Below are 133,380 nucleotides of genomic sequence, written 5' to 3'. Positions count from 1 at the left end.
GGGCGACCTGCCGGAACCCACAGGAGCCCGGCCAAGGCCGACACCCACTCGGCCCGGAGTCGCTCTGCGTGGAAATAACCCCCGACAGCCTTCCCCACTCAGAATTGAAACACCACAGGCTCCCGCTGCAAAGTCCCGGGAGAAAAACTAAAACACATGAAGAACATTCAGTTAAAAAAACGAGGTCTTCTGAGCGCACTCCCTGAAGACGGGGTCCGGGGGCGGGGGGCAGAGGAAGATCCCCTGCCAGGAGGCCGGTGCCACTTGGTCGCACGGGCGGTGGCACGGACGTCACTGCTCTCCGGAGAAAGCGCGGCGAGGGGCTATTTTTACCCACCCGCGCACCCTCTGAAATTCACATCAAAGGTCATGTGTGCAGAACAGCTATTAAATTTTTGAAAGCAAAATATTAAGGCCGACGTCAAGATTTCCCGGGCAGTTAGCAGAGCACTAACTCAAACAGCAGCAGCTGTCGGCACAGATTAGGGCCAGGGGACAATGGGGGCCCTGGGCACGCCCAGCAGAACCCCGGACGGATGGACGGACATGCGTGTGCTGTCAACAGGAAAAGGGGGGACATGGGCAAGAGGCTGGCGCCCCCCTTGTGTGTCCATCTGGAGCAAAACAGCTCTTCACTCAGACACGAAAATAAACTCAGGGTGGTCAACAGCCGAACAGGAAGAGCAAAGGGCGGCATTTCTGAGACAACGCACAGCGCAGACCCCGGGAGGGTCTCCGGGCAACCCCGGGTTGCAGCCGCAGCGGAGGCATTTGTAGTGCACACAGCCATCCAAACTGAGGGCCCAGGTGGCTGGAATGCGGGCGCGGGGACTCAGGGCTCAGGGTCAGCTCCGCATCTGAATGTGTGAACGCAGGGAATGACGTGCGTCACTTTGACATTTTCATTGATCTCCCCTACACTGGCCCGTTTAGATTTAACAGAACGCCTGCCCGGGCCCCAGAGACCACCGCGGGGGGAAGCAGGGGCCCTGCGGGCGCAGCCGCCAGCACTGCTGAGCTGTAAAGCGTGAACCAGAGTCGGGCCCGAGGGCCGGCCCCTCAGTGTCCAGACGGGCAAACCGCGGTGGTCGGGAGCCTGACGCTGGGGAGGGGACAGGGAGACCGGGCAGAGGGGACCCCACGTGAGGCCTCATACGGGGCATCTCTGTGAAACAGCCAGCGCAGGTCGCTGGAGGGAGGCGGGTCCCTTCCACAAAAGGGGCTAGAACAGTCGGGGTCGGGGGGACCCCTGACTTGACCCCCACACCCACGGATGGAAAGTTCACCTCAAATCGGACCACAGATTTAAACACACGGTGGGGCCACGTTTAGAAGGAAGCAGGACACCTTCTTCAGGGCGTCTGAAAGGCAGCGTTGAAACCATGACCCACCCAGTTTTTAAGTCGAGGAGGAAGACCCATCCATCAGAAGGACCGTCTGCGGCCCCCGAGCAGCCCGGCGAGGCAAGGCCGAGACCGGCCGCAGGTCAGTGCACGGAGCCCGCGAGCCCCACGAGTCGGGGACATCAGGGACACTCCGGGCAGGGGGACAGGGAACTCCCCGCAGCAGAGACGTGAGGAGCTGAGTCCCAGAGGATGTGCAGGTGGCCAGTGAGCACCTGAAAAATGTCCAATGTGACCGGCCAATGGGGGCACAGAGCAAACCAGGCCACACAGAGACACCCCACCCCCCGAGCTGGAAGGGCAGCCCTGGGGCTGAACCCACCGGGAGGAGACCTGCGCTCACCCAGGGAAACGCACGCTCCCCGCCGGGCAGGGCGGGTGCCGTGGAGGACAGCTGCCCACCACTGCCATGTCCTTCCCGGGCCAGCGGCCAGGCCGCAGTGGTGTCTGCACACCTTGGGGCGCCCCCACCCAGAAGGAGACCTGGGGGAGGTGTGCCCAGTGGGTGCCCAGGTTTGGTGTGTGTGGGGAGAGAACGGCCTTCAGGGTCTCCTGCTGTGTGGTTCCACTTCCGTGCCAATTTCAGGGACAACACAGGGACGGCCAGAGATGGCAGCATAGCCGGAGCTGAGCGCGCGCCACGTGGGAGAGGGGCCCAGGGCCCGCAGGTCGGTCACCAGGGCCGCCACGCTGCAGCAAAGCCCAGGCCCCGCGGTGACCACCCGGCCGACTGGGTTGGGGGCAGAAGACGTGGGAAAGCTCTGAACTATTTTTACAGCTTCCTGGGAATCTATAACTATTTCTCATAAAAGTTTGCCTTCAAAGCCATTATGAGCTTCCCACAAGGACACACGCTCTGAGCTACCTTCTGTGAGAGCAAGACCCCGTAGCGTGAGAAGAGCTGGGCGTCGCTCTCACAAACAAAGCCACAGGAAACATAAACCAGCCGTGGGGGAAACCGGCCGAGTGGCCAGGGAACAACAGCCCCCCAGCCAGAGCCCACCAGGGTTTGCCCGGACCACCAGCATAAGGTTTAAACATCAGGGGGGCCGGGGCTACTAACAGGGACAAACCCACGAATCCAGTGTTCCCAGCCTCAACTCGTCCCTGCCACCCCACTCAAGGCCACTGTCCTTGGTGCTGCCACACGGCTGCAGGCAGTGGCAGGGCCTGCGGTCCCCAAACCCCCGTGTCCAGAGCGAGGGGCGCCGGCCCCTCCCCCGAGGCCCCGCTCCTAGGCTCCCCGAAACAGCCGGGGGTGCCGCCCGGCCCTCCAGCCCCGGGGCCTGGCCTCAGCACATTCCTCCCAGAGAGATAAGCGGCCGGCTCAGCCCAAGGTGGGCGGACACGCGGAACGACTTCCTTAGCTGGCGTTTTCCAGTTGAGAAAACATTCTGTGCCTCTTTCACATGGTCCTTCAGTTGCCCAATGTTTGCATTTCTGAGAAGACCTGAAAGCTCCGGAGATCTGGGGGATTTGGGGAAGGAATGCGAGAGGGGGCCCGCCTGCCTGTGAGACGGGTCAGCAGTCACTCTGACAGGCCCCAGGGCAGGCGCTGCAGACCCCGGGCCCCCGGGGAGCGGGCGCTGACGCACACTGGTATCTGGTGTCCGGGCTGGAATCTGCTTTACGTTGAGAAACCTTCCTGTTTACAGGTCCCGCTGTCCCCCACCCCCCTCGTGTTGCGTGGGGCCGTGAGGGCGCCCGCACGTCCCCGGGGACCCTGGGCCGCTCCAGCTGAGCCCGGGGCACCGGGGACGGCCCCTCGAGGGTCTGCTGGGCCTGAGCAGGGCTGGCAGTGCTGCGGGGAGGGCAGGGGGACGCTGGGCCAGGGCCAGGTGGCCTTCAGCCTGGAGGAGCCACCTTAGCTGCAGGGCAGGGGCCCTGCTCCATCCCCCAAACCGGTCAGGCAGGCCGATGCCGAGCCTCTGCGGTGTTCTGGAAGCAGAGGCCCGGAGTGGGCTCCAGGGTCTGTGACTGCCCAGAGACCCTGAGAAGCCCCTTCGACTGGGGCCCGAGTGAAGGGCTCAGGGAGAGACCCGCGGTCAGCAGGCAGCCCCCACCTGCAGCAGTCTGGCGGGTGCTGGGCCAGAGCTGCCCCCTCGGGGCCGAAGGTTTGCAGGGACGGGCCTCGGCCTCCCGGGGAGCTTCCTGGGAGAAACCCAGCCCCTCTGCCCACAGGCCGAGGCAGACCCCCGTGGCGCCCGGGCCCCCGGCTCCTCACACACAGGGCCCTCGGGCCTCCTCCCAGCCTGCTCTGCTCTCTGCTGAGTGGGCTCCCCCAGGCCCAAGGTGTGGGGCGCTGTCCCCCTTGTTCCCTCAGACAGGACTCAGGGCTGGCTCTGGCCTGGTCCCACACCCGGGCCCGCCTGGCCTTTGGCCACAGAGAGAGGACCGGGTCCCTGTGTCCGACAGTCTGGCGGGCCGACGACCCTCCTTTCCTTCCACTTCCTTCCCCACTCGGGGTGTCTGGAGGCTCATGTCGCTGTAGCAGTGTCCGACTGTCCTTCCTCTGTGGGCCTGAGTCATGCCCCATGGGGTGGGGGACCCCTCGGCGCTCCCATCCACCTGTGGACGGACCCTGTGGCCGCTCCCGCCTTCTGGTTGCTGTGGACACGGGCGCCCACACATCCACGGGAGCCTCTGTGTCCCCTTCTGTGGGCGACACCTCGCAGTAGGGGTGCCGGGTCCCGTGGCAGCTCTGTGTGTAACTCTTTCACACTCCAGACCCCCACTGCAAGCTGGTCGGGGCCCCCTGTCTTGTCCTCTGTGCCCCTTCCTGCTTTCTGGAGCGTCGATGGAATGGCAGGCGCTCCAGCAGCCCGTGAGAGCCCTGGAGGAGGCGCTCCCGGTGCCAGCACTGTGGGGCAGAGAGGGCAAGGGGCTGGGACGCCGGGTGCTGTGCTGGGGCCTCTCGGAAGCCGGCCCCCGCACACTGTACGTGTGGACTGCCGAGCAGCGTCCGGGGGACCTGCCACTGTGCCTGCCTGAGCCTGTTCCCGGGGGTCGAGAAGCTCACTTCCTTTCCCGACACGCCTGCTAGACTTTGAAAACTGCCACTCGTGTTCCCGGCAGACGACCGACCACCCGGCTAACGTGGACCCGGCCCCGAGCCGGTGCCCCGCTCTCCCCACGGCCCCCCGGGTGCTTTCTGCCGCTCCCCGCCCCGGCTGCTCCGGAGCGGCGCCCCTGCCAAGGGTGCAGGCGGCCCCTGCGTTTCCCACGGCATCAATCTTCCTGCGCCCGGGGCCGCGGCTCGCTCGCATTCCAAGTGAGGCCGCTCCTTCTCTGCCAGAGTGATGGGAACCTGTCACCAGCCGTCCCTCCGTGAGGGGCCTCTCTGTGCAGACGAGGGGCCCCAGGAAACTCTGTCCCGAGGCTCGGGGACAGCTCGGGGCCCTGGGTGCGCTCCCAGGCCTCTCCCGGGACTTCCCACGGCCCGGCCCAGCCGCTGCTCCCGGCACGCAGGGCTCTGGTCACGTCCGCCAGGCCGCGGTGCTGTGGCCTGGGCGGCCTGCCCCTCTGCCCCGCAGGCCCCTCTCCCTTCTCTCTCTAACGGCGAGGTGCAGCACCTTCATTCTCGTGGGCCACGCTCCCTGCGTCATGTTGGCTGGGGTGCTTTAGGGGTGGGGGCCCCGGGGGATCGTATGGTCACCAACTTGGTCACTGCGTTTGGGGGCGGCCCCCCACTCTCTGCCCTGGGGCTGCAGGGCTGCTGGGGGTCAGGCTGTGCTGGGTCAGGAGGGGACGTGTGCGTCACGACCCCCAGGCCCCGGCCGGAAAAGGAGCCCCCTCTCCTTACAAGTGGAGACGCTGCCTTCAGCCTAGAGGTCCTGGCTCATGGCTGGGCCTGGGGCTGCTGTGCCCAGGACCAGGGACGTGGCCCCGATGAGGGTGCAGGGTGCCGGTCCACTTCAGGGGGGAGTCGGGCTGACCCCGACCCTGACCCTGACCCTGTGGGCAAGGCCGGCTGGGCCCAGCAGGGCGTGGCCGCCCCAGCCCCGCCTCCCCATGGAGGCCCATGGCAGCTGGTCGCCCAGGCCCCTGGGTGGGCAAAGGCCCCCGATTGTCCCCAGTTGCTGGGCACCCCGGCGGGCCAGGCGCTGCCTGCTGCTCGGGGCTGGGCTGGCACCAGCTGCCAGGGTTGCCCTTGGCTCCAGGCCTGGGTCCTTGCTGAGGGGCGGCTGGCTGTGCAGGTTCGTCCCGTCGCCCCCTGCTGGCTGCTCTGTGCAAGGGCGCCAAGGCCCCTGTGCTGGGGGTCAGGCCCTGCCACCCTGACCTGGGCTCTGGTGTGGGGCCTGGGCCTGGGCCTGGGCCTGGAAAGCGCCAGGCCGGGCTCAGTCCTCCCCGTGAAGCGCCACAGCCTGAGCCCTGGTGCAGGCGGAGGAGGCACGGTGCTGAGTGTACTGTCAGCCTCCCCCACAGGACACAGTGACAGGCTGAACCGTCAGCCTGCGGGTCTGGGGGGCTGTCACCAGAGGGTCTTGGCCATGAGCCCCTTTGTGACGGCAGGAGGTCACTCTCCCTGCTCGTGTCCTCGGTGCCCACATGCCCCCCACCACCCTCCACCTCTGGGGGACCCCCATGGCCCGGCCTGGCCCCGCCTCCCACCCCCTGGCGTCTCTGTGTCCAGGGACCCGCAGGTCCCTCTGGCCTTCTCTCCTCCCCTCCCCCCTCCCCGCCCTCCCCCTCCTGTCCCTTCTTCCTGGTCTGTCTCTGTCTCTATCTCAGTGTCCATCTGTCTCTGCCCCCTCCCTATGACGTCCCTATGCCAGGCATTGTTCAATGGGCCCTCCGGCCACACTCCTGTTCCTGAGCAGGGACTGGACGTGTCCCTGCCGCCTCACAGGCACCTGCCTGTCTGCACGTCCACAGCGGGGACGGAGGGTGATCTGTGCTCCGCGCTGCAGGAGCTCACGTCTCCCTCCCCAGGGCACCCTGAGAGCCCCCGTCCCTCCCACCAGCGGGTCCTGTCTCGGCTGCTCTGAGCCCTGCCTCTGCCTGGTCTGGGCCTCAGACGCCTGGCCCTGCGGCCCATCCTGACTGCCATCACGGTTCCCGAGCGAGGGCTTTCTTCTGGTACCTGGGCCTGTCCCTCCACTGTGTCCCTCAGCAAGAGGAAGTGACAGGGGTCCCCGGCACACACACCCTCCCTGTCCCCGCCCTCAGGGAGCCTCAGGTGCTTCCTGCTGTGCTCAGGTTGGGTCTGACTGGGGCAGGGGGTCTTCCCCTGGGGGTCGTGTGAACCCACGCGGGCAGGCGAGTGTGGGGGCCGGCTCTGCGGGACACGCTTGCCTGGGTGTCTGCCTCTGTCTCCCCGTCCGTATTAAATCGAGTTGACCAGACTGTGGACCTGGCTGAGCCTTTTTTGTGTCCCTTCTTCCCGGTTGTTCCCCGAGTCAGCCACCATGTCACCCATCCTGTGAAGACATGCTCTGTGCCTGAGGTCCTGGGTGGTGGCCCTGCCCGCTGACCCCCACGGGCCAGGAGCTGGTCTGCCGACAGCGCCCGCCCCCAGGCCTTGTGTGGGAGACCCACAAGGAGTTGCTGGGGGTGGGCGGGCCAGGGGCCCAGGGCACAGTGCTGTCCTGGATGAAGTCCTCCCCGCAGCCCGGGGGAAGGGCAGTCTGTCCGCCGGACACTGAGGCCCAGAGGCCGCGGCAGCCTCAGCATGTGGGCAGGCCCACCAGAAAAGCACCTCCTCCGGGCCAGTGTGGCCAGAATCTTCCAGGGACTACCTGGTGGTCATCACACAGGGAAACAAGGACACTTCCATGCCTCAGAAAGTTGTCAGAGAGAAAATGGGGTGGGGCCCCCGCCACCCAGAGTGGCTCCCCTCTCCTGTCAGCCCCGAGGGGACGACGGGGCCTTTGGGGCCTGAGAGCCCCCGTGGCAGGTGGGAAGCGGAGGACCCGGCCCCAGGCAGGGTCAGGGCTCTGCTCACCGGTGGCCCGAGGGTCCTGAGCCCGCTCGTCTGCCACGGGGCAGGGTGGGAGCCACACTCAGCCAGTGCAGGCACGTGTGACCAGCTGCAGCTGCGGTTGCGATGCCGGGGCAGGGGCACCATGGGTGCAGGCCCTCCGGAGTGCCGGGCCCGCAGCTAAGGGAGGTGTTCTAAAGCACCAGAAGCTGGCGACAGGGAAGAACAGCTTCCGTGGGTGCACAGCTTAGTCTGGGCCCTGCTCAGGTCGCCCCGGAGAGGAGGGGTGTATGGTGTGTCCGAGGACCCCGGGCGCTGACCTGCTGGGACTCGACCCCTGGGGCTTGGCAGACCCCAGCTCACGGCCTGGTCCCTCATGTCCCAGGGCAGCTGAGCTGGGCTCCCCCTGGGCGCTGTGCACTGTGCTGCCACCAGATGGCACCCTCTCCATCCTGCTGTCCTTTGGGCATCTCCCCACTTAATTCTCTCTTTAATGGCGATGGCCCCCCCATTACTACTGCTGGGAACTTGGAGTGGAGAGAGGGAGGCACAGGGGACATGTGACTTGGTGACAGTGACAGTGGGGACTGGTCTCCCCAGGACACAGCACCTCTGAGCAATGGGGACAGGGGCTCGGGCACGGGGACCTGGAAGGACACTGGGAAGGGGACAGAGATGCCACCGCGAGGCCAGCAAGCGTGGGAGAGTACCCTTCCCTCGAGCTGTGGGGCAGAGCCAGGGGCCGGGCCCCGAGCCATGGAGGGACAGCGGGGGTGGCTGCGAGACCCGGGGGTGCACGGGGGAGGGGTGAGGAGGGAGCCCAGTGGCTCTCTGGCCCGAGGTGAGGTTCCTGGTCTTGTCACAACCCCTTGGAAAGCCCAGCAGAAAGGGGCCGGAGAGGAGGGAGGATGAGAGTCACCTCAATACTGGGGCTCTGCTCCGGGCAGGGAGGGACTGGGGCCCCGCTGCTCTGCGTCCACTGCCCCAGAGGGGCCGAGCGGTGCCCCTGGGGGAGCCCAAGGCTGGCTCCAGGCTGCCACGTGTCCCTGCCCCTGAGCCCTGGGGAAGCTGGTCTTGTCCCCCAGAGGTCCCTGCACAGGGCCCTTGCAAGCACCAGGGGGCGCTCATGGACTGAGCAGCGGCTCCAGCAGGCTCACCAGGCTCCCGCAGATCTCGGTGGTGGGGGTGGCGGGGGTGGAGGGGGAGGGTCAGCGCACAGCTGTGCTCTCTGGGCCTGTGAGGGGCCAGCGGCTCAACTTCCCCACCCGGTCACCTTCCGAGCGCCTGTGGCAGTGGTCACCGGGGCCCCACTTCACAGAGGGGGATGCCGAGGGTCAGAGGGGCCAGGAGGCCACATGGCCGATGGCGGCCCAGGTGGCCCCACAGGGGCCTGGGCCTGTGACCTGTCACCCGCAGGTGGCCCTGAGCCCCCAGCCAGTCCCGAAAGGGTGGGCGCCTGTGAGCCCCCGGGACACATGGGGCTTGGGAGCAGAGTGGACCGGGGCCAGGGGCTGGCGTTCAGATGCTCTTGTCCGGGGGTGAGAATGCACTGACAGCCCTCTGCCCCCCCCCGCACCCCCCCCTCCGAGAGCACGGGCCGACTTCTCACGGCGTGGGGGGGGCTGGCCGAGGGGAGCTCGGAGGGGCTGGTGGTGCACGGAGGGTCCCCTCCCACCTTCTCTCTCTCTTCCCTTCTGATCCAGCCCTCCGTCCCCCCAGCCCCGCTCCGTGGGCTTGGCTTTCTGACTCCGTGGGTCCCGTGTGTGAGGGACCCACGTCACGCATGTCCCCCTCTGTCTGACTGACAACACGCCTTCTAGAGCCACGTCCCCCTGCACAGACGCACCTCGTCCTTGCCCTCATTTTGGAACAGATGCCCGGGTGGCCCCCACACTGTGGCCGGCACTGGGGACTCCGCAGCGCACATGGGCGGGGGGCACCGTGTCTCCCAGTGCATGCTGCCCAGGGTCGCACCCATGCTGCCCTGTGTGTGGGCCATGATGCCCGCTCTCTCCAGGGTGCCGGGAGTTTCGTCACACTGTCCCCTGAGTCTGCGGCCCCGGGCGGGTCCCCCGTGTGCGGCTCCGTGCCTCTGAGACTGGGGTGGGGGAGGTGCTCACCCTGGTGAGCCTGCTGGAGCTGAGACCCCTGAGGGCTCCACACCCAGGTGAGAGGCTGGGCAAGACCCCCGTCCAGGGGACAGCAAGAGAGCGTTTGCTCCTGAGAGCAAGACAGGGGTGACGGGGCGTCTCCCCCAGAGGGGCCGCTACAGTCTGCCCAAGGTGGGTTCAAGGCTGCAGCTCAGGTGCTTTGGTCGGCCTGGCGACCACCTGTGCACGAGGTGGTGCAACGTGGGCTGGAGGGGGCGCGGGGACCTCAGTGAGAGGGGGCGTCCTCGGAGTGGGGGGACTCGGGCGGCACCAGCCCAGGCACACACACGAAGGAGCCCACAGCTGGGAACCGGGAAACAGGAGGGAGGCAGCAGCCAGCGCCATGGCGACGGGAGGGCGGTCCTTTGAGGGCCCAGCAGAGCGCCCTCCCTCCCCCCCGCCACAGTGTGGCTTAGTGGACTGAGCATCAGACAGCCTGCGACCTGAAAGGTCCACAGGTTCAGCTCCCGGTCGGGGCACAGGCCTGGGTTGTGGGCTGACGTTTCTCTCCGTCTCTTTCTCCCTCCCTTCCCCTGTCTGTAAAAACAAATAAACAAAATCTTTTAAAAAAAGATAAAATTGGAGCGAAGGGACAAAGAACATTTGGACCAAAATGAGCGGCGCTGGGCGTGGAGGGCGGGCGTCTGGGGCCCTCGAGGGCACTGCCACTCCTGAGACGGCACGGACACACGGACACGGGATGTGTGCCCGCCCCCCGCACCCGTCTTTCTGCACCACGTGCTTCCCCAGCTCCCCGCCCACCCGCCCGCCTGACGGTCTCGATGGCTCCCACGCTCGCTGCACTTGCAGTGAGGGAAGGCCCGGAGCAGCAGCTGCGGGGCAGGACGGCAGGCGAGCGCTGGGCTCTGAGAACTCGCAGGGCGGCCCGAGTGGGCGGGTCGCGCCCTGCCACGGTCTCCCCCGGGTCGTGCGCGCCAAACCGGTCCACCCAAGCAGACCCCGGGTGTCTGGCGGAGCGCCACTGGGCTGAGCAAAGTAACAGGCAACGGAGTCCGAAGCCGTGATGAGAAAGTCCCGCGTCTCACGTTCGATGTTCGATCGTTTGACGTCTCTGGGGCGGAGCACAGGAGCTCCGAGGCCTTCGCGGGAGAGCCACGCGGGGGCGAGGGACAGATGGAAATCGCCGACCTCGGCATCCAGGGTGAGATGCGGGGGTGAGGGCAGACGGACTGGGCGTCACCTAGAAGGAGATGCTGCGTGGAAGGACGCTGGTCCACAGGGAGAGCCCGGGGCCACCGGGGCCACCAGCTGCCGTGGGCACAGACCGGAGCCTGCGGGCCCTGGGCCCGGACGCACGCCACCCGAAGCCGGCGGGTTGGTTCGAGAAGGACACTCCGAGTCCCCCGCGCCCAGAGCACAGAAATGAGAACTGCGCGAACATGCCGTGTTTTAAAACAACCACCGCAGAATGAGCATTTCAACCCCAGGCCTGCAAGCCTGCTTGGATCATAGGAAAAAAATCAGGCAATGTCCCCGAGAACATTCACTCACTACAGGGGAACCAGGTAATGGACATTTGATAGTGACGCAATCAGACGCACCGGCCTCTGCGGCAAAGCCGCCCCGACAGCAGAGAGCTCCACAGCCACCGGGAGCGGAAGGCGTGTCCGCCGACCGGGCAGGGAGCTCATCTGGACACGTCCCCCCACCCCCGTGTCTGTGACTCACAGACAGGCAGACGTCCTCACAATTAAAGACAGACTCTCGGGACATGTGAAGACCTTGAGGAGGAAGCTGGGACTCCTCCGAGGACCCTGCGTGGGCACCCACTGGCTCGCTGTCCCCCCGGCTGGCCCTTCACCCGTGCAGCAGAGGGCAGCTGTCTGGAGCAGCTGTGCACAGACGGGGGAACCGGGAACTCGCCTTCCCTTGTGTTGAAAAGATGCTGGGCCAGATGCTGACCTTCTCTGACTGTGGAGGGAATGTCCCCAGGGGCCCCGGTGTTGCGGGGACACCCTGGGCCAGAGGGGGGGGCCCTGAGGTGGGGCAGGGGCTGGGTGGGCTGCTGGGCACCGGCTCTCCTGCCCAGGGTGCGCGGGCGCGGGCTGGGGTGGTCTGCCCACTGGGTCGGCTGCCTGTCACCCTGCGTCTGCCGTCTGTGACTTTGTGGAATGTGCAGTGTTTCGCATTGGTGGCCCTGCAGCCAAAGGCCAGTCCTGGGCCCGGCACAAGGAACAGCCCTACTGATTTCAAACTCTTTTATTACAAAACCATAAGCGTGTAATTCTGTAACTCAACAACATCACACCCAAGCACACCCTCTGGCGCGTTAGGTGAAATGTTCACATGAAAACGGTAAACGACCGCGCCTGTGTGATTGCCCTGCACACGCCCGACCTCCGCAGGGTCCGGGGTCGCCGCATCGGGGGCGATGGGAGACCCTCGCACCAGCACAGACCACCCCCACACCCAGAGCGGACACTGCCCGGCGCGGCGCAGCCTGCACAGGAGTCTCTCTGAGGTCGGGGTGCTGACGGGGAACCCCGTGATCACAGCCTGGGCCACACTGTGACCGGGGCCTAGAAAACGCAGGCTTCCAGCACGTCCACCACAGCCTGGGCAGGACGGACAGAGGGACGCGGGCTGGGACGGCACAGGCAGGAAGTCCAGGAGCCACGAAGTCGCCAAAACAGAAAACACGGACGGGGGGGCGGCTGTGAAAAGCCGCCTTGCAGCGTCTGCGTCAGTGGCAAGCGCCCGGGGAGGGGGGTGCCTCGCACCGTCCCGTGGGCACTGGCAGGGCACCCGAAGGTCCGGGGAAGCACCAGCTCGGGTGAGGGCCGCGCCCAGGAAGCCACACGGCGACGGGGGGCACCCGAAGGCTCCTGTGGACGGAGGAGGCGCGCGGGAGGCGGCGGATTCGGGAAAGCCGCCTCATGCAGGTGTTCAGTGACTCCCAGATGTGTCTGCCTTTGATCCAAGTTTAACCGAAATCTGCGTGGGTTTGTTTCCACTTGACAAACTGATTCTAAAATTAAATGAATACCCAAAGTAGGACAGTCAGCAGGGGTGGGGGTGGGGGTGGAGGCGGGTTCTGGGGGGACAAATGAAGACCTGACTGGGGCGGGGAACCTCCCATGCAGGGCCCAGGGCACAGGCCGCGGACCCTGAAACTGGCCTCGTTAACGTGAGAAATTCCACAAAGAGGAGAAGGAAGGGGCCTAGTCGAGATTCTCGAAGCAGACGACCCACTCGAACTCCGAGTGGACACGGGGACTGGAGTGAGGAAGCTGCAGTGGCAAAGGGGGTGCGGCCGGGGACAGGCGGGCGGGACCGGGAGCCTAGAGCCAGGCCCGCAGGCAACAGGGGCCGGGACCGGTGGGAGGGACGGCACCGCACAGCAGAGAAGGACGGAGTTTCAAAAGCGAGAGAGAGGAACCTCCCCGCCGTCCTCTCCCTACATGCGTGCGGGCTGGGCGGCTGAGTGTGAGCAGTGGAGCCGCGAGCCCCTGTGCGGGCAGCGCAGGTCGAAGCCCGCGTTCAAGGTCAGCGAGTCTCCACGCTGCCTCAGAGTGTCCGGGGCGGCCCGGCCCCGAGCCGGGCACAGGCCGCAGAGGCCGAGATGTAAAAACTGACCTGGCCCCAAGGGCCCGGCAGCATCTGTCAAACCGACTCCCAAAACATGTTAGTTTGGTTGAGGTGATCAGCCCCTCGCACTGTCCCCCCAACAGAGGACGGGGGGGATCCGAGACCACAGGAAATCTGGAGGCAAAGAAAATCTTAAAAGAAGCCACTAAGAGAACAGTGTCACTTCCGGCCTCTGTGGTTCTCCCGCAGACAACCCGTGCCAGGCAATGGCACTCGCAGGGAGGTGACAAGAAGCCACGAGTGTGCCCTGTCCCTGGTGAGGGGAGGGCCCGCGGGCCGGGAACGCCGCGGCGCCGATGAGCTACATCAGGGTGGCGGGGATAAGTGCGGAGGAGGAGCCGGGACGGGCGCACGGGCGGGTGGGGAATGTCGGCAGGAAGCTGCGGTCGCTTCGAAGACAGAAGCAGAAGCAGAATCCAGCCCGAAACGCCGGGGCCTGCTCCGGAGTGGCCGGACCGCAGAAGGAAGGCTGGTAAGCGCGGGGACAGGTGAGTGGAAAAGGTGGGAAGGGAGGCAGGAGCAAGGGGCGTGCACCAGGGGCGGAGGGCCTGACAGAGACAGGAAGGACGCGGCCGGTGGGAGTGGGAGTGCCACGGAGAGGGCCGTGAGCGCCAGGTGGCCACGCGAACTGAGAGGTGGGGGCCCAGGCCACCCGCTGGAGACCAAAGACAAAATCTTCAAAGCGGCCCCTGCACGGGAAGAGCTCACGGTTGGGGGGGCCCTGGGGAAGTCGCTTCCCCAGGAGAAGAGCTTGGGCCCCAAGGTCGGCGTGGCACCCTTTCCTGGGCGAGGGCGGGGATGGGGCGCCCAGGGGTGGCCCTCAGGGGAAGGGGGCCTCCTGGGGGGTTCTCCACGCCCCCGCTGTCTGCACTGGGACGGGGAGCGTGGTCTCGGCCCCCAGCAGGGGCTGAGGCTGTGGGGCGGTGCAGACCCCCGTCCCCAGGCTGCTGCAGTGTGGGCCGAGCATCCTTTCGAAGTTCGGGAGGGAGCACAGAGGTGTGGGGGTGCGTGGGCCTGGGGCGGGACCCCAGCGGACGCCCCACACCAGGGCTGATGCAGGACGGGGGCGAGAGGTGGCGGTGACGAGGCCACAAGGGCCAGCCCAGGAGGACAGCGCCGGGCCCGGGAGCAAACAGAAGCAGAACACCAGTGGCCACTCCTCCTACGAGGAAAATCTCGAAGCGGCCTGATGAAAAGTCACAACCCTGAGGTCTCGGGCGATGGTGTTCAGAGGGCGGGAAGGCAGGCCGCAGGGCGAGAACGTGCCCCTCACGTCCCCGGTGTCCCTCGCCTCGGCGGCCCTTGAGTCGGGACACAGTTCCCAGGTCTCCTTCGACTCTCCGACCCGGACACCTGGGAAGCGTACAGGACGCGCCTGTCTTGCTGACCCCGCTCTACACCTGCCCGGCGCGGGGTCTCGGTCGGCCGGGCCGTGTTGGGTCACAGAGAACATACACGTTGGTCTCTGCCCCCAGCTCCTGGCCCAGAGCCCCCAGGACCTTGTCATTCCTTACTGACAGAGGCGCTGGGGGGACAGGGGGACGGTCCTTGACTCCGTCCCCAACCCAGCGCTCCTGAAACCCTTGGGATTTCCCGGGAGGAGGGCCTGTCTTTCCTTCTGACCAGGCGACTCCGGGCTGCGGGCTGGGGTGGCCGCCCAGGACGTCCAGGCCGTGGTCAGGAGCGGGGACGTTCAGCCCGCAGAGGGGACAGAGGGGCGGGACGCCGAGGTATCGCGATCATCCATCTCGCCTACCTGTGAAGTCCCAAAGGTCCGGGTGCTTCTGGTGGTGAGCGCGTGGAGATGCGGGTGGACAGGCGCCGGACGTCCGCGCACACCTTGCCCCAGGAGACCCGCCCACCTGGCTGTTTGTCCACAGCCTGTCCTTGGGTCTTTCACAATGACCTGGGGAACCTGAGGCAACTGGTGGCCTGACCTGTGTGAGCCGCAGTGGCTCATTAACCCAACCCACAGGGGTCAGACGGGCACCTGGCGTGGGGCCGTCCTGGGGGCCGCCACTGTCTTCGAGGCCACAGGTCAGAACCCAGGTCGCCGTGGACGCCCGCTGGTGTCTCGGAACTGTCGGTGGCACACCCCGTGCCTGGCCTCTGAGGGCCGTGGGCGTGGTGGCCGTGGCCGTGAGAGGGAGTCACGAGAGGGGCACCACTTCTCCGAGCCGGCGACTGGAGCGGAAGTCCCGTCCAGGCTGGGGGCTGGACGTCGGGTCGGGGTGCCGGCCCCTTGGGTGCCTGGTGAGGACTCCCTGCTCGGCTGGTCCATGGCCACCTCCCGGCCGTGTCCTTGGGGGGGTGGTGTAGGAAGCTCTTCTCTTCCTCTTTGTACAAGCACCCTGCCCCCCACCCTCAGCTGACTCCAGTCACCTGCAGGGCCCGCCCACTCACCCTCACCTGTGAGTTCTGCCTAGCGCCTCCCGGTGGGAGGGGTTTTCTGCCCCTGACCCCCCCACCCCAACCGGGCAGGTGATGCCCACCTGGACTGTAGGTGGGTGGGCCTGTGGGGCTCGGCCCCCATGAAGCCACCCTGCTCTCCGTCTGTGACCAGAATGGTCGTTCTGGGCGGGGGAGGCTCTCAGGACCCCCAAGCCCACCTTGTGGGCCGCAGTACGGACCAGCGGGTTCCTGTCCCGCTCAGCGGAGTTCGGCCTTCACAAAAACTCACTGCCCTGCCCCCGGCCAGCCCCTCTGCACGACCCCACTCCCGGCACTGGTGGTCCAGGGGGCACGTCCCTGGGGCCCGCGGTTTCCCGAATGGCCGACTTGTCCTGGGCCCGGTGCAGAACCAAGTGAAAGCAGGGAGGGGACACGGCGGGCCCGTCGAGGGCCCTGACCCCGGCTGGACGCCCCCTGGGGTGACGGCCCTCCCCAGAGCCTGACGCGGTGGAAGCCGGGCGCTGGGGTCTGGCCCGGTGCCCCCGCAGCCAGGAGTGGACAAGGACGGCTGTCGGCTCGGGGGACACTGCCAGGTGGACGGGCCGTCTCCCTGGCAGGAGCCTGGCGGCCTCCACGGGCGGGCATGGCTCCAGGAGCAGCCTGGGGCCCCTCCTCCTCCCGCCGTGCCTCCTGGAGCCTGCCCGGCAGTCAGCTGGCTGCGGGCCTCGGAGGCGCCAGGACAGCGAGCGAACCCCACCTCGGCCAGCGTCCCTGCCTCCTCCAGACACGACAGAGCTCAGAGCCCTGGTGACCCACAGCCCTGCCCATGTCCCCTGGTGCCCACGCCCTGCAGCCTGTCCCCATCACACCCCAGCCCTGTCCCCAAAGCTGGGAGCGCACAGGCCCCTGGGCCCAGGGCGCTGTCCCACAGCCTGGGCACAAAGTCCTTCCTTCTCTGCACCCCAGCTGTCCCGCTCCCCCAAGTTGCCCCAGGTGCGGCCCCCTGCTCCCCAGGACCCTGGGGGCACACAGGCCCCTTCCAGGTTGACCCGGACCCCGGGCTGGACCCCTCATGTCCTAGGAAGTTCGTTTCCCATTTAGTCACCAGATGTGTCCTCGGAGACGGACGTCCCCGCTGAGTGGTGAGCAGAGCTCCTCTGGGGGGCACCTGGGCCCCGATGCCCCGCCCTGGGGTGCTGACCTTGACCCTGGACCAACAACCTTCCACTGGCAACTCGCTGACCTTCGGTCACTCCTCACAGCCACTCTCACCCACCAGAGGCTCTGCCCCACTTCCCAGGCGAGGGGCCGGGCCCCAGCGCTCGGGCTCAGATAGGGGCTGGCCCGTCTGTGCTCAGCTCCCAGCCCGGTTGGCAGCTGAGCCCCTGCTGCGCCTGCCCCTCCCTCCCTCTCTGGGGGGCCACCCGATGCCCCCAGGACCCCCTGGTCCCCTGTCCTGCAGAGAGGGCACACCTCCTGGGGCCCTGGCCACCAGGCAGCATTTGCATGGAAGCCGGCAGGTCGCAGCCCCCGAACCTGCCCAGGCAGGGGAAGGAGGCGGAGCCGCTGAGGCTGGGAGGGAGTTTTATTGAAAACGCACAGACAGGGAGCTCCGAGCAGGGGCACAGCGTGGAGGGGACTGGGTTGGGGAGGAGAGAGGGAGTCCCCAGATGCCGGCAGCCCCCCATACTGGGGAGCTCCCCCAGAAGCCCTTCTTGCTGGGTGTCAGGTTGGAGGGACCGAGGAGCCCGGGAGGGGGGCCCGGGAGGAGGGGCAGCAGCGCAGGAAGAAGCCGGGACCCGGAGCAGGCGAGGACCCAGAGGCCGGGCAGGGCCTGTGCGGCCCCTCGAGGCCGGTTCACCGCGTCAGGGGGTCCCGGGGCCCGTGTCCCCCAACCACGGCTCCCTTGCACGCCGAATGGGTCGTGCCGTGGAACCCTTCCCGGCGCCTCAGTAGTCGGTGAGCGGGTACCGCAGGAAGATGAAGACCAGGACGATGCAGGAGGCGGCCAGCGCGGAGCTGGTGATGTTGAACAGCCGGGCCGTCTTGGCATCTTCCACCGCCCCGTTCAGGTCGTTGAGAAGCTTCTTGTCTCGGACCTGCGGCCACCGGGGAGAGGCCGGCTGAGGGATGGACCCGCACGGGCGGGCGGGCGGGGGCAGGGTCCGGGGCCCTTGCCATGGGCAGCACTGGGAACTATCGGTGTCCCCAGCTTACCCTCAAAGGGGCTGTAAAATAATAGCGTCCAGTATGGAGGGAGGGAAGGAAAGGTGAACCCAGCGAACATTGACACTGGGGAGTCAGGGCCGGGGAAAGGCCCACAGGGACTCTGTGTCCTTTTAGCCTGAAATCATTTACAATAAAGCGCCCAGTTACCAGTGCGGCTTCTCGCTTGAAAGTCCCCAAAAGAGTCGATTTCAAGGTTCTCATAATCACGTGCTGTGAGGTGGCATTAACTAAGCTTGTTACGGAAATCATTCTGCAACATCGTGCCCCTTAAACTTATACAATGTCACGTGCCAATTACACGCTGGGAAGTAAGTGAACCAAGAGGAGGGTGGTCTCAGAGGAAGGCACACGACTGGACGGCGGGACTCCCTGAGAATATGGGCGGAGACGGGGCGAGGGGCCGTCCGGGGGCTCTGGGAAGGGGCACGAGGGGAGGGCGTGGCGTGCAGGGCCAGAGCACGCCCCCCACCCCCAGCACTCTCTCCTGTCACAGGTCCGAGCCGCAAGCAGGAAGCGAAGCTGCGGAGGAGCCCGGGGAAGGGAGGGGACAGACGTGAGGGGCAGGAGGAGAACGTCCCTGGGTCAGCAGGCCGGTGGACGGGCCGCAGGCCGGGGCCCGGTTGGAGGGGGGAAGGTGGGCGGGTAGACGGTGGACTCACGGACGTTTGGGCGGGTCCGGTGGACGGATGGACGGGAGATCAGGAGAGGAAAGGTGGGTGGACCAAAGAGTAGGTGGGTTGCCCGTGTGGTGGGCACAGAGGTGGGCAGGGGATGGGAGTGTGGCCGGTGGGTGGGTCTCCGTGGGTGCCGGGGCGGGGGAGGGACCGGGGAAGGGAAGGTAGGGGGGAGGCCTGGGCTCCTGGGGGGTTTATTCCAGTGATTTTGGGGAGAACTGACCCCTTTATTGGTTCTATTTTTCCTTCTGAGAACAGGCTACAGACCCACCACTTATTTAGGTCTTATTTTGTTAAAATAAAGATTTATAATTTTCTCCAGAAAGAGCTGTTATAGCTCTTACTAGACTTCATCTTTGTTTGTTTTGGTTGTTATTAAATTGTCATTACAGCCAAAATTACATTTCTCACCGATTTCCACCAGGGTGCAAATATTCAGCCGACTTCTGTGGACTGATTTGGTATCCGGGTAAATGATTGTATTAACTAATTGTGATAATTAACCAAGTTTCCTATGTGACAAATCATCTTTACCGTAAATATTACAGTTCCATTTCTTCCTTCAAGTCCTCCTGGCTGGCCCCCCCGAGCCTGGCTCCGCCTGGGGGCTTCCCCTTGTCCTGGACCCCACCCCCAGGGGCTCTGTGGGAGCTGCATGGGCCCCGGGCTGACATGGGGAGGCTTTCCTGGTCCACCCCCCCCCGGGACAGCAGCCCCGCTTCTCCCCGACCTGCCTCACTCACTCTCCTGAGCTGACCTCAGCACCTGACTCGCACGGCCCGGAGTTCACCGCCGTCGGACACCCCGCCAGACCGGGGCTCCCATGGGCAGGGACTATGCTGCCTGCCTCTCATTAGGCACCGGAGAGTTAAGTCACTGCACGGGGAATAAATAAGTCAGCGGTGGGGGATGCTGGCTGGTTTGAATGAACCGGCGGTGATGAGGGATCAGCTGATGGAGCAGCTCATCGGGGCCCTGCTGGGGTTACGTGTGTCAGTGGGGGGGAGGGGGAGGGGGCCACGGGCACGACGACCAAAGTGAGGTCAGGTGGGTCACTACACGGGGAGGGGCAGACCGGTGGAGAAGGTGAGTGAGGGACGGGGGAGATGAAACACACCCACGATCGGCCTGGGGGTAAACCAGACACAGGGGCCCGGTGGACGGGGTGGGAGCGGTGAAGGAAGGGGTGACCGTGTGTGGACAGAGGGGTCAGCCAAGGCTGGAGGAGTGGAGGGGCGCGTCCGTGGTGGGCAGGAGCAAGGGGAAGGGAGACGCGAGGGTGGGCGGAGGACGGGCAGGCGGGCTCTGGGTTAGTTGGTGGCGCGGGACGAAAGGTGATGGGGACGCACTGGAGGGGCGGGGGGGGCACGGGGTGGGCCACGGACAGCTGGGTAGGGGGGGCAATGAAAGACTGAGAAGGAGAGAGGGCAGGGGCTACAGGGTCATTAGGGTCATCGGTCTGCGGGTCAATGGACTGATAAGTAGTTAGAGTGAGGGAGGGAAGGCGGGGGAGAGAACAGGAGGCGGAGAGGTGGCTGGAGAGCCGTGTGGCCAGGAACAGGGCGGGCGTTTGAATGGGGCTGATGGCGGATGAGTGAGGAGCTAGGTAGACGTCACCCCCGGGGCAGGTGGATGGGCAGGTGGATGGGGTAGGAGTGGAGGTGAGGGGCCCTGACCTGTGTCCCGTGAGGTGCAAGGTCGCCAGTTCAGTCCCTGGTCAGGGCTCACACCTGGGCCGAGGACAACCACGCATGGATGTCTCTCTCCCCCTCCTTCTCCTGCCCTTGCCCTTCTCTAAAAATAAATAAACAAAACCTTTACAGCAGAGGCGTACGGGAGGGCAGGCGTGTGGAGTGATAGTGTTCTCACTGTGTTGAGAGCACTGCTTGGCATTGACTTGGTTAGTCCGCTCAGCCACGCGGTGAGTCAGGCACACCCCCATTTCTACAGGAAGAAAAACGAGGTGCGGATGGGTGCGGTGACTGGCTTAAGGCCCCCGGACTCCAACCCGTGTTGCAGGCTGGAGCCTCCACGGACATGCGGGGTGTGGCGTGTTCAAGAAGTGGCAGTGGTGGGAGAAAAGATGGAAGGATGACGGACGGGGGCGTCGGCAGGCAGCTGGATGAGTGCGTCGCTGGAGCAGAAATGGCCGGGAGAAGGGGGAAATGGGAAGAAGGGAGAGAAGTATAAAAAGACCTGCAAACTCGAGGTCACACGAGCAAGACAAGGGGCCACGTGGCCTCCCTAAGACACGGAAGCAAACTCAGGGAGGCTGCCGTGACGAGAACGCGGCCCAAAGGGACAGACAGACAACAACTCCAGAGAAAGAGCTGAATGACACAGAGAACAGCAACCGATCAGAGGCAGACTTTGAAACACTGGCGGCAGGATGTCAAGGGACTCAGCGAGGGCCTCGGCAGCACACGCGGGTGCACTCAGAAACCCAGGGCGCTCCGACCAGAACGCAGAGCAGTTCTCGGGGAAAAGGCATCGGAGCGGATGAAGCCGAGAGTCACATCAGCGATTTGGAACAGACAGAAGAGAAAACAAACAACCAAACAGCCGATCAGAGCAGCAAGAAGAAAAGAGAATCCGAACAGTGAGGGCGGAGTGAGCGGCCTCTGGGGCGGCCTTGGGGAACTGACATCCCCCTGGGGGGGTGGGGGGGACAGAAAGAGGAGAGAAAGAGCAAGGAGTTGGAAAGCTGTCTGAAAACACAGTGAGAGCAAACTCCCCCAACGTGGCGAAGGAGATAGACGTTGAGTGTCCAGGAAGCACAGAGACCCCAGACCAGACGGACCCAAGGGGCCCCTCCCAGAAACATCGAGATTAAAATGCCACGGGGGCAGAAGAATGGGTGAGGGCTGAGGGGGTCAAGAAGCACCAATGGGCCGTCACAGAACAGCCACGGGCGTGTTAACTGCCCCATAGGAAACGGACCGGCACAAGAACTTACACGCATGACCTGTGGACATGAACAAGGGTGGGGGGACTGCCTGAGGGAGTGGGGGTGCTGGGTGGAGGGGGCAGAGGGGGAAAAATCAGGACAACTGTCCCAGCGTCATCAATAAAATACAATTCTAAAAAAGACCAGGAAAGGGGCGAGAAGATGAGCAGGTATGTGGGCGACACGCTGGGATGAGTGACTGGGGTGCTACTGGGGAGAACTGAGTCCACAGGGGGGTGGACGGACGGATGCACGATGGACAGATGGAGGGATGGACAGACAGGAAGGTAAGGAACTCGGCATGTGGAGTGGAGGGAGAAGGACGAGAGAAGGGAGACAGCACGGGAACGCAGAGGATACATAGAGAGTGACGTGGTGCCCTCCCTCCCGACCTGTCCTTTCTCACGGCCCGTCACCGTCACGGGGAAGTCTCTCAGCCTCTCGGACCCGCGCTGATGGCTGCCTCGTCCTCATTCCCTCTGCCCTTCCCCTCCGGCCACCACCCCTGCCCCCGGCCCCTCCCAGCCTCCCTCCACGCTGGCTGCAGATTGCCCAGCTCTGATGGACCTGCCCCCCCGCCCCCGTGTCTGCAGGGGACCAAGGGCAAGCCCTGGCACTGGGGTCCCGACCCTCCCCGTGGGCTCCAGTCTGCCTCCCCAGGGCTACCTTCCTCTCCCCTCCCAGAGCACGGGCTGCACCACCCTCCCCCCCCAGTTGCCTTGCCCTCGGGCCTGTTAGATTCCTCCACCTGGGACGCTTGTCCCAGCGCCTGCCCTCTGAGCCCGGGGCACCTGCCGCCTTGTCTCAGGAGTGTCGGCACCGGTCCCCGGCCTCACCCTGAGGCCTTTCTTCTCCAAAACCCTGGGCTGCTTCTTCCACTTTGCCTCCTGTCCTCCACCCATCCACCCGGCACTCTGACCGGGCTGTCAGTCAGCCCTGCCTGGGCACGGCGGCCGGAGGGGAAGGGCAGGGCCCAGCAGGTGGGCCCCTGGGCTGGGGCAGGGGTGTCTCTGCTGGGGTGGGGGCTCAGCCAGAGGGAGCATCTGCAGAAGACACCGGGGTCATCTCTCAGGCTGGGGGGCAGCGCGGGGCACTCCAAGGCATACTCATGGAGTGTCTGGGGCCGGGGCTGCCAGGGAGGCCAGGGCAGGGTTGAAATGGACCTGGGCTGGGGGGCGCTGAATGTCCAGATAAGGAGCCCGGTCTTCCTCCATGAGAGCGTGGCGTGGGTCACTACGAGGCAGACCACACGGAGGGAGGACTGGTTCTGTCTCGGCCGCCCCGGACACCAGGCTCGGCAAAACCAGGCTGCATCTGTGCGTGGCAGCCCCAGCCCGCAGAGAACTGAGCTGGCTGGCGTGGGCGCGGGCACCAGACGCCTGGCATGAAGGGGGCTAAGCAGATGGGAGCAGGCAGAGATGCGACGCTCACGGCTTCACACCTCGGCCTGGCTCTCGGCGCCTGCGGACGGTTTGGTTTCAGCCCGATTTGTGAATGAGGAAGAGATGGGCTCGGTGAAGCAAGCTGGTGTCTCGGGGACTCCCTGCTCTTACGGGACCACGCTGGGAGCGTGGCCAAGGCCCCCTCCCCCACGTCAGCCAGGCGCCCTTGGACCACCTCTGGCTGGCTGCAGACTCTGGGGGGGCCGCGGGCCCGGAGACGAGCAGCTGGACGGACAGCTGGGTGGGATCGCGGGCGTGAGAGCCGGGTCCGGCCCGGCCTGCCCTCCCTCCTGCCCGCCTTGCACCCTCCCTGGCAGGTGGGCCCCAGGACTCTGCCCTTGCAACCCCCAGGGAAGCACAGGCTCCTGGGCACCCTCAGCCCCGGAGAGGCACGCACGCTACCCCTGCCCAGTCGGCACAAAGCCGCTCAGAAGCCCATGACCTACCTACCTACAGCCTGCAGCAGATGGACCTGCCCCGTGCCAGCTGGCCGCCCGCAGCAGGCCACGGGGAGGAAGGGACACTTCCGGACGGGAGCGGGAGCCGCCCGACCCTGGGCCACAGGCAGCAGGCAGGGCCAGAGGGCACCCGCAGGGGCTCAGCTGAGTGCGGCACCCCCCACACACGCCGTACATGCAACCACACACGTGTGTACACACACGCTCACACCTACACCACTGTGCACACACTACGTGTGCACGCAGTCACACTCACACACGCACATACGTGTACGGCCACACTGATGCGTGCGTGCACACTCATGCCCACACCCCTCACACCGTGCACGCTCGCAGGCTCACACCCGCATGCACTCACACCCGTGTGCTCACACACCTCCATGCTCGTGCCCGCACAGTCACTCGCACGGCGCTGGCTGCACTGGCTGGGACGCCCAGCACCGGGTGCCGGGGCCTGAACACGGGGACAGCAGCAGGGGTCGGTGCCGCGAAGCCCGGCCAGGGTGGGAGCGGGAGGGTGGGTGGGGATCACAGTCGCACCCGGCGGAGCCCCCCTCCCCGCCTCCCCCGCTGTCCTCACCTCACTGGGCAGCGGCACTCCATGAAGTCCGCCTGACCTTGGCCACTGAACTCCAGGGGGAGGGATGATCTCACTAGACATGCACCAACTCCTTCTGGGGCAACAGGGAGGCAGGGTGGGGAGCGAGGGGCCCCTTCCTGCTGTCAGGGCCTGGGCAGCCCTGGCCTCCGTCCTCTGCCCCTCGGGAGGGGCCGCTGGCCTGTCTGTGTGGTGTCCTGCCTGCCCCGCCCGCTCCTCTCAGGGCCCGGAGGGGCCTCTGGAAGTCGCCCCCGGGGTGTGCGGTCAGAGGTCTGTGGGATGTGCCCGAGGCTCTCCCCGGGGGTCCCAGCCACCAGGAGAGACTGTCCTGGAACCGTGCGTAGGAGTGGGAAGCGGAGAGCTGAGGCTGGTGGCCAGTCCCCGGGGCCTCCCCCCACCACTGCCTGCCTGGTGTCAGATTCCCCAGTTGAGGGGCTTCGCCGGGCCACCAGCGTCCCCACTTCACCGTCCTGCCCACGGGAGAAGGACCCGAGGACTCGCTGTCACCATGCAGCTCTGTCCCCACACGCTGTGCACACGCCCTGCACAGAGGACAGGACCCTGACTAAGCTGGTGATGCTGAGGACCTGGCCTGAGGACCCTGGGCCTCTCAATTCACCCCAGGCTCCCAGCTCTGTGCAGGGGGGCAGCCCAGAGCTGGCCACGTCCTTCTCTGTGGCCCCCCTGTCCTTCCGCTCCCCTGGCTGCACCCGTGGCCTCTCCGAGAGGACGGGCGGAGAACTGTGGGCTTTCCCCTGCCCCTGGCCCCCGAGGCCACTCACCTTGAGGGAATAGGCCAAAGCGATGAAGCCCAGGCAGCAGAAGTTGAGGTAGACGAAGTTGAAGATGGACCACAGGTAGTAGTCGTTCACCTCGCTGGTGTCGGGGCACACTTCGATGACCGTCGCGGGGTTGGTCATCGTCTTCTTCTCCGCAAGGTGCTTGCAGACCGGGGGCACACCACCGACCCGCACGCTGTCCGTCTTGCCGCCCTTGGGCTCCGTGGGGAACAGCGTGGGCGCCATGGGCGGCGAGGCCGAGGGTTCCGGGGCCGGGCCCACCGGCGCCTGCAGGGCGGGCGGCTTGGCCACACAGGCGAAGCAGCCCTTGGGCGAACCTGCCGGGGGCCTGGGGATCCAGAAGGCCCCGTCCAGGGGCACTCGGGCTTCCGGGGCGCCGTCCGTGGTGCTGGCCGGGACTCCCAGCAGGGCTGGGCACTGGCCGAGGCCCTGGGCCTGCGGGGAGGGAAGAGGAAGCATGAGCTGGGCCACCCTGGCTCCCCACAGCGTCACCCCTGCAGCCCAGCGGCAGCCCCAAAGGAGGTGGCGAACCCGCCAAGGAGGCGGACTGCCAGCCTGCCACCTGCCTCCCCCGCCAGCCCGGCCACTGGCCTGCCAAGGCGCTTCACAGCGGCCTCGGCACAAACATTGGGGGCTTTTCATGGCGTTGCCATCTGCGCACAAACATTCCCCCCCTGGCACGCCGCCGCAGCACCCCCCCAACACACCCAACAAGGCCCCACTGGCGCGCCTGGGCAATGCACAGGGCTCGCCAGCTCCCCAGACACCCCGGCGCACTCGCCGAGCAGAAACCCCCCCATGGCATGGCCTCAGCCCGCCGGGACACCTGCAGCCCTGAGCCGCCGACACATGGGACACATACGCCGCACAGCCCGTGCGCGCCCAGGCGCCGCCAGGTAAACAGCTCCGCACCGTGGCACGCAGCGTGGACACACAACGACGCAGACCGTGGAGGCTGCGGGGGCTCCCAACTCGCGCGCAACGACGTCCCCGCCGCCAACCCCCGGCCGAAGCGGCACCGGGACACCAAGCGCGCGCACTCGCAGGGAGCCACCCAGCCTGTGCTGCGAACAGACGCACAATGACACTCCGTGAAACCAACACTTCTCCAACGAGGCACCCAGGCGCCCGCGCCCCGCGCCCCCTGGGGGGTCTGCGGCCGAAGCGGCCTGTCCGCCGCAGGTCCCGGACTCACTCACGGGCGACTCCTGGGCTGGCGGGTCCGACCCCGGCGCTCCGTCTGCGCGTCCTTCCGCCGTCCCGCGGGCCGCTGTGTGTCCGGCGGCTCCGCGTCCTAGCGTCCCAGCCTCGGTGCGGAGACGCCGCGGAGCGGGGGGCGGGGAGGGCGCGGGGCTGGCGGCGCTGCCTCCCCGCTGTCTGCGCTCGCTCCGCAGCGCCAGCCCGGCCGCGCGGCTGCAGCCGGAGCCTGACTCACGGCCGTGGCCGAGGCGGGCGCAGCCACCTCCCAGCCTGCTCCCGCAGGCGGGGTGGGGGCCGTGGCGTGGGCGTGCAGGGCTGGCCAGGGATGGCGCCCCCACAGAGTCCAACCCGGTGCCCGCGCAGCCCAGGCTCCCAAGAGCCCCGCTGCCCACTGCCCCCAGCCCCTCCGTCTTGCAGTGCCCCTGACCCCTGCTGCAGCCCGTCCCCTGCATGGGTCCTCCCAGCTGTCTCCCCAGAGAGCCCCCTGCCTCTTGTCCCCACACACCCATGCCCTCAATGGAGCCCCCTCCCAAGCCCATGAACCTGACCCCTCGGCTCCCACAAGCCCCCAGTTGCAGCCCCTCCCGGGCAGGATGGGACCCACCACACTCTCACTGGGCTGCCCACTGTGCACAATCCTGTCCCCAGCCAGAGGCCCTCCCAGCGCCGGCTTCCCGAGCCCCCACGTCCAGGCCCCTGGGGAGTCTCTGTGGCCCCCACACAGCCGGCTTCTCTAAGCCCACCCCTGTCAGAGTGACCTGAGAAGTCCAGTCTCCAGCCCCGGCCTCTCACAGCTCTCTCCCTCCGCCTGTGGGGCCAGACGCTCGTCTCCAAGCCTGAGTGACCCTTGTCTCCTTGGAGCTCCATCCACTCACCCGCCAGTGTGTCTGGGAGCCCCAGCCTGTCTCACCTGCCCCCCCCCCACCGGGGCTCTGTCCCCACAAGTCACTTGCCCTATCACAGCCTCAGGGTCTGCATCCACCGAGTGACCCCAGCTGACCTCCTGTGCCTGCAAAAGCCCCAGTGACCCCATCACGGAGACTCCTGGCACCTAAACAGGGGGTGCCTCCCTGAGCCGGGTTCCCCTCCTCCTCCACGGCCCCGAGACCCGCACCCTCCAAAGCCTCCCGAACACTGCCCTGGAGCATGTCCTCCTGGCAGGTCCCCAAGGCCCTGTCCACCCAGGGGCCCTGGCTGGGCTCCGCCCCATGCTGCCCACAACCCTCTCCGCTCTGAGCCCTTCCCGGGACCCCTTCTCCCCTCGGAGTCCTGCCTGCCTCCACTCGGTCCTCTCCAGACCCCCTTCTTTTCTGGAAACTGCGTGTCCGTCTCCTGGGACAGGCCCCTCCCGCTCCCGATGCAGGTCAGGAACCCACCGCCGGTCCTCACCTGGGTGGGCTTCCCAAGCACCAGCCCTGCCCCCACTGGCCACGCCCTCTAGGAGCCGGGGTGGGGGCCTAAGGCACAGGTAGGTGGGATCTGCTGGGAGGCCAGGGGTCAGTCCTCCCTCGCTTGGCTTGGGGGCACCCAAACCCCCCTCCTTAGGTCAGGGCTGACCCTGACCCGAGGTGCCCTCCCGCACCACCAGGCCCTGGCCCCCCGAGCTGGGCTTCCCCAGCAAGGCACTGCCCCACTGGTGGGGGCTGCAGGTGAGACTGTGGGGCCTGGTCTGTGCAGGGTGCCCCCCGCCCCCGCCGGCCCACAGGTGTCTGCTGTAGGTTATAGCGGGGTCACCCCTCTCCTGGCCGCCACCCTGAGTGGGTGGGGATAGGGGCTGGACCTGGTCTGGCTCCTGAGTGCCGGGCCTCATCCAGGCAGCGGCAGGGGGTGAGAAAGGCCACCCCCACCCTTGCCCTCAGGCCTGCTGGACGCCTCCAGGCTGCGGGCAGGTCCCCAGCGAGTGGTGCACGGAACCACCCACCGTCACGGGACACTCGAGGGTGAGGGTGGGGTCAGGGTAGCTGCCAGTCCCCTGGCTCTGCACGGGTTGCGGCTGGGCTGGGGGCTCGGCCACGCTGATCCCCAGTGACGGGGGTCTGGCTGTGCTGGTTGCCGGGCCCCAAGCAGGGACGGGACACCCTCTGGAGCCCTGACAGGGAATCCAGCTGTGAGGCCCCTGCACGGTGAGCTACCTGCTGCGGGTCTGCCGGGCGGGGCACAGGGCTGGGCCAACTGGGTGGCTCACGGCTGGGGGGTGCCCTCAGCAGTCCCAGCCAGCAAATGGAGGGGGCTCTGTCCCCTGGACCTCTCAGGGCACAGCAACCAGCTGCGATGACACCGTCCCCTGAGAAACCCTGCCAGGCCCTGCAGTCTGCCTGCTCTGGGCTCAGGTTTCAGGCGCAGAGAACTCTGGGTGCGCACTCTGGCCTCACCACCTCTCCGGTCGGATGTTCCTCAGCAATGGCGGCCAGCAGGCTTAGCTCCGGGTGCCATGCCTGGCAGGCCCCCCCCAGTCTGCTCAGCAGGAGCCCCAGAAAGGACCCTGCTCCCCCCAGTGGGTGCTCAGACACCCCTCTGTCCCTCAGAACCTCCCGGCTGTACAGCTGCACCAAGGCAGCTGCCCCCACCTGCCCTGCGTGAGGCCCTGAGCTGGGTCAGGGGTCACTTGAGGGAATTCCAAACCCGAACCCCTGAACCCTGTGGACCCTGGTGGGCTGGCCCAGCCCTTGCCTCACACAGAAGCCGCTTGAGCTGGCAGCAAGCGAGCGAGGCGGGAGGCAGGCTGCCCACTCGCCACCAGCCCCACAGAGGTGCCACCCTAGGCCCAGAGTGCAAGGGGCCTGCGGGGCACCAGGGACCCTGCTGCTGAGTCTCCTCGGAGCAGAAGCATTGTCCAGGACAGCCTGGCAGTCACGCCTCAGTGATGGCTGTGAGGGTGGGGCCCTGTGCCCTCCGGTCCAGGCCAAGGGACAAGTTGGCCCCTGCCCCCCGAGGCAGGGCAGCCAGCTTGAGCTCCTGGGGCCCGGGCGCAGCGCACCCCTGCTCTGAAGCCCTTTGAGTCAGTGCCCGATTGCCAGTGTCCCCCACCCCTCTCCCTGTAACTGGGTCTGGGAGTACCGGCCCTACCACGCAGACCACACACGGGAAGCAGCCCCAGCAACTTTATTTTCACATCAACTTCGGCTCCCGGCCATTTGAGGGGACAGCCTCAGAAAGGGTCCGGGCCAGCACCCCCCCTCCCGCCCCACCTCGGGCCAGACAACGCCCTCCCTGGTGGGGACAAGGACCAGGGTGACCCACAGGCATCACCAGGCTGGCTTCTGTCCCCTCCCACTGCCTCCAGCTCCTCCCTGCTGGTCCCCAGGCCCCGAATGGCCCTGGCTGGCTGGGCCTGAGACAAACCAAATAGAAGAGCCGGCCAGCAGTGCCCGGCTCCAGGCCCTGGGCCGGGCAGAGAGGGAACCAGGAAGCCAGCCGGGCACAGGGTGGGGGCTCAGCCCAGAGAGGCCTGGCCCGGGTAGGACACCAGTGAGGGGGGCGCCACTGATGGCCGCCAAGCCGAGCTGGGTCTTCCCAGTGTGAAGGAGCCCCAGCACCCCTTCAGACAGGCAGGCAGGCAGGCGGCCTTCTGAAACCAGGGAAGGAAAAATTCCAGAACAGCGGCGGCTATCGGGCCAGCAACCTGGAGAACTGGGCCGTGAGCAGGTGAGTGTGAGTGTGCAAGTGTGTGCGGGAGGCGGACACCAGGAGGGCAGACGGCCACCTCCTTCCACCGACTCTCCTTTCCTGCGGGCGGGCGGCTACAGCCTGGTGGCCTCGGCCAGGCCCACGCGGTTCTCCTCCCGGTCGAACACGGCGTAGTAACGGCCGATGAAGACGTCCCCCAGGATCCAGAGCGGGCCCGCCGGCGGCGGGATGTCCATGCCCATGAAGCCGCTGAGGCAGATGCTCTTGCCGCCCTGGGACACCTGGGACCGCCAGAGCGTCACTGCGGCCGCTGGCCCCGCCCCCGACCCCAGGGCGCGGCCTCCGCCTCCCGCCTGCCCCCTCACCTTGAGCGTGTAATCCTCCGCACTGAGCTTGTAGTCTTTGCCCCCCAACTTCAGGGTGATCTCGGGCAAGCTGGACACCTTCTCGCAGGGGATCATGTACTGGAGGAGGAGGGGGCAGCGTGTCGGGGACAGCAGCCTGGGGCGCCCCTGTGCCCCCGCACGTGCCGCCCGGCCCACTCACCTCTCCCTGGATGAGGGGCACGGCCCCGATGGCCTTCTGCAGCTCCCGCACCTCCTCCACGGGGCCCACGAGCAGGGAGGTGCCTGTGTCCACGATGGCTTCACAGCCCTCCTTGCACAGGGTCAGGCTGCTGCCCACGGCCACTCTGCAGGGGGCGTGGCTTGAGCCCCACAGCCCCGGCCCCCCCCCCCCCCCGCCATGCCCGGCAGGACACTCCCCCCTCCTCTCTCTCAGGACAGGGCCATGGGAGGAGCCAGACGCCAGGGCCCACAGGCCGAGAACAGATTCCCAGCCCCTGAGTGGCCGGGTGGAGAAGAGGGCACCAGGAGGTGACAGGCGGCACCTAGGGCCACAGGGCACAGGGTCCAGGCCCGTCCCATCGCCACTGTCCCCCTGGACCCCTGCCAGGGCTCCACGGCGGCCCCACGGGGCTGAGCCCACTCACTCGTCCATGTGGACCTGCCAGTAGGCCTTGCGCGTGACGTTGAGGTAGGCGATGGAGCCCTTGTAGTACTTGGAGTCCACGCCGCCCAGCATCAGCTCGCCCCCCGGCTGCGCGTTAGGGTCCCTGCGAGGACAAGGAGAGGAGGTCGGCCCCCTGCCCATCCCGGGTCCCGCTGGGGCCCGGAAGTCAGGGGTGGGAGGGGCAGCCTCAGAGCCCCTGCCCAGCAGGCGCCTTCCTGGGCCTGCAGAGATGGGAGAGTCCGGAGTTGGCACAGGGAGGAACGGAACTTCGCTCGCTCCCAGGGGAGGTGCTCAGACCCCACACCCTGTGTGGGCTGCAGGCCTAGCCCTGTGTCTAGCCCTGGGCCTGGGCCTGGGCCTCAGGGCCTCTGGGTTGGCTTAGGACGGCCAGGGTCAGACCAGTGGCCACAAGGGAAAGAAAATGCTACAGCCCAAGGAGGGCAACCAAGGAGGGCTTCCAGGAGGAGGCACACCAGGCAGCCTGAGTCAGGCCAGCTCATGCCTGGCCCGGCCCGCCCACCTGTTCAGGTAGAACGAGAAGACGTTCTTGTCCACCAGCTTCTGCTGCATGAGGTTATCGAAGACGGGCAGCACGTTGTTGACGGAGATTCGGGGGTAGGCCATGCCCAGGATGCCGTCGAACTTGGCCGCGATGAAGGTGATGCCCGGCTGCTTGGTGGCCTCCCCGAAGATCTGCCTCTCCACCTTGACGCCGGCGCCCGAGGAAGCTGAGTTACAGGGCACCTGTGGGCCATGGGGAGTCAGTGTGTGTGGCCCTGGGCCCCAGAAAGGCTGTCCCAGTTTGGCCACTGGCCACTGCCTGGCACTTGGGAGCCACTAGGGCAGGGAGACAAGGGCTGGCCACGGGCGGGGTGGGGGGCCACCGCTGGGCGTGCGTCTGCACTCTGGAAGGCCCACCTCAACCGGGTTGGAGGGGAGGGCCGCGGGAGGCCCCTTCTCAGCCCCGGGCCCACACCCCCACCCGGGCAGCTCCTGTCCCATGATGGCCCGAGAGGCTGGGACCCCACAACTCCACCCACTGGCAGAGAGGCCCCGCCCCACCCCTGCAGGCTGCAGGCAGACAGCAGGATGTGGGGACACACGGCCCGTGGGGTGACAGTGGAGGAGGAGCGCGTGCTGGGCCACATCCTGCTGTGGCCCGGAGAGAACTGGGAATGTGCCCGGCACAGACACAGGCTGGGGGGCGGCCTGAAGGGCGCCGTGGGGAGGTGGCCACGGGTCCTCGTGTTGGCACGGGTGCAGGTTGCCCGTGTTCGAGACAGAGGCGTGCGGTGGGGGAGGAACTGCCCCCAGCTTGCTGCCTCCAGGGGCTGGGGCTGGGGCTGGGGCTTGGAGGGGCCCATCTCCCCGGCCAGTCCTGAGTCAGCTCCATATCCAGAGACTGTCAGGGGCCCGCAGACCCATCCTCAAAGGGGGGGGGGGCATGTCCTGCCCTCAGCCGGTAGACCCTGCAGCAGGTGGGGCCCCAACGGCGCCCCTGGCCCTTCCCCTGCCTGCTCCCCACGCCCTCTGTGGATAACCCTCTGCCAACTGCCCGAGGGCCCCCCCCACCTGCAAGGCTGGCCCCAAACACCCAGCTGGTACCTCAAACCCAGCCCTCCCTCCTGCCCGCCCACCCAGGGGTCCCAGTCCCAGGCTTACACCTGTGGGCCGGGCCTCGGCAACCGCTGGGTGTTGAAACCCTGCCCATGCCAGCAGCCCGTCCCCTCCCAACCCTCTTGGCTGTCCCCCAGGCCCGTGTGTGGCTGGGTCCACACTGGCTGTCCCTTCACTGCTGAGCATTGGGGGCTCTTCTCCCCTCCAGGGTCCAGCCAAGCCCCTGCCCTAGATGGGGCTGGGGTGGCAGTGGAGGGAGAATCCCCGGGGCGGTGAGTACGGAGCCAGAGCCGGCAGGACTCACCGACACGGTGTCCTGGCTCAGGTACCCAGAGAGGCTGCCCGAGCCGTAGTGGATGTCGAAGGAGGTGCCGTTCTTCACGTAGGTGCTGGACTTCCCGCTGTTGTACTTGTGGTGGATCCCTGCGCACCCGGCCCGTCAGCCTGCTGCGGTGCGGCCTCCAACCCGACCCCGCACCGCGGCCGGCTGCCCTCGCCAGGTCCCCAGCCACCAAGCTGCCCTCCCAGGGGCCCAGGGCAGCGTCCCAACCCTGCAGGCAACTAGCCCACGCCTGGCTCCATCCTTGGCCCTGCAGTCCGGGCCCAGTGAGAAACAAGGCCGCAGGGACGGGCGCACCAGACAGCGGGAGCCCCGGGGTCGGGGCCGGTCTGGTGTGGCCAAGAGCTGGAAGCAGCATGGTGTCCCAGTGCCAAAGCAGGGCCGTGCTCCCCTCTGCCCCAGCACCCACCCCACAGCCATGGGGCACCGGTGGGGGCTGGACAGCAGCCCCCGAGGCCTTGGGCAGAGCATGCGCGCAAGGCGGGTGGGGGCAGTGCACCCCCAGTCCCGCTCCCTCACTCGTGGAGGGCGCTGGGCTAGGACTCGGGGCGTGACTTACAGCAGGCGAAGTCCAGCAGTTTGCAATGGATGGAGGGGACCCACAGGTTGGACGAGCCGGTGTCGAAGACGACGGTGAAACACTGTGGGGGGGTCCCGATGCCGATCTCCCCGTAGTACTGGGCCTGGGGAGGCAAGGTCCCTCAGGGCCAGGAGAAGGGTGCCCCCACCCCCCACCGGGCCTCACGGTGTAGGGGAGGGGCGCCAAGGGTTCGGCTATCCACCCCGAGTCCCCGGGGCACAGCCCCACCCCTGCCTGACCAGGGTGAGCATAGACAAGACCCCCTCCCCATTTAAAACAAGAAACAAGTGGTCTAGTCAGTTGCGAAGGCTCCACCTGCTCCCTGAGCCTCAGGTGGGAACGGCCTCTGCGGTGCAGGGGTCCGGGCGCCCAGAGGAGACAGAGTGCCTCCCAGGGCGGGGGCCGAGTCAGGGCCTCAGTCTGCGGCCTCAGTTCCCCCCCTGTCCCTGTCCTCCAGGGCCAAGCCTGGAGCACTCCCAGGAAGAGGGTGTGGTGGCCAAAGGGGAAGGCACGGCCTGGAGAGGTGGAGCACCTCTGTCCCCCCCACTCCGGGCCTCGGTGCCCCTCTGCCCGCACGGGCAGCTGGGGGCGCTCTGGGGAGCATCAGGGGCACGCACCCCTCTGAGCTCAAAAAGGAGGCCCCACCCTTGGCCCTCTTGTGAATCAGAAGTTGAGGGCACTCTTGAGAATGGGGTCCCCCGGGTCCTGCCTTCCCCAGGGGCAGGAGCTGGGACACCAGCTGCCCCAGCAGCCTCCCAGTGTCCCCAGGGTCATCTCTCCTGGCCACGGGGCTCTAGGGGCACCAGCAGCTGCTGAGTCATGACCCAACAAAGTGTCCAGATTCGGGGGCGGGGCATGACTCAGCAAGTACTCGAATGTGTGGGGACAGAGGACAAACAGGAACTGGTCAGCTGGTCTCCCTCCACCAGCCCAGTCACAAGCCGGAAAGGCTCCGGCTTCCCAGCATGGCCCGGGCCGCAGTCAGCCAGGACAGAAGGCACACTAGCCAGCCCAACCCCAGGTGGACCAGGGGCAGGAAGGCGGCGAGGGGCTGGCTCCCCGAGACTCAGGGTGGAGCCCGGAGGAGATGGCCCCGGCGCTGGGCACAGGCTGACCAGGCCCCAGCCTGCCGTGTGGCTTCTGGAATGCTCTGCCTCTGAGCCTCTCTCCCAGCTCAAGAACAGAGGCTCGCGCTGGGTCATGGGAGGCCCTGGGCCTTCCAGCAGGAGGGGCAGGGACCCAAGCTCCAAGGCCATTAGTGACACCTCGCAGGGGGCCCGGATGCCCAATCTCAAGGACCCTGGGCTGCATGCTCGGGAGGGGCAGGCCTGTCTGATTCCCGGTTCCTCTGCGCCCAGCTCCCTCATCTGCAGTGGGTGATGCTCTCCCTACTCCCCACAGGCTGGCTTCAAGGAGACCCCTGCCCAGCTCTGAGCCACGGATGGTGGCCCACAAGGGTAGATTGTCATAGAGGTGCCAAGGCCACCCCAACCCTATCCTTTCAGCTGAGCAGGAGAGCCCATGCAGTGCTGACCCTGAGGTGAGAGCCCTCCACTGGGCAGGGGGCGTGGCCAGTGGAAGCTCCACCCCTGCAGCACAGGTCACTGCTCAAAACTGCTGGCTCACAGGGGGCTTTCCCTACACCAGTGTTTGGGGTCAGCTGGGGGCGTCCCCCGTGTGGACACCCCGCCCCACACTCACGTCCATGTAGTTCTTCAGCATCTCAGGGACTGGTCCCCCGACCAAGGCGGGCTCCCCCTGGGCGTATTTGGAAATGGGGCCCTTGGCGATCAGGTGTTCTACAGGGCCCGCCACCTCCGACATGGTCCGGCGGATGGATGTGAACTTGTGCAGTGGAATTCTGTCAAGAGGAGAGGTCCCGGCTCCTTAGGGCAGGGCTTGCTTCCGCCCCACCCCGGACCCTCCACTCACACACCCAGTCACCACAGTCGGAGGCTGGTGCCATCTGCTCTCACCTCCCCCAGCTGCCAGGGGCTGCAGACACCTCCACTCCCGGTCCTCAGTCCCCACTCTCGTCTCCCTTGTGACAGTGGTTGGTGGGGTCCATAGGCCTCCGTGGCCACCTGTCAGCCCTGCCCAAAGCCTTCCAAGCCCCACCCACCTGACCCTCTGGCCACGTTCCCACAAGGACCTGAGGCTGACATAATCCCCACACCCCTGCCTGTCCTCCCTGGGGTAGCCACCCCCTGGCATCAGAGTGGATGTCAGCGTCGCTCCCTCTGAGTAACCCTCCGAGAGCCCTTCACATCCCCTTCCATCACCTGTCACTCTCCCCTCCCAGGAGACAGATCCCAGAGAGCTAGTCAGTACTCAAGAGTGTGGTCTGCGCCCGCTGCCAGCCTGCTGCGGTGCACGCCTCCTGGCACCCCTCAGGATGCCCTGCACAGGAGCCCCTGCCTCCCAGCACAGGCCCCCCTCAGAGAGCAGAGGAAGAGGTCCCTGTCCCGGTGCAGCAGGTGGGGCAGGAGAGCACACCTGAGCCAGGTTACCCAGTGGGATGACAAGTCTCCCAGCCTAGGGCCTCAGGAGCTCGAGGTGTCGGCCAGGAGGAGGGGACTCCAGCCTCTGCGTGCTGGGGGGGGATGGGAGAGCCTGAGGTTCCGTCCTGTGGGGCAGCCATCAGTCCTCCAGGGCCTGGGTGTGTGAGGGCCTGGCTCTCGCCCACTGCTCTCCATCCCTCCGGGGGAGGTCTGTGGGTGGGGCTGGGGCAGGACCAGGCCTGCAGCCGCTCCCCCATCACTGCTCCAATTGGGGCTACTCACCCCAGGCCGCAGCCCACGCAGGGCAGCCCTTTGGCAAAGGCCCAGCCCCAATGGGCCACCAGCCAGCTCCCCAGCCTCAGCGCCTCACCCCGGCCCGACGGGCAGAAGGCCCACAGCAGAGGTGGAAGACTGTGGGCCCAGGCCCCATACAAAGGCTCCCTGGGGATGGCTCACCCTGCTGGGGGAGCAGGAAGCCTCCAGGGTGAGGGGCCCGGCTTGGCCGGGCTGGCACAGCTGGGCACAGCCCTAGTCCGGGCCTGACCACCGGAGTCCTCACCCTGCACAGGGGTGCAGGTGCTCCTCACTGGGTCAGAGCCCCAGGCCTGAGGCCAGACACCCAGGCCTTCTCCTTAGGCGGACTCCCTCCCTGTGGGCGTTTGGGCCTCCTCTGGCCAACCGCTCTCCCAGCCCAAGGCCTATGATAAGATCCCACGTGACAAACCAGTGGGGGACAAGCCCCAGCCCCAAGCGGGAAAGTGACTCGCCCAAGTTCAGGCCTTCTGGGCCAACACCCAGGGTCTCCCGATTTGCACGCAAGGGCCCTGGATACAGACAGCCATACCACCTGTCCTGGGGGGGGGTGCGGTCACCGCTGAGCCACCGCCACCCTCCCTCTATCCCGGCAGGGAGGGAGGAACGGGGGTCGCCGGCGGGGGGGTTCTAGAGCGAACCCTGCCTGCACTTGCACAGCGGCCGCACCCAGCCCCACCCGAGGGTGGCCCTGCAGGAGGCCGCGTAGATCCCAGCTTTCGGTGGGGGCTGAGGGGGCGCACGGAGGTCACTGGCGGCGCAGGGCGCGGGCGGACTTTACCTGACCAGCGCGGCGGCGGGCGCTGCCAGGAGGCCGAGGATGAGCACCAGCAGGCGGGGGGGCTGCATGGCGGCGGCGGCGGCGGTGGCGGCGGCAGCGTCGGGACCTGGCGGCCGGGTCAGAGCGGAGAGCCCAGAGGTCGCGCGCTTATAGTCCCGATGACGGCGCAGCCCGGCAGAGTCAGCTGACTGGCTTGTTTGCTCCGGGCAGGTCACGTGGGCCACGGCCGGCGTGCGCGGGGTGGAGCCTGGGCGTGGCGATCAGAGGCCACGCCCCTGACTGCTGCTGGCACGCCCCGCCGGGTCCTTGGACGCGCCCCCACTGCCAGACTCGCCGGTACCGGGCGTAGGCGTGCCTGCCCTGGGCAGGCACGGGCAGTCCCCAGGCCTGAGCCGAAGGGTCCCGGGCCTGGACCCCTGGACGCCTGCAGCCGCGCCTCCTTCCCGCCGCAGGCCCGTGAAGCGTGCGTGGATGGTGCCCCACAGCCCTCCACGGCCCCCAGGACGCCCCACTCCACCTACCCAGGCTGTGCCTGCTGCTTCTCCACCTGCGCCCTCCGACGGCGCCCCTGTGCCTCCCGTTTCTCCTTTGCTCTGGGAGTCTTCGGGTATCATCCCTGAAAGCCCTGGCCGCCCTCAGCCTCCCTCTCCAAGTGTCCACGACCTGCCCTGCTCCCCAGAGCAACACCTGTCCTGTCTCCAGCCATTCACAGGGCCCGGGGCAGTGAGCCCTCCGCTGTCACCAGTGCTCGGTCCTGCGGACGCCAGGAGACCCCAGCCCTCCAGGGCCTCCCCGTCCACCCTTTCCTGCCCCATTTGGCACTTGGTGTCTGGACCTGAATTTACTGAACAGAGCCAGCTCCAGCCCCTGGCCCAGGCCCAGCTGGAGGAGCAGGCCCTCACTTTAAGGAGGAAAAGAGTTTGGAGAGGCCACTTCAGAGAAGGTCACATCCAGAAGGATATTAAGTGGAGGAATGTGCTAGAAAGTGACCACAGTCACAGAGGCACTTGTGAGGCTGGCAGGGCCACCGGAGGCCGTGGGCACAGCGGGGGGGGAGGGAGGGCAGAGCCTGCCGGTTGGGTCTGGCTGTGTCTGGCGAGTGGGGGTGGGGTGGGCTGTGGCTGGGTAGGCTGAGGTCCTCGGCCTTCGCCCTAGGACAGCGGCTCAGAAGGGATGGCTGGCGGCCCCTAGGGCGGAGAGCCCCCGTCCCCCTGAAGGGACGGCTGGCCAGTCCACTCGGTGCAGAGCGGGGCCTTCTCTCCGTGTCCTTCCTGGGAGTCCCTGCACCCAGAGCCTTGCTTGCCATGTGGGGGGTGCTCGGCAGTTATTTTGGGGGGCACAAAGGGTGCTTGGGGTCCGAGAGGTACTGACCCACGGGCTCAGGGGTCTCTCTGTAGTGGGCAGCGCCTTGGGGCTTGACTGTGGGGGCTGGGACCCAGGGTGTGCCCGGCCGCTCCCTCCTGCCCAGCACCCAAGAGACCCATGTGCCCTTAGCATTTAGCCTCTCTGGCCTGGGTCCCGGGTCCTCAGGTGGGCTGCAGCTCCGGTCAGGCACCTAGGGCCGCTCTGCTCTTTCACAAGCCGAAGCCCCTCCAAGTCAGCCACCCCATCAGAGCCATGTGTGCTGTGACTGGCCAGAGGGCCCCGGAGGGCCCTGTCCCCTGTGCCCGGCCAAATGTGGGGCAGGGCCAGGCAGAGGCCCCCTCAGGCCCAAGGCTGGCCAGGAGGGGACAGGGCCCCGTGTCGGCAGGGCGGGCACGGGGCCCAGGGCACGACCCCTGGTCCTTGGGTTGGGGACGACAGGCGAGCAGCCCAGGCCTGGGAGGGGGAGGGGCTGCCTCTTGAGTCAGGGGTGGGGGGTGTTGGAAGCTGTTCCTCTTGCTGTCCCCTCAGACGCCTGGTGGCCCGTCCCTCCCACAGTTAATGGTGCAGCTCCCACCATGGGCCCTCGGTGCTGGAGCATCACAGAACCCACCCAGGAATCCCTCCTGTGTGGAATTCATGCTGCATATGAGGAGACACACCACGGAGGCTTCTAGAAGGAGGCAGGGTCTCAGGCAGCCTGGGGCAGTGGAGGGACACAGAGCAACAGGAAGGGGGTGTCGCAATGGGTGCAGGCTCACATGGTGGGGCTCCCCACGCCTGGTGGAGGACCGTCAGCAGAGCAGAGCACAGGGGGATGGGGATGGGGTGAGGTCAGAGGTCAGAGAGGAGCCGGCGGAGGAGCCTGGTTTGTCCCTGAGCCGGGTGAGCTGGAGGAGCTGGTCAGTGTCACGGTGTGCTGCATGCTGGCAGGGATGGGAGTCCGGCTGGGAGGCGGGGGTGGCTGGGACTGGCGGGCTAAGAATCACACTCCTGAGTGGGCCACACTCCTGAGGCAGGGCCAGTAGGATTTCCCGATAAGCGGGACAAGTGGGGTGTGGTGGGGGCTCCTCACTCACTAGGGGCCTGTCCAAACCAGCTGGAACGATGGTGTGTGATTGGCCAAGATAGGTGCAGGAGGAAGGCCAGAACCCGTCCCCTGAAAATGACGCCCAGGGGATGATGCCCAGGGGCCGTGGAGGGTCCGCAGCCGCTGCAGTCGGGAGCTGAGGGGACAGAGCCAAGCTGGGAGAGGGGGGAGAGCACCCTCAACACTCAGCAGCACCTGAGTGACCAGCTGGGCGGGAGCAGGGGCTGGTGCAGCTGTGCAAAGGGGCCCTGGGGCCGCCCAGTGTGTGGAGGTTCAAGAGCGGTAGGGGGACCGAGTGACCAGGAGAAGGAGAGGAGGCCCGGGAAGAGTGGTTTTGGGCGGGGCAGCCGCCGTGGCAGAGGTAGCTGAAGCTGGAGCACTGACCACCCCTGGACTTGGCCATCTGACACAAGGGTAGGCACTCTGGTGGCGGTGGCAAGTGTAGGAGAATAGCTCTGGAAAGATCTAGAAGCCCAGACAGGGTGGTACTGACAGGCAAGGACAGGGAAGAAGACAGTGGGGGGTGGTCCGGGACAGCCTCTCGCTAACATGCCGGGTGGGGTTGGCAGTGGGGGTCTCCATACGGGGGCATCAGGTGGAAGTGCCTTGGTCCTCCCTTCCACCACACACCCAGGTGCCCGGAGGTTAGGCAGTGAGATGCCCCTGGGGACCCTGGAGGGGAGAAGAGACCAGGGAGGCCATCTCCGTGACCTTGGCGTCAGCCCAGGTTTGTTGCTCATACAGGAAGCGCCCACAGAGTGCCGCAGTGGGCACGGGTGAGAGACCGGGCAGACAAGCCCAGGCTGGAGAGCGAGGGTCTGCCGGCGAACGGCCTCGGACGCTCAGCAGCGAGCACGCGAGCAGCCTGACTGAACCAGGGGCACGGGGCTAGACAGACGTCACCGGAGAAGATGTGCAGGGCAAGGGAGCTCACGAGAAGGCACTTGTGTCATCATGGAAGCGCGCACCGGAACAATGAGACACCGCCACACGCCCACTGGCGTGGCTGAGATCCAGAAGTGACGGCATCGGGGAGCGCGAGGAGCGGCAGGGTCCCCACCCACTGTGGCTGGGGATGCGGCCGGCACAGCCCCTGGCGTTTACCCAGAGGGGCTGCACACCGGCCCACACGTAAACGTTTGCGGCGGCTTCGTGGGTGACTGTCAAAACGTAGGCACCCCAGAGCTGCCCTGCAGCAGGTGATGGACCGGTCACCAGGGCCCAGCGAGACAGTGGCATGTCAGTGACAAAGAGACATGAGCTACCAGGCTGTGCAGAGGCACTCAGGGTGCACAGACCCTGTGTCCCCAAGTGCAAGGAGCGGGTCTGAAAGGGTTCTGCACTGTCTGACTCCACCTCTGGGACTCTCCGGAAAGGGGGAACCGCAGGGCCACAGGGAGGCCGAGGGGGAGGGGGCGCAGGGGGTCTCAGGGCAGTGACGCTGCTGTGCCTGGGACTGGACTGTGGACAAGTGACCTTACAGATTTCCCAAACCCACAGGAGGTGCAGCCTGAGGAGTGAATGCTCGCTGAGCCTTGGGTCCGTAACCACGTATCCACACTGGATCATTGGCAGTAACCCGCCGGCCGAAATAGCAGGGGACCCTGTGTGTGTGTGATGGTGGCTTTGGGGTGCTCTGCCCGATCTGCCAACTTCTCTGCATGGGCGAAACTGCTCAGAACTGAAGTCTGTTCACAGAAAGAGGGAGTGCCAGTCTCTGGGGGGAAAGCGTAACTCAGACCGTGCTAACGTTGGCGAGTCTTGTTCCCGCCGAACACACCGTAACGAGCGGGAGGAGGCGCAAGCCATACGGACAAACAACGCTCGTGGTGTGTATCTCACGAGCAACCAGTGCCTGAAATATAAAGAGAACCACAAACCAATAAAACGTAGGCAACGCAATACAAAAAGAGAAAAACGGGCACCTGATCCACCAGGCTGCTCCCCGAAGCGCAGGTGCCTGGCACAAGTGTGCAAACGTGTTCACCATCGCCTGCCCTCAGGGAAGTGTGGATCGGACCGCTCACACCCCACACCCCCCCAGTGCAAACGCCAGGGAACTGGGTGGTGGGCGGGCAGTGGCGGGGAGGTGACTGGAACCTGCGGCCGGCGGGACGGCGAGTGGGCTCAGGCACTTTGGAAAGTTGCGTGGCCCCGTGCCGAGAGCTGGTCCCGAGCTGTCCTCGGCCAGCGGGCACCTCTTTGCGGCGCGTCTTTGCGGCGCACACACAGTGGGAGTGGCCCTGGTCACCAAGCCGGGCACCAGACAGAATGTGCACACAGCAACGCCTCCGTGGAAGCTTCGTCCCCCAGGCTGTAGACGGATCTGTCGTTCGTGGAGAATTCACGCAGTGGGAGGGTGGATGAACCCTGCCAAGCAGAGCTGGGGCGGCAGCCATGCCAGGTCCCGCTCTCCCCTCACCTCTGTCCCCGCAGTGACAGAGGGAGCAGAGATGGGGTCCTAGCTGGCAGGCAGTCTCTTCTGGGCCCCCGCCCCCTGCCCAGCCCGGGAGGCAGGAAGACCCCCAGCAGCCCCCAGTGGGAAGCAGTGCAGGGGGAAGTGCCGCTCGAACTCTGAGCCCGCAGGTTCCTGGTGCCTTGAAGGGTCTGCCGGTTGCCAAGGAGGCCGGGCTGCTCAGAGCAGGAAGTGGTTTCAGACCGGTCCTTCCAGGAGGTGGGTGGGAGGGTGGCTGAGATGCTGACTGGGCCTGCTGGGCCGTCCCCCCCCTCGCCCTGCCCTCCCCTGGAGCCTGAGCCGCCCACTCAAAGCTCCTTCAGGAGGAAATGGGGGTGCACCTCCGTGGGGCTTGCACTGCACACCCAGACTATTAGTTCTGCAAAGGCTGCGCAAGTGGTCATTGAGGCAATTAGCTCCGGGTCAGCTGCCTTGCACAGGGGCTGAGCTGTGGGGGAGGGTGGAGGATGCGAGTGGCTGGCACAGGTGGATGGGGGAGAGGGAGGAGTGCTGGGCACAGGTGGATGGGGGAGGGGGAGGGGCGGCGGGCTCAGCTGGTACAGCATGTGGATTCTGGGTGTCGTGCAGAACAGGGACCTGCCATGGCTAAAGGTGCCAGCGTGTGCCCTTCAGTCGTCCCTCCAGAGTCAGCCACCCCCGGTGTCCACCTCTGCCCCAGGACAAGGTCATTCAGGGCTCCCCAGCCTGGCCACTTGCGCCTGCATGACACGGAGAAACAGCTCTCAGGGCCCACAAGGCCTAAGGCTAGCCGCGTGTCCACTCCTGGTGGGCCTTTGCCTCTCCCCTGCGCCCAGCCGCCAGCCCCCCTCGGTTCTGTGCCCGGCGTGGGGCTGGCTCCAGACCAGCAGGGAGCCACGGGGCAGGGCCTGGAGCGTTTGCGGTGCTTGGGGAGACCAGGTGCCGCAGAGGACAGCCGCTTCCCTCAGTCCAGTGGGTGGCCTGCTGTCCTTTTAAGTGACCCACTGCCCTCAGTACCCACGCACGCACCCCGGTGGGTTGTGCCCAGATGGAGGCAGAGCCCAGAGGCTTTGAGAGGCAAGGGTATCTCAGGGTCTCAGCCAGGTGCTGAAGAAGAGGAGCCCAGGGTCCCAGTGGCCCACAGGCCCTCTGGAGGAGGCTGAGGTCTGGCAGCTGCACGGGGACCTTGGGGGACCCCAGGAGCCCAGGGGTCTGACCAGCCTCAGCACCCCACTGCACCTGGAATGACTACGTGCTGAGGTGCTACTCCCCACCTCAGGCTTGGCTGAGACACCCCACTCCTCATTGTTGCCGAGTGGCAACCCCGGAGTGCGCCGTGGGGGAGGAACAAGACAGACGCAGACCGGTCTTCTTGGGGCAGCTAGACTCAAGCCAAGCTCTTAACCAATAGGGGGCCCAGCCACAGGGGGCGGAGCGTGCGGAAGGGAGTGCTGGGGCCCTGCTGTGGGGAGTGAGGGCCACCCCACACCTTCCCGGAGGGGGCGGAGCCAGCCTGAAGGGGGCGGAGCCAGCCCAGGGGCTGTGGCAGCGCAGCGGGGGTCCTGCGAGATGATGGGGGCTGCAGACCTGCACTAGGCCAGGCTCTGGGGGACCCCACCCCAATTCACTGGGGAGACAAACTGGGCACCCACAGAGCCCTTCCTATGGGCGCCAAGAGGCCAGGACTTGAAACAGGCCTGAGGCCTAGTGTGCGGGGGTGCGGGCCTCAGGGGCGCACGGCCACGGTGGTGGGTGCTCCGGGCTCCCGCGGGCACAGGTCCCGTCCGCCCTTTGGGCCTGCGCCTGCATTTTCCGCCTCGTGGCGTCAGGCTCAGAGGCATGCGGACTAGGCCCTCTGCTCTTTGGGTGGTGGGGGACGGGGGGCAAGGGGCGGACAGCAGACAATGGGAGGGCGGTGGGGGTCATGTGGTGTCATGCTGGCTGAGTCGTGGTGCCCAGGTATTTACAGGATGTTTCTGTGAAGGGGATCTTTAGCTGTAATTTTTTTATTTTTTAAAGATTTTGTTTTAGAGGGGAAAGGAAAGAGAGAGGGAGAGAAACATCAATGTGTGGTTGCCTCTCACCCCCCTCCCCCACTGGGGACCTGGCCCCCTGACCCAGGCATGTGCCCTGACTGGGAATCGAACCTGCGACCCTTTGGTTCACAGCCACGCTCAGCCCGCTGAGCCACAGTAGCCAGGGCTGTGACTGGCATTTCTGATCTCGGACTGAATCCGGTCACCCTCGTGTCCTGGGTGGGCCTCACCCAGCTCACTGATGGCCCTAAGGGAGCAGACCGAGGTCCCCCAGGCCGAGGGCATTTGGCCTCCGGAAGGACTTCTGTTGGAGCTGGGGCACTGGCTCCCCTGGGTCCCCAGTCTGCAGGACCCGAAGCCACGTGAGCCAATCCCTTCAAATCTGTCTCTCCAGAGGGACGGAAAACTGGACAGACAGTCAACAGACCCCCAACTGACGGAGGTGGGTCCCGCAGTGGCACCCCCGAAGAGAGAGAGCCGGGCAGCGGCGCTGTGCAGGCGGAGGGGCAGGGAGTGCGGGGAGTGGGGCCTGGCGAAGGCCGCGGGACGGGAGGTGGCTGAGGGGCCCTGTGGGCAGGCCCTGGGTGGGGGCAGGTGACAGCCCTGACGAGGGAAGGGGAGGATGGGGCCCTAACTTGGTGTTGACATTGTCCTGCTGTGTGACTTGTAGCCTCCGGGTGGAAGGGGACGGACTTGAACTTGGACAGAGTCGTTGAGAATGGGACAGAGGGGGCAGCAACGGACACCAGGAAGGGCTGGGGACAGGGAGGTGAGGAAGAGAAGGCGGCGTTTATTGTGCCTCCTCTGCTCCTCCCCCAAATAAGGACGTGGCTCTGGCTCTGGGGCGAGTCACCAGTGTCCTGCAGCTGTGGTGACAAATGGCCAGACACTGGGTGGCTCCCAACAGTGCAAAGCTGTCCTCTGCCGAGTGGGGTCCAGAGGCCCCCCATTGGCCCCACAGGCCGAAGTCCGGCAGCTGCAGGCCCCGGGCCCGGGTCTGCCAAGCCGGCCCCTCGTCTCCCTCCGACTCTCAGCCGCCCGCCTCCCAAGCGCAGGAGCCCCGGGCCATCCAGGGGCACCTGCACCTCGAGGCCAGCCCCCTGCCCTGTGCTCACAAGTTTGGGTGTCAGAATGTGGACGTCTCCGGGACACTCTGTCCGCCCCTCACCCCCAACGCCTTCGTCGGCGGGGGGAACGTCAGGGCGAGGATAGGCTTCCGTCCGGGGCCCGGAGCACGTGGGGTGCAGGTGGCCCGGACTGCAGGGAGCGGCATCCCCTAGGAACTTGGACGTCTGGTCAAAGTCAGGGTGAGGTGGGGGGGTGAAGATGTGGGGGCGGCTGGGCGGGAGCCTGCAGCCAGGCCAGGGCAGGCGAAGAAGATGGGCAGGGACCGAATCCTGGAACCCCGGGGTCTGAGTGCGGACGAGTGCCCCAGGGGGGCTGACCTGAGAAGCTGGGGTGGGGTGGGTGGCTGGCTGGACTTGGGGTGGCCTGCCCGGCTGTGGGAGGGAGCACGGGGTCACGGCGGAGTGTGGGGGGAGCAGTGGTGTTGCGGGGCTGGCCGCCTGCGCCGTGGCAGCTGGGCTGGATGGGGTGGCGGCCTGTGTTTCGGTGCCAGCTCTGCAAGGGGCAGGACTTGAGCAATGTGTGACTTCACCTACGTGCGCTCGGGCCTCCGAGTGTCCGGCAGGGCGAAGGCGGGACTTGTGCCCTGGCAGCCAGAGGCCCCCCAAACCTCTGCCTTCACCTCCACCCCCAACGGGACCATGGCGGACCCCTCCCCACAGCCACACGCCAGGCCAACCAGCCTTGGGGAGCCCAGACGTCCGCCCAGAAGGGGACCTGGGCCGTCCTGGCTCAGTGCAGTGCCCCTCAGAAAGGCCCCCGAAGAGCACGGGCCCAGAGGGCACCTGTGTCACTGTCCCCCGAGGGCCGGACCCCTGCGACCCCCACACGACCTCATGGCAGTGGGTGCGCAGGTGGGTCCCGGGGAACCCGGGGAGGCCTCACCCCACTCCCGGGAGAACCTGCTCCTCCTCGGCCGCATCCTGCTCCCGGAACAGTCCTTATCGCCCACCTGGGCCCTCCCCGCCCTCCGCCCACGCAAGCAGAGCCTGTTCCCAAGTTGGGCCAGTGGCTGGTGGTCAGCACCCACCCGCTCTCCCGGATGCCAGCCACCCTGTGGCACCCGGCCCCGCCCTGGCAGCTGGATGGACGGGTCCGGGGCCCCAACACCCCTCCCTCCGGAGCCGTGACTCAGAGAGCAGGGAGAGTGGGCGGGGCCCGTGGTTCAGGTGGCCCAGGTCCCACGCACGCACGACACCCTGATTCTCCCAGAGCCTCTGGGGGGGCCTGGCTGGGAATCCCGGGACCAGCTGTGCTCAGAGGCAACCCCCTCCTCCTGCCAGCGACTCGGCCACTCCCTGCCGGTTGCTGCTGTGCTGACCCTTAGGCAGCAGCCCCCTCCCTGAGCCAGCCCCAGTCTGCTCTGAGCATGCAGGACCGTGGCTGCCTCTATGGGGGGTGGGGGCGGGGCTCTGGTGAAGGCCCAGAGGAGGTTCCGTCCGGCCTGGGCTGCCACCTGCTGCGGCTCCTCGTGCGCTGAGCCCTGGGGGTCCCTCAGGAGTGCTCCGGAGCAGCCAGTGCCGGTGGGAGAGCCAGCCCGACTCTTGTCCCCAGAGCAGGAGTTGGGGGCCTGCCCCAGGACCGCCGGGGGGGAGGTATTGCTGTGCCAGCCCTGGGGATGCTGTGATGAGCAGCCAGCGGGGACAGAAGCGCCTCCCCTCCAGGCGGACGGACTGGAGGTAGCGGGGACATGGGCAGGAACGTGGGGGACTCTGTGAGTCAAGAGGGGACTGTGACTTACGGAACAGCCCAGGGAGAGAGACCGAAGCACCTGCTGGGCTCTGTTAGGACATCAGGATGGCGACCCAGGGAAGAGAAACTGCTGACCATCAGGGTCAAGTGCTCAGTCAGGCAAAGGGACAGGTGGCGTGCAGGGGGTCCCCGAAGTGAGCAGAGAGAGTGGGGCAGACTGATGGGGTGGGGTTGAGGCTGGGTCAGCAGGGATGGGGGAAGGGAGTGGTTACTGTACCCCCACCCGTGTGGCTGAGAGGGAGCAGGGGGTGGGGTGGCTCAGGATCCCTTGGGGGTCTGGGGGGGATCCCCAGTGATGTCGGCGAGGGCTGCAGCTCATGACACAAGGAGCCACGTCCCCCGGCAGGGCCACGCACAGACGAGGGGTGGAGCAGAAGCAGGGGCCCCTCGCCCCAGGCCTGGCACAGAGGTGGGACCCCTCCCTGGCCCTGCCAGGGGCCCAGCGAAAGGCCGCCACCCCCCTCCCCCGCAGGCTCTGTGCAGAGGGACCAGGACCAGGCCCTGCTGACCTCCGAGCACATGACAGGGGCCCGAACGTCAGTCAGCAGCTTCGGCAGGGACTTCCTTCCCGTCGGGGCGCCTGCTGTCTGGGTGTCAGTGGTCACATGAGGTGGCCGTGGCCCTCTGGCTCTGGGCTGCCCTGTCCCCCGCCCCCTGCACAGCTCTGTACCCCGCACCTGGGCGAGGTGGCCCCTCTTCTCGGCCCCACTGCCCTCCCCACACCACGGGCCTGGGCCTCGAAGGGGGACAGAGGCTCCTCATGGCCCTTCCAAAGTGGCCACGGTCCTCGGTCCTCCTGCTGGCCTGCCCCGCTGCGTCCACCAGACTGATGTGTCCCCGCCTGGCCCTCCCAGGCCCCAACCTGCCAAGATCACCACAGGGGTCCCCTGTCAGGAGTAGTGGGGACCTGCAGGTGCACAGCCGATTCCAGGTGGCACCAGGGGCCAGTGCCTTCCCGCAGGTAGGATGAGGGATGGGGACTTGAGCAGAGAGGGGGGTGGCCCGTCTGGGGACCCAAGTGGGTCGGGCGTGAGGTCGCAGCAGCAGAAAGGGGGCCCTGGCTTCTTCAGGACCTGCTGCCCTGTCCCCTCCTGTGGCCCTGCAGAGTCCCCGACTGACAGAGGGCTCTAGTGCCCCCCGGGAGTCCCCCCATGGGCAGGTGCCCTTTACTCAGAACGTCCCTTGTCCTGTAGGTCGTTAGCAGCAGAGACTCCGGCCTCGTGCTGCTGAGCCCCTACCTCCCAGGAGGGACAGGAAGCAGGTGTCTGGAAGCCCCAGGTTGGCTCTCGGACCTGCCCAGCAGCGAGGGGCGTTCAGGCCCCTTTGCTACAGCAAGTGTGGGGCCCCCACTCGGGCTCTGGGGGCCGTGGCCCCTCAGTCTGCCCCCCCTGCCCAGTCCCTTCCTGACACCAGCCTCTTCGCTGGTGCTGGTGGGATGATGGCCCCCGGAGACACCCAGTCTGTGAGGGTCCATTCAGGGGTGACCAGACTGGCTGTGGGGCCCAGGCCTGTGAGGGTCCGGATGGGATGGGCGGTGGAGTCGCGGGTGGGGGGCGGAGTGAAGCCGCCGCACAGTGGGCCTCGTCCGACCAGCGGAGGCCGGGGTGGACCCGCAGGCCGACCCTCCGGAGCACGAGGCGGAGCCTTGGCCCAGCCACCAAGCTGGGGCGTGGTCCTGTGGGGCGGCCCCCGTGAGCTGCCCCTTCTGCCCTCCGGGGTCCCAGCCAGCTGACTGCGCGTCCTTGCTGGTCAGCCCCGTGGTCACGGGATCCGTTCCTCGTAAGGCTGACGGGCAGGTCGATGACGGGCAGATGTAGATGAGGGTGTGTGTAGATGACGGACAACTAACAAGCAAAGGCTGGGTGGTAGGTGGGCGGGTGGGCGGGTAGGCAGGTGTTTTGCGTGTGCTTTCTGGGGCGCCCTGACTGACTCACACGACGTCTTGATCCCTGGAACCTGCCCTGGGAGACCTCACACAGCAAAGGGTTTTGGCAGAGGTGACCGAGTGAAGGACCTTGAGACGGTGACAGGATCCTGGGTCGCCCGGGGCACCCCGAGGAGGGCAGCAGGAAGGTCAGTGTTGCAGGGAGTCAGGAAGATGCTGCCGCTGAAACCGGGTGGGCGGGGCTGGAGCAGGGGGGTGGGGGCATTTCCCAGTGGACCTGGGAGAGCTGGGGCGGGGGTCTCGCCTCGGTGTCCGTCCAGCCGGCAGGGGCATCCAGCCCGTGGTGTCTCCGGGCCACACGGGAAGAAGAAGAGTTGTTTTGGGCCACTCGTTAAATACATTGTGACACGAAATCACAATAAAAGCTCACGGAGCTTTAAGTGAATTTACGGTTTTGTGTTGGGCCGCAGGTTGGACGCCCCCGGTCCCGCGGGGCCCAGCTCCCAGCCTGCGGGGTGACGAGTTGGCCTGTTCAGTCCCAGCGTTTATTGCTTTTTGCTCCGACCGCACAAGGGAACCGAAAGTGCCCTGGTGACGGTGACTCACTGTCCTGTCAGCCCCGGGCCTCTCTGGGTCAGTGAAAGTCCTGTCCCGGAAACGTCCCCTCGCAGGCCAGCGGGACACTGCCCCCCTGCTCGCCCTCTCTGGTGCCAACCCCCGACTTGCTGTCACAGGCCTGAGAGAGGACGGGGCATCCTGCCGTCCCACCCCATGTCCCACCCCGGACACCCAGCCCAGGATTCTTTGTGCACCTGCATTTTTCTGATAACGGTTGAGACTGTTCCAGGCTGCCTCCGACACCTGCTGCACCCCGACCGCGGAACACAGGCGCAGGTTCCTCTCATCTCCCCGAACACCGCCGTCCCTCCCCCCGCTCTCTCCCCGGCACTCACGGGGGTCCGCAGCCCTCTCTCTTCCTGGCCCCCGGGCCCCCAGACTCCCTTCCGAGTCTTCTGAAGGTGCCTGGGACCGCCCGCCCGGCCCCCGCCAGTCCCAGAATTCCAGGTGGATGGAAGCAGGCGGCAGGCAGGTGCCCACGTTCGCCCGACCCGTCACTCAGCAGGACTGCTCTGAGGTTCGGCCACGTCACTGCCGACGGCAAAGTCCCTGTTCTCCCTTGCCACTGTGACAGAGTCCCCTGCACAGTTTTCAAGGCCACACAGACGGGTGGCTTCGGGGCCCCGGAGGTCTGAAGTCCTAATCCAGTGCTCCCCGCTCCCAGGGCTGCTGAGGGAAGGCCCGTTACGCATCCTGTCCGGTCCCAGAGGCCGGAGGCTCTTTCACCTCCAGCCCTCTGCAGTGGGTGAGCCCCTCCGTCACCCTGTGCCGCCTTCCTGGCAGTCACGGGGCCCAAGGCCGCTTCAAACACCGAGTTATTGTCGTGCGCACTTGGATAATCCGGGATAATCTCCTTATTTTGAGGTCTGCTGCCTAGCAACGGCCTGCGGTCAGCCACGTGAGGTCCCGGACCCTTCGGAGCAGAGTCACAGTTTTGGGGACTAGGGTGTGGATGCCTGTGAGGAGCCGGGAGTCGCCTCCCGCCTCGCTGTCCCCTCCTCTCCGCTGCCCAGCAGCAGCCTCCGCAAGCCTGCGCCACCTCCGTCCGTCCTCGGGGGTGGGTGGGTTTTAGCCTCCGCTGCTCCAGCTGCCAGGACCACCCGTACGGGCGTTTGCAGGGGCGCTGGGGCGCGCGGCGGGGACCGGGCGTCCAAAGGGTGTCTGCACAGAGAGAGGCCCCGTGACCCCCAGCAGAGGAGGAGGCCCCGCCCCCCGGCGGCCAGGGCCGGGTCTTCACTCAGTCTCTCCGAGGGTGCTGCTGAGTGACCTCTCAGGCCCCAATCCGCATTCCCCTAGTGATTATTTCTAAGGTTTATTCTCAGTCGAGAGAGAGGGAAAAGGAGAGAGAGAAAGAGAGAGAGAGACAGACCTCAAAGCGGGAAGCACCAATCCTTGTGCCCCAGCTGGGGATCAAGCTGGCGACCTGGGCGTGTGCCCTGACTGGGAATCGAACCAGCGACCTTTTGGTTACAACATGATGCTCCAGGCAACTGCCCACACTGACCAGGGCCCTATATTATTTTATTTTTAAGAGAGACATCCGCTCATTTACGCACTCATTGGTTGATTCTGGTATGTGCCCTGACCAGGGATCGAACCCAAGACCTTGGTGCGTCGGGACCACACTCTCACCAACTGCGTTGATGGTCATTCTCGGGGCCGCCCCACTCCTGGAGCTCCCGCTGCCCAGCAGGCAGTCCTTCCCCCACCGACCGCTGGGGCAGCGTGGTTGGGGTCCGTGGCTCCCGAGCGGGGGGCCCCGCTCCCCGTCCCTGCGGCGGTCTTCATGCTCACGGCGCTCGGTCCGGGCTTTTGGGGCTGCCCAGTCAGTTTGGAAGTCAGGCCGGAGTCAGGCCCACGCCGTTCTCTGTGCCAGAGTTGTCTCACGGACCTCGGGTCCTTCGCGTGCTCACTTGGATTTTCGAATCAGCTCGTCGATGTCTATGAGAAAATTGCTCCTGGGGGTGTTGGCTTGGGTTGGGCCACACCTGTGGGTGGGTTTGTCCCCGACGAGTTTGGGTCCCTGTCTCCTGACGCGGAAGGACTTAGGCCAGCAATGCTGGTGGAAGCCGAGGCAGACGCACTGGCCTGCGTGAGGGGCCTCGGGCTCCGCGCCCCAGCTGTGGGGCTGGGGGTTTCATTTCTCGGGAACTCCAAGTTGCCACGGTGAACCAATCAGGGTGCGGGTTTGACAGGGGACTTAAGAGTTGGAAAATGTTAGTTTCAGTCATAGCTAATAAGCTTAGAAATCAATGCAGGTAAAAGCTTTTGTTCCAGGAACTGAAGGTGGGACCCACTCTGACCCCAGGAGACCAGGAGCCGTTCCACCTGTGTGCCCAGGAGGACTGGGAGTCACTGAGGGTGACAGCTGAGCCACTTGTGCTCCAGGGTGAGGTGACCACCGCCTGGGGCCCAGCTAAAGACCACCGCCCAGGACAGGAATGCTGAAGTGGAATGCTGAAGTTGTTTCTTTTAATCCAATTAACTTTTCCCTGAATTCCAAACCCCTTACCTACACTTTGTTTATTCCCTGATATAAAAACCTTGGCCTGGAAAGAAAAGACAAGATGGTCTGTTAGGGTGTGAACCCGCCATCTCCTCAGATTGCCGACCATCTGAATAAAGGGCCCATGAAGTCAATCTCTGTCTCTGCTCATTGGGTTTGGCAGTGACCCGCAGCCCGAACACCAGTGTCTCTTCCGGTTTCAGGTTGGCTGGCTCTGGCCTTTTTATGAACGCTGGGGTCCCACTGACTTTGGGGCATGTGTAAGTACCAGCAAGTCGAGACATTCTGGGATTGTGCAGGACTTATTATGGGATGCAGGAAGGGACTTTCCCCACCAGGGATTGAGCTGGTATCTGGAGGTTGTGACTCAGCTGTAGATCCAAACAAGACGTCCTGGTGACTGTTTCATCGACCCCTCGCTCGGGTGTGGCCGGCGCGGTACAGCAATTTTCGGGGGTGTTCGTTTCGACCTGTTCAAGTTGGGAAGAATCGGCGACTCAACGGTGTTGATTATTCCTCTCCACAAACACTGTCTCCTCCCTCACTGTAGTTTTAACTTTCTCTTAGTGATACTTCCTAGTTTCAGGGTCCACGCCTCGGCCATCTTCCATAAAATATACCTCTAGGTGTTTCCTACTTTTATTATCTTGTAAATGGTGATTCTAAACTGGCTTTAGCGTGACCTTTCCTCCTTTCTTCTCTCCTGATTCAGACTGGCCTCGCCCAGCACCCTGGCCAAGCCCAACCCCCGCCCCAGCCTCTCCTCTTGCCCTCAAGTCCCCAGGACTGAGGGCTTCTGGCCCCCCTTGTGTAATCGCAGGATCAAAACCTCCGGTCTGCTGGCCGCAGAGTTTCCGTTGAAGCCGAGATAACATCAAGACTTCAGTGTGTTTCAGCTCAGGGACCCCAGGAAGGGCCCACAGCCTAGTGACACGGGGCCCAGGCTCCCGGCCTCTCGCTGACCAGCCAGTGGAGACCACAGCCCCGACCCCCGTGTGGTGACTGGGTGACTTTCTCCCCCAGATAGCCCTTCCCCTGTGAGCCACCAGGAGCTCGGGCTCGGAGCTCCAGTTCGCCTGGGGCCCCCGTTCCGGCGCTGCTCCTTACAAATAGCCCTTGTCTCCTTGGCTGTAAATTCCTTTCTGCAAGCAGGCCACGCCCGCTCCCTGGCACCTTGCACGCTTGTCCCCAGTGTGTCGCAATGCCTGCTGGGCCACTGCCCTGCTCCGCTCACACGGCGTTTCCGCGGAGTTGCTGGTTTGTGGGACTTCTACCCGAGTGACCACGTCTCAGCCCTTCCAGGCCCGAGCGCGATTTCCTTCCTCTCATTGCCCCCACCCCCACTAAAGCCCCCAGGCCTCGTGGAGTGGAGTGGCGGGCGCCGGGTTCCAGGTCCTGGGGGAAGCCCACGCCCTCCCCACGGGGGGCGGTGTGGGGGGCAGCTGGTCGTGGTCTGTTGGCGCCGCCCAGCAGGTTGTGGAAATGCCCTGTCGTTCTGTTTCCCGGGAGGATTATTTTTTAAAAAACCAGGAGTAAATGTTGGGTTTTTTGAGCTGCTTCTCCCAAACTCCTGAAGGCGGGGACAGCCCCACGGGGTCGTGGTGCGGTGCCCATGTGGTCTGTCCCGGGTCCGAGTTGCTTGCCCTGTGTCACGTGTGTGGCTTTCCATCCTTCTCACGCCTCTGCCTAGCTGCCCCCCCGGGCGGGGGGGCTTCTGCAGAACTCGAGCTCTTTCCTCTGGAGGCGTCGGGAGGGCCCGGCCGGGAAGACCTCGGGCCTGGCGTTTTCTCTGAGGGGAGGTTTTGTTAAGAACCAAGGCCGCAGGCCCTGGCTGGGGTGGCTCCACGGGCCGTCTCGTGGCTGAAAGGTTGCAGGTGTGATCCGTGGTGCTTTCGCCCCCCAGGTCCCACGCGTGCGGTCCCGGCTCTGGGCGTGTCTGGAGGGCGGCCGGCCGACACCTCCCTGGCGGCCATGTCTCTCTCCCTTTCTCTCTAAAAAGCAGCGAAAAACACGCCTACACCCGGTGGCCAGCCTGGGGAGACCCCAGAGAGACCCAGGGGGAGGCGTCCTCCCGGAAATGGCCCCCTCTCGTCCGGCCGACACCCCTCTGCAGGTGGGGTGCTGCCAGGGTCGTGAGTCGGTTAAGACGCCCCATTAGATCTCCCAACTCACTCGGTCCCAGTTTGTTTCTTTAACGTCTTTAGACGGCAACGGTCATTTCTTCAGTAGACGGGGGGCTATTTGGCTTCTGCGTCTGCAGGGGGCTTCGGCCGGTGGTTCATTTCATCTGTGGTGTTGGTTTTAAATGCTGCTTTTTTTTTTTAGGGAGAGAGAGGGACCTCGATTTGTCATTGCACACAGATACACGTCCTTGGTCCATCCCTGAGTGGCCCCGACCGGCGATCGAGCCTGCCCCTTGGTGTGTGGGGACCGGGCGGCAGCCGGCCGAGCCGCCCGGCCGGGCTGTGCGCTCCCCGTCCCGGGGCTTGGAAGGCCGGTGAAGAGGCCCTGGTGAGTCTTTGTCTTTTTCTTCGTAGGGTGTGTTGTGATCATTTGTCTCCTCTCATTGTTTTCTGAATCGCTCTGACTAGATAGAGTTTCGTCAGATTTTTTTTTTTTTATCTGCTCAATAAAGCGCTTTGCTTTCATTGATTTTCTGTTTATCTCACAGGTTTCTTCTCATGGTTTCACTTCCTTTTTTCCACTTACATTTGATTCCATTTGGTTTTCTTTCTTTTTTAAAAAATATTTAAAATTTATTTTTAGAGAGAGGGGTAGGGAAGGAGAAAGTGTGGGAGAGAAACATCGGTGTGTGGTTGCCGGTGTGTGGTTGCCTCTCGTGCACCCCCACTAAGGACCCGGCCCGAAACCCAGGCACGTGCCCTGACTGGGAATCGAACTGGTGACCCTTTGCTTCACAGTCTGGCGCTCAGTCCACTGAGCTACACCAGCCAGGGCTCCATTTGGTTTTCTCTTTTTCTGATTCCCTACGGTAGAGGCTGAGGTCATCGATTTGGGAATTTTCTCTATTTCTAACGTAAGCAAAATCCAACACATTTTTACGTGGTGCTTTCACTTTTATTTGAGTCCAGATGTCTGCGGATCTTTCCTTCCGGCAGCCTCACGTGTTACTATGTTTCTCTGTCCCATGAGCTTTGCGTCCTGCAGGGCCCGGGCGACAGTTCAGCGACAGTGACGCAGTGCCCCCGTTCGGTCAGACCCAGAGGCCCAGTCTGTGGAGGGACGAGATGGCCAGACCCGTAGGGATTTTCACCTGTTTGTTAAATCTCAGCGGATTAAGCCAACGCTCCGGAGGGTGGCCGTTTTTCAGGTTCTGTTGCAAAGGAGAATAAGGGGAGGAGGGGCTGGGGGTTCCGGGAAGCCCAACGGTGGTAGGTGGGGGGGAGGGGGCGGGAGAAAGCGCAGCGGGCCGATGTCACAAGGCCATCGCAAGGTCCCACCCGCCACACAGATACTTGGAGGTTTCCGGCTATTGTTCTTCTTTTTGATTTCATAACTTAATTCCACCGTCACCTGAATTTGCATGATTCGAGTTCTTTTACATTTATTAAGATCGAGTCACCGCCCTGAATACGGTCTGTTTGGTGAGTGCCTCCTGTGGTCTCGAAGGGAATGTGACCTCCGCTGTCCTCGGGCTCCGTCGGAGTGCAGCCGTCAGCGCGGCCCACGGCCCGGTCACACGTCCTGCCCGGTGGGGGCGGGGGGCTGTCTCCCAGGTGCTTCTCTCCCCACTTTCACTTCCTCGGAAGGCGGCAGGGTGAGGCTGCAGCCCTTCCTCGAACAAAGGAGCAGCCTCGGGGTCTGACAGGGACTCGCAGCGACCGCACGGAGAGACCGCCCTTGCACCGGACAGTGGACGGCAGTGGGCAGGTGCGCCGTGTGTCCCACAGCCAGGGGCCGGCGGGTTGTCTGACAGCCCGCCCCCCACAGAACTCTTGTGGGTAGATCGGTGACTTCACTGCGTCCTTTAAAGGACGCAGCTGAGGGTGACCGGCAGGGTGGCAGGCTGAGGACGGTGAGGCCTGGGGCCAGAGGCCCAGGCTGCGTCTGACAGGCCGGCCACTCCGCTGCGGTGGCGCCCTCACCCCGCCGTGACAGGGACGTGGACGGAGCCACCTCTGGGAGCGGCGGCGGCGACCTGGCCCGACCTGTGACTCACTGTCGTGACTGCATTCTCGGTTCTGTTCCGGTTGTGGGCGCATCTCGGAGTGGGCGGGCCTTCCTGAGCAGGACACTCGCCACCCTCGGAGGCCAGAAACCTCCAAGGCCAGGGCGTCCAAGTCAAAAGGCCACCGCAATCCCCGGATGAGTGGCAGTCCCAGAAAACGGTCCATGTCCCTCACCCACGGGGGCTCCTGAAGTCCCGCGTGTGAACGGAGAAGCATGGCCAACCCAGAGCAGCAAACCTGCGGAGGAAGGAACTCACAGGTGAAGGCGCCTGCCGAGTCCCGGCAGGAAGACGGGGGCAGCCGGGCCCTCGGAGACCTCGCGTCACTTGTCACACCGGCGACGTCAGGGCAAAGCCCTCAGTGCATGCACACGGGACCCAGGAGTGGGAGGCCCCGGTGCCCCCCCTCGGTGAGGAGAGGGGCCTGCTGCTCCCGTGTTCTCCCGTGCAGAGCGGTCGACGCACAGTCACCGAGTTCACATGCTTACGACGTTGGTGGAGGCGAGTGTCCCAGCAGGGAGCCCGCGAAGGCCCTTCCGTCACTGTCGGATGCTGGGGACAACTGCAAGGAGCTGCTCTCAGACCAGCCCAGTGGAAACGAGACTCTGAACAACCCATTTCTTTTGCATTTTTAAAAGACTTTATTTATTTATTTTTAGAAGGGAAGGGCGGGAGAGAAACATCAGTGTGTGGTTGCCTCTTGCACACCCCCCACTGGTGACCTGGCCAGCGACCCGGGCCTGTGCCCTGCCTGGGAATTGAACCGGCGACCCTTTGGTTGGCAGGTTGGTGCTCAGTCCACTGAGCCGCGCCAGGCATGGCCTGAAGGGCACATTTCTTACAAGTATCCAGAGGAAGCTGGGAGCAATCACAACCGGGCAGAGCAGGGCAAACTCGGCGGCGGCTGGTGGGGGGCGTCCCGATGGCCCTCCGGTCAGTGCTGAGCAGGGCAGCTGGGTCCGAGCAGAGAGTACACACTGGGGAGCACCCAGGTGTCAGAGGATGGAATTCGGGGTGAAGGAGGGAACCCCGAGAGCAGGGAGCTGCGGGGAGGGCACCCTAACTCTGCCTGTAACTCACTAATCTGGGGCCTCCGCCCGTAGCCAGTCCATTGGGAAACGGAGTTCCCCAAGGTTGAGTCAGGGAAGCAGCGTGAATCCCCGCACGGGAGGCGGGAGGAGCGTGGCTCTGGGACAGGCTGTGCTCACGCCAGCGGGACACGTGACACTGCACATCACACATGTGTACACGGTGTGTTTCCTAAGCCTGACGCGGATGGACAGACACTGCATGGCCCCCTCGCAGGAGGCCCGGGGAGGGGTCAGATCTGCAGAGAGGGCAGATTGGATGGCGGGCGCGGGGCTGGGGCCGGGGCGGGGAGTGAGTGTGTCGTGGGGGCAGAGGGTGGTTTGGGGGAGAGGAAAGTTCTGGAGGCGACGGAGCGGCAGCTGTGCTGCGTGTGGGTCTGCCTCCCACCGCTGGGCCGCGGCCTCGGACGGCTGGGACCGCCGGTTCTGTTCCGTGTGTTTGCCACAATAAAAGTTGGGAACATAAACTACAAGCTCCCTCATTCTGAGCCCTGACAAGGCCTGGGGCGATGACCCAGCCGGCAGCCCCGGGCACCCTGCACCGTCTGAGAGGAAGCCCGGTCCCCGGAGCGGCGGCCGGTCCCTGGGTTGGGACACGACCCACACAGAGGGAGCGGGGAGCCTCTGGCCTCGTGTGAAGACCTGGTGTCACTCCGCCTGGCCACACTCGTGGGCTCGGGCACGCTCCCATTGGTCAGGGACGCCCCCACGTGGCCCGCAGAGAGCCACCCGCGACACACTCGGTGTCCCTCTCCCTCAGTGCGGTGGCCCCTGCAGCTCCGCACTGACACGGGGGCGAAGGTGAAGGTAATTCGCCCAGGAACCGAGGTCGCGCGGCAGTGCACCGTGACTCAGTCCCCGAGGGGCTTCCTGCTGGACGTGACCTTCAGGCGTGACCTCCCAAAGGGGGCCCGGGGTCTTGCCCGGGCTTAGAGACCGGGAGACGCAGACATTTGCCCTCGGTGGCCGGCCCCGAGGAAGCAGAGGCCCCCTGGCCTGGGCCTGGATGGCCAGGGCGCCCGGCCCTGGGGAAGGCGCAGCGCGGTCTCTGGGGGCGACTGTCAGGCCACGCCCCCAGCAGGAAGCCCATTCAGACGGATGCCTGCGCGCAGGAGACAGATGTAGCGGGAGAGATATATATACTTCAGGAGACTCAGCATTTCCCTTGTTCGCGTCCGCCGTGGGCGAGCGGCTCCGGAGAAGGGGCCGCCTGACGCACAACTGCTGAGGAAGGACCGGTTTTGGAAAGTCGCTGTTTGTGACCTTGGGTGAAAGAATGGCCCTAGGACAGCAGTTCTCGGGGACGGGCGGGTGTGGGGGTGTGATTCTGTCCCCAGGGGACAGGCAGCGACCTCTGGAGACGTTTCTGATGACTGAGACCTGGGTTAGGGAGGCGGGCGGGGGGGAGGACGGTGCAGATGAACACACCGCGGTGCACAGCCCCAAAATCATGATGCCCCCGGGGTCTCACCGCCCACTGGTCACCCCCGTGGGGAACCCCTGCTCTCCAGAGTGGGGCGCCCCTCCCTGCCCCCTACCATGGGGCTGGGACATCTCCTGCGATGAGCTCATGTCATGGAAGATGCCAGAGCCACTCTCCCCTCTGGCTTGAAGAAGCGGCCGCCACGAATGGAGAGGCTCCTGTGCTGGGGAAGGTGGTGGCCTAGGGGGTGGGGGGTGAGGACCCCCGTTCTACAACTGCGAGCAGCAGACCTTGGCCCACAGCCGGAATGAGCTCTCCCCCCCCCCCATCTGGGCTCCAGGGGAGCAGCCGGGACACCCGAGGCCTGGGCTGCAGAGAACCGGCCAGCCTGTGCCCAGCTGCCACCCCCGACCAGTGCTGGTCGTGCCGGGGTGGAGAAGCCCCGACCGGGGCACATGTCCCCGTGGCAGCCAGACGGTGACTGCCCCGGGCTCTGCAGGCACCCCCCACCCCCCGCCCACCGCAGCCCAGGCGCCTCCCCGAGGGCCGAGGGGAGGAGTCCCCCAAGCCCACTCACACTGTCCTCTCAGGACACACCTCGTCCCACACCACCTCTCAAAGCCTCCCGCGATTGGAGTCGGCCACCTGACTGCCCATTTTAAAGAAGATTTTACGTATTTATTTTTAGAGAGGGGAAGGGAGGGAGAAAGAGAGTGAGAGAAACATCCATGTGTGGTTGCCTCTCACACGCCCCCTGCTGGGGGACCCGACCCACAACCCAGGCCTGTGCTCTGACTGGGAATTGAACTGTGACTCTTCGGTTCGCAGGCCAGCGCTCAGTCCACAGAGCTGCCCCAGCGGGGCCGATTGTCTGTGTTAAAGTCACGTTGCACGAGCGTGACACCTGTGCTTCAGCAGTTCTGGGAATTAGGGCAGGAAGTTGCCGGGGGAGGTGGCCTGAGACTCCAGCCACTGGGCCAGGAGAAGAGGCTTGGATGGAGCAAGGCTGGTGCTGGTAAGGCTTCATTGGCACAGGCGGGGCGGGCCGGATTTCGCCCACGGCAGCTGCAGTTGGCCAGCCCCTGGCCTGGCAAAGGGGACCAGGCTGCTGAAGCCACACATGTGGCTGCCGGGAGCTGGCAGGTGCCCGACCACGGGCCAGTTTCACGCCAGGAGAGTCATGGAGCAGGAAGCCTCGTTGCCCAGTGTGCCCACCTCAGGTCCAACGAGACCCCCGAGTATGGGGAAACGGTCCCACATGGCCCGAGAAACCCAGGGCTGAGGGTTCCTTCCATGCTACCCTGGGCCCTTCACAGACAGGGGACAACCGCCGGGGGCGGGCGCCTCACTGAGAAGGGGCCCCGGAGACGGGACAGGGGCCCTGTGAGCTCCGAATCCACCTATGGAATCCACGTACCAGGCAGCTGGAAGGCGAGGACCTGCCCGCAGACGTGCCCTGGCACCGGCGGGGGGCTCACGGAGCCTGTGTCCCGAGACCACAGAAGCCGTAGCCGAGGCTGGACCAAGGGGCTGTGCACAAGGGCGCTGCTGGCCTGGGGCCCCTGGGTGACCCCCACCACGCACTTCTCCCAGGAGCTTCCTGTCACCCAAAATGGGTGGCTGGGTCTTGCGGGGCACACAGGTCAGCCCGGCTGGTGGAAGCAACCCCTGGAGGTCCCCCGCCCTGGGGTGGGGGCAGAGGCCTGACCACCAGGCAGCAGATGTGAGAGCGCCGCTGACCGGCCCAAGGCCCTACAAGAGACAAAGCGGAGGAAGTGCCAAGCCCCTGACCCTGGAGTGGACGGCGTGGGTCAGGGGACACGGGAACTGGCCCCTGTGGGCTGCTCTGCCCACAGGCCAGGCCCGAACCCTTGGCGTGGTCGGGCTCTGCTCCAGAGGGGGCCAGGTGGGATGAGAGCAGACCCCAAGCTCTCAAGGTCAGCCCCTGAGAAAGCAGGAGGTTGGAGCCCCTGTGGCCCAGCCTGTGGCTTTCCCTGACCCCGCCAGCAGCCCGCAGCAGCTCCTGCAGGGGGGTTGTGCACAGGCCGCAGAGGTGGCAGTGCCAGCCACACACTCCTACAGGAACGGTGGTCCCCGGGCAGGGGCTGCCACCGCCACCGGGGTGGGCTCACCCTCACTCCTGACCCTGGGTCCCCACGTCCCGGGGGTCTGTGTGGAGCTCCCACACCTGTCGGGCATTCCTGGGATCGTGGGCCAATGGAGGGCAGAGGCCCCGGCTGCCACGGTCCCTGGGACAAGCTGCTCCAGGTCACAAACTCTCAGCGGAGCCAGGAGGGGCCAGGGGCCCCAGCTGCCCTGCTCAGCGCTGGCACCACAGCTTCCTGTCTGCCTGGGACCTGTGGCCGGTAGCTCTGAGGGTCCCCCCCGCCCTGTCTCAGGGGTGTCAAACCCATGGTCACTGGGGGCCACATCAGCCTCGGGGTTGCCTTCAAAGGACCTAATGCAGAGCTCCTGGCCCCTGGTTAAGGAGTAATTACGTTCATACAGCCCTAAAACTACAATTCATTCCCAGCAGCCCTGTAGGGGGCGCTGTTGTGGTCCCCGCGACAGAAGGGTGGGTGAGCCCGTGTGCTGGGAGCTGCCCGGCTGCCAGCTGGAGGGACCCACAGAGAGGTCACTTGCTGCCCCGAGTTCGGATGTGCCCACAGATTTTGGCCCAGGACACCCCCACAAGTACACACTGGCAGGACACCGTGGTGCTCTGGGGGCCTGGCGCACCCACGGAGGAAGGTTCTGAGGCCGGGGGGGGCCCGCAGAGCAGACTCACACCCCAGAAAGTCCAGCGGGGTGGGGAGGTGCTGGATGGGGGACCCTGCCCGGCCCACACCCCACGCCATCTGGCTCGGCCACACCCAAGCCAGTGGGGGTGGCTGGGAGCGGCCAGGACAGTGCTTGCTTCTGGCCACCAGCAGGCAGCCCGGCTGACCAGTAGTAGGGGGTAGAGGTGTTCGGGGGTGACGCCAGCCCTGCCCCCACTGCTCCCAGGCCCGGGAGCCCCACACCTGAGCACCTGCAGCCGGGTGGCCCCTGCCCTGCGGGCACAGGGGCGTGCTCTGGGATGGGTGGGGAGGGCGGCCACGCCCGTCAGGGTCTGCGGGTTGGGGAGGGGCTGTGCTAGCGAGGTGGGGCGGGCTCCCCCAACCACAGCACCGCCCCAGCACCAGGCCGCTTCCTGCCTCCTTCTGCGGGGGGTGCCCACGGACCCAGTCCCAAGTCCCTCCCCCGCTGGTCCTTGAGGCCCTGCCTCGCCCAGAGCAGGCCTCTCCTGCAACTGGTCTGCAGAGAAGGCCTGAGTGCTGGGCCCGGTGGGGCTGGGCAAAGGTGCCCAGGGGAGGAGCGCGCCGCCCCCCCATCCGCCCACACCAGGCTGACTGGACCAGGCACTGGTCCCACCAGGGCCTGTGGGTTCCTCCTGGGGCCCAGGGCCATGGCCCCATGCTCAGCGTTGGGGGTGGAGGCCATCAGACGCTGGGCACCAGCCGGAGCCCTGTCAGAAAACGCCACAGCCCGGCCAGCACGCACCAGTGCCCTGGCCTGAGGTCGGCCTGTGCACATCGGTGGCCGCTGCAGCTGTGGAACTGTCCGCCCGGGTGGCAGGGGTGCACAGGGGCTGGTGGCCGTTGTGGGACCAAGACCCTTCCTTTGGGGCAGGTTCGTGGGGCCGAGACTCGGTCTGGGGACAAAAAGACACACCATCCTGGGAGTGCGAGGTCAGGGCTTCCGGAGGATCAGCCCCTAGAGCGAGAGAGAGGGTGTGTCCGCAGGCATGTGAGTGCCCCCTGGTCACGTACACGTGTCCGTGTGTGTGTGAGGGTGTCACCTAGACCTCCTTTGAAGACTGGGTGCAGGTCAGCTGCCCGCGACTGTGAGCTGGTAGGCCCCCAGCACCCTCGTCCAACTGACTGGCTGCAGCCGCAGGCCTGAGCTCCTCCCTGCCTCCCACTCCCCTGTGCCCCCACCTCCTGCAGCCCCACGGTCGTTCTCTGCCTGCAGACCCCACCCTGCATCCCCCCACCTGCACCCAGTGGCCCCTTGTCCCCGGCCTGCCCCGGGGCCTGGGCACTGGGTAACGTCCCAGGGCCTCCCTGTCCATCACGTGGGTGAAGTGCAGAGCCGCCACAGGGCCTTGGACACCCTGACACCCAGGACTTCGGGGGGCCCTCTGGGCTGGGGTCCGGGGCTCCGGGGTCAGGAGGCTGCAGCTCTCTCTCGATGGCCCTCGACCTCCCATGACCCCAGCCCAGGCGCTGCTGGGAAGAGGCCTCGGTTCAGAGTCTTTTGTGCAGACCGGGAGGGGCCTGTTGTCCCGGTGCGGCACCTCTGCGGGCAGTCGGTGTCCCAGGGGAGGCCCCCTTGGAGGACGAGGGTCAGGCCGTGCGCAGCAGGAGGGGACTAGGGGGCGCCCAGATGCCTTCCAGGGCCCAGGGGTGGGTCAGGGCAGGGCGCGCAAAGAGGGCCGGGCGGACAGGGAGGCTGCAGGGGTCAGGCCGCTGCCAGCAGCAGCCAGCGGACAGCAGGGGGAGCCCGGAACCTGGCTGATCTTGGCCTGGCCTCGTCCCAGACCCCTCGTCCCAGGCACCTTGCTGCCCCTGGGATGGCCGCTAGGGAGCTTGAGAAAGGTCCACAAGAGGCACATGTGGGGACAGATCCTGGGCCACCCAGCACTCAACATGGTCACCTACAGACCAGCAGCAAGACGGAGCGGTGGCCCAGCCAGTCCCTGGCCCAGAGGGAGGCTGGCTGGAGCCACAGAGACCTCTTCAGAGCTGCAGGGACACTCTGGTCAGATGGGGGCCTGGGGTGGCCCTGTTCACTCCTAATTCTCTGTGTGAATCCCTCAATGCTTGCTCAGGGTCCCCACCCACTGTCCCCACGGGACAGACCCCCCCCCTCAAAACCCAGAAACCCCAGAGGTGACCAAGAAATGGGCCACCCTCCCAGTCTCCATTAGCTCGCAGACCCAGCCTGCTGGCCCAGGCCCCCTTGTCCACTGGCTGGGCCAGGGACAGGAGAGCCTCGGCCGCCCCCACCAACCCCTCACGCCTTTTGCAGAGGGGGTCCTGTGTAGCTGCCACAGACCTGGGGGGCCTGGGGAGGGACAGGGCGGGGAGGCCGAGGGGAGCCGGACCGGCGGCCAGGCCCTGAGCTCTGAGTGAGTAGGGGAGCGGCAGGGCCAGGCCTCGGTGATCCCTGGGCCCACTGGGAGCAGGGCAGGCCAGGGGGCCTCTAACCTGGGGGACCACCGGGACCTCCAGGGTCGCAGGAGCAGGGGCCCCCAGGACAGGCTTCTCCAGAGACACAAACCTGACCCCTGGAGGACCCAGCCCAGACCCCTCTGAAGGCCTAGACACTGGGGTGCAGGGGTCTGTTCTCCCCGAGATGGAATCCCCCACCTCCTGTCCCTGACCGCGCACTCCTGGCCTGGGATGTGGGGGTGTGCCTTGAGTGACTCGGGGGAGTTTTGGGGCCCAGAGGCCCGCGGGCGGAGGGTCTGGAATGCACACTAGGCCACCCCAGACCCTCGGGCAGCCCGCCCGGACACGCACTTCTTCAGGAAGGCTTTGATCCCGCGTCCCAGCCTGAGGGTCCCTCGCTCCCCCTCCCCATCCTTCCCGCCCTCCCCCTGCAGTACCAGGAAGCCGGGTTTGCCTTGGCCCGCAGCCAAACCCTGGAATGTGCCGGCCGGCCGCGCCTCGCAGTCCCGGAGCGGAGGGACAGGGCGCCGGCTGTCTCCTAGACGGGGGCGGGGCGGGGGGGGCACGGCCTGCCCGGAGTCACGCACGAACTGGGCGCGGAGACTTGGGGGTGGGATGAATGGGCTCACACAGGCCGGCTGCCCGTGAATGGGCTCTGGCAGCCAAGCCCACGGCGGGACTTGGACGGGGCCTCCGGGGGCCCCAGGCCTGGATGGAGGTCAGCGCGAGGTGTGGGTGCAGCCACTGAGGGTCAGGCGGCTGAAGTCCCAGGCCGGGGGGGGGGGAGCAGGCGCAGAGCACCTCGAAATGTAGGCGAGGTGTGACTTAGGCACTCAGACGTGGGGGCAAAGTCCAGAACCCGGGGTCCGGGCGAGCCTCTGGACGCCTGTGGCCGGAGGGCATGCTGCACCGGGCTTGGCCCCTTGAGGCACCGGGGTCCGCCCTTGGTGCCCCTCGCCTGGGGGGTCGGATGGCCGGGGCAGCCCCCCTGTGGCTGGGCATGAGCACAGCTCAGAGGGCCGGCTCCCACAGGCCAGGACTCTCGTGACAGGGCCAGAAACACTCGGGACTTGGAACTGGCCTCTGCGGGGCCGAGACCTGGACCTGGACCACCCGGAGAGGCAGGCAGTGGGTGGAGAGGGGGCAACACCACCCAAGACCCCGAGGAAGGGGATTTAGGCCACTTGAGAATAAAGGACTTGAATGACACAGATGGGTGGGGGACCCTGACGCTCAGGTGATCAGGGTGGACACCGAGGCCCTGGAGGCAGGAGCGGCTGAAGTCCTTGCTACTGAGACATTCAGGGGAGGGGGTACAGCTGCCCAGACACCCAGAAAACTGCGGCCGGGGCTGTGGGGCGTGGAGCCACGGAGTCAGGAGCCCGAGCCCCTGAGACAGCGGAGACCTGGGGTCCGAACCTACTTCTGGGACCCAGAGGTTCAGAGGGACAGGTACCCGCCCCCGTCTGCTCAGGGCAGCGAGGGTGGGGCGCCGCCCCCGCGCCGAGCAGGGTGCAGGGCTGTGTGAAGCCACCCAGACGCCCGCGGGAAGGAGGTGGCTGTCAGCGGCACACGCGGGGGTGGCCCGGGGCCCAGGCGCACACGTGCTGGCTCAGAGTTTGGGGCCTGTGCCACCTGGAGCCCAGAGGAGTGGGGCCCCAGATTCCCAATGTCTCAGTCTGACAGCAGCCAGTGTCAGGGCTCCAGAGGGGCCTGCAGGACTGGATGGCGGAGGGGCCACCCCAGCTCTCGAGGGAGTGGGGTTTGGCACCCAGAGTCCCAAGAACAGTCTGTCAGGGCTCAGCTCCTCGGCAGACACCCCGAAATGGGGTGCATGCCCCCGTACTCACACTAGGGGGGTGCAGGACCCCCCTTTGGAGACACCTGGGCGGCTGGGCGGGTGTGGGCATGAATAGCACACACAGATGGCCCGAGACGGGGATGAATGGGACCCACACAGGCAAAGAGGGCGTGTGGAGCAGCGCGTCCAGACCGCAGGCCGCGGCCCCCGGCCCAGCCCGGCTCGCCGGCGGAGCAGGACCTGCCGCGGGGACTTGGGCACGGAGGGGCCCGGCCAGGGGCGTGGGCTGTCTGGGCAGAACCCCGGGGCCCAGGCTGTGGGCGAGGAGGAAGGAGACCGCACGGAACCTCCAGGTCGGGGGGGGGGGGTCCCGGGGAAGTCACAGGAGCGGCGAAAGGAGCTCTGGGTCTTGGGGTGCCCCGGGTGAACGCAGCCTGCCCAGAGCTGTAGGGGAACCAGGCCCAGGAGTCCCAGGGGCCCTTGGAGATGCGGCGGTGGGGGCCGCCGCGCAGGCAGCCCCGGGAGGGACCCAGTGCCTGTCATGGGGGTCTTCGGTTCTCTGACCTGGGGGCTGGTTGGTGGGCGGGTCCCACACAAAATACGTGCCATCGGACGGCGGGGTGTGTCTCCTCAATTTCCAGGCGAATGGGTTACAGTTCACCCAGAAACTCCAGAGAGTGGGGTCCACATCTCCCCGAAGTCCAGACTCAAGAGAAACGCACACAGACTGAAAAGAGGGCAAGTGGACCCCGAAACCAGCCCCGCGACGCTGACACCCAGGAGACAGGGGTGCAGGCTCCCGAACAAAGAGGGCGCAGGCGGCCTGAGCCGAGCAGCCCGGGCACACACAGGCCAAGAGCCGGCAAACGGGCCCGGGCTCCCCGCTCCGCAGCGGACTGCGGCGAGCCCTGCGCCCAGTCCTCAGCTGTCCCGGGCCCAGAGGAACGGGGTGCGGTGGGCCGGGGTCTGCAGGGCCGGGGCCCGTGCACGTCCCACAGCTCCTTCCGCCAGCATTAGCCCTGAGTTCCAACCTCAAACGTGCCTCACCCCCGCGCCACCCCAGCCGCCCCAGAGGACGCCAGGCAGGAGCCCCCCCCCCCACAGGGTCCCAGGGAGGCGCTGGCTGCCAAGCTGCCGAGGGGCCCCCAGCCCGGCTCTGTTTGGTTTTCCCCTCTGGAACCTCAGCCGCCATCTGGTCCTGGGGGCGCCCACATCTTGGGAAGGCACGAAGAGGGCGGGGTGGAACCCGCGGAGCACTCGGGATCCGCTGCACCTCAGGGCCTGGCGGCTCGGGGCTGGCTGTGGGCCACCCCCTGCGTCCGCCCCCATTCCCCGAGAGCAGGGCGTTGCCTGTGGCCCGTCTGCAGGTCCCCTGTGCGGGCCTGTGCCGGCTGCTCCCGGCCCCTCTGCTGTCAGAGCTCCTTCCAAACCGCGTCCCTGGGTTGGATCGGAGGCATCCTCTGTGCCACGTGCCCAGAGCCTCTCGTGACTGGCACGGGCACACGTGTGTACACGCGTCCCACCTGCCGTGTGCACTGAGCAGCCTCAGAGCCCCGGCAGAGGGAAGTCCTGCCCAGCCAGTCCTCTGGGCAGCCCTGGAAGGTCAGGCCCTGCCGTTAAACGTTAACCAACGCACGTCTGGCTACCAGCCCCTCATGGCTTCCTTGAGACACCTGGCCCGGGAGGGCCCTCGGCGCTGGGCCGAGGGAGGGACCCGCCCCAGATGAACTGGCCAGAGCCCAGAGCAGGGGCTCAGAGGACAGGTCCTGCTGGGCACAAGGCCGCCAGGCCCCCTGGCTCAGTGGCAACTCTGGGGACTGGCCAGCCCAGCCCGAGGCTGGGGCACAGGCGCGGAAACTTTGGGAAGATCTCTGGGCTCCAGGGTCCTGGGTGGCAGCAGGGCCAGGCCTTGGCCCGGAGACAGTGCCGCTTCCTGCCCTGCCCTGAACTGTGTGGCCCGGCCCGCGGCACCCACAGCTCACCCTGCTGGCCCCGGGCCTCCGGGTGCTTGGTGCCAGCAGCACCACGAATCCATTGTCCTTCTGATGCCCACGGCCTCCTGACCGAGGTCTCTCCTAGAAACACACAGCTTTCTCAAGCCCAGCCCAGGCTGACCCCTTCTCCCTGCCAAGGGTCAGCCCACATGGGCTGCCACCCCCTCTGTCCAGTCCTCTGGGAAGACTGGAGGGGCCAAGGTGCCTGGTGCCTGCGGTTCAGGAGCCCACCTCCATCCCCAGGGAGTTCCGGGCTCCCGAGGGCCAGCGGCTCCGGCCCTGAGGTGGGGCTCCCCGAGGCCCTGCCTCCCACACCCTTTCACCCACCAGGGCGACTTTCTTGCGGGGAGAGGCAGAGAATGCTGGGCTTTGGCCACTGCCTCTGAGCTGTGCCCTCGGTGCCCAGGTCCGAGAGGAAGGCCTGCCAGCCAGGCGGGCCACAGAGTCAGGTGAGGACGCACAGCCCCTGGGGGGCTGCCACCCGGCATTCGGGGGAGCCTTGCTCCTCCCGAGGAAGGCCCGTGGAAATGTGCTCCCATCAAAGCCCAGAGAATTCCAGGTGGCCTGAAGGCAGAAGCGTTCGTGAGCATGGCTTTAGTGGGTGCCGATCCAGGCTCACGGGGAAGTCCCCAGGAGGGCAGCCGGCTGCCCCTGGCTGGGGAAGCCAGGGTGCTGGCCTGGGAGGGACACAGGGTGGAATCCAGCCGGAAGTTCAGGGCAGGGCCGAGGGCCAGGAGCGACCAGAGTGGGCTTGCCGGAGGAAATGGAGCTCGTGCAGCCCTGGCAGGTGAGGGGGGCAGTGAGGGGCGGCTCTGGCAGGGATCAGCGGGGGCCAACAGGCCTGGCCCGGAAGGAGGGTGCAGAGCTGAGCCTGCAGAGTGGCTGGAAGGGGCCCGGGAGGGGGCGCCTACCAGGGGGGACTGCACTCTGGAGAGAGGCCGTCTCCCTTTGCTGGGAAAAACGGCTTGGGCACCTGGTGAGGGAGGGACTTCTGCAGCCAGGCCACTGAAGACAGAGGACAGCCTGAGCAGGAGCACAGGAAGGCCTTCCGGCCTGCTGAGCCGTGGGCAGGACGGGCCCTCCCACAGCAGCACCCCTCGCGGGCACTCAGGACGGTGAGGAGGAGGAGGCCCCAGCCGACCTCCCGGGTCCTGTGAGGGTCACCCCGTGGGGTCCGCCTGCCCGGGCCCCCGCATCCTTTCCCCCTACACCCCCTGAGCCCCGGGCCAGGAGGCAGGACCCGCGCAGCAGGGTCTCCAGCAGCAGTTGGCGCCATCTGGTGGCTCCACATCCTGAACCTTGACCACCATGCGGACCCTGCGGTCCTGACGGACCCTCGGCCTCCCCGGGCCCCCCTCTGCTCTCCAGAGGGTCCTGTGACCTTCTGGGGCCAGCCTCCAGGCATCTCCTGTGGCCCTGGAGGCAAGACCGTCCCCAGGCTGGGTCAGGAATCTGGTGGGGCCCGCTGAGCCAGGTCCCCGTGACTCAGCGCCCACACTGGCCCTGACCCGACCCAGGTGAGGACACCAGGGAAGCAGGTCAGGGGAGAGGCCCGCGGGCACACTCGCCCGTGCACACGGATGGGGGTTCAGCCCACCGCCGGCCCCGAGTTCTGCACCGTGAAAGTCTCCGTCGGGCAAACTCTTTCAATCCCAGGGTCCACATGGGCTCTGGTGGCTCCGAAAGGCAAGATGGAGTCAGTGGGGAGCAGGGGCGTCCCTGATTCTGGCCCCCTCCCGGCTGCTCCAGGGACCCTGCGGGGACCCCAGGGGCTCTCGGGCCTGCCCCAGGCCCCCCGGGGTCCCCTGGTGCCCCCCGGCCCTCTGCCTTTGGGGGCCCAGGTGGAAAGTGGTTAGCACTTCAAGATGGTGGTGGCGGGTGTCACTCGGAGCTCAGGCTCCACAGCCCTCCTTTGTTCTCTGACCGGCGGGGACCAGCCCTTGAGGGTGGCAGTGCCGGCCCGGGCACTCTCCCTCTGAATGTTGGGGGGTTGGGTCGGCTCTGGGAGTGGGGCTGCCTGAGCCAGCCCGGCATGGAGGGGGCACTGAGGACCACGTGAGTGAGGGCCCCCTCAGGACCACAGTGGGTTTCTGTCTGTCTCCCCTGCATACTCAGCCCCAGGCCGGCGGAGGCTCTGGCCCAGATGGGTGCCTGGTTATTTCTGGAGGGGGTGGCCTGGGCTGAGCCCCTAAGGCAAGAGGGGTGGCAGGCTCTTGTGGGCAAAAAGGGGGAGACCCAGACTGGAGGAAATGAGCCCTTCTGCTGCAGGTGGGACCGGGGGAGGAAAGGCCAGGAGGAGCTGAGCCAGAGGTCACCGGTGGGGCTGGGGGCACAGGGTGCCCCATCGCGGGGTCAGCCCTCAGCTTGGAATCCTGGGCCCCTGCAGGGGGAGGAGCGAGCCGGGCCAGGTGCGCTCCCTCCCCTGGGCCCCAGGGCCCCAGGCAGGCGCGGTGCTGGCCCGCCCTCCTTCCTACCCCCTCGCCTCAGGGTGGCAGGTAGGCAGGTTTGGGCCAGCGGCTGCTGAGTCAGTTTGCAAGGAATGTTCTGGCCGCTCCCAGCTACACCCTGTGCCTGCCTCCCCCCACCCCCAGGTGTTCTGGCCCGGCGCCCGCCGTGCCTGGAACGCACCTTCAGCCCCAGCTTGCTGAGACCAGCTCGCGCCGGCAGCTGGCCCCCTGCTCCCCCTGCCTGTTCCCCCCGTGACCCCAGCAGAGCCCTGGCTCTGGGAGCCCCCTTCATCACGTTTCCAGGTCACCCCAGGGCCGGGGCTCACGGTGTGATCAATCTTGTTCCCTGTGTGACGGGCAAAACACAGTGGCCTGAGGTCGGGCAGGGATGAGAGGGGACCTCAGGTGACGACCCCCAAGCAGGGCCCTGGGCTGGGCAGAGAGGCCGGGACCAGAGGGGCTTCCTGTAGGAGGAGGCCCCGCTGTGGTGGTGGTGGGGGGGGGCTCTGCAGGGAAGACCAGTGAGCGCAGGCCCTGGGCTGCTCAGGCCCAGCATGCTTGGTTAGGGCTGGAGCTGGGGAGGGGGTTGGGAGGTGGGCTTGGGGCTAGGAAGCTGGCACTTCGGCCAAAGTCCAGGGCCTCCCTCCCCTTGGCTCCGCTCAGAACCACCACACCAGGCTGCCCCCAGCCCAGGCAGACCCCAGCTGGCTGCCACGGGGTGGATAGGGTGGCAGGCAGAGACCTGAAGGGCCATCCCCTCTGGTGACGAGGCACCCCCTGACCGTCTCCCCTCTTCAGCCAGCAGAGTGGGGAGACAGGGCACCCCTCAGAGCCCCATGGGGCACTGGCCCCAGTGGGGACCACAGCTGCGGGGGGCATCATGGCCACGCCCGGGCTGATTCCGGCCCTGGTTGACCAGACACCCTGTGCGTTGTGGGGCCTGGCCGGCCCGGTGTGGGCAGTGCTGTCCACGGAAGCACCTCAGGCTCACCCCGCGCCCAGCCCAGGGCTCTGCTGGGCACTAGTGGCCCTTGCTGTCCCCACCGCCGTCCTCATCGTGTCCTGCCTCCTCTGCGCCCTGTGCTGCTTCTGTCACTGGCGGAACAGAAGGAAGCCCAGGGACAGGAGGCTGTGCGGCTGGGCAGCGCCCAGAGCAGCACCAACCACCTGGGCAGCAGCGGCCCCGGGGCTCCCAGTGCTCATGGTGCAGCTCACGGTCCAGGCTCAGGGGCCCAGGGCAGCTCAGTGTGGTCAGGAGTGAGCTTGGCCCCTGGGTGGCTGATGGGCCCACAAGGCCAGGGCCTTCCCAAGGGGCCCAAGGTGACAAGGAGAGGCAGGCGGGCCCAGGGCCCAAGGGCTGAGCCAGCACGGCGGGGGTCAGGGCGTGCTCTCGAGGAGAGAAGAGGTGCCAGCGGTGGACGCGGGGCCGGTCCATCTGTTCTGGCCAGGCCCAGAGCTGAGCTGAGGCTGTGAGCCCGGGTGCTAGCCTCGCCCAGAGGTGGGAGGTTTGGTCTGACCCAAGGCTCACCACGGCTGCGTGGGGGCCACACCTGTTACGGCCCCTCCCACGCCAGGTGCAGCCAGAGGTGGATGGCGAGGAGTCCGGCCTGGGGGGCGCCCAGAAGTGGGGCTGCCTGCAGCTGTCCCTGGAATACGTCTCTGGAAGCCAGGAGGTGAGGCCCCACTTCCCAGGCCCAGAGGATCTGTGGGCTTTTGCAGGGGTGCAGGGTGGGGCACCCCAGCTGAGCCACCCCCGCTCCCAGATCAGGGTGGGCCTCAAGCAGGCAGCGGACCAGAGGGCCAGGGGCCCTGGTGGCACAGCAGACCCCTGCACCCGAGTCAGCCTGTCCATCCAGGCCGGGCACGGACAGGAGACCAAGGTGCACTGTGGCACACTCTGCCCCGTGTTCGACCAGACCTGCCGCTTCGGCATGAGTCTGGGCCGGGGGGTGGGGGTGGGAGTGGGGGGGCAGGCCAGGGCAGCGGGGCCTCTCTCACCCCCAAGCCTGCAGGTCCTGCCTCAGGAGCTGCCCAGGACCACGCTGAGGGTACAGGTGCTGCACTTCAGGCCTTTCTCCTGCCACTGGGGGCCATGGATCCGCAGCACGTCCTGGAGCTCTGGCACCGGCTGGGCCCCTGCGTGCCATCCAGCTGAGGCCTCCCACCCCCTGGCTTCAGCCCAGCCCCACCTGGGGTGCCTGCAGGCAAACCGAGGTCGCTCCTGCGCCCACAGGCTGAGCCAGTGAGGGAGCTGCGTGTCTCGCTCTGGTACGTGCCCAGCTCGGACCGGCTGACCATGGTGGTGCTGGAGGCCCAGGGCCTGAGCCTGGGGCTGGCAGGTGAGAGCCAGCCCGCGCCCTCCGGGTGGGCACAGGGGGCCCTGCGCTCGGCTGTCGGGCCTGTGACGCCCCACCCTTCCGCCTGCCCAGAGCCCTATGCAAAGGTCCAGCTCGAGCTGAGCCAGAGGAAGTGGAAGACAAGGAAGACGTCTGCCAGGAAGAGTGTGACCGCCCGTACTTCAGCAAGGCTTTTGCCTTGCTCGTCTGGTCAGCCAGGTCCAGGTGGGCTGCCCGGAGGGAAGGGCTCCTGTCTCCACCCTCCCCCACCGCCCCTCTGCCTGTCTCTGCCCAGAGTGTGGACTCGGTGCTGGCCATCTGGGCTCAGGACCCCCGGCTCCGGGCCGAGCCCATGGATGAGGTGGCGCTGGGTGCCCGGGCCTCCGGTCAGCCGACATGCTGGCCCACGCCCGGCGGCCCACCGCCCAGTGGCACCGCCTGCGCCTGCCCTTGCCGTGTTCCTGAAAACACCCCGGTGCCTCAGCCTCCCCGGCTGCCCTGGGGCCACCGCAATGAACCCTCACTCCCACCCGCCTCCTGTCCGTCCTGTGGCCTTGGGGACACAGTAAGGTCGCCCCCCCCCCCCAGGAGGGGAGGCCTGCTCTCCAGACTCATCCAGGCCCTGAGGCCTCCGAGTAATGCCTGACCCTCGGGTGCAGAGAAGGGGGCCCCTCGAAGCCCAAAGAGGACAACACAGGGAGGTAGGGGGCCCTTGCGCCTGGGGGGCTGCAGTGTCGGTGGTGGTGTGAGGGGAGTGGGTTAGAGGCAGCCCCGCAGGCACAGCGTGGGCCGTCGGGAAGCATCTGGGGGGCAATGGCAGAAAGAAAGGGCCCCAACCCCAGGGGCCGCCACAGCCCCTCTCAGAGACCCCAAACCTGGGGGCAGGCGCCTTCAGGGCCTCCCTGTGTGAGCAGCAGGGGGCAGCAGAGGCCTGTGGAAGACACCGAGGTTGGGGGGTGCACCAACGTGGCGGGAAGAATGTGAGCTCTGGCCCCGCTCAGCTCATCCGGAGGCCCCACTCTCCCAGAGCTTCCCCGCGGCCCAGAAACCCAGCCAGGAGGCTGCCAAGTCAGGGCCCTGCAGATGCCTGTGCTGGGTGGGGGCCGAGGGGCCCCGGCCCCCGGCGTCAGGGAGGGTCCCAGCAGGGCCTCGGGGTCCTGCACGTGTCTGAGTTGTGCAGCAACAGCCCTTGGGTGGGGCGTCCCATTCGGCGGGGCGTCCAGGGCGTCCCGAGCCTGCTCCTGGGTGGGAAGGTGGCGGCATCCCCCCACCCTGAGGTCCCCGGCACTCCTGTTGGCCCGGAGGCCGTGTTTGGGGGGCCAGGCCTTACTCTGGAACTGGCTCGGAGAAAGGGGGGCGCAGCCAGCTTGTGGCAGACACCCCCTGGGCTGAAAGGGAAGCGGGGGTCTGCAGGAGAGGTGGCTGCCACCCCGGGGCGGACACCGTGCTGCGGACCCTGCTGGGAAACCCAGCAGGGCCAGGGGCCCAGGGAGCCCGCTGCTGGCCTCAAGCCGTGCACCCACCTCGGCCCCCGAGGTCCCTGGAGGCCACACACAGCTGCCCGCAGGCTCCTTGCAAGAAGCAAGAATGTCTCCAACTCGTCACCAGTCCCTAAATAGAGCAACTCGACCTCGCCCCCCCCCCCAAGACTTCTTGGACGGGACGGCGGCATGTGGCCGGGCCAGGCCAGGCAGCCTGGGCAGGTGGGGAGGTCCCTGCGCCCCCATTGGTCTGAGGAGGGCTCAATGTCCTTTCCGAGCAGGGGCCCAGCCTGGGGGAGGACATTTATACCCCTCCCCTGGGCCCACCAGCCCGACTCGCCAGTGCCAGCCTGACCTTGCTCCCAGTGCAGCGGCCCCGACGCCAGGTGAGGCGGGCCAGCCGGCCGGGCACGGGCGCTGCTCGAGCGAGCTCGGAGAAGGGCTTCCTGGGTCAGGGGGCTGGGGTCGGGGGGCCGCCACCGGCCGCCCTCTGTGGGGGGCTTCCCGGAGCTGAGAGCCAGCCAGGGACACGGCGGGGTTGGACTGGGGGTGGGCAGGGGTCTCGGACAGCCCCCGATGGCCAGGCCTCCCCTCTGGGACCCTGGAAGGGGGCTTCATGTGTGAGGAAGCCCAGACCAAACTGGGGACTGGCCTCTCCCAGGCCCTTGGGCTCAAAGCCGAAGGAGCAGAGCTAAAAATATCGGGTGGCTCTGGCAGCCACCTGCGCTGGCCTGTCCCGCCTCCCTCAGGGACAGCTGCGCACCCCGGGCCCTGCCCGGATGTTTGGGGACACTTTCTCCTCTTCCTTCTCACCCCAGGGAATTTCAAGACATCACCCGCCCCCTGACCTGGGAGGCTGGAGTTGGGGCCCAGGCAGCAGGGGGCTGCGCTCGCCACCCCCAGTCTGTGCCCATCACGCCCCGTCTCTCTCTCTCTCACAGGCTCTAAGCCCAGGACCTCAAGATGGGGGAGTAAGTGAAGTCCCCAAGCCCCATGCCCCTGCCACCCGTGGCTGCCGGGGGTCTCTGCCCACCCCTGTTCCCACCCACCCCCTGACAGATCCCTAACCTCTCTCTTCTCTCCCCCACCCCTGCCTACCGTCCTGGAAAAGTGATGAGGTGAGTATCTTCCTGGGGGCGAAACATAGAGGGGACAGGACCCCCCACTTGGGATAAGTCGGAGGTCAGAGTTTCGAGGCCCAGGAAGACACCCCAGCCACCCTGCAGACGGTGACGCCACAGAGGAAGTGGCCCCGGCGGCAGGGGAAGTGGGGCTTCTCTCGGATTACTGCACCCCCCCCCACCCTGCAGGGACCCCGTCCCTCCCCGAGTCCTCTGGGCACAGCCTCTAACCTGCACCCACCCATGCCCCCCCCCCCGAGCAGGCCCCGGGCCGTGCGCTGTGCGTTTGGGGGGCTCCTGCGGGGGGCGCGTGGGGGTGTGCGGGCCAGCGTCCCTGACTCTGCTCCTCTCCCCCCGCCTTGCAGAAGCGCAACAGGGCCATCACGGCCCGCAGACAGCACCTGAAGGTGGGTGCCGCCCAGGGTGGGGGGGCCGTGGCGGGGCAGGGCAGGCCACGGCCCTAACCCCTGCCTGCGGCCCACCCCCCGCAGAGCGTGATGCTGCAGATCGCGGCCACGGAGCTGGAGAAGGAGGAGAGTCGCCGGGAGACCGAGAAGCAGAACTACCTGGCGGAGCACTGTGCCCCGCTGCACATCCCCAGCTCCACCGCCGAAGTGCAGGTACCCGCCCGCCCTGCCTCGGTTTCCCCACCGGCTGAGAGGGCAATGGGGGGCCGGGCGGGCCCAGGGGAGGCCTGGCGTCAGGACAACGGCGCCCCCCCCCCCCACTGCAGGAGCTCTGCAAACAGCTGCACGCCAAGATCGACGTGGCCGAGGAGGAGAAGTACGACATGGAGGTGAAGGTGCAGAAGAGCACTAAGGAGGTGAGCGGGCGCGGGGCTCGGTGCGGGAGGGGGCGCGGGGGACGCGGGGGCCCTGGCCCCGCCGGCCGCTGCCCAGCCCTCCCCACCCCCACAGCTGGAGGACATGAACCAGAAGCTGTTTGACTTGCGAGGCAAGTTCAAGAGGCCGCCGTTGCGGAGGGTGCGCATGTCGGCTGACGCCATGCTCAAGGCCCTGCTGGGCTCCAAGCACAAGGTGTGCATGGACCTGCGGGCCAACCTGAAGCAGGTCAAGAAGGAGGACACCGAGAAGGTGCGAGGCCCGGGCCCCTCCCTGGGACAGGGGGGTGGGGTGCTGCGGGGTGGGGGGCGGCGACAGGGCGGGAGGGCCTGAGCCACCTCTGGCTGCCCCCAGGAGCGGGACCTGCGTGACGTGGGCGACTGGAGGAAGAACATCGAGGAGAAGTCCGGCATGGAGGGCCGGAAAAAGATGTTCGAATCTGAGTCCTAGGCGCTCGAGGCCGGCAGAGGCGGCTGCCCAGAGGACCGCCTGGTGGCGGCCGTCAATAAAGACTCCCGAACCCGTGACTGGTCTGCTGTGGTCCTGCCCTGCCTCTCTGCCCACACTCAGGCCGCCGAGGCCCTGGGCGCCATGTCCCAGGGAGGCCCGGGCAAGGGCGGGGGTGCGGGGTCTCGGGGGCTGTGCCCGGGCCCGGCCCCCACCGGCTGGCACCCTGGGGCTGTGGCCCGTGGCTGGTGGGCAGTTCCCAGAGTGCACCAGGGTTGGCTCTGGGCTGCCGGACAGCTTGGGGTCTGGAGACCGATGGCCCGAGTCAAGTCTGAGTGGCAGCTCTCCCAGTTGGTTCCCACGACCCTGTAAGGAGCCCTGCCTGTCTGGGGACGTCCAGGTAGGGCTGGACCCTGCCCTGGCGGCCCCCATTTCCCCCTCGTCAGAACCACAGCCCCCACCGGGGACACACGGGGGCTGTCCTGGGTCAAACGGGCCCCCAGGCTGCCTGTACCCCCAGAGACTGAGGGCAGGCCAACCTGGCCCCTCATGGGCCCTGTGGGAGGGCCTGGGTCTCCTTCCTGCTCAGCCCCGAGGCCCTGGCCACCTCGCCCATCAAGGGACTGTGTCCCTGAGGGGCCCGGACGAGGCTGTCACGGCGAGGCCATGGCCCTCAGCCTCCCTCGTGACAGATGGTGCAGGGCCTGCCCGCCAAGGCCACCCGCTCAGATCTCTGGCGGAGACCCCAGGGAGGCCAGGGCCCAGCCCGGCCCGCAGCGGAGGGGCCGCCGTCCTTCCTTTGCCTTCCGGAGGTCCCCGGGATTGATATGCCGGGGGCCGGAGGCCGGAAGCCTTGGCCTCCTGGAGGGACTGAGAGCCTGACGTCAGCCGGTGCCCCGATGGCCTTCCCTGGGGGCCACCCCCGCCCTCCGCAGTCTGAGGTCCGGCCGTGTCCTTCACGTAGTCTGCACAGCCCCCCCCATCCCCCCGACCAGGTGGCCTTGTAGCTCTGGCCCAGGCTTATCAACTCCCGGGGCCACCGCCACGGGGAAGGCCAGGCCTCCAGGAAGAGCCCCTGCTCGTCCCTGGGACGGGGCGGACCAGATGACAGTAAAGTTGCCACACAGTGGGCACATGGGGTGCGGACCTGGGGTGGGGGCTCCGACCAGACACGCCCTTGGGGCGAAGGGACGAGAGACGCTCCAGGCGGGGGCCCGTCCTGTGTGGAGGCCAGGGCCGGAGGGCGGCTGTGGGTCCAAGGGACGGCTGTGGTGGCCGGAGCGCCCAGCGACAGAGTGGGTGCGGCGGTCTGGGCCGAGGTGGCGTCCTCAGAAATGGGAGGTGCTCAATGCCCCAAGGGGGACCTGGGTGGGGAGGAGACAATGGGTGGGCGCTGTGCAGGAAGGACCCCGAAGGGAGCCCCAGGGGGGTGGCCGGCGGGCAGGCCGCAGGGGCCGAGGTGGGTGGGGTGGGGGCTGAGCCGCAGCTCTCTGCACTCCGCTGGCGACGGTCAGGAGAAGACGCCCCCAGGCTGTGGTCCCCGACACTGTCCGCTCCCTCCGATGGGACCTGGGGCCCCGGGGTGGCTGGGGGAGGGGTGAGGGCAGCCCCCGGGGGACAGGGGAGCCAGGAAGCCTACAGGTGGGCTAACTCAGCAAAGGCAAATGAAAAGGGCCTGGCGGGAGGGGTGCCAAGGGCACAGGGGGCCGCAGGAGATGAAAGGGCCGCCTCGCGTGGAATGCCCTGGCAGCCGCCGAGTCTGGGCCGTGGCCAGGTGGCAGGAGACCTCCCACTCCAGCAAACAGAATGGTCACCAGCCACCTGCCCAGCTCTTCCCCCTCCCGGTCCCCAAGCACCAGCGAAGGCCCAGACCCACCCTCATCCCCGTGACTGACCATCCTTGGGCCTCCCCATCTCCTTGCTGTCCTCTTCCCCCCTTCCCGCATCCTGACCGGCTGCTGGGCCTCAGCTCCTCTGACCACAAAGTGGGTGTGGTGACGAGCTCACCTGGACAGACAGGTGAGGGGGGACCTCTGGCACCTCCGGGAGTCAGCCCGGCTAGTCCCAGCGCTCTGGGGCATGCCGTGCCTGCCTCCACTCCTGGCCTGGAGCGTCTCCTGGGCTCTCCTGCAGCCAGCTCTGCCCCACCTCCAGGCTCCATCGCAGTCACCTCCTCCGAGAAGCCTTCCATGATGAGCCCCCAGCCAACCTAGATGTCCGTTAGCCCCAAGGGCTCAGAACACATGGGCTTCCACCACCATCTGTGAAGGGAAATTCTCCCCTCGATGCCTGCTGGGAGCAACACTGGACCCCTCAACTCCGAGCCCCCCAAGGCTAGCCTCAAGGGGGGGCCTTATGCCCTGGGCCCACACTCACTCGGTGAAGTCCGGGTCCGGCAGCTGCCCCCTTCCAGGGAGGAGACCAGGCCAGGCACAGACAGGTGGGCTTCCTCCCCCTACCGGGTCCCCTCTGGGGCCTCCCCCAACGACCTGGGCCCCCTCAGCTCAAGTCAGAGGCACACACTGCACTGAATAATGATCCCACACGTGCCGACCACCCCCAGGGGCCGTGCGGGGCCCCCTCACCCACCCACACTCACCTGCCCACAGCGGCAGGTCTCTTACCTCCCCTGGCCTCTCAGAGTGTCCACCCGGTGGCCCGTCCCCTGCCTGCCCATCTGTCTTCTCCTGCTGTCTCTCCGAACCCTTCTGATCCCTACTTGTAGCTTCCCTGTCCCCATCGGTCCCAAGGACCCCTACGGCCTCTTCCTCTTCCTCTAAGACCCAGCCCACCCTGGCTCACTGACCTCCATCCCTTGGGTGATTCGCCCCCAGGGTGCCTGAGAGAGGGGCTGCCTTCCCTGGCACACATGGCCCCCGTGTCGGTGTCCTGGGTCCCCTTGGACAGAACCACCGACGGTGGTTTGGGCCCAGTCTGGAGTGGTCCCCGTCCTGGACTCACAGGCGGGTTCCTCCTGAGGCCGCTGTCCTGGGCACAGGTCATCCCTCAGTGGGTGTCTGAGTCCCAGCCCTGGTCTTATGAGGACCCCGTCACACTGAGTGAGGCCGCACCGTGACCCCACTGCCATCGATCGCCCGCAGAGCCCCTGCTTCCTGCCGAGGTTGCGCTCCCGGGCGCTGAGGGCCGGGACAGGAAGACGTGGTCTCTCAGGACGCCCGTTCAGCCCAGACGCTCTCGGCCCCCCCACCCCGGCCCCCTGCAGCTCCGTTGGGCCCCCATTCCTCCCTGGGTCCTCGAGGTGCCCTTCAGACCACCTGTCTTCCTCGGCCGGCGTCCTGCCTCCAACTCGACCCTCCCGGGGACCCCGCTCTCTGCCAGCCTTTGTCCCGGTCCCCAAGGGCAGCCTCGGCCACCCCTCTGGGGCTGGAACCCTGCGTGCTGACTGGCGGTGCCCCCCCGCCGTCTCCCCCAGGTCTGCCCTCCCTGGCCTGACCTGCTCTGTGCCCACAGCTTCCCCTCCGTCACTCGTCCCGCACGCCCCCTCGGCCCCACTAGGGCTTCGTCCTCTGATGTCGTGTGTGTATGGTCCTGACATTCCTCTTTCTGGGGACCGTGCCAGCTGGGCCTTTGAGGCAGCCTCGCCTAGATGCCCGCAGTGGCACGTGCCCTCTGCCCCTGGCCAGCACCGCAGGGTGCTGCACCCGAGGTCAGGTCCCCGGTGCCTTCCTGGGCCCACTCCAACCCCCCGGGAGTGTGCTCTGTCCTGGCTTTCGATGGGCTTGGTGCTTCTCTTGGTCATTCACTGTGTCACTGGACACTGCACCGGGTTTGGGGGCTCGGGGACAGACAAGGTGAGGTCTCTGCCCCCCGCCCACTTCTGCTCCAGTGACCCACGGTGAGTGTTGGTCTCCCGGGCGACGCACAGGAAGGGCCCCGACTGCTGGGTCTGCCACCCAGCGGGGCCCGGCCAGCCCTCCGGTGTGTGTAGCTGGCCCCTTGGGGGACGCTCGGCTCGCTGGGGGTGCGCCCACCTCACCCGGGGCTGCAGGTCCCACCGAGGGGACTGAGGGATGGAGGCGTGAAGGGTGTGAGACCTGAGCCCAAGCCCCTAATCCCGTGACAGAGGGGCTGGGGGGGAGCGGGGGCGCTGAGCAGCAGCGAGGAGGCCCAGGGCCGGCGGGCACAGAGTCTCCGAGCAGGCGGGGGCTGGGGCCGGATCTCAAAGTGGGGCCCCCTCACTTCTGCTTCCTCTGGGAAGTGGGCGGGGGTCCGATGACCCCAGGGGGCTGTGTCAGGCCCCCTGCACCCTGTAGGTCCCCAGAGCCCCCGTCGCATCCTTGGTGTGGCCCCTGAGCCTCCACAGGACGCTCCCGGAGGACGGGACGCCATTGCAGTTGTCGCCCAACGGTAGGTGTCCGGTGGGGCCTGCAGGCTGGACGCACGGGGTGGGGGAGGGTGTCAGTGTCCCGGGCGGCCACAGCGAGTCCCACAGACTGGAGGTTTCCAACGGCAGAGAGGGGTTGTCCCCAGTGCCGGTGCCTGCAGCCCCGGCCCCACCCCCAGCTGCTGGGGGTTTCCGCAGAGCTGGGCTTCCTGGGCTCCAGGACGGACGCGCCACCTCGCCTCCGCTTTCAAGTTCACTCTCCCTGTGTGTGCCGGTCCCCGAAGTTCCCCTTTTCTGAAGGACACCAGTCATATGTACGGGGACCCACCCCAATGACCTCATCTTAACTGGTTACATCAGCACAGGTCCCGTTTCCAAAGCAGATCCCCCTCGGAGGTGCTGGGGGTGACTCTGGGGGACGCGGCAGGACCAAGGGGCTGGGGACAGGTGAGGGCCAGGCAGGGGCCCACTCCGCAGGCTCCCCAGGCCTGGCCGGAGCGAGGTTTGCTTTCACACCGAGCCGCGTCTGCCCTGAGATGCACCGCGGCTGAACAGAGGCCCTCCCCCACCCCCCGCCCCGCTCATTCCACACTGAGCCCGGGGACCAGGGGCCAGGCCCCATCTTCATCTTCGGACAGTGATGGCGGGGTGGGGACCCTGTGGTGGGGGCGTCCACCCTCACCTGCTCTTCCCCATCCTGGCAGGGCCCCAAGACCTTTCGGCTGGGATGTCAGGGTCACACTCACCACAGGCCAGAGGTGGCCAACCCGGGGGGCGGGGCACTGGGGACGCTGGCAGGAGGCTGGGGCCTTGACCCCACACAGATGGACGGCGGACCACCAGGTCCCTAGTTGGATAGTGAGTGGCACCAGGGGACAGGCAGCAGGCCAGAAGCCCCAGGAACCTGGGGCTCCCTGTCTCAGGGCCCGGGGTGGGCTGGGGGCCGGTGGGGCATCCCTGCCGCCTGCCCGACCGCCCCGCCCCGACTTGGCCGACTGGCTCACAGCCTCAGCTGGGGTCTGGCTCCCAGAAGCCCGGGTTCCAACCCTGGGCTGGCTACTCGAAACAGCTGAGGGCAGCCCAGGTTGAAATGGACTCTGGGTGTCCCCTCTTCCCTGCTTGTGCCTCCCAAGGAACCCCTCAGGCCCCAGAGCCCGGGGACACTGACCGTCCCCAGGGTCAGTTCTGAGGTCCCTGAGCAGACGGTGAGGGGATGAGCAGAGGAGCCACAGAGACCCCCAAAGCGCTCAGACAAGACACGGGGGCGCAGAACGTGGTCAGCAGGGCAGCGCAGCCCGGTCGGGGTGTCCGGGTGTCGGGGCAGGGGCCCCCGGCGTGGAGGAAAGGTGCGTCTCCCCAGTGGGCACACTCCAGAGAGGTCGAGATGGTGAGCTTCAAGGCTGCGGAGGCTGCAGTCACACCCTGGTGTGCCCGAGGGGTGGCAGGGCACACTCAGGGCCCTGGTGGCCACAGCGGGGGGCCCAGGAAGAGCACGGGGGGCTCCCGGGCAGGCGCCGGGACTCTGCGCAGCCAGAGGGGTCCCGGTCCCCCTGCCAGACCCTCTGCCTTCCTGAGGCCTGCCACCCCGGCCCCTGCCACTTGCTCAATGCTTCCTGGTCGCTGGGTGTTTTTTCTTTTTCCTCTTGCAGCAACCGGTTAAAAACAACACCCCAACCCAAGTGTAAACCTCAACCTGCAGCAAAAGGGGGAAGTGAAACGCGGCGGGGGGTGGGGGCTCGGCCACCGCCCCAGGAAGCACTCTGGGCCCTGCACCCAGACGGCGGGGAGCGCGGGGACGGACACCAGGCCCATGGCGGAGGCTCCGGGCCACCCGGACCTCGAGGAGCGGGAAGAGCTGCTGGCAGAGGAAGGCGCGGGGTAAGGCCCGCGGGGGGCCGCGGGGCGCGTGTTCCATTCAGCGCGGTGATGCTCAGTCCCTGAGGTCGTGGGGGCCCGGGCACTGTTCGGGACCCGCCGGACCCCACGGTAGTACACGCCACTCTGTGCCTCTGTGGCTGAGCCCCCCCGGGTAAGGCTGAGCCCCTGAGAGCTGGCCCAGGACGAGGAGGGACCCAGGGAGGGGCCTGGGCCCGGGGCAGGCAGGGCTGAGTGTGGAGGGCTGCGGCTGCAGGTGGGGGTGTAGGGGAAGGCTCTGGGCCCGGCCTGGCCCTGGGGGCCGCTGGGCCTGGGGACCGCCGGAGCTCACGCTCGGGGCTCTGCCGAGTGCCGCTGCCCGCCAGCGAGGCCGCCCACTCTGGTGATGGAGGCAGGACCCCAGTCTGAGTGCCAGGCGGGACTGTTGGCTGAAGGCGAACCGTGAAGGCGCACGGGCAGAGGCTTTGCGTGGGCTGCTGGCAGAAAGGGCTGCCACCTGTGCCGCTGCTGCCCCCAGAGCCGGGCCTCCGAACCCTGCGGCCCCCGGGGGGAGCCTGGCCGGGGCAGAAACGGAGGAGGAGGGCCCAGGGCCTGGAAGGGCAGGCACCCGGGCCAAGCCACACCTCGGGTCCATTGGCCCAGGTGCACGTCCCAGAAAGGATGGGAGTGAGCAGCCTCAGGGGCAGGTGGAGGTCCGATGGGGAGGTGGAGCCATGTGGGGATGGAGACCACCAGCCCTGCTGGGCACGAGGGAGCGAGCAGGTCCCCAGGGCCGAGGGAGGGGGTAAGATGTGGAGCCGAAGGAAGGAGATGGTGCCTGGTGGGAGGGGGAGGCAGCCGGGAGCAGGGCCCTGGGCCTCAGGGCCAAGGGGCCGGGGGGACTCTGACCCGGCTCTTCCTCGGGAGGCTAGAGGCAGCAGTGCCTGGTGCATGACACCTTCGCGGATGACGAGGGAAATGACAAATGTCTGCCATGAGTGTGAGTGTGCGCAAGGGTCCACGTGCTCGTTGGAAGGAAGGGGGCCGCCTTCTCCCTGCTGGCCCTGTGTGGCCCCTGTGCAGGGGCTGCAGTTCGGAGTGGGAGGCGGAGCCGTGGCCTCCCCGGGGGTCTGGCTCAGGGTGCATGCGCTCTGCCACCCAGCAGGTGACCGGGGACAGCTGTGCCCCGCTCAGAAATGGCTCCTCACGTCAGTGCCACCCAAAGCCCCAGCGTCCTGTGCTCCTTGGCCACCTCATGGCCATAGAAGGGCACAGCTCGAGCTGCTGGCCAGGCGCCCGCCTCCCTCCTTGGCCCCACCCTTGACCCCCGTTCAGCTGTCACCCAAGCCGAGGAGAGGAGGGGCGGGGGTGCTGCCCAAGCCGGAGGGGGGTGGCGTGGCTGACCCCGGGCTCCTGGGGCCTGTCCTGTGGTGTGGGGCTGTCCCCGTGCGGGGCGCCGGGCGGCAGAGCGGGCCGGGCGCACCCTGTCAGAGCCCTTCCTCCCCAGCCCTCCCCGTGCGACCTTTCAAAACGAAACCGAGACGCCGGTGAGGTGGGTTCTCCTTTCCCAAGGTGACCCAGGGACCCGGGGATGTTCCCGAGGGGCGAAAAGTCCCCCAGCCAGGCGGACGGTGTGTGGCCTGGGAAACCCCACCGGGGAGCCCCCAGTATCTGCTGGGTCTGCCAGGCAGGGGCGGGGCAGATGGGGCCAGGCCCCCGACCTCCACACAGTGCCGGGGGGAGGGGGGGCAGGGGCTCTCAGGATGTCGCCCTGCAGTGGGGTAAATGAGCTCCCCTCAGACTGCCCCCGGGGGGGAACCCTGTGGGTCGGGCCCCGGGCGGCCTTCTCACCCCGGGTTCTCCCAGAAAGACCTGACACCGCCCGGCACGGCAGGCGCCCGGCTGGCAGCTGTGGGCAGCGCCAAACCATTGGGAGGGAGGGTGGAGCTGGACGGAGTCCGCCTGCAGCAGGCTGCTGGAGTGGAAGAGTCGGAGGCCCCCCTCCCACAGGCCAGGGGTCTCAGGCCCCAGAAGTCCCCCAGGGGAGGGGTGACTGGGCTCAGCCCGGGGGCCAGGTGCCTTCCTCCTGGCCAGGCCACCAGGGGTCCTGGCTCTCTCCCGCCTCTGCCTGACCCTTCCATGTCCCCTCATTCTGTGGCCCACCCTCTCCCATGTCTCCTCTGCCTCCTCAGAGACCCCACCTGGGACACGGGCCCCGTGGCCACGCAGGGGTAGTGCCTGGGGGTCTTGGGGACCAGATCCAGCAGGCCGCCCCTCCCCACACCATGCCGGCCGCCTGGTCCCGGTGTCCCTCAGAGGCTGCCAGAGCCCAGGGGCAGTGATGGCAGCAGGACCTTGAAGTCCTGGCCCGGAGGGGTGGGGTCAGCACAGAGTCCTGGGGGCATGGCCGGCGCCCACCGCTGTCACCTGAACTAGTTCTTTGTGAGCAAAGAAGCCCCACCCTCTGGGGCCTCAGCCTCCCCCTCCACGAGCTCGCCCCCCACCCTCACCCCCCGTGCCAGACTTCGCTGACCTCCCCCCGGGCACCCTGTCTGCCCTTGTGGTGTCTCTGGGCCACACACCGACGCACAGACACTGACCCAGACAAAGCATCTCATCCAGTTCCGAGTGAGTTTATGATGTTGTGTGGGGCACCACAGCCGTCCTGGGCTGCGCGTGGCCCGTGGGCCGAGGGTGGGACACACCAAGGCTGTCACCGTGGAACCCAGCGAAGGGGACCCCCGTTTCACAGGTAGAAACCAGGGCTCCCAGGGCCGAATCCTGCCCGAGGGCAGCCTCAGGTCAGGGCCACCCTGGCCCGCTCGGAGACAGCGGCCCGGAGCACCGCCTCCTGCAGAGCCCCTTCCGGGGGCCTGTGGGCCTGACCAGGCTGCCAGGGGCCGGTGGGGCCTGGGGGGCCCAGGGGGGTCTGCACTGGCCCTCTGTAGGTGTTCAGTCACCCCACATGGTGCCCGAGGGGGTACCCACAGGGGGAGGGCGGTGCGTCCAAGGCCTCAGGGGCAGGAGGAACAGGGCCTGGTGGCGCGAAGGTGGCCGGGATTCGCCCAGAAAGTGGAAAGGAGACCGACCCCTCGAAGCAGGCTGGTTCTTTCCAGGGGCTCAGCCAGGCTCCAGGCCCAGCCCCTCCCTGGCCCCTTTGATTCAGGGACACGCTCCCTTCAGGGTTTTCCAAGGGGATTCTGGAGAATTGGGGGCAAGGCCATGAGACAGCCGGCTGGGGCGGGGTTCTTCCCAGACTCGAGATCCCAGGTCCCGAGGTGGAGAGAGTGGGGGCCTCCCTGCCAGACGGGGAAGCACCGACTGTGGGTACGCCGTCGGGCCCCCCAGCTCTCCCCAGCACCCGCCTGGAGAGAGTGGGCTGCGGGTGGTGTGGCTGTGGGACCCAGAGGCTGGCAGGTGGGGGGAAGGCTGGCATGGAGAGCTCCCACACTCCCTCTGCCTCCAAGCTGGGAGACTGGGAGTGGGTGGAACGGGGACAGTGGGGCAGTGGGTGGGACCAAGGTCCGGTCCTTCTGCTGAGAGCCCCTTCCAGGCAGGCAGCTCGCCGCCCAGAAGGGGAAGGGCCTGGGGCCTCCGGGAGCAGTGGTGCCACCCACGTGACCCTACCTGCCCCCTAGGTCCCATGTCCCCAGCTGCCCGGTGAGGTGGGGCCAAGGCGAGGGAGGGACCCGCGCGCACGCCGGAGACCCAGCCTTGGGGTGAAGTGGAGGTGACGGCAACAGGGGGACAATGGGCAAAAGAGCGGGAAGGTCCCCGCCCCGCCCCACCGTTGGCAAGAGGGGGCTCAGAGGGGCTCCTCCTGGCTCTGGGAGGAACAGGCCCCATCACTACAGGGGCTGTGCCCTTCTTCCCAGACTTACCTTCGCTTTTGCTGGCTTCTGAGGGGACCCAAGGCTGCCGCCCCCTCCTCCTCCTCTTCCTCCCCTCCCAGGTACTTCCTCTCCAAGAGAAATGGGACTTGAAACAGACCTAGCCAGTCGATTTTAGAAGAATCTAGAAAGAAGACTCAGCTTTTCTTTCCCCTGGCCCCAGACCCAAGCCAAGTCCCCACACCCACATCGGCCCCCCTGGGCCCCCCTTGGCTGGCCAGGGGTACTCGGGAGGCAGGTGAGCTCTCGGCCATTTAGAGGTCGCCTGCTCTGTGAATCGGGGACTTTTCTCTACCTGGCGTCACCCAGAGCCCCTGAGGCCAGCATCCCTGACCCCCTCCCCCGCGCTGGGGCCCCGCGGCTTGTTCCCCCTTTCTTCCTGGGAGCACTCGTTTGGGCGTGGGCGTGGGCGTGTGGGCGCTGGGAGTGTCGGAGCCGGAGGCAGGCCCGTCTTCCTCAGTCCCTGCCCGGGTTCCGTCGAGGCCCGGGGTCTGCTCGCCTGCCTTCCGGGGACACTGCTTAGGAGCCATGTCTCAGTCCCAAGAGAAAAAAAAAGAAAAATAAGAGACTCAATGATGGAGAAAAATATGAATTAAAGAGAAAGCGAATGAAGAAAAGTAGGAAGAAGGAACAACTAGATGGATGAATGAATGATGGATGGACGGATGGATAAATTGCTGAATGAATAGAAGAAAGGGTGGATAAAGAAATTTGTGGATGAATGGGTGGAAAGACTGGTGAATGAATAAATGGGTAGATAATGGGTGGGTGGTGGATGGATGGGGTGGATGGGGGGTGGGTGGACAGGTGAAGAATAAAGGAAGGTGTAGGAAAACATACATGTGTAAGCACCTTTGTGTGGAGGACTGGCTGGATAGATGAATGAACAGATCATCGGGTGAATGGTCAGCTGACCATACAGACAAACAGTAGATAAATTGATGGCCAAAATTAGAGATAAAATATATATTGTTGACTTATCAAAGTAATAAAAACAGATGTGTGCAACTTTGAGCAACTTAACACTCTCTATCTTAGTTTCCTCATTGACGTAGTGCATTACCTCCCCCAGGGGGGCTTTATGAGGGTCATGTAATCGAAGAATCCACGCAGGAGGGTCTCTGGCACGTAACCCCTCATCCGCATTAGCTGGCGGCGGCGGCGGCGGCGGCAGCAGCACTGGATGGGCGGGTGGGCACGCGGCACCCCGGGGGGCGTGTGCATGAGCAGACGCTGGGTGGGCAGATGGGCAGAGAAGCATGGAAGCGACATCTAGAATGTTCAACCACAGGGAGGGCACAAATATTAGCCTCTCGGATGGGTGCTGTTTTGAGCCTGCATGTGGTGAGCTCATCAGCAGCCTCAGACAGGCGAGTGAGCAGGTGGACCAAGAGACAGGTGAACTTCAGGTGGACGGATGGATGCGCAGACGGACAGAGGGACCGGGACCGCGGGTGGGTGGCTGGTGGTAGATGGAATGTGGGCAGATCAGTGGGGGCCGTCGGGCCACTTAGACACACGGGTGGACGTGAGGAACCAGCAGATTTTCAGATGGACAGACGGACGGGAAGGCGAACAGTGGTGAGCGCCCAGAGGTGCGCGTCAGCCTTGCCGAGTGAGGGCGAAGGGCGCACACCCGGGTCGGGGGTTTGGAACTCGCTGTCTCTGGTCGCGCGTGGCTGCCTCTCATTCTTCTCAAGTCACTCGTCAAACAGGGAAAGGCTGCCTCCCTCCTGGGAGGTTTTTCTAGGCTCTTACGTGTAGGACGTCAGTCCCCGCCGGTCTCTGCGTCCTCACGCCCCGAGTTACATTTCCCAGAGCACTGACCCTATCCCACTAGGCCACAGCACACACGGACATTTCTTGTCCCCACAAAAACCTCGGCCTTGTGAGGGGGCAGGGGCTTTCCTCCCACGCACTGCCCAGCATGGAAAAAACCAATGCGGGGCGTGTCTGATAAATTCGTTGAGAAGCACACGGACAGACGGACAGTTCAATGAAGAGCAGTGGAGAAGCAAAGGAGAAAACGTTTGGTCGGACGGGACAATGAGAGGAGGGAGGTGAAAATAACGGGAACTCACGTTTACTGAAGGGTTGCTATGGATCAGTGGACGTTTTTAGCACCGACTCATTTGGACGGCTTTTAACGGGTGACGGGATGGGCGAGGGTGGGTGTGGGGGGCGGGTGCCCACACAGGTGTTCACGCACAATTGGGTGCAGGCATGACTCAAAAGGTGGAAAGATGGCTGAACGTACGGTGGACAGACGGACAGGCGCACGGAGGCGCACAGGGGAGGGGCGGGCAAACACGGGTAGTTGGGCGAGACCGAGGACTGCAGAGCGTGGAAAGGGGCAGAAGGACGTAACACAGAATCGACGGAGAGCTCACTGCCTGGGCGGCGGGGCCAGAAGACGCACAAGCTGAGGGTGTAGGTCACAGTCACCGGCCAGGCGGTGACAGAGTTGGGTGTGCGTGTGTGTGGATGCAAGCGTGCATATGCATGGGTGGGGAGATGGGAGGGCGGACACTGGCCCAGTAGAGCGTTGCAAAGAGGGACGGGGCAACACGCGTGTGCACGCGTGCGTCAGTGGGTGCTGGGGATGCTGATGAAAGGAGCCCGTGTGTTTGTGGGATGGTCCGGTGGTGGGTCGGTCCATGCTACTCGGAGAGGCAGACAGCTGTACAGAGAGGGTGGGTGACGGACGGAGGGACGGGTGGGTGCGGAGAGAGGAATGAGGGGCAGAGGCTGCAGGGTGGAGGGTGCGCGAGTGGGTGGGGAGTGAGCGGATGGACCCGTGGACGTACGAGTAGCTGTGGGGTGGAGGCCAAGTGTGCTGCCCGCCGTGGAACCACGGAACCTGGCCGCTGCGGGGAAGGCCAGCTCTGGCCACCGCCCCTTCACCAGCAGTTTTGACAGAAGGCTGTGACTCTATTGTTAACTCCCGGGTGTCAGGGATTTTCCACAATCCCCAGGCAGCCCGCCGCCCTGTGGGAATATTTTTCCTTCTTTTGAACCAAAATAGGCCTTGGCAAGTTTCGTTCCTTGCTGTGACTAACATTCGGCAACGAAGAGGAGAGGCCAGGGAGTGCCGGGCGGTCAGGAGGAGCGCGGAGGCCAGGCTCACCTCCCCGGGTGACCCGCCGCCCCTCCCTCCACCGCATCGCCCCGCACCCTGAGGTCGGCACGGCTCTGGCAGGGTGCTGGGGCCAGGGGTGGGCACTGCGCCTCTGTGGCCCCCCTGCAGCCCCAGCCCCTCCTAGGTTGAGCGGGGGAAGGGACGCTGCTCAGGCTCTCCTCCAGGACTGGCCACAGGGCCCAGCCCAGCGTGTGGGCGGAGGGGGATCTGAGCCAAACTTCCTGACCCCCACTGAGTCTCCCCCCGGCCTGCCACCACCTGAGTCACCACCGCGAGCCGATTGAGGCTGTGGGCCCACGCGGAATTTTCCCGACTGACGCCGCCACGTCCAGCACCCCACCTCCACACGGCGACGGGCTCGCGCGACCCCCTGCAGGCCATTGCGACCCCGCCCTTGCCCTCTGACGGCTCCCGTGTCCCCAAGCAGGGGCTGTGGGGCCGGGGTGGGCTGGCGGGCCACGTGCACAGGCGTGGCCTTCCTGGGCCAGTGCTGGGGCTGCCGACCTGGCCTGTGGTTCGGGCTCCACTGGGCCCTGGCTCTGAGACCTTAGAATAGTCTGAGCCTCGGTTTCCCCATCTGAGACATGGGTACAAGGTGTCCACTTCCCAGAGCGCTTCGAGCCCTGGCTAGCGGGCCAGCCCCCGGGGGGAAGAGTGCCGGCCCTCAGTGAGTCCCCTCGGCGCGTCCGGTCCCTCCCCTTGTCCAGCCACTAGCCTTCAGTGAGTCACGGTGGCTGAGCCCAACCAGGGAAACAATGGGCTGGGCTGCTCCTCCGGGGCCTTCGCCAAAGGGCCAGGGGCCACAGGCCGGCTGGCCAGGGCACCGCGCTGACCTTGTGCCCAGGGGCCACCCTCGGGAGCAGCGGGCCAACCCAGGGAGGCCGAGCGGGCGCCCGCCACCCAGGGTCCTGCCGCTTCGACTGCCCAGCGCAGCGGGGGGTGGGGGCGGGCAGGGCAGCAGCCGCCCCATTTGGGGAGCAGAGAGGATCCCTGGGGTGCCGGGCCTCCCCCTTGAGGTGATAAAAGGAGCCGAGGGCTGGGAATAAACAAAGGAAAATGGAGCACCCAGAGGGAGGAGAGGGGAGGGAGGGAGAGGGAGGGAGGGAAGAAGGGAGGGGAGAGGAAGGGAGGGGAGGGAAGGAGGGAGGGAGACAGAGAGAGATAGGGGACAGAGAGACACCACAGGGGAAAGAGGAGACAGGGGCTGCGTTTGGGACCAGGGGGACAAGGGACTGAGAAAGGAAGGGGCTGAGGGCGCAGGACGGGGCAGAGCAGTGGAGGGCACGGCAGGGGGAGAGGGCGCGGGCAAAGGCTCTGGACCCGAAAGGCAGATGCAGGAGAGAGGGGAGGAGGGCCAGGGAGCGGGCCAGGCCCGGCCTGGCGAGGAGGAAGGCTCGAGGGGATGGGGAGGCTTAGGTGGGGACCAGGCACCCCGAGAGCTGGGGGAGCAGAGGCGACGGGGAGGAAGAGGGAGTGGGCCAGGCGGTCCAGGGGACGTGGAGGGAAGGGGGCAGCTCCTGCCCATCACAGGCGTGGGACCCCCTCGGTCCCGCCGGGCCCGCTGGTGGGCAGTGACGGCTTCTCCCTGGTGTTTTTGCTAGTCTGGCGGGGAGTGGGCAGTGGAGGTGGTGGGGACTGAGGGGGGCGAGGTGGGGGCTGGGGGGACAGCAGGGAAGCAGCTGCTAAGCCTGAAAGAGGAGGGGCCCGGAGACCCCCAGAGTCCAGAGGCCCAGGGGCAGGGGCAGAGGGACACTGGGACACCCGGGGATGGCCCTCAGGGGGCAGCCCAGGAGGCCGCCCTGGGGAACGGAGGGTCCGGGACAGAGACAGGGGACAGGGGACAGGGGAAGGGGCATCAGGGCTGGAGACCAGACCAGGCAGGGAGTGGCAGCGGCGACAGAGGGACAGGGACCGAGGGTGTGAAGGAGGGGAAGGGAGAGAGAAAGAGAAAGAAAAGCGGGGAGAGGGTCCAAGTAGAGGAGGAGGCTCAGGAGGAGGGCCGCAGACAGAGGGCCAGCGGGGCCTTCGAAGAAGGAGCCACAGCGTCCCCAGGGCCGGGGTCAGGCCAGGTCGCCAGCCGGGCAGGCGGCCCCGGCAGCGGGAGCAGCTCGGCGGGCCTGAGGCGGAACCCTGGAAGGCAGGGCCTGGAGAACCTCCCGAGGTAGGTCCCTCCCGGCCCGGGCCGGGCTCGGAGGGCAGGGCAGGACGTCCGCGCCGGTGCCACCCACGGGCGGCTGGCTCCGGCTGAGCACGGGCCCGGGTGGCTGCGCCAGGCCAGCCCCGGGCAGGGGGCTCCCCCAGCCTTTCCCAGGGGCTGCCCCTGCGCTGTGGGCAGGGTGACGGGAGAGCCAGGCTGGCCAGGTGCGGGCGCACAGGGCAGGTCTCCTCCTCTCCCTTCTGCACTTCTGGGTCCCTGGAGGCAGCTGGTCGGCTTCCAGGGCCCCGGCCGGGGCTTCTGCCCTGGCTCAGGGCTCCCAGAATGAAGAGCCCATCTCACACAGCACCCAAGGCCTCCCCTGTGGTCCTGCTGACTTCGGGGACCACACAGTCACGCTCGCTTCACAAATGAGGACACGATGCTGCAGCCCGTGTACCCGCCGCCCCCAGCCCTGCATGGGTGGCACCGTGGGGCATGGGGGTGCTCAGGCCTCAGACTCAGAGCTCCTCCTGGCCCAGCCCCCAGTCCCAGCCTCCTCAGGTCCTGGCCAGTGCCCCATCCTCTCCGGGCCTCAGTTTCCTTCTCTGTAAATTAGTGGTGTGGTGGTGCCCCCCCCCCCCCGCAGTACCGTGGAGAGAGCATAGAGGCAAAGGGCCAGAGGCTCTGCAGAGCTGGGCTCGGGAGGGCTGAGAGCGCCGGCTCCACAGTCACCCCCTCCCTCTGAGCCGCCTGCAATGCCCTTCCTCCTCAACCCTTCCAGGCATGAAGGCCCAGCTGAAATGCTGCCTTCTCCACGCAGTCTGCCTCGGTGCCTTTCAAGCCAGGAGGACCGTGCTCCTCCGCCACGCCACGAGCTGGTTCCCTGCCTCCTTTAGTGACACGGGACATGCCGGGAAGCTCCTGATGGGCACCTCCTGGCACTCCCAGGGCCACGGAAGCCTGGGCCCTGGGAAGGAGGAGGGATGAGGGGCCTGGGTGGCTCAGCAGCTCCGACCCGCAGGCCCCTGGAGACACGGAGCGGCGGTGCTCTCGCAGCGCGGTCCCGGCACAGGCCCGAGGAGCACCCCTGCCCGGCAGGGTCCCAGTGGGGCCTGGGGGCCCCCTGGGTGCACTCCCTGGCGGCCGCATGCTGCTTGCTCCCGAGGGGGACCCTGTGAGTCTGTTCCAGGATCTGGAGGAAGCCACAGTGGTAGTCCTGTGCGCCTGGGCGCAGTCGTTGGGTCTGACTGGTGCTGTTTAACAGAAGGGGAAACCGAGACCCCCCAAAGGATGATGGGAAGAGTTCCGGGGTCTGGCGGGGCACGGGTCCTACGTGACAGGAGGGCCTGGGCCGCAAGGGTCCAGTCTCAGGCTGCTGCTCTGGGTGAGCAGGGGCCTGCTGGGCACGGGGGTGGGTGGCCCAGCTCTGGCCCTGCTGAGTGGGAGTCAGGCTCGGGCACGAGCCCCTGAGGACCTGGGCGGGGGCAGGTGGGCCCGCGGGGGGCAGGCCAGTGGGTCAGAGTACAGGACAGGTCCCTCCGAACTCCCGGGGGACACCCGCCGCCAGACCGCGGGGAGCGGGCGCATCCCCTACAAAGTACGCCCAGAACTCGGTGCCAGGCCGGGTGGGAGGTGCTGACTTGCTCCCGCCCTGGCGACACCCACAGGGCCTCCTCGGCCCTGCCAGGCCGGGGACTCTGCCACCCCTGTCCCGGTGGTTAGCAGGTCTCTGTATCCAAGAGATTGAACCCCAGCCCCTGTCTGAGGGGGGAAGAGCCAGGCCCCGAGAGGCCGCCGCCCTGCCCACGGCCACCCTGGAGTGGGGAGCCCACCCGCCTCGCCCACTGCTTCAGTCGGCCCCCCACGGCTGGCTGCCCGGGCTCTCCCCGCACCTGTGCCGGGGCGCAGGGGCAGGCAGGGGGTGTCGTCTCTGTGACAAGCTGTGCACCAACAGTGTCTTTCTCACCCAAACCTGGCTCGTCCCCGGGGCTGTGCCAGTCATGTGGCCTCCCAGACTCCGGGTCCTCCTGTCTGCCCGGCAGGATGCCCCAGCCTGGGCCCAGGGCTGGCCCCCACCCCCACGGAGCCTGGCGCCCAGCTCCAGCTTTCCCCCGCCCCCTCCGCCCCCCCAGGCGGGTGGAGGCTTCCCTCAGGCCAGTGTTAGGGATCATGAGAGGGAGGCAGGGCACCCCAAGCCCACTCACTGCCAGGAGTCACCTGAGCCCTGGGCCCGTAGGCCTTGGGTGCCTGGTGTGTTCAGTGGAGGCTGGGCTGGCAGGGTCACCCTGCTGGCGTCCTCATGGCGTTTGGCTCCCGGTCCCTCGGGGCTGGCTCTGGAGGCTGAAGGAGCCCCTGTGGGGGCCTGTCTGCCACTGGCCCAGGCATCGGTCCACGGCGAGCCCATGGAGGTCTCCGCACCAGCTCTCCCCCCACTCCGGGGACCCCGGCCGGACCAGCGGGGTGAGGACGAGGCCCCCGCAGCCGGGCCGGCCGGCGGGGGGGGGGAGCCAGGCCTCCAAACCACAGTGTCCAAAGGGCGTGGCTGCCGCAGGCCCACCCAAGGCCCGGGTCTGCGGGTGGGGTGGCCCCCCGCCCTGGCAGGGCCGGGCGTCTGGTGGGCGGCGCTGCCTCGGGACCGGGTGGTCTGTCGGCCAGAGCGGGTGCTGGCCTGGGAGCCAGAAGGAGCCGGCAGCAGGGGGCACGGGGACCGAGTGGCCCAGCCCCTTGGGCAGGGTGTCAGGGCAGGAGCCCAGAGCGCCGACGCTCCGGCCAGGCCCCAGCTCCAGCCTGGGGACAGGAGCTGGGCAGAGCGGTGAGTGAGCGGCGGCCGGGTGTACCAGCCTGGAGGCGGACCCCCAGCCCCGTGCCAGAGCCCCCAGAAGGCACGCCGCGGCTCCCCACGCCGAGGGCTGGTTGCAGGGGACACGGCCCCAGGAACACCTAACTACACTCAGAGGGGCTCAGCTTGGGTTGGCGGCCAGGCATGGGCCCACACAGGTGTCCAGGGGCAGGTGGGAGCTCAGGGCTGAGAAGCCCCTAGTAGCCCCAGGGGGGCTGGAGGAAGGGTGGGGTCCTGGCGCTGAGTGGAGTCTGACCCCGGCTCAGCCCAGAAGGTGAGAGTTTGGCCCGAGTGATGGCTGCGGCCATGGCGGGCAGGGAGGCCCCGCGGCTCCGCCGGGATGTGCCTGGGTGGCAGGGGAAAGGAGGAGAGGACGGTGCAGGGGGTCACCATGGTGGCAGGAAGAGGAAGTGGGGGACAGGGAGAGACCCCCAGGCTGGAATGTCTGGGGACAGGACGGGTACAAAGCAGGGGTCAGGAGCAGGGAGAGGCCAAGTGCCCGAGAGGCTAAGAGTGCCCCCAAGGCTGACCGGTGCCCATGCATTGCCCCATGCAGCTGAGGGGAGGCCAGAGGGGCGGGTGGGAGGGGGTGACCCCAGGATGGAGAAGGTGGAGGGAGGAAGGGAAGGCCGGGCCGCCAGGTGAGGTGGAGAGGAGGTGCAGGGAAGGGCGTGTAGTGGGGGGAGCTGAGTGTGGACCTCCAGGTGGGTACCAGGCTGGCCACACACCTGCCGTCAGGGGCTGCGTGTTCGGACCCCGGCCGTGCCGTCCGCAGCGGCTGCAGGAGCAGCGGGGAGACCCCGACCCTAAGCCTCGGTTTCCTCATCTGTAATGGGCTGACGGGAAGGTGGCCACCAGGAGCCACGTGCTGGCTGTGGAGGGGACACTTGGCCCCTTTCAGCCTTTGGCCCGTGGCCGGGACCTCAGGGCACTGAGTGCGTGCGGTCTGACCCCGGCCTCAGCCGGCAGGGCACCCAGAGCACGTCTCCAGGAGGCTCCGGGCCCCGCGCCGGCCGTAGCTGAGCCCAGGGAGGCTGGGGTCTTGTCCGCTGTTTGAAGGGGGGCAGGCGGTGGGATCTGTGGAATGAGGGGGCCCGCAGGCAGGGCGGGTTAGGGCCAGTCTGGCGGCAAAGCCCTGGGTCTTTCTGCTCTGCCCATCCTACCCCCTGCCGCCACCCCTGGCACGATCAGCCCCAGGGAGCAACCATGGCTTCAGAAAAGAGGCTGGGGGCCAGGCGAGGCGTCCGGCTCCGGGTCAGAGGTGCTGTGGGGGCACCAGGCAGGGCGGGCATCTGGCTGCTCTGTGCACTTGGGAGTTGAGGGCTCCCGGGGAGGGTGGAGCCGGAGCCGACGGACCCGTGGATGGGTGCCAGGCAGCGGCCCCCGCCCAGGTGGGCAGCTGGGTTTTGGGTGCTGCACGGAGCCCCTGGGGCGGGACGGAGGGGGGAGCCGCTTCCGCAGCGGCCGCGGGCAGAGCTGCGCGTGGGGCCTTCGGGTGAGCAGGGGTCTGGGCCCGGGGCAGGAGAAGGGGTGCGGGATGGAGAGGCTCCAGCCAGTGCCAGCCTTCAGTCGCGCGTCCGGGAACGTGCCAAGGCCTGGCCTCGTGAGCGCTCGAGAGCTGTGCCAGGCAGTCCCAGCCTGCTCGGCAGCGCCCAGCTCTCCTGGAGGCTGGGCTGGACTTGGAGACGCGGCCGGGGCTGCCGGTCAGTCGGGGTGCTGCGTGGTCAGCCCCTCAGTCTGGTCCCTGGGCGTGGGGCCGAGCAATGTGGCGTATAGTCGCGTGAGGGGGCGGGGTGACTGTTTGGCGGGAAGGGTGCCGAGCGCTGGGGGCCGGGGTGCCCAGGAAGGTCTCCGGGGCGGCGTGGCACTTGGCCCAGGCCCCTGCAGCACTGCGGTCAGGGATGCGGAGGGAACAGAAAGACCCGAGTGCCGCGCGGCGTGCCGGGTGGGCAGAGGGAAGGTGGCGAGCCAGGCGGCCCCACCGCAGCCCTGCCGGATCCCACGGTCAGGTGACCCCAAAGCCAGAGAGGCTCTGACTTCCGACCCCAAGCCCGGCCAGGTGCTGGGTCAGAGCTGATGGGGGCCGAGGTGTGGAAGAGGCTGACCACGTAGCACATCACAAGAGGTAGGACAGCGGCCAGAGGGAGGGGACTGGCCAGCTAGCAGGACTCTGAACCCTGCTCTGAGGCAGAGGTGGGTGGTCCCGGACCCGCCCGGGGTAGAGGGGCCGCAGGCCGGAGGGCTGGTGTCCGGCCTTGGCAGGGTCTTCAAGGGCCCCTGCGAGGGGGTGCAGCGCCCTGGGGCTGGACCTGCCCGCTGCCTGGCTGGCAGCGCCTCCATCACAGAACCGTCCCCTCGGGCTGTCTGGGCAGGTGGGGCGGGGGCTGCCTGGGTGCCTTTGGGCTGGGCAGTGCGGTAGGCAGGCTGGTGCTGTGGTCGCCCCAACCAGCACTCAGAGTCCGGCCCCACAAGAGCCACCTGGGTTCCGAGGCAGCCAGGGTGTCACAGGTGTGGGGGGAAGGCTTTGCCGCAGCCCCAGGGCCAGGTGCATCACGGGGGCGCTGGGAACGGCTGCTGTCCAGGCATGGGCCACCGGGCCCCAGAGTCCCAGCGGGGGTCTCACTCAGCCGTGAGGACAGAAGGCAGACGGGGTGCAGAGGGCGGGGACCCGTGGAAGCAGGCACCCCTCCTGCCCCACTGCGCCCCCCAGTGTGACTGCGCAGGAGATGCTGGGACTGCGGATCACGGGGGGCCTCAAGTCTGGGTTCTGGGGAGCACAGGGAGAGAAAGGGGTTTGGGCGAGCGTGAGGTTCCTGTCACCCCTGGGCCGCTGCCCCTCTCAATGGACCCCAGATGCCCAAATAACAACTCGATGACCCTTCCTCTCTGCACCTCGTCCCCTTGTCCCTCTGGGGGGAGGGGGGCATCGCAGGTACGGGGGCCACTCTTGAGAGGAGTTCCTGCCAGCTACTCCCCTCTCCAAACAGAAGCTTGGGGTAGGGTCCCTCCCGTGTGGCCCGGGTGCCACCCCGTGGGCCGGGTGCTGGGTGTCGGGTGTCAGGGTCGGCGCCGTGTGGCGCCTTCGGCAGACGCCCGGATCTGTGAGGGCAGGGAGGGAATCTCACCACCCTTGGGCTCCCGGCACCTGGCGGAGGGCGGGGTACTGCCCAGACTGAGGCCTGGGAGCTGGGCTGGTGAGGGGATTATGGAGCAGGTGGCAGGTACCAGGTGTCGTTGAGGGGAGCCAGGAGCTTGGGGAGGGGAGGGAGGAGGCGGCCCCGTCTGAGCTGGGCGAGAAGTGAGTGGCACCCTGAGACTGGACGGGCTGGTGGGGTCAGGAATCAGAGACCGGCCGCCGAGGGCCGGTGGGACTGTGGCCCGGAGATCAAGGCTGGGGCTTGACCCGAGGTCCGGGACTGTCCTGGGGGCCAGCCAGGAGAGACTTGAAGAAGGGGGTGCCTTGGCTTCGGTAGCTCTGGGTGGGGCAGCTGGGTGTCCCCCCAAACCAGAGGCTCCCAAGTACTATCCCGCTGGGAAGGCAAGGGGGTGCTGGGTGGGGCAGCCCAGCGAGCCCCTCGGGGACCACACTGTGAGGGGGCGCCGTTAGCCCGGGCTGAGGTCACTGGCTGACAGTGTAAAGATGCCCATAAACCAGCTGCCCTGGGCTTGACCCCGAGGTGCGGCTCAGAGAGGGAAAGCTGACTGCCCAGGTCACATGGCCCCTGCCCACCCCCCCGGGGCTGGACAGGCCCCCACCCCTGCTGGAGGTGCCCCTGGGGTGCCCCTCCTCAGAGCGCGTGGTCCCAGGGCAGCCGGCCTCTCACCCACCAGCTTCGGGCTCCCGGAGGCCTCGGCTGTGCCCTGCCCCCCCAGGACAGGACTGGGTGCCCCGGGGGACCCACCCGCCCAGAGCCTGGTCCCTCAGGTCCAGCCCGCACCCTCCACAGGCCTATGTGTCCCTCTCCTGGAGGCCGCTCAAGGCCCAGAGGGACAGGGTGTGTGGTGTGGGCCCGGCCCGGCCCTCCTGGGACGCCAGCCGCCTTTCTTGGGGGCATAGGCCTGCCAGCTGTGCCGCCCTCGGGTGGCTGGGACTGGGCCTCCTGGGGGAGGGTCCCAGCTGTCACTCTGCTGAAGGGATTGGAGCCCCCTCACTGTGGGGCGCTGGAGGCCGGGCCTGGGGTCCCGGACCACGTGGCGCTGCCATAGCCCAACCTCCGTGGTCCCTGGGGGGACCCGCCCTCCCTGGGGGACCGAGTGCTAGCCAGCCTGGCCTTGGCCCCTGGGTCCCTGCACTCAGCCCTCCTCCCTCCCCCGGCCCTGCCCCTGCAGACCTCATCCGGCAGCCAACAAGGATGGCAGCTGGCTCCCCTCCTCACACCCCTCTCAGCCACCACCCACCACACATTCGTCCCCGCTCAGAACTTCTGTGACCCTGGGAGTGCTTAGCTTGGCCCGGAATCTCCCCCAGGGGCTGCCGTGGCCCCCAGGTCCTGCCTGGGAGGGCCCTTGCCCATGGTGGTCAGGAGCGCCCGCCAGCTCCCTGAGCCTCACACGTGGGGACACTGAGGCAGCCCCCAGTGGCGGCCTGACTATGATCAGCCAGGAACCTGCCGGAGAGGCCTCGGCTCCAACCGGGAGGTGGCACCCTGGCCAGAGGAGGGGGCTTTGGCTGGTGTTTCCAGCTCTCACCTCTAGTCCCTGGCCGTCCCGACTCCCTCAGACTTGCCCCCGGAGCCCTCCCCCCACCCGCAGGTCCACCTCATGGACCAGCTCCTGGGGGTCCCCACGCGGCCCACTCCATGTACCCAAGGCTAACTGTGTGCGTCCCCCAGACCCACCCCCTTGGATTCCCAAAATGCAGGCAGACCGTCCCTGCCTGTCCCTTCTCCCTCCTGCACGTGCCGGCCGGGCCTCCTTCCAGAAAGCTAACCTGACCGGGCCTGCCCCGGCGGAGGCCCAGCCCGAGTTGCCCTCCGGGGGGACGCGGAGACCTCCACCCATCTCCCCGAAGCTGCCCCGCCCAGCCTCAGCTGCTCTGGGGTTCTTGTCCTCCCCTTCTCCCCACAGGCCTCTGCTCAGCTTTCAGAGCCAAGCTGAAGGTCGCCCCCTGAGCTTCCCTGGGCGGTGGGGTGCCCGGCAGGGTGCCCGGCAGGGTGTCTGGCCCACGAGGCTGCCACCACTGGGACAGGGGTGACCGCCCTGCCCAGGCTCAGCCAGGCCTAGGCACACTCAGAAACGTGCTGCTGGAGGGGGCGGCCTGGACCAGTGCCAGGGCGGTGGGGGAGGGTCCCTGCAGCTGCGACGCACCCTCGCCCCCGCCCAGGGCGCCCGTTTGCGCTCCTGCACCCCACCCGCCACCCACCTGCTCTGGAGCTGGCTCAGGGCTCTGCGTGCTCCGGCTGTTCCCCTCCACAGCTGCACCCCCAGCTGCCCCCGCCAAGAGGAGTGCCAGCCAGGCCCCTGGCAGCGCTCTGCTGCAGACCCTCCCCAGGCTGCCCGGGACCGGACCCTGCATTGTGCCATCAGTAGGGGGCACCCCAGAGGGCAGGGGGCCTGCTGTGTGACTGAGGCAGTCGGGGCGCTCTCCATCCCTGGGATCTCTGTGGGTCATTGCATGCATGGCCTGTCCCTCTGCATGTGTCCACTCTGGTCCTCGGCACAGGAGACCCCAGGGAGGCCGGGCATGAGCTTGGGGGACCAGTCCAGCTCCCTGGGCCTCCCAGCCAACTCCCACCATGGTGTCCAGGGTCTTGTGGCTGTGAAGCCCCTCGGGCGGGCTTATGGAAGAAGTCCCTCGTGACAGCCTCGGCTGGCCGTCCTCCCTTGGGCCTCAGCCCCTCAGTTGAGCCCCCAGCCCTCCCCAGGCCACTGAGCAGCCCTGGGGACACCGCTGACAGCTGGTGGGGCGGCCCACTAGCCGCCTGCAGGGGGCAGAGCCGAGACAGGACCGAGGCCTGAAGCCCCTTCAGCTGCCTGCCACGCAGGCAGGGGAGGAAGTGGGTGGGACCGAGCCACAGGGCCAGGCCTGGCCCAGGATAGCGTGTGGGCCCTGGGCTGGGACTGGGGCTGCAGAGGAGAGAGGAGGGGGCGGGGGTTTTGAGTCGGGGACCCACAGGCGAAGGCCCTGGCCAGGGCGGGCAACCCCTGAATTCAGAGAACCCCCCACTCTGAACAGGGAGCAGGGAGCCAGAGGCTGCGGGTCTGCGCATGCGGCTGAGGCAGAGCCCCCGCGGGGGAGCCCCACACCGAGAGGGGGGCCGAGCCCCACTCCCACACCCCCGGGGCTGAGCCCTGGGCCTCCAGCGCGGAGCCAGAACAGACACAGGAAATCGCCTAATTGCAGCGGCTTAGGAACAGCAAATCCCTTGCAGCTGCGGCGGCCGCGCCGGGGCCGCGGGCGGCCGGCTGTCGCCAGCGTCCTGACAGCTCCGCTGAGCCTGCCAAGGGGCCTGGGCCTCGGGCCGGGGGCGCCTTTCCCAGGCCGGGGCCCCCACCCCACCCCAAGAGAGCCTCCCCCATCTCAGTTCCCAGAACAGGGCCCAGCTGTGGATCAGAGAGGGGCTGAGGTCATGGGAGGGGCCAGGAGGGGCTGCATTACTCACATCCTGGGGCCTCAGGGAGGGGAGGGAGGCGGAGGGAGGGAAGGGGCCTAGCGGGCTGCTTGTCCTTGGGCCTCTGGGTCAGGGGCTGCGAGCTGGGGTGGCTTCTCTCAGAGCGGAGCTCTGGGGGGATGCCGGGGACCCCCACCCAGCACCCCCACTCTGCTTCCCCAGCTCCCTTCCCAGGGCGGTTCTGGGAGTCCCCCCGAGCAGGGGGGCGACTCGCGGATGGGCCTCCGGGAGGGCGCAGTCAGCCAGCACACCCTGGCCTCAGCCAGCGCGTCGCCAGGGCGATGGCCCGGCAAACAGTAAACAGAGCTCAGGGGCCAGACCTGCCATTTGGCCCTCACCTTGTTCCCACGTTTGCTAGGCACGCGCACGCCCGGGCAGCACGTGTGTGGGCATGGCGTGGGCTGCCTGGGCCCACGCGTGGAGTGTGGGTACGTGTGCCGACGTGGGCCTGAGTGTGGGGCCCGTGGAGAAGTGTGTGGGTGTGCGTGTGTGCGGGAGGCCCGGCCACGTGTGCTGGGAGCCGCTGAGCGCGGGCCCGGGCAAGGCTCTGGCGGCCAGGACACGCGCCCTGCGGGTGAGCCTGCGCTCCCCCAAACCCCAGACACGGTGTGGCCTCGGCACCCCGCCGGGCTGGACCCCCAGGGCTCGGCCCAAGGGTCTGGGGGCAGGAGAGCAGCGCTGTGTGGGAGAGAGGGGGCCCAGGCAGGCCCTCCACCAGGCCTGAGCACACCCCCACCAGGCCTCACCGCCCCCCCCCAAACACACGCACTGGGCCCACGCTTTGTCCAAAAACCCGGCAGGAACACGTCCTTGCAGTCTGCACATGGAGTCTGCACAAGGGGAACAAAATGGCTTTCTCACTCCTCCAAGGAGGGTGGGGTGTCCCCTGGCTGCCTCAGGACAGGGCTGAGGGCGCCTTCCCTCCATGCCACAGCCTGGAACACAGCACCGCCCTCCCAACCCCCATTTGGAGGGGCTGCTGGGCGCACGGCAGACCCTGGGCCGCAGGCCCCCCACCGCCCCGAGAGCCCTCCAGCCTCCACATTCCACAGAGAAGGGGCAGGGGCGGGGCTTCAGGCCCATGCGATGGGGCCAGGTGTGGGGGATCAGGGGCTCCCTGGGGCCTGCAGGGGTGGGAGCGGGGGGGTGGATGGGGGTGCGGAGGCCAGAGTCCCACGGCCGCAGTGGGGGGAGCAGGCCCGGGGCTGCGGCTGTGGGGGGGCCTGGCTTTTGTCTGCGAGGCTCCGAGGAGACTTAGGAGAGATTAGATCGCGCTGGCGCGGAGGCTGGGGGGCGGGGGCCCGCAGGAGGCCCCCGAGATAGCGAGCTGCGCTGCGGGGTCAGGCAGCGGACACGGGCAGGAGGGGCTGGGGCTGGGGGGCAGTGTGCCTTGCAGAAGTGGGGACCCAGGGCTCCCCCTGTGCTGTAGGGGAGCAGAGTCGGGAGGGAGGACCATGCTGGCTAGACATTGAGGGTCCAGGACCGGCTGAGCCAGGGAAGGGGCGGCTGGGGCGGTGGAAGGGGCGGTGGAGGACCCCCGGTCCCAGGTCAACCTCGTGTGGCCCTGAGGTAGGGGGTGTTCTCATGGCCTTGGCTCTGCCATGGGCCTCAGCTTCCCCGTCTGTGAAGCAACCCTGGGCGACTACACGGGGGACTCTGAGAGGGGCTGGTGGGGTTGGACAGGCCGACCCTGCAGGGCCCCCAGTTCTGGGGTCGGGCTCACGCTGGAGGGTCCTCTTCTCTGGGCCTCGGGTCTCCTGAGGGGCCACCTTCTGCCCGGTCGCCGTGCTCTTAGGGAGCAGGAAGGGGTGCGCAGCCAGGGTGGCCGAGGTAGCGGGCAGTTGTCTGGCTGGGTTTGCCCCTGTCCGATGCAGGCCGGGGCCGGCCATGTCCAACTGGGCAGTCGCCACTGGACTCGGGGGGGGGGGACCCACAACATCGGCCCTCTAGTCCTCCAGCAACGTCCGCCATGTTCTCTGGGGCCCTGCCTGGAGCCTGAACCTCTCTGGCCTGTAGCCTGGCTCTGCTTGGGTCCAGGGCCCCAGGCTGGTGGAAGGGGGCCCTTGGGTCCCTCCAGGCCTGGCCACCATGCCCGGGGGGCAAGCAGACGTCAGACTCCTACAGAGCCCCGGGATGGACCCCCAGCCCAGGGCAATTTCACGGCCATCACACATGACTCTGCCTAAAAAAGGGGGAAACTGAGGCCCAGAGAGGGCCGAGGCAGTGCAGCCCCCTCACCAGGCAGCCCCGGTGATGCCTGCTTGGCTAGGAGCAGAGGGTGTAGACCAAGACGTGACCGTATCTCTGTGTCCCCCAGACTTGCCACACAGTGGGGCCTGGAGGATGAGGAGGAGAAGTCCCAGGAGCGACGTTGGAGGGAGAGGGACAGCCTGCAGGACCAGGACCAGGACCAGGACCATGGTGGCCAGTCCCCGGAGTCCCCGGGGTCCCCGGAACAGGAGAAGCTGTAAGCTGGTGCGGGCAGAGGGGGACGCTGGGGGCCAGGCCGTACCCTGGAAGCCACACAGCAGACGAGATGACCAGGGCCCGGCTGTGCTGGACACAGGCCCTAGTGGCCGTTCGTGGGCGAAGGGCATCCCAGCCCCGGGGGCCCGCGGAGCCTTCTGCCTGCCTGGCCGGCCCCGCATGCGGCCCCGCACCCGGCCAGCCTCTGGGGCGCAGGCCCTGGCCGTGCTGAGTGGCCCGGCCCTCACTTGGACGTACTCTGACCCCAGCTGCGCGGCCCTGGGCCCCAAGCCCCCCGCCCAGGCTCCCCGCTGCCGGTGACTCACAGAGACCAAGTCCAACTTGGCAGGCCCTTGCTGGCTCGCTCCCCCCTGGGCCCCGAGGCCTCCACAGCCGGCTGGGCTGTGCTTCCAGCAGGGCCCCCTCCCCAGCCCTGTTTGTTCCGTTTTCTCCGAGTCAGCAGCTCTGGGCGGGGTGGGGTCCTGCAGCGGTCACGGCCCCGGGCCTGGTCCTGTGCAGAGCCCGCAGAGGCTGGGGGGCAGGCGGGGGCCCCCAAGCACCAGGGTGGCAAGTCTGTCCTGGGAGATGGGGTACAGGGGCTCACACTGCTGCCCAGGGCAGGAGCCTGGGGTTCAGCTAGGAGGGCAGGAGGACACTGGTCACGCACATACAGGACGCAGGCTAACGGGGCAGACACAGCTCTGCTCTGGGGGTGCCCTGGGCTAACGGGGGAGACGCAACTCTGCTCTGGGGGTGCCCTGCCTTAGTGAAGTGGGACACAGTCCTGCCCTTGGGGACTCTTTGACAATGGGAGACAGGGTGCAGCCATGCAGAGCGCCTTCCCGGCACCCGGGGTCGGGGAGAGAGCAGGGGCGGGGTCCCTGGCCCTACCCCCCAGCCCAGCCTGAGTCCAAGCTGCTCTCTGCCCACAGCCTGAAGTCCCCGGACCATCCCGGACTGGACGAGGATGAGGGGTTCAGCGACTGGGCCCAGAAGCCGGAGCAGCAGCCACTGGCTCTCGGAGCGGGTGTGGAGGAGGAGCTGGATGGGGACAGGCAAGTGAGGGTTAAAGGCAGGAGACAGGCCTGCAGCAGGGCTCTGCAAGTTCCCCAACATGTGCCTGAGCAGTAGGCCTCAGCTTGCCTTCCAGCCAGCCCCCCAAAATGGCCCCATGACTGCGAGGGGGAAAGGGAGGAAGAGAGCGAGACAGTGAGGCGGCAAGAGGGGCCTCGGAGCGGCGGTGAGGAAATCTCATCCCAGGGCTCCCCAGGGCCCTGGGCCCCGTCCAGACCAGCTGCGGCCGGCGGGTGTTGCCACATCAGCCCACATCTGCAGCCCACTTACGTAATGGAGGCTCTGGCCCCCCGCCCGCCCCTTCCTCCCTCGGGGCTGGCTGGCCTCCATTCCCACGGAGGGGAGCAGGTATTTCCAGATGTGCCGGGGCCTGGGGGACAAACTTTCCAGATGTGCAGACGTGTTTGCCGAACTGAACCGGGGCGGGCGGGGGGTGGGGGCCCGAGTACCCCTAGACCCGGAGCTGGGGGCTGCTCCTGGGGCCCGGCCCCCCACCCCCCAGCTCAGGAGTCTGAAAGGCTAGGCTGCTGCTCCACGACTGCAGGCCATTTGCTCAGGGTCCCAGTTCCACTTGGGGGGCTCCAGCTGGCGAACAGGGTCCCCTTTCGCCCTGAGTGTGGCCCGACCCCCATCTCCACTGCCCCCCAAATCCAGGCCACCTCCCAGCTCTGGGCCCTCTTTCCACGGCCCTCCCCTCTCCTCCCCACACAAGCAGACAGATGCCCACACCTCCCGAGTCCCTGCCTAGCGAGGGCCCTGGGCCTGGCTTGGTCTTCTGCCCACCGGCCCCTCCAGGCCTCAGTTTCCCCCGTCTGCCTTTGTAAGTTGGTGCACACTCTGCCTTCCTTAAGTGGGGCCGGGCCGGCTGGGTGGCCCACCGCCCGCTCCTTCCTCCCAGCCTGCAGCCGGCACCGTCCCACCAGCAGGGGGCGCTTTGGCACTGCTGTGGGACCCTGGGCTCTCCTCCCCGCACCCCCACACCTGCCTGGCCCTGCGCCCCCACAGCCCCGCCGCGGCTGAATGGGCCCTCTGTGTGCCTGCCGCTGGCTGGACCCCAGCCCACCCTGGGCGGTGGGTCTGGGTCCTGGTTGGCACGGACACCAAGGGGCCTGAAATCATGGAAAACTCGAGAATTTCCCACCTTCTTCTCCAGGTTCAGTCCCACTCAAGCGCAGAGCGGCCGCTGCCAGAGGGCTGGCCCCCACCCCCTCGAGTGGCCAGCTGAGTGGGCCCCTCTCCTTGGGGATGCGTCCTAGCTGGGACCGGCCCTGGCCTGCACGCCAGCTGACCAACCCCCCAGACCACCCACAGACCCTGCCTCATTCCCACCCAGCAGCCTCGTCCCTGCGGCCCACTCGCCACCCACAGAGCAGGGCGGCCTCGGCCACAGGGTGGACGGGGACGGGCAGGACATGAGGCAGGGCCGGTCCACAGGGCCCAGAGACCAGCTCCAGCCTCAGCCTGTGGGTGGCCCTCCACGCGGGGGGCAGGGGGTCGCTGCGGCCCCAGAGGTGCTAGGTCTCGGGGTTTCTCAGCACTCAAGGAGTCTGACCATTCCCATCTTGCAGGGGGGGCACCGAGCCTAAGAAATGGGAGGGGCTTGGATGGGGCAACCTAGAGACCCTCGGTCAGGCTGTGCTCCTCTTTCCCCCACAGGCCCTGTGGGGACCAGGGTGGTGACGAGCTGAGCCCCACCGGAGCCCGCTTGGAGGGACTGCGTCTGCGCCCTGGCTCAGGGCCCCTGGAGGGGCCAGGGCCGGAGGGCACAGGGCCCGTGGGCCCCGAGGAAACCGGTCAGAACAGCCTGGGCCCCGCAGAGGCCTGGGGGGCGGAGGAGCAGGTGACGGCAGTGACCCCCCGGCCTCTGGGCTGCGTCTCCTGCTCCCTGCACGCCCTGTGGGCCTGGTGGGACCCCTCACTCATAGTCTGGGGGGGGGTGGGGATCCCCCTTGTTCAGGCCCTGCTGCAGAGGATTCCAGAACCAGAACATGCCGGGGCCGGGAAGGACCTGAGGCCCAGGGAGGGGAGGGAACTGCTTCAACTCGTCCCAGGAGGGGCGGGTGGGGAGCGAAGGGGACAGTCCCCTAAGTCCCGAAGGCTCAGCTTTTTTTTGTTCTCAGCCCCAGGAATATCAGCAGCCCAGGACACCGAGTCCCTTGGTCCTAGAGCAGACCACAGAGCCCGGCTCCCCTCCCCTGAGCCCCAGCACCAAAGTAGGTCAAGCTTCGAGCCTGCTGCCTGTCCCCTCTCCCAGCCCGAGCAGGCCAGCCCTGGGTCCGGGAGGTTCCTGCTCTTCCTCGGCCGCCCCCCAGCCCCTGCCCTCTCCCACCCCGCCCCACACCCCGCATCAGACGGAGCAGCTCCAGGGCAGGGACGGGGCCTGGGCCTCCCTTGGCCGGGAAGGCTCATGCCCCTGCCCGCCCTGCACAGCTCACCGACAGAACTGAGTCCCTGAACCGCTGTGTGCAGAAGAGGTATGTCCGATGGCCCTTTGGGCCAGGACCCAGGGTTCGCCAAGAGCAGGGAAGGGGTGGACACTGGGGGCCTGAGGGAGCTTTCCTAGGCCTTGGGGTGGGTGCAGAAAGTGAGGGGCACGGGGCGTGACCCTCTCCGACCCTCCAGTAACAGTGTGAAGAGGTCCCAGCCAGTCCTGCCCATCTCCAAGATCGAAGAGCGCCTGGAACAGTACACCCAGGCCGTCGAGGTACATCCAGCACCCCCCACAGTTCTCTCCTCTGTGCACACAGCTGTTCCCCATGCAGCCCACAGCCCTCCCTCCACCCCACAGCCCTCCATCCAACCAACCTCTGTCCATCCAACCAACATCCATCCATCCATCCCTCCACCCCACACCCCTCCCTCCACCCCACAGCCCTCCATCCAACCAACCTCTGTCCATACAACCAAGGTCCATCCTTCCATCCCTCCACCCCACACCCTTCCATCCAACCAACCTCTGTCCATCCAACCAACCTCCATCCATCCATCCCTCCACCCCACACCCTTCCATCCAACCAACCTCTGTCCATCCTTCCCTCCCTCCACCCCACACCCTTCCCTCCACCCCACACCCCTCCCTCCACCCCACAGCCCTCCATCCAACCAACCTCTGTCCATACAACCAAGGTCCATCCATCCAGCCAACACCCCACCATCCACGCCACATTCCCAGACCCAGCACCCTCTCGTTCGCCCGCGCCCTCCAGCTCTGTGCCAGGAGCAGCAGGAGGGTCGCCTGTGCCTGCCTCCTGCCCCCACCACCCAGGTTCCCCAGAACCGGGTGCCTCACCAGTGCAGTGAAAGGAGGCGCTGGCCTCCACCTGGAACACTCCAACCCCCCTGCGTGGGGAGCCCAGTGCGAGGGGACGGGGACACGGCAGCTGTCTCTGTGTGCTGGTGGCTCTCACATGGGCCTCTGATGGGTCCACTGAACCGGCCACGGGCTCTGTCTCCTCTGCAGACTGCTGGCCGGACCCCCAAGTTAGCCCGTCAGCCCTCCATCGAGTTGCCCAGCATGACCGTGGCGAGCACCAAGAGCCGGTGGGAGATGGGAGAGGTGCAGGCTCAGTCTGCGCCCAAGAGCCCCTCCTGCAAGGTAGGACCCTCCCGGGCGAGGCTGGGCTCCTCTGGGAGGCACGTATGAGGCCTTGCACGCATGAGTGTGGGCACACAGAGCCCCAGGGTGTCCTCGGGAGCCGAGGTTCACCAGGCCGGCCCTGAGCAGGGATGGCCGTGTGGAGAAGGCTGCTGGGCGGAGGGCAGGCCGAAGGTGCCCCCTGCCCATCTCTGCCTCTCCCTCGTCCTCATACCAGAAGGCAGGCAGGCCCGGCCCCCTGCCAGGTGAGGCGGGAGAGAGGGCCTGGCGCTTGGAACCCCCAGGCTGCGGTCTGCATCTGTCCTTCCTTCTGCCCCCAGGACATTGTAGCCGGGGACATGAGCAAGAAGAACCTCTGGGAACAGAAGGGAGACTCCAAGATGCCCACGGCAGCTAAGGTAGAGTCTCAATGGGGTTGACGCGGGGGGTGTGGGCCCAGCAGGCAGAAGCCGAGGGACAGTTCTCAGTGAACCTAAGCGGGCTTCCTGGAGGCGGTGCCAGACCCCTTCTGCTGTGTTCATCCTGCCTCTCGGCCTCCTTCCCCAGCAGAGCACCCCATCCGGGAAGAGGTACAAATTTGTGGCCACGGGACATGGGAAGTACGAGAAGGTGCTGATGGACGAGGGTGCGGAACCCTAGGCCTCCCCCCTCGGTGAGTCCAGGACGGCCGCCAGCGGGGGTCGCATGGCGCATCTTCCAGGAACACGGTGGCGTAGATGGGTCCTGCTCACTAACATGTGTCAGTGGCTACGAAGGAGTCTGTGAGGGCCCGAGGGCCTGCCTCAGATTCGGCCAAAACCCAGACCCCGCTGGGAGCTCCGCCCCTGTAGGCTTTCCCCGACCCGCCCCACCTTCCATCCGGACCCCTTCCTCCCTGGGCCTCCGTCCGCTCCACTCTTCTCTGAGGGGGCAGTTCCAACCTCCCTCCCGGGAGGAGGCCACAGCATTCCCAGCGGGCATCTCCGGCCCCACCCTGGCGGGCTGAGGGTCTGGCCCTCCTGCTGTGTTGGGGGCCTCTGTGGTCCCAGCTGCCCTCCCCATCGGCTGGCACAGAGTCAGAAAGGGACCCACCGCTGTGGCGTGGCACTTTTATTCAGGGCCTGGGTCCCAGGATCCGTGCGCAACAACCCGCTGTGTCCCGGGGCGGGCGGGGCGGCCAGCCCCCTTCCACTCTGCTTCCCCTCCTGAGTCCTGTCCAGGGCTGTGGCCCGGGGTCTCCCCAGTGACCTCCACGTCCCTCTCCCATTGCCGCAGCGTCTGCCGCCCACGGCGTCCGGGGGCTGAGCCGGGCCCTCCCTCACTCCAGCCCCCAGGCCTCCCTGGGCACCCGGCGGGCGCCAGTGGGAGGTCAGCCCTGCCAGTGCCGGGCCTCACAGTGGGCCTGGGCACTTCCCTTCCTACCGTGCGCCCCCATACCCTGCCCCCCAAACACAGAAGCAGCCTCTTCCCTGGTCCACCTGCTCCAGCCTCACCCCAACTCCCCTGGTCCTCGCGCTCCTGGGCGCCGACCTGTTGCTCCCAACGGCCTGACCACTGCCAGGCTCCTTTGGCCTCCACGGGCCCCTCCCAGGTCCACTGGGCCCTGCTCTGCTCTTCCGTGGCTGCGGCTCCTGCCCGACCCCTGGTCCCAAGCCTGGGGCTGCCCCCACTGCCATTCATTGGAGCCTCCATCCAGCCGCCGTGCGGTTGAAGTTCCTGGGCTGGGGCCTCCGCTCCAGGACCACTGAGGGGGTCGTGGGAGGGGGCCGGGTGGCCGCCTCCTGCAGCTTCCGGGCGTTAAATCGAGGCCGGCACAGGTAGGGCAGGCGGCCAAGGCCAGGCCAGGCGCACGCCCCATCCCTGGGCCCCACCGGGCTCCTCCGAGACTCGGCCACCGCCATGCGGTGCAGCACGGCGTCCCACAGCCCAGAGGCCCTGGAGGCGGGGGGTCGGGGGGCCGGTTCGGGAGGCTGCTGGGGTGCCGGCGTGGCAGGGGCCAGCACCCCCTGCTCCGTCCGCTCGGGGCTCTGCTCCGGCCCCGGAAGTGGCAGCTCACTCGCCTCGTCCATCAGCTGCTTCTTCAGGCGCATCCAGCCACTGAGCCGGGGCTTGGATGCAGCTTTGGGGCCGGGGCAGGCGCTGGGCTCTGACGGTGAGGCGGGGGGCAAGGCCCCTGGAAGGCTAGAGACCTGCTCAGCCCCCGAAGCAGGGCCAGCCATGGGGGGCTCCTCCAGGCGCTCGGCTTCGGGGCCTGCAGGGGCCGGCCTGTGAGGCGAGGGTCCCGGAGAGCGACAGGTGGGGGCAATGGGTACGACCACCCGGGGCCTGGCCTCTCTGTGTCCCGAAGGCTGGTGGGAGCCAGGGGGTAGCCTGGGCACCGGGGGCGCCTCAGGCCAGGGCCTGCCATCCTGGGTCCCAGTAAGAAGGGGGCGGATATGGGCCACTGGGATGGAGGGCTGCGCTCCAGGCCCCCCATCTGGGCCCCTCTGGGGGAGCTCAGGGGTCCCAGCCTGTGGGGACGGCCCCAGAGGGACCTGTGCCTGGCTGGAGTGAGTGGCCCCAGCCGCGGAGGCTGAGACCTGGGCGAAGCCACTGGGGGCCCAGGTGGGCTCTGGGGCCGGGGTCTCCGAGTGCTGGAGCCCCAGGGTCACAGAGTGCGTGGCCAGGCTCCTGTGCTGGGTGAAGCTGAAGGAGAGTGTGGACTTCTGTAGCGGTGACGCCACGTGGCGGATGACAGGGGTGTGGGAGAGGGTGGCCACCACACGAGGGGCCTCGGCTGGGCCCCGGGCTGGGGGCTCCTGGTCGTGGCTGGCCTCACTCACCGGGGACAGGGAGGCGCGGAAAGTCCCCAGCGGGGCCGAGGGCCCGGCCCCGGCGGTCTTCCTCTGGGCCGCCTTCCGCAGCAGCCTCTGCAGACGCAGGTTGTCCCTCCCAGGCTTCGGGAGCAGGGGTGGCGGGGGTCCTGGCGGCCCCTGGGGGCATAGGCCATCCGAGTTGGGGGGTGTGGGAGTCGCCTTGACGAGCATTGCTGCGCTCTGTGGGGGGGGGGGCAGCAGCTGTCAGCCGGCCCTGCTCACCCCCAACACCGCCTTGTCCCCAGAGAGAGGGGCACACGGAACCCCGTTGTCCGTGAGGACCCCAGGCCCGGGGAGCCGCTGCTTCCCCTTCCCAGTCTCTGCGGCTCCGGCCACGTCTGTCCACATCAGCAGCCCCACCATCCTCGGGTGAGAAACCAGCCCACAGAGGCCGCTGGTGGGTGACGGACGAGGGCTGGAACGCAGCCGGGGCCGGGACACCCACGAGCCAGCTCCAAGTGGGGGGCACGTGCTGGGCAGGAAGCCTGCCCGCCCGCAGACGCGTGAGGGGCGCCGGGCCGTCGCCGGCCGACCACAGGCGCGGCTGCTGCGAGCCGGCAGCGAGGGCGGTGGCCAGGGGCTCGGGGCTGGGGCTGCATCGTCAGAGGTCGATTGGCCTGGAGGTGGGAGCAATTTTCGCTGAGCTACGCTAAAAGGGTCTTCCCGCAGACCTCCCGGCTGGGGTGGTCGGGGCCAAGCCGCCCGCCCCGGTTTCTGGGTGCCACGTGCCTGCCGGGACGTTGACAAACGGTGTCTGGCCCGACCCACGGCCGCCAGGGTTGGGGAGGAGGGAGGCCCAGCCGCTGGCCGGGTGGGTGGGCAGGAGTGGATGGGCCCGGGGAGAGCTCCGAGGGGGCTGCCGTCTGCCTCTGAGGGACCCCAGAAACCACAGGGACCCCGGGTCTGTCTCAGAGGGGCTGGGGGGGGCTGACAGGGGCTGACAGGCCGCCTGCAGGCGGACAGGGGAGGGGTGGCATTCATTCCATCGGCTTGACCCCCCTGAGCAGCACTCGGGGTGCCAGGTCCAGCCTCAGGTAGCAGGCTCCCCGGGTGGGGGCAGCGGCTGAGCCTCGGCCCCTGGAGCCTGGAGGCCTCTCTGGGTGGTGCCGTGAGTGAGGGGTGTGCAGGGCAGGACCCCCCAGCCACCAGCCACCAGAGAGAGAGCCTCACGCCGCCCCCACCCTGTGTTTCAGCGTCCTGAGGCCTAGTGCCGCAGGCGGCCGTCTCCCGCCGTGCGCCCCCTCCGCGCTCCTAGGGGGCGTCCACCCGATGCCCACCCCCTGCCCCGCCGAAGACGCTGCTGCCCGCGGCCCGCCTGGCTGCCCGCGCCCCTCCACGAGCTGCCGCTGCTGCCACCTCTGTCCCCCGTGCTCCCTCACCTGCCGACTCTGCCCTCACAGCCGGGGAGGGAAGGGGCTCTCCCGGGTGCTTAGCCGCGGGGACCGTCCCCACCGAGGCCGGTGCCCGCCTGGCCCCCTGCTTGCGGCCCTCTGTCATGCACAATAAAGCTCTTTCTGTCCCCACGCGCTGGCCCTTCGGTGCTCACTCAATGGGGGAGTGACAAGGGAGCAGGCTGGCTGGGCAGCAAAGGCCACTCCCTGGCATGGCACGGGCCCCAGGCCTCCGGCCTCCAACCCCATCCTGTCCACGGCTTCTGGGGTTCGACTCTGGGCTCTGAGGCCCGTGCTGGCCGGGCCCGGCGCACACGGTGGGCGGGGTTCCGCCCGGGCTTCCAGAGGGCCTGCGAGGCCTGCTCCCCGCCCGGCCCGGGGGGAGCTGCACGGCGCCCAAAACAGGGTGCGCTCTGGCCTGTGCACCCCGAGGACGAGACCGGCCTTGCTCGGTGAAGGGTCAGTGGGTGGACAGATGGGTGAATGATGGACGGACGGTGGTGGGTGGAAAGATGGGCACGTAAACGGATGGAGGGCGGATGAAGAAAAAGCGGGAGGGAGGGAACCAGCGAACGTGAGAACGGACGTAGATAATGAACGGTTAGGTGGGTGGATGGGGGGACGGATGGACGGATGGACGGATGTACGGATGGACGGACAGATGGATGGGCGGGTGGAAGGATGTATAGAGGAATGAGAGGCAGGTGGGCAGGAAATGGTTTGTGAAGAGGAAATGGGGTTGGTGGGGAGGCAGACAGATAAATGTCTGCACAGGACGTGCAGGGGGTGGGCAGGGGAAGGCGGACGGTGGGTGTTGAAAGAGAGGGCGGGGGAGGGAGAGAACGAACCTGAGCGCGGGCCTACAAAAACAAATGGGTGGGTGGGCGAGCGGACACAGGTGTGAACTGGGGGTGAGACCCCCCCAGTGCACCCCCCGCTCTCCGGGCCTGCACACGGGTCTGACTCTGGGCCCCACCCTGCCGCCCCGCACGTCAGGAGCCGGCCCACTGTTCTCTGAGGTCCTGGTGGATGTGCCGACCTCCCAACACACACAGTGAAAACCGCACAGCCCAGAAGGGTTGGAGGTCAAAAGGTCACAGCCACCTTTCTCACGCTGGCCCACCTCTGCGGCGGTGTCGGGGACACAGTGCCTTCTCCCTTCCCAGAGCAGGACGGGACAGCAGCTGTGGACAGCAGGACAACAGGAAGAGGCAGTGAGCCGGGACCAGAGGGGCAAGCTCAGAGGCTGGGGGTGGGTGAGAGGCCGGGGGCAGCAGCCACTCAGCCCTGAACCCCCCACAGCTGCAGTGACGCAGGCCCTGCGTTTGGTGCCTGTCCCCACTGAGACCAAGAGGCTCAGAGGGCCTGCTGTTCCCCGCCATCTGCCCTCAGAGGCCTCATGCAGAACCCTTGCTCCCCGCTCCGGGCCCCAGAGCACCCCCCGCGGGTCTCGGAGGAAGCCTGACCTCCCGACCACCCAGGGTGTGTGGGATGCCGAGAGTGAGCAGCATACGCAGCTTCTTCCAGGACCTGGCAGAGCCGGAGCCCCCAGGGCCAGGCCGGCTGCAGGGCAGGCTGGCACCGGCGGACGCCCAGGCCAGCCCAGCGCTCCCAGCAGAAGGTCAAGCTCCCCTGGGCCCTGCTGCCCCCAGTGAAGTGCACTGAGGGCCATGCCGTGATCAAGGGGCCCCTGCCCTCCCTGCTATCCTGGGAGTCACTCCCAAGGACAGCTGGAACCAAGGCACTCTGATGGGGGTGCCTCTCCCTGGCTCCACCAGGCCCTGTCAACGTTGCAAGCACATCCCTGGATGAGACCCTGTCTGCCATCGGTCCTCAAAGTTGTCCTGGGGTGCAGGCTGGTCCCCCAGCCCAGCCCGGCCTGGCCTGCCCCATGCCCTCCTTCAGCGCCCCGCCAGGGCCTGGCCGAGGGCCCTGCCCCGTCTCGGGCCACCCCAGCCTGGCCAGATGGGGGACGGTGCCCATTACCTGCCGTAGGCCCCCGGTGGCCGGCCGCCTGCCCGTCCGGCAATACCCGCTGGTGCTGCCCTGCTGTGCCGCAGGCCCGTCGCCTAAGGGGAGGCCGCTGACACCCAAAATAAAACCTGCCCGACCCTCTGACCTCAGCGCTGGCGCTCTGGCTCCGCCACTCAAGGGGAAGCACCTGCCAGAGGCCAAGGCGCTGAGCAGGCAGCCGCCCTCCTCTGCTGGCGGAGTGGGGCCACTGCAGGGCACCCCCCAGAGCACCCTGGGCCCGGGGGGGCGGGGGGGGGCAGTGGTGGCTCCGGGAGCCCAGTCTGCACAGTCTGAGTCGGGCTGGGTCCACCGGGCTCCCCAGGCGAGCACCAGACCAGGCTGTAGAGATGGCCGGCCACCTCCCAATGCTGTCCCCACCTGTGTGTGTCCCTGCACCTGAGTGTCGGGCGGTTCCCAGGTCTCTGTCAGCAGAGCAAGGGGAACCGGCCTGAGAAGGCACCATGGGGTGACAAGCAGGGCAGCCCCAGGAGCCACTCAGTGGCTCTACAAGGAGCCCATTGGCAGAAAGTGGGTTGAACGTGGCCAAGGGTCAGGGCTGTGTGTGGCCCACCAAGTCCCTGCCCGTCCGAGGTGGTGGGGACGGCGGCAGGCCAAGGAGCTCCAGGTTCTGACCAGGAGTGTGCGGACGTCCCCATCAGCTCTGGCCTCCGGGGCGTTCAGAACAGGTAGGCGGGGAGGGGCTCCGTCCGCCTCCCCTGCTCTGTGACCATGGGCCGGTCCCTGCCCTTCTAGGGTTCTCGTGGCCTTATCTCCAGCTTGTAGGGATTGGATGAGGTGCAACGAAAACCTTCCAGAAAGCTCTGAGGACCCAGAGGGGGCACAGAGCAGGGAGGAGCTGGGGCATGGGAGCTGGCAGCTGGTCACCCTGACGTCCCTGACCTTGAGACCCAGAGAGCAGGGACCTCCTCTGAGCTTCTCGGGACCCGCCCCCTTCCTGGGTATCAGCCCACCAACTGCTGCCCTGGTTGAGGTCACTCCACAGACCCCACCGTCTGCGCTTGGCCGGCCTCCTCTGGGCCCAGGGCGTCTGGCAGGAGCGGCCCGGTCGTTTTCACCCCGCTCTGGGCCTCGGCTCCCCTGATCTGAGGAATAGGGCCATGCAGACAGCGTGGGGGCCACGAGAGGCCCAAGCAAGATGTCTGAAAGGAAAGGGGGTCCACGGGCATGTGGCCAAGCCCACTGAGTGGGGAGAGAGGCCTGCAGGGCTGGGGCCCCCAACTGGGAGCCCTGGGCTGACCGCAGCGGGGCGGCCCCTGGCTGCGCGAGGCACCGGCCGGGGGGCAGATGCCAGCCCGTAGCAGCTGGAATCTTTCTCTGGCCCCAGTAGCCTGCCTGCCCCAGTGTGTTTGCCTGAGGGACCAGGGCTGGCCTCGGTGTGGCTTCGCTGTGATAGGGTGTGGCCAAGAGTCTGGGGTCCCCCAGGCCACCGGACGCCCCAGGCCCTGGCCCTTCCTCGGATGGGTCAGGCAGGTGGACCAGGGGTAAAGCGTGACTCAACCTGGCCGTGCAGCCCCCTTCCCTGGGCAAAGCACCCCTACTCGTCCCTCAGACGGAGGGCCGGCTGGGCAGGGGGCCTGGGACCCTAGCTCTGGGGACCCCACAGCAGGCTGGCCCAAGGGGATCGTGTGTGGTGTCCCTGGGCCACCCAACACCTCCCTTCAACCTCCTCAGCCACCAAGAATGTGCCGCTGTTGGGGGGGGGGGCAGTAAAAATAGAAGCTGACACCACCCAGGGGGAGGGGGGATGCGGTCTCCTCTGCAGACGTGTCCCCCAGCCTCAGCTCCTTGGGCCTCCTCCTCGGGTATTCCTATACTTGGTAAGGGGCCCGCAAGGACACAGCCCGGCCAGCCCGCCCCTGGCCAGTGGGCTGCTGGGAGAGATCGTATGTCACTATAACACGAGGGCGTGTGCCCGAGGGGCAGTGCCTGAGACGGTCCTGTCCGCAGGGAGCTCCAGCCCTCTCTCCAGACTCGGCCGCAGGTGGGTATGGCCTCCAGCAACGGGCCTGGGGCTGCGTGGGGCCAGCCGGGCGCCGGCCGTGAAGGCCCCTTCGGGCCCCGGGATGCCACGGGTCCTGGGTGCCGTGCCCCAAGCGTCTCGGTTCTGAGCACGGCGGCTGGGAGAACCCAGGGGGCCTTCCCAGGGGCGGGGGCTGGCACTGCGGGCGGACGTTCTCTGGACATGCAAATGACTCGGGAGAGGCCGTCCCAAACCAGAGCACGGGGACAGCGGAGGCCCACGGAGGGAAGTGGGGCCTTCAGGAATGCTCAGGGGTGCGAGGGCTGCCTCAAGGCGGGAGCTGAGGGAGCCGGGCTCTGCTGCCCGGAGCACCCTGGACCTGAGGCCCCACGCTCAGACCCAGGCCCCTCCCCAGGGCGACCCAGTGGCTGTGGCCTCTCGTGCCGCCATTTGAACAGACGAAGACCAAGGTGGGGGTTCGTTCTATTCGCCCTGGGACAGTGCTGGGGCCAGGTGGGTAGGGCCCAGCGTCAAGGACAGGGGTGAACAGGGCCTGGGAAGCTGGGGTGGGGGACAGGGGCAGAGGAAAAAGGGCGCCAGGCCTCTGTCCCACTGCCCAGGACGAAGAGTCCCGCCCCTACGGAGCCTGGAGCAGCATCTCCACCCTGAGGGGCCCTGCTCACCCCTGGCCCTTCCCAGTGGCCCGTTGGGTCGGGGCCCAGCTGCCCACCTGACGTCGCCCAGACCCGGCGCCCTCTCTGCCCACTCCCTCTTGAGTGCCCTCAGCCGTCCTGGGAGGAGATGGGCAAGGAGCCCCCGCCAGATGGGGTGGCCGGAGGAGGGGACACGCTCCAGGGCCCACGGCCAGGGACGGGCAGGGCCTCCTGCCCCCCCCCCCACCCGTCCCCCGCTGCATCTCGTCACCTGGGAGGGAGGATGTGTGTCCCGAGGGAGGCGACCTCGCAGGCTATGCTCCCCCTGGTCCCCCCCAAGGGCAGGACACTGCGCGGACAGCTGGTTTCCCTCCTGGCTGTCACAGTGTCAGGCCCTACCCCTTCCCCACGGGCAGGAGGCCAGGGGCACAGAGCAGCCCGGCGGGGGGGTGGGGTGGGGGGTGGCGTGCACTGCACTTGGTGGAGGAGCAGGGCCTGGAGGGGCCTCAGTCTCCCCACTTGGAGAGTGAGTCTTTGCTGCCTCCGGTTGCAAGGGACCCTGAGGGGCACCCTGCCCGGGGTTTCGGGACCCCTCTCTGTGCCCCTCCGACGTCAGCCCAGAAGGATCAAGGAGCTCTGGCTGGCCCGGGAGACTGGGGGGTGGGGCAGGGAGGGGTGCTGGCCTGGCCAAGACCTGAGTGGGCAGCTGCCTGGCAGCCCCCCTCCCACCGTCTTGGGTTTCTGGACAGAGGAGTCTTGGCCGATCGGGGCACCTATTTCTGGACACCTCAGCTGCTGCTGGCTCCTTAAAAATAGCCCACCCTGGGCTCAGGCTGTGTCCGCCCCCTCTCAAGGAGGCCAACAGGTGTTGGGCACTGCCGGGGGAGCGGTGGGCACAGCGGGGGGGGGCAGACTCTCACCGGCCCTCCACAGAGGGGCCTCAAGGGTGGGGTGTACAGCCTGGGGCGGGGAGGCCAGGGGAGCCATGAGACTCCCCCCCCCCACTGTAGACAAGGCTGGGGGCTGTAACTTGGGGGTCGGCAGAGTCCAGGAGGAGACTCGGGGGCGGGGAGGGCTTGGCGCCTGGAGGGGCCCTCGGAGCCGCCCCGGTTAATGGTGCGTGGAGCCAGGCTGCTCTGGGAAAGTCCGCATTCCTGACCGAGGTTTGCAGGGCCGCTCCCAGCTCGGCAGTGCAACGCTGGCGCATTTTTCAGTGATGAACGCCTGTGTTTCTTGCTCGGCACTCCCTGGGTCTGGGGGGAGGTGTGCTGTAACTATTGTCTCCAACCGGGCTGTCACGAACCCAGTCGTTCGAGGCCCCCGGCCCCGTGATCCTGCAGCCACTCCGGGGGTTCCCAGGCCCTGCTGCCCCGGGTGTGTGCGGTGGCCAGCTCACCGGAAAACCGTCCTCCAGCACCCTGGCCCGATGCCGGCCGCACCTGGACACGTGCGGCCTAGGCACAGAGCTTCCCGGAGACGTTGACAAGTTCAAGAGCATGCACAGGGCCTGGGAAAGCGGGCGGGGGCGTCCCGCTCGGCTCTGCAGACCACATGTGTGGGGGACATGTAGGGAAGCAACCCCCCTCTGTTCCTGTGAGCTCCGAGCTCACGCTGCTGCCTGGTGGACTGAGGCACAGGCAGGGGGAACAGCTGGTGGGCTCCCGCGACTTGGGCAGAGGGGTCTGCAGAGGGCTGTGGGGACCCGCAGGGGACCCCAGGGCTCTTGAAAGAGAACGTGAATCTTTGCAGGAACATGTGGGTCAGAGGAGGGAGCTTGGCTCTCACAACGGGAACGTGGCCTCTCGTGGGGACGGGGGAGGCCAGGCAGCCCTCACCTCGGCCTCGGGGTGGAGACCACCAAGAGCAAATGGGAGCCGGCCAGAGCAGGCCTTGTACCACGTCCAGGGCAGCCTGGACGGCCTCCCTGGCCCGCACACCCTCCTCGGGGAGCACTTGGGAGAGCATGTCCGCCGAGGTGGGGGAGGGGGCGGCGCCGCAACCTCCCCACATCCTGTCCAGCTCTGGGATTCCAAACTCCGGGCTGGAGCCAGGGCAGGAAGGGGAGGGGGGCAGATCTGAGTCTGGGGCCTGGGAGGAAAGCAGGGGCCTCCGGGAGCGGCTCCGAGTGTGGGAACGAGCCCGCCCAAGGCCGGAGACACGGCCCCCCACCCCGCCTGCCGATGCCCCCTCACTCGCCCACCCCCTGCCCATCTGGACCCCCCTAGACTGAGCCACCCCTGACTCTGTTCTTGGTCTCCCCCTCCCTGCAGGGAAAGCCCACCACCATGTCAGACGAGGAAGTGTGAGTAGCCATCCGGGGGGCGCCCGCCTGGGACCTCCGGGCCTGGGCTGGGTGTATGAGAACGCCCTGGAGCTGAGTGAAGGCCCCTTCCCCTCCTCTCTCTCTCCCCCCACAGGGACCAGGCAGAGGGTAAGTGTCGAAGCTACTCCTTCTCTCCTCTCGGCCCCTCCGGGGGGCTCTCGTCCCACAGAGGACAGCGTGGCTCTCCTCGGGGAGCCCTGGCTGGAAGCCCCAGCTTTGCCCCGTTTGGTGGGTACCAGTGCAGCGCCCCCTCTGAAAACCGGCCGCCCTTGCCTGCTGCTGTGCCCAAGGCCTGCTCGTTCTCGAAGGTCACATCAGAACCCTGCCCTGCGAGTCTCCAGCCTGCACTGCGGGTCCGTGGGGGTGGCCTGGCCCCAGAGACCTCTGGGCACCCCGACCACTGTCTGGCACCCTCCCCCACAGGACAGGGGCTCCTGGGGTCTCAGACACCCCCAGAAAGCCAGTGTTGGGGCCCCTTCAGCGGCCTCCTCTGGGCCCGCTCCCTTGCAGGCCAGCCCAGGGGCGGCCGCACTAACACACTCCCACCCTCTCTTCTTTCCCAAGCAGAGCAGTACGAGGAGGAAGGTGAGTGTGCAGCCCCGGAGCCCCCCACCCAGCCTCCCCCTGAACTTGACCCTTCTTGCCCGGTTCCATCCTCCGGGCCTCAGGCCCCTTGGGGCCTCCCGGAGCTCGACAATTAACCGTCCACCTTCCTCACCATTAATTCCCATTGGCCGTCATGGCCAACTTCCCACCTCCTTCACCGATTCGCAGACAAACGCTCATTAATCATTCATTAATCCCTCACCCTCATCGAGGCCCTGCCATGTGCACTCAGCCCGGATCTGGTCATTAACACTTTCACCCTCATTAGCATGGGGGGCCTGGTGGGGCAGGCCCCGCCCGTCTCTCTGCGCCCCCTGCCCCCAGCCCTGTATCATCCCGGCCGGCTCCGCCCTCACACCCGCCGGCGTCCGTGGGAACCTCCTGGCCCTGCCCGGGCAGGCGCACCTGGGAACCGTGCCGAGAGGCGGTTCTCAGGCTTGGGCGGGGGGCCCTCCGGAACCCCCTTCACGCACCCTCACCCAGCAGGCTCGCTGTGAGGCCTTCTGGGTGCTGTGCTTTGAAAATATTTTGAAAACACTCGGCTCCCCTAACAACGTGAGCAAAACATTCCTTTTTCTGCTACAAAGGCGGGAAGACTTTGAGCGGGAACGTGGTCCTGGGCAGCCCCGCGTCTGCCCCGGGGAAGGCAGAGCGGCTCTGTGGCTGGCGGGCTGGGTCCCCGGCACTGGGTTCCTCCCAGACACTCACAGGACGTCCAGCACCTTCAGGCAGACCCGGACGCTGCCCGGCCCTTGCCCACTCTCTCCCGGGGCCCAGGTCCTCCCGCGGGGCGTGGATTGGCCCCCTGTGCCCACGTCTCACACCTGCAAAGTGGGGGTCAGCCAGCCCTCAGGGTCAGCGCCGGTGGCAGGCCCCAGGCAGGGCCCAGGGGAGGTGGCTCGGCAGAGGCAGGGTTGAGACCCCAGTCCCTGAGCCCCGGAGTCCAGCAGCCACACTCCTCGATCGTGCTGGCCTCCTTTCCCAGCTTCCCCTGCTCGCCCGCTAATGACCACCCTTGTTTCTCTCTCCCTCACGCCCCTGCCGCCCCGGCTCAGAGGAGGCCCAGGAGGAAGGTAAGTGAGCAGGCCCAGGGGCGCGGCCCCACCTGCCCCGCTGACGCCCCAAGGCTGTGCAGTGTGCTCCTAGCCTGACCCTGTCCTCTCTCCTCTTGCCCACCCCCGCACCCGGCGCCCCCTGCCTGCAGAAGTCCATGAGGAAGGTATGAGTACCCAGGACTTCTGGGCCCCATGTGGGGCCCGGGGCCTGGCTGGAGCCCACGTGGGGGTGGGGGTGGGGAACCGGACTCAGTGAGGCGCCAGCCAGCCAAGGGGCCCCCACATGTGGTTCCAACATAACCCACTAACCACGGCCAGTGCTTGACCAGACTGGGGGTACCCTGAGGGCTCTGGGTGGGTCCCTGAGGGGCTGCTGGGCCAGATGTGAGATAAGGCCTGGCTTCTGGATCCCTGAAAAGTCCTCTGCCCCAGGGGGGGCGGTCACTGAGAACACCCGTGACCTCTGACCCCTCGGCTAGGTCAGGGCCCCGGCCCAGAACTGGGCGACGGAGGCCTGGGGGGGGGGCGGTCCCAGTGCCGCCCGCAGCCGGGACCTGGCAAGGACGTCCTTCCGGAGCCGCAGGATAGGTGGGGACCTCGATGTCCCCATGCCCAGAGCCAGGGCCCCTCACTGAGCCTGCGGCCTCGGCTTCCCCGAGTGCGAGGCAGGGACGGCACCGGGGCGCAGCAGCCCCTGGGGCTGACGCTGACGGTGTCCCACTCACCTCCCGCACGCTGCCCTCCGCCTGGCCCCCGACCCTCCCTCGTGGTGACCGGCTGTGCCCATTAACCTCGGACCCTTCCTCCTTTGGCCTCTGACCCGCGCTCTTGCCTCACACTCCGTACCCTCCTTAGCCCACCAAGCTCATGAACCAGGTATGTGCCGTGACTTCTGTCCTGCGTGGTGCGTGTGCACTCACGACCGTGTGCGGGCGGAGCAGGAGCCCGGCCGGGAAGGAACCAGGGCGTGTGACCCACGCACGGTGCGGCGCCGCCCCCGCCTCTGCCCGGCACTGCCCGCAGCCCGTCCCTGCCCCCGCATCACAGCCCCTTCTCTCCCTCTCTCCCCACATGTGCTGCTGCTGCAGAGGAAGTCCAGGAAGGTACGTTGCCCGTCCCCAGGCTGGAGCCCCGCTCCCCCGGTGCTCGGCACCCCCACACCCCTGCCTGCCTGTGTGGCTCTGGCCCCGGTCCCCTGGGCTGGGACAGAGTGGGGACAGGTCGGACCTGGAGTGCTGGCCCCGGGCAGAACTGGCTGACAGGGCGAGAGCCCCCCTGGAAGGCAGTTGGGGTGGCCAAGCCCATAGGAAGGCCGGAGAGGGGTGCGGGCCTCGGGAGGCCGGTGCGGGGCCCACTTAGGGTGGAGTGGAGAGGGGCAGAGGGGAGGCCGCGCCGGGGGCCTGCGTCCCGCCCGGGAAAGCAGACCGGAGAGGGGAAGTGGGGGGGCGTGAGGCGAAGCATGAAGTTGGGCTGAGGCCCAAGGCGGGGAAGGGAGCACCAGACCAACCACGGGCCTTGCGTGCGAGGAAGCAGGAGGCCCACCCATTGCTGGGGTGGCAGCCAGACAGGCCGGGAGTGAGGGCCGTGCCCCCACTGTGGGGGGGGAGCCGCGGATCCCGGTCAGGGGCCCAGGCGCGCCTTGCTCTCAGTTCCCTGCGCACACGTGGCTTCTCGGCGGGGCCTGAGCCCCACACACGACCCCGAAACTGTCCTCCCTTCCCTGGGCTCAGAGAGGCCACTGGTTTAGAGACAAGGAGACATCAGTGGTGGCAGAGGCGTCCAGGGGACAGGCCTGTAGGAGCTGCCAGGTTGCCAGGCCACCCGACCAGCCCCGAGGCAGACAGACAGACAGAGCCAGGCCGCTGCCGCCCGCTGCCCGGGTGCTTTGCCGCATGGCTGCGCTCCCTCCAGCTGCCGGCTGCCCCGGTGCCCACCCGGGTCCCCGGGCCCTGCCAGGTGCCCTGCAGCCCATCACTGTCCATCACGAGCCCCCTGCCAGCCCCTTGACCAGCTCCCAGGCACCCACTGCACCCTGAGATCCCTGCTCTCAGCCCTGGCTCAGGGTGCTGACCGCAGGCGACGCCAGGGCCACCTGAGCAGGTGGTGGGCCAGGTTCCGAGCAACCCGAGTGGTCCCCGAGCTGGGTGCACACACAGGCCGGGGCAGTGGAGGCCGGTCAACCTTCTACCCCACCCCCAGGGGGCCTGCTGGCCATAGCCGAGGGCAGAGAAAGGAGCCAGGTGGTCAGAGAGGGTTTCTCAACTGGACACCTCTGCCCTGTCGGTGCCAGTGAAGGGCCCCCCCGCCAGGAGGGCCAGGCGCCAGGTGCCACAGCCCTGACTGGCAGGCAGCAGCGGGCCTAGGCCCACCGGCCCCTGGCCTGGGACTAATGACACTTCCACAGCCCCAGGCACTGACAGGCTTTCTTAACCTGGTTGCCTGAGACCCGCTGGGTTTCGAATCCAGAAACCCAGGAGTCAGGCCCCCAGGACTGTCTGCCTCCAGCACCAGGCCTGGCCACTGGGGAGGGAGTCAGCTTCCCAAGGTGGTCCCCACCGGCCCCCCAGGCCTCGGAGGGCCCTCCTCCCTCCGTGCCCCCCTCCCCAGACCCCCACCCCACGTGGCCACACCCGCCTCCTGCGCCCCTTCCCCAGACGCCACTCTGGCCCCCAGCTGAAGGCAAAGGTGAGGCCCAGGGCTACCTGCCCAGGGGGCAGAGGGTCCAGGCGCCTGTCCACCCGGGTCCCCCACCCCCACCCCCGCGCGTCCCGCCCGTGTTCCGCTCGCGCCAACGCTGCCCGCAGCCTGTCTGGCTGGCTTTTCTCTTGCTCATGTGCTCGTGCCCAGGAGACGCGGAGGAGGAGGAGAGAGAGGACCAGGAAGGTGAGGGCCGTGCGTCCTGCGCTGCCGCCCGCTCTCTGTCGCCCCACCCCTCCGCCCCCTCCAGACCAGGGACGGCCGGGACTGCTTGGCATGGCCATCCTCACAGGGTCCACTGTGGGGCTTCACAGGCGCTGTCCCCTCTGAGCTTCTGCAGACCTAGGGGCTGGTCGTGGGGACGGGCCGGCAGACCCGGAGCCCGGTCATCGGGTGCTCACCCCCCTCCCCGGTCCCTTCTCCCTCTTCCTCCTGCCCCGAATCAGTCTCATCTGCCCCTCCTTCCTCCTCCTGTCCTGCCCCCCACCCCAGCCCTGAGCTCTCCTCCTGGTTCCCCGCGGGCCCCGAGTGGGGACAGAACCCTCTTGCCCTGGCGGGTCAGTGGGCTGGGCGGTGGGCTCAGCTGCAGAGTAGGGGGCCCTGTAGGCCGGAGCCCAGTCAGCCTGCGAGCGGGGCGGACCCTGGGGGCCCGGGGGCAGGGTGGGCCCCGACTCACATGGCCTCTCTGTCCTCTCCCCCCTGCTGGCCGGCACTGTGGTGACCAGAGGAGAAGCCCCGACCCAAGTGAGTGGGGGCCTGGGTGTGGCTGGGCTCTGGGGTACCAGGGGCCCTGGTGTGGGTGGGGGCAATGCCGAGGGTGCCGCTGGGTGGGGACCAAGGCTACCGAGGAAACCCACACCCCAGAGGAGGACTGTGCCCTGGGGGAGGAGCTGGCACCCAGAGGCGGAGGGAAGGTGGCCACTGCTCTGCTCTTCGGTGTGGAGGTCACCATCCTGGATGTCTGCTGAAAGCACTTTCTGAGAACGGGGTCATTGGGGGCAGCCGCTGCCACCGGACACACTCTGGAGGTCCAGTTAGGTGTGGCTCGGCCTCAGGTCACCCAGTGTAGGCGAGGGGGACTTCCTGCAGGGGTAGGCTAGGGGCCGAAGCAGTAAGGGTGGCCTGGAGCTGGGGGCGAAGGGGCAGAGAGAAAGAGAGAGAGGCCCCACGGGTCCTCTCTGCAGCCCCTCGTGCCCACCCTGTGTTGTGGGGTCTCCCAGGGCCCAAGACAGGAAAGAACCCCAAAAGTGGGGTGGCTGGCAGGATGTTCTAGCCCCCGAATCCCACTCCAGAGCAACAGCTAGACCAGAACCGAGCCCTGGGGCCCCCGAGCCCCTCGGGTTGGAGCCGGCAGCCTGGGCGGGCGGGCGGGTCACAGCTGGGAGGTTTCAAGGGTGTTGTTTTGACCCAAGTGTCCGACTCCCCCAGAAGAGATAAGCTCAGAAGCCCCCAGCTCACAGTCGGCGCCTGGGCCCCGATGCCCCACACCCCTGAGCCTGCGTGTGCTCCCCCCACCCCCCCACCCCCGGCGGGCCTGGGGCTCCGGCGGGGGTGGGGGACCCCCCAGCACATTCCTGTCCCCAACACTTTATTTGTCAGCAATTTCAAGTAAAGCTGCCGGGCCACAAGGTATTTTCTCCTTTTGAAAAAAATGTTTGTGTTTTCATTATGAAAATAAAACACCTCATTAAAGAAAATTTGGAAAATACATAAAAGTCCCCTGAAGAAAAAAAAAATCATCTGTAACTCCCACCCAGCCCGCCAGACTGCGGGAAGGAGGGGAGAGAAATGAAAAGGCTTATTTCTTCCTCCCCGTCCCATGCATCAGGTTCGGAAAAAAAGATTTAAACCCGGGGCTGTTTTTCAAGCCCAGGACTGTCTATACAACCTTGAGTTCTGCTTTTTAAAAATGTAGCACCATTCATAAGTATTTTTCCATGTTTTTACATAGTCTTCTTAAATATTTTGAATGGCCACATAATATTCCATCAATTGGACAAACCATAATTTTCCTAACCGTCGCTCCGGCGGAGGACAACTGGCTTCCCCCAATATTTTACTATCATAAATAACGCCGGGTGGAAAGCATTTTCTGTCTTTCGGGTTATTTCCCTGGGCTGCAGTCCCAGAACTGGAATTAATGGGTCAAAGAGTATGAACGTTCTTAAGGCTTTGGAGGCTGCCAAATGGCTTTCTGCGCGAGGCTTGGCAGCACGGTCTCCTACGTGGTCGTGAGCGGGTCTGCGCCCCACACCGCTGCGCCCGGGGAGCCGCGCTGATGGATGGGAAGGGGCCTCTCGGGCTGTTTGCCTCACATTCCTGCCGTTGCTGCAAGCAGGCCTCCCCCCCTGGCTGGGGAACGGGCCCTCTTTCTTCTTTGAGAAGCGGTGGCTTATGGCCTCTGCCCATTTATCTAAGGCAGCCAGCTCTCTGTTTTCTTAATCATCCGTGTGCATAAGGATATAAGTCTTCTCTGTGTTTGCTGAAAATATTTTTCTAGCCCGGGTTGGGTTTCTCCCCCCCTTCTCCATCGCCGCCTCCTTCCTCGGACATACGTTTGTCATTTGCATACGCTCATCTGGACAGCACTCCCCCGGCGGGCCCTTCTGAGCTCAGAAAATCCTTTCCCCGGCCAGCAGTTTGATCGATATTCAGTTCCACTTTCTTCTGCGGCTTGTTTTAAAAAATCGCTGTTGTCGTTTTAGCTCTTTGCCCCATCTGGAATGCATTGGAGGGGGGGAGGGGCGCCGCGGGCCTCACAGCCGCCAGAGCAGAGGGTTCGTTTCTTCCTCCAGCAGACCGCCTGACGCCCAGCCCCCTCCCTCTGGGTCCCCAGAAGGGAAGATTGACACGGGGCCCCAGAAATGCCAAGGGTCAAGGGGGCCTCTCCTGGCCACGGAGGCCATGCCTCCTGTCTGAGGCCCGGGGTGTTTTGTTTATTTGTTTGAGAAAGACACTGAGGGTGCCCTTCCCGGACACCCAGGGGTGCCCTGGAGGTGTCCAGAGGTGGGCAAAACAGAGGGACACGAAGCGGTGGAACCTTCTCTAGGGGGTCAAGCCCCCCTGGGGACAGCGGGCTGTGTATCCGATTAGAATAGAGGTCAGGCAATGTGCCCTCAGCCAGGTGCCAGGGCTGGAGGCTGGGACGGCCAGCCTGGGGCCAGGACAGCTCTCCTGGAAGGGTCCCCACCTGCCTCCACTCATGAACCTCTCTCTGTCCTTCAGACTCACTGCTCCTAAGATCCCGGAAGGGGAAAAAGTAGACTTTGATGTAAGTTTATGGAACCCGGACCCACGTGTCTCCATTCCCGACCCCGGGTGCGGGGCCTGCGACGGTCATCTCTCAAGCGCCCAGAGCTGGGGCGCCCTGACCCCAGGCCATTGGGCTTCAATGCGGTCCTGGGCCAGAGGACCCTTCTCCCATCAGGCCACCTCTCTTCTCTGCTCCCCTCTCCACCCTTTAACCCGCCATCCCTTCATCCCCAAATCGCCAAGCCATGCACCCACCCAGCCACCCACCACCCATCATCCATGTATCCCTCCACCCACTCATGCACCCACCCACCTATCCACCCACCCACCCACTGCCCGCCATCCACCACCCCACCACCCGTGTGTCCCCTACACGTAGGTCTGCCCAACACATTCTCTTGCTCACTGGTTTCCTCTCTGCCTGGCTCATGCAGGACATCTCTGAGGACAATGACAGGACCTAGTCGGAGCCAGTCCATCTCAGGGTCCTGACGACCACCTGCGGGCGGGGGGCACTGCTCTGACCCTGTGGCTCAGGGGTCCCTGGTCGCTGTCCAGTCTCATGGTGGCCGGGGAGCCGGGGTTCCCATTGCTGGGGCCCAGGGGGACCCCGCAGGACGGAGGGGAGGAGGGCAGGGACCGACGGGCCTGTCGCCCACAGGACATCCAGAAGAAGCGCCAGAACAAGGACCTCATGGAGCTGCAGGCCCTCATCGACAGCCACTTCGAAGCGCGGAAGAAGGAGGAGGAGGAGCTGATCGCGCTGAAGGAGAGGATTGTGCGTGGGGCAGCTGGGGGGCGGGGGTGTCATTTTAGGAGGGGCCGGGGCTGGCCAGGCCGGACAGACTGACCGGCTCCCCCGGCCGCAGGAGAAGCGCCGCGCGGAGAGAGCGGAACAGCAGCGGATCCGCGCGGAGAAGGAGAGGGAGCGGCAGAACCGGCTGGCGGTGAGCGGGCTCCTCCGCGCCTGGGCCCCGGACCTGCCCGGGCCCTTCCTGCCCCCAGGGGACAGATGCTGACCAGGACCCACGGGGCGCGGGGTGGGGTCTCCACAGGAGGAGAAAGCCCGGAGGGAGGAGGAGGATGCCAAGAGGAGAGCGGAGGACGACCTCAAGAAGAAGAAGGCTCTGTCCTCCATGGGCGCCAACTACAGCAGCTACCTGGCCAAGGTGAGCGCGGGCGCTGGCTCGGAGCCCCGGACAGCCCAGCCTCCGCCTGCCTCCCCGGTCCCCCACCTTTGGGCTGGGCCACCAAGTGCCCCCCGCTGAGGCCAGGCCCCTGGACTGGGTCCCCCCAGGCCGATCAGAAGAGAGGCAAGAAGCAGACAGCCCGGGAGATGAAGAAGAAGATCTTGGCCGAGCGGCGCAAGCCCCTCAACATCGACCACCTCAGCGAGGACAAGCTGAGGTGAGGCAGGGTCTCTGGGAGGCCGCCAGAGGCCAGCGCTCGGGGTGGCCAGGGCTTCTCCAGCCAAGTCGGACCATTGCCACCTCCCAGGGAAAAGGCCAAGGAGCTTTGGGAAACCCTGTATCAACTGGAGACCGACAAGTATGAGTTTTCGGAGAAGCTGAAGCGCCAGAAATATGACGTGAGTACCAGCACCTCGGCTCGGGCCGGTCTCACCGGCCAGCCGCGTCCAGAGCCCGCACAGGCCTGGCCCCCTGCGCCGACCCCTACCCCTCCAGGCCGGCCTCGGGGGCGCTGAGCCAGCAGCCCCAGCTCGAGGGGAGTGGTGGGCAGAGGACTGGGGCCCAGTTTCTGAATCACCCAGGGCTTGTACAGAGTCCCGTGTCACCAGCCCACCCCAGGGTGGCACCAGGCTCCCCAGGCTCTGCGGTACTTACCCTCAAAGCCTCCTCTGCAAACCGGAGCCCTGGACACACTGACTCCCCGAGACATCCGCTTCCTCAGAGCCCCTGGGGCCGGGGCCGGAGCCCCTCCCCGGCCTGGAGCCAGCAGAGTGCTGTGCGCTCTACCCCGCCGCTGGGACTGGAAGCTGGGACGGCGCCCCTTTGGAGGGGGGCTGCCTGAGTCGCCTGAGGGGGGCTCACCAGCCAGAGCGGCAGCCCAGGGCCCCCAGCGGGGGCAGCCTGCACGGCCATCCCCACCACTGACAAGAGGGTGTTGGGGACCCGGGGACGACAGCCAGCGAACCCTGGCTTCTTCTCAGGAGCCACGCCCTGGGGCAAGTCACCTGTCCTCTGTGCCTCAGTTTCTCCCCTCTCACAGAAGAAAGGCCGTGAGAGCCCTCCCAGGCCGCCCTCCGCACCCACGCTTCCCCCCGGCCAGCAGGTCTGGGCACAGGGACAGTGTGGTCCGGGACTCGGCCGGCCTGTGGGAAGAGGCTTCACACTCTCGAAGCCAGAGCAGCCCTCTGCCTCCTGACGCACCCGGGCACGGCCCACGAGGGTCCTGGGCTGAAAGAGCCTCCGGGGTCCCGGCCAGGCAAGCCCAGGGCATGGCAGGGCCCAGGCCCCCGCCCTGAAACTGTCCCGGTCTTTCCAGATCATGACCGCCCGGGCCAGAGTGGAGATGCTGGCCAAGTTGTGAGTAGCCGGGTCCTCCCCGGACCGGGCTCGTGGTGTGTGGTGCACGGTGCGCCTCTCGCATGGCAAAGCCCTGAGTCGTAGCGGACGTGGCGGCAGCGAGCAGGGAGGTGACGGGCCTTGGCCCTCGCCTCCGGCCCCCTGCCTGCAGCCCGGAGGCTCCCGCCTGAGGCTCACCTGCCTTCCTTGTTGGCAGGGGGGGAAGGGCCTTGCCCTCCCCTGGACCCCTCCAGGCGGTAGGCAGGAGGGAGCAGCGGGGTCAGGGAGCAGCGGGGTGGCCCTGAGCCCCTGGAGTCAGAGGCTCCCTTTGCGAGCCCCCCTCTGCCCGCGCCCTCTGTCCGCATCCTTGGCTGGAAGGTAAGTGGCCAGCTCTGGAGCTGCTGTGGGCCACAGCCCAGGTCCCCGTGCCAGCGACAGTAAGTCAGAGGGGTGGCCTGAGAGCCAAGGGCCAGTGTCCTCCGGCCGGAGGAGTGAGGACGCGGTAAGGAAGTGCGTGGCCTGGCCCAGACGCGCCTCGGTAAGTCGCCCGGTCACCCGTGTCGCCCGCAGATCACCAACCTCAGGAGCCGCATCGACCAGGCCCAGAAGCAGTGAGTAGCCCGCCGGCCCCTCGCTCTCGGGCAGGCGGCCCCTGCCGCACCCGGGGCTCGGCCATTTCAGCCTGTCCCGGTGGCAGGCGGCCCCTGGCGGAGCAATAACAGGACTAACTGGCCGGCTGCTCGAGCCAGCACGTGGGGCCCGTGGCCCTGGACCTCCTGCCCCTCTTGGTGCCACCCCAGAGCCCGGAGGACGGCATGTGGGGGGCGGGCGGCAGGGGGCCTGGGAGCCAAGCAGTGCGTCGCCTCAGAGGTGACCTGGGACAGGGAAGGAGGGGCCTGGGCCTTGTCTGTCACCAGCCCCTCTATGAGCCTGATTTCTCAGGACGGTGAACTTCTGTCTGTAAGATCAGCTCCCAGGAAAGCCAGTGCCCACCCCGGGGACCCTGCCCCCTCTCCGGGGCTTTTCTCTAAGCCCGGTCCCTGTGTGGTCACACTCCAGGGCGTGCAGTGGCCCCATGGTGGCTTAGAGTTGCAGAGTTTAAGACTCTTCTATGCCTCCTTGCTGTTCCCTGGGCTGGGCCCTCCTCCGGGGCTCTGCTGTGTGGGGCAGGGGCAGGAGCTGGAGCGGCCATTCCGCAGGGTGTGAGAGTGCATGCAAGCATGTGCACGCATGTGTGCACGGGTGGACACGTGTGAGAGCCCCCGGGCCGGCCCCCACAGGACAGAGGACAGGGGAGCAGCCGGCAGACGGGCTGCTGAAGCCAGCCACGGGCCGTCCCCAGCCAGCTGTGCGGAAAGGCGGCCTCTGGGATCACGGGCCCTGGGCCTCACGCTCACCTCCCCAGTCCAGTGCCCGGACTGCTGGTGGGCCATGGGCCTCAGACAAAAGGGGCAGGTCCTTAGGACTGCCACCTCCGTGCTGGTGACCTCCTGACTTCAGGTCCAGCTCCAACCGGTGGCCAAGGGACCAAAACTCGAGAGAGAAACAGAGGCCTCCTGGGCCCTGAGTCCCAGGGACCAGGGCTGTTGACCAGAACGAAGGATTTGAAGGCCACTGGGCCAGGAGCCGGTGACCCAGGGGCGCATTTGTCCCAGGGCAAAGTCGCCGGGACCCAGGCAGGCTTGGGGTCGGCCCTAAGTGGGGCCACTCGGCAAGCAGAGAGGGGGGAAGTGTGTGCCCCGCGCGCTGTGCCAGCCCCTCTCCTAACCACACTAACTGCCTCAGCACACGGCCGCCCAGGCCCGGCCAGGCCGGTACAGGTGAGTCGCTGATGCTCATGGATCCAGGAGGGTGCGCTGGGGGCCTGGGGGCCCAGGCCGGCCCCTCGCCCTGAGAACAGCCTGGGCTGGCAGGGCCGTGAAGGCTGGGGGGTCTGCCGAGGGTCTGCCGGGGGCGTGGAGAGGGCTCCACCAGGGTCCGGGACACCCTGACGCTCAAGACCAACTTGCTTCCCATTTGCAGCAGCAAGAAGGCCGGGGCCACGGCCAAGGGCAAGGTCGGCGGGCGCTGGAAGTAGAGCAGCCAGTGGGGACCCCAAGGCAGAGACCAGCACTGGTGCCACCCCCATGCTGGCCCTCCGGCCCCCAGACCCGGGGGCGGAGGGCGCACCCCCGAGCACCCCACATGTCTCTGTCCTCACTGCCCCACCGCCGGGGTCTGTGAATAAAGCTGTCGGACCCCCTTCACCAGGTGTGTGCTGGCTCATGGGGGGGCTGTCGGGGGTGGTGAGGACCGGGCTGTGGGCCCAGGGGACACGGGGGCCCTGCTCTGCTGCGGGCGTCGGGCTGAGGGTGCCCAGCTGCCTCTGTCAGTGGCTCCCAGCCTGAGGACCCCCTCCAGCCCTTGCCAGCGAGCCCTCACACCCTCCACCGGGCTCCTCGGCCCCTGTGGGAAGCCCCTGGGTCAGCTCTGAGGCCGATGAGGGGCTCTGCCACTGAAGGGGCTCTGGAAGAGGGGCCTGGGACACAGTGTGAGACTTTACAAACGTCCCCCAGGAATGGGGGGGCAGAGGGAGCCGGGACCCGGAGGGGGTGCAGCCCGAGGCTCTCAGGGGGGCCCCACCCTCCGGAGGAAAGCGGCAGAAAGCACGTTCCAGAGCGAGCCGCCAGGCAGACAGACCGCTCTTTCTGTGTTATAAGAGAACACAGTGCATACTGTGTCGTAAATTTGAAAACCCTGACCCAGCGGAGTTATGGAAAATATAAATCAGAAAAATTGGATCAAGACGCAGAGCCGTGCTCGGCCAGGTACTCGCAGAGGAAGCTCCCCGAGTCCGGAGCGGCCCCCCAGGAAGGCTCTGTGGAGGGGGGTAGGGGGAGGGGGCGGCAGGCCCCGGAGTGGGCCCGTGCACATGTGAGCGCCCCTGCACACACACGCAGCCCCTGCAAACCCTGCACCCCGTGTGTGGACGCCTGGACACTCACAGCCCACAAGCACACACACCCTCCCCCCCGAACCCCGGGCTGTGGCTGTAGGTGCACGCACGCTGAGTGACCGGCACTCTCCGCGGCAGGGACACAGGGACACACAACGTGCTAGAGGGAATGACCGCACCGCGGACCTGTGCTGCGGGCCACGGGCGCGCGGGCAGCACAGCGCAGGCAGGAGGTAGAAGCTGCCCTGTGGACCAGTGAGCACCCACGAGCACGAGAGTCAGCTCAGAGGGGCGGGGGGTGCTTCGCTGGTGCAGACTGATGTGAGTTAACGGCGAAGGGCAGGAGCCCAGGAGTGCGGGACTCTAAAGCCGCCTCGAGGTCACTGCAAGGTCAGAAGGGTCAGGAGCGGCGGGGATGTTGACAGGGCACCCTGCCTCGGTGCGGGGGCGACAGAGAGACCGGGGCTCGGAAGCTCTCATGGGAAGGCCCCAGCGGTGGTCACCCCTCCGTGGCCACATGAGGACCAGAGGAAGTTTGATGATTAGCAAATGTTCAGAAAATGCAGGAACACGGGCTCGAGAGTTCCTGGGTCAGAGAGGGAATTGGAACGGAAATTAGGGAGGATAATTAACGCGGGGTCACCACACAGAACTTGCTGCGCCAGGAGAACGTGAGGCCCAGGCGCTTGTCTTCCGGGGGCAGGAGGGGGGGGAAGAGCCCCAGATTTTAGTAAGTTCAACATCTGAGGCCAGAAATGAGAAAAATGAACTGACAATCTCACATAAAGAGAAAGAACAGCATGCAAATCATAATGAAAAGGTGATAAAATTTAATAAAAGAACAAAATGAACGGACGAGACAAAGTTAAAAATGGGCCCTGCAAAAGAGCTGAAGCCGTGGCCATTGAGGAGGGAGAGGGACGTGTGAGGGTCTGCAGGGACGGGGTCACCGGTCGGGGCGCCACCGCGACCTCACGGCCATCTGTCTGAGGACGAGAAGTGGTCGGCGTCCGGGCGGCTGCGACTTGCTGCCCCGCCTCAGAGTCAAGCAGAAAACCGGAGCAGACTGATTTCATTTGAAAGATGCTGAGTGAGCAGTTGAACATCTCCCGCCGAAAACCACTAACGGCTGTTTTTGAATTCCGTCCCGAGCGAGGGGGAGCCCCTCGAATGCAGGGGTGGCTTTCCACCCTCCGCAGAGGCCCCCAGGTGACATTCCATCCAAGAGTCAGTTTAAGGGCTGGCGGGGGTTGGGGTGGGGGAGGTGGTGGGGGGGGGACTGGGTGAAAAAGAGTACAGTAACTAGAATTCCCAGCTAACCCCTTCAACCCCAGGAAGGCATCTTCCCCAAACCTGCTGTGAACATCACAGTGACAAGTTAG

The 133,380-nt window shown here is 67.0% G+C and overlaps 7 protein-coding genes across 24 annotated transcripts; 4 read left to right on the top strand and 3 right to left on the bottom strand.

Moving 5' to 3' along the window:
* Positions 1–17,344: 17,344 nt before the first annotated feature.
* Positions 17,345–26,273, bottom strand: IFITM10 (interferon induced transmembrane protein 10). The gene is made up of 4 exons (XM_037156322.2): positions 25,821–26,273; positions 25,569–25,685; positions 24,604–25,056; positions 17,345–17,572 (listed from the first exon to the last, which is right to left on the bottom strand). Exons 1-4 carry the CDS (start codon positions 26,271–26,273, stop codon positions 17,423–17,425), a joined length of 1,173 nt encoding a protein of 390 aa, XP_037012217.2. The 3' UTR covers positions 17,345–17,422.
* A 2,633-nt stretch (positions 26,274–28,906) lies between these two features.
* Positions 28,907–36,782, bottom strand: CTSD (cathepsin D). The gene is made up of 9 exons (XM_037156347.2): positions 36,591–36,782; positions 34,698–34,857; positions 32,976–33,099; positions 32,381–32,499; positions 30,980–31,203; positions 30,440–30,562; positions 29,995–30,139; positions 29,814–29,912; positions 28,907–29,729 (listed from the first exon to the last, which is right to left on the bottom strand). The coding sequence occupies exons 1-9, from the start codon at positions 36,656–36,658 to the stop codon at positions 29,562–29,564; spliced, it is 1,230 nt and encodes a 409-aa protein (XP_037012242.1). The 5' UTR covers positions 36,659–36,782; the 3' UTR covers positions 28,907–29,561.
* Positions 36,783–39,133: 2,351 nt separating this feature from the next.
* Positions 39,134–75,863, top strand: TNNI2 (troponin I2, fast skeletal type). Its single transcript, XM_053658637.1, has 6 exons — positions 39,134–39,137; positions 74,858–74,901; positions 74,986–75,114; positions 75,228–75,317; positions 75,412–75,588; positions 75,691–75,863. Exons 3-6 carry the CDS (start codon positions 74,992–74,994, stop codon positions 75,784–75,786), a joined length of 486 nt encoding a protein of 161 aa, XP_053514612.1. The 5' UTR covers positions 39,134–39,137; positions 74,858–74,901; positions 74,986–74,991; the 3' UTR covers positions 75,787–75,863.
* Positions 67,230–72,455, top strand: SYT8 (synaptotagmin 8; the record flags this gene model as incomplete). Its single annotated transcript, XM_053658242.1, is given in 7 exon segments — positions 67,230–67,558; positions 68,107–68,224; positions 71,131–71,229; positions 71,790–71,895; positions 71,986–72,063; positions 72,066–72,284; positions 72,287–72,455. Coding segments are annotated over 7 exon segments (1,020 nt in total), but the record flags the coding sequence as incomplete, so codon positions are not given.
* Positions 75,864–93,535: 17,672 nt separating the features above from the next.
* On the top strand, positions 93,536–112,090 carry LSP1 (lymphocyte specific protein 1). Its single transcript, XM_053658224.1, has 11 exons — positions 93,536–93,960; positions 102,916–103,065; positions 103,997–104,119; positions 105,795–105,978; positions 106,259–106,351; positions 106,569–106,612; positions 106,761–106,842; positions 107,599–107,733; positions 108,054–108,131; positions 108,283–108,385; positions 111,761–112,090. The coding sequence occupies exons 1-10, from the start codon at positions 93,551–93,553 to the stop codon at positions 108,370–108,372; spliced, it is 1,389 nt and encodes a 462-aa protein (XP_053514199.1). The 5' UTR covers positions 93,536–93,550; the 3' UTR covers positions 108,373–108,385; positions 111,761–112,090.
* Positions 108,296–131,309, top strand: TNNT3 (troponin T3, fast skeletal type). Of its 16 annotated transcripts, XM_053658237.1 has the most exons (18): positions 115,826–115,973; positions 118,876–118,907; positions 119,023–119,036; positions 119,496–119,513; positions 120,590–120,607; positions 120,739–120,753; positions 121,445–121,465; positions 121,678–121,692; positions 123,437–123,472; positions 124,012–124,030; positions 126,512–126,557; positions 127,200–127,316; positions 127,408–127,485; positions 127,594–127,707; positions 127,836–127,945; positions 128,036–128,126; positions 129,634–129,674; positions 131,086–131,309. In XM_053658237.1, the coding sequence occupies exons 2-18, from the start codon at positions 118,891–118,893 to the stop codon at positions 131,138–131,140; spliced, it is 825 nt and encodes a 274-aa protein (XP_053514212.1). In that variant the 5' UTR covers positions 115,826–115,973; positions 118,876–118,890; the 3' UTR covers positions 131,141–131,309. The 16 variants fall into 16 exon arrangements, 14 of the variants coding, with proteins under 14 accessions (XP_053514203.1, XP_053514202.1, XP_053514204.1 ...); XM_053658228.1 differs by lacking the exon at positions 115,826–115,973 and adding an exon at positions 108,296–108,385 and having other exon boundaries at positions 119,023–119,513; XM_053658227.1 differs by having other exon boundaries at positions 115,807–115,973; positions 119,023–119,513.
* PRR33 (proline rich 33) lies at positions 108,854–114,143 on the bottom strand. 3 transcript variants are annotated; one of them, XM_053658225.1, is made up of 3 exons: positions 113,945–114,143; positions 113,063–113,142; positions 108,854–110,747 (listed from the first exon to the last, which is right to left on the bottom strand). In XM_053658225.1, the coding sequence occupies exon 3, from the start codon at positions 110,736–110,738 to the stop codon at positions 109,389–109,391; it is 1,350 nt and encodes a 449-aa protein (XP_053514200.1). In that variant the 5' UTR covers positions 110,739–110,747; positions 113,063–113,142; positions 113,945–114,143; the 3' UTR covers positions 108,854–109,388. The 3 variants fall into 3 exon arrangements, with proteins under 3 accessions (XP_053514200.1, XP_053514201.1, XP_037012257.2); XM_053658226.1 differs by having other exon boundaries at positions 113,082–113,142; positions 113,945–114,142; XM_037156362.2 differs by lacking the exon at positions 113,063–113,142.
* Positions 131,310–133,380: the final 2,071 nt, after the last annotated feature.

This window comes from Artibeus jamaicensis, unplaced genomic scaffold (genome assembly GCF_021234435.1).
Source record: "Artibeus jamaicensis isolate MK-2021 breed Jamaican fruit bat unplaced genomic scaffold, CSHL_Jam_final scaffold_537, whole genome shotgun sequence".
Lineage (NCBI taxonomy): Eukaryota > Metazoa > Chordata > Mammalia > Chiroptera > Phyllostomidae > Artibeus > Artibeus jamaicensis.
Note: the sequence above shows the minus strand (reverse complement) of the source record. Positions and strands in the feature narration are given on the sequence as shown.

What these genes read in the sequence shown, in the direction of transcription:
- PRR33 (XM_053658225.1), bottom strand. Translation starts at nt 110,738, where the DNA reads ATGCTCGTCAAGGCGACTCCCACACCCCCCAACTCGGATGGCCTATGC.
- TNNT3 (XM_053658228.1), top strand. An exon ending in TCGCGCTGAAGGAGAGGATT is followed by an intron (nt 127,317 to 127,407) that starts GTGCGTGGGGCA and finishes CCCCGGCCGCAG; the next exon opens with GAGAAGCGCCGCGCGGAGAG. An exon ending in ACAGCAGCTACCTGGCCAAG is followed by an intron (nt 127,708 to 127,835) that starts GTGAGCGCGGGC and finishes GGGTCCCCCCAG; the next exon opens with GCCGATCAGAAGAGAGGCAA.
- LSP1 (XM_053658224.1), top strand. Translation starts at nt 93,551, where the DNA reads ATGGAGGTCTCCGCACCAGCTCTCCCCCCACTCCGGGGACCCCGGCCG. An exon ending in GACAGGAGCTGGGCAGAGCG is followed by an intron (nt 93,961 to 102,915) that starts GTGAGTGAGCGG and finishes TGTGTCCCCCAG; the next exon opens with ACTTGCCACACAGTGGGGCC. An exon ending in GAGGAGCTGGATGGGGACAG is followed by an intron (nt 104,120 to 105,794) that starts GCAAGTGAGGGT and finishes TTTCCCCCACAG; the next exon opens with GCCCTGTGGGGACCAGGGTG.
- TNNI2 (XM_053658637.1), top strand. Translation starts at nt 74,992, where the DNA reads ATGCTGCAGATCGCGGCCACGGAGCTGGAGAAGGAGGAGAGTCGCCGG. An exon ending in GCTCCACCGCCGAAGTGCAG is followed by an intron (nt 75,115 to 75,227) that starts GTACCCGCCCGC and finishes CCCCCACTGCAG; the next exon opens with GAGCTCTGCAAACAGCTGCA. An exon ending in TGCAGAAGAGCACTAAGGAG is followed by an intron (nt 75,318 to 75,411) that starts GTGAGCGGGCGC and finishes CCACCCCCACAG; the next exon opens with CTGGAGGACATGAACCAGAA.
- IFITM10 (XM_037156322.2), bottom strand. Translation starts at nt 26,273, where the DNA reads ATGCAGGGGACGGGCTGCAGCAGGGGTCAGGGGCACTGCAAGACGGAG. An exon ending in CGCCAGCCCAGGAGTCGCCC is followed by an intron (nt 25,686 to 25,820) that starts GTGAGTGAGTCC and finishes GTCTGTTCGCAG; the next exon opens with CACAGGCTGGGTGGCTCCCT. An exon ending in GAGCCCCCGCAGCCTCCACG is followed by an intron (nt 25,057 to 25,568) that starts GTCTGCGTCGTT and finishes CCCTCCCCGCAG; the next exon opens with GCCCAGGGCCTCGGCCAGTG.
- CTSD (XM_037156347.2), bottom strand. Translation starts at nt 36,658, where the DNA reads ATGCAGCCCCCCCGCCTGCTGGTGCTCATCCTCGGCCTCCTGGCAGCG. An exon ending in TGCCCCTCATCCAGGGAGAG is followed by an intron (nt 29,913 to 29,994) that starts GTGAGTGGGCCG and finishes CTCCTCCTCCAG; the next exon opens with TACATGATCCCCTGCGAGAA. An exon ending in CGGAGGATTACACGCTCAAG is followed by an intron (nt 29,730 to 29,813) that starts GTGAGGGGGCAG and finishes TGGCGGTCCCAG; the next exon opens with GTGTCCCAGGGCGGCAAGAG.